The 144179-nt window shown below is 45.9% G+C and overlaps 3 protein-coding genes across 3 annotated transcripts; 1 reads left to right on the forward strand and 2 right to left on the reverse strand.

Annotated features, from left to right (window-relative positions):
* Positions 1–5011: 5011 nt before the first annotated feature.
* On the reverse strand, positions 5012–69870 carry SHANK1 (SH3 and multiple ankyrin repeat domains 1). Its single transcript, XM_054993319.1, has 24 exons — positions 69664–69870; positions 62651–62854; positions 59094–59165; positions 56858–56966; positions 56611–56762; positions 55816–55983; positions 55488–55604; positions 53135–53212; positions 51803–51869; positions 50721–51006; positions 49299–49465; positions 42984–43097; positions 42047–42122; positions 25842–25924; positions 24718–24842; positions 23732–23867; positions 23164–23247; positions 21002–21010; positions 19760–19783; positions 19456–19512; positions 16905–17029; positions 15784–15886; positions 12762–15177; positions 5012–5586 (listed from the first exon to the last, which is right to left on the reverse strand). Exons 1-24 carry the CDS (start codon positions 69868–69870, stop codon positions 5022–5024), a joined length of 5544 nt encoding a protein of 1847 aa, XP_054849294.1. The 3' UTR covers positions 5012–5021.
* Positions 69871–102039: 32169 nt separating this feature from the next.
* Positions 102040–122765, forward strand: CLEC11A (C-type lectin domain containing 11A). The gene is made up of 4 exons (XM_054992281.1): positions 102040–102267; positions 108864–109074; positions 118696–118887; positions 121509–122765. The coding sequence occupies exons 1-4, from the start codon at positions 102151–102153 to the stop codon at positions 121907–121909; spliced, it is 921 nt and encodes a 306-aa protein (XP_054848256.1). The 5' UTR covers positions 102040–102150; the 3' UTR covers positions 121910–122765.
* Positions 122766–122767: 2 nt separating this feature from the next.
* LOC129338224 (E3 SUMO-protein ligase ZBED1-like) lies at positions 122768–134110 on the reverse strand. Its single transcript, XM_054992280.1, has 5 exons — positions 134054–134110; positions 132669–132931; positions 128757–128821; positions 128280–128437; positions 122768–126595 (listed from the first exon to the last, which is right to left on the reverse strand). Exons 1-5 carry the CDS (start codon positions 134100–134102, stop codon positions 124575–124577), a joined length of 2556 nt encoding a protein of 851 aa, XP_054848255.1. The 5' UTR covers positions 134103–134110; the 3' UTR covers positions 122768–124574.
* Positions 134111–144179: the final 10069 nt, after the last annotated feature.

Consider the following 144179-nt stretch of genomic DNA (forward strand, 5'->3'; position numbering starts at 1 on the left):
GTGATGTCCCAGTCTGGGTTGCATCTTCTGAGAAGTGGCATTTCTCCCCACCCCAATCATGAAGGGCTAGATATTCACTTCGTTTGAATAAAAGCAAAGTCAAAACTTCTTAAGGTTCTGTGATTATCCTGGCTGCCCACGTAAACTTTATTTGCCTGGGGCCTACCACCAGTTTTTAATTATTATTATTATTATTTTTTGCATGCCTGGGTTAATCTTGTGGTCATGAAGGGGAGGGTACATTGCTGGCCTTGACAGGTGTCAGCTTTGCAAGGTAACCCAATGGGGAGTGTGGGCACATGGGTGATGGGAACCACGTAGTACAGAAAACGTGGCGTGGCTCAGAAAAGCAGCGTGCTGCGCCACATGATTGTGGGAAAGGGAGGGCTTAGCTGTATGGCACAGAACTACGGTTCGAAGGAGTGGGGTGGGGAGTCAGCTGTGTGCCACAGCTGTGGTGGGGTTGGCGGTGGCTAGCTGTAGGTCTGAGTCACAGCACAAGTGAAGTGGTAAATGGGGCCAGCCACAAGGCCTACTGTCGGAGGACAAGTCCCCATACCTCCCCACAGCTCATAAATCCCTGACGTGGAGATTAGGGGAGGGAAGGGGGGGCCAGGAACTCCCCCCTTTCCACTCCCCTTGGACGGAGCATCGCACTGAGGACCCCAGCAATGAGCAGCAGCGAGAGCCCCCCCCCCTCCCCAGCCTGGGTCCTGGGAAAAGCAGTCTGTGAACTGGGTCCTGACATCCAAATGGCTGCAATGAGGGAGGGCACGTTAACAGAGCATCCCCTTTGATGCTGAACTCTTGGTTTCTTTGGCAGCTGAGCATTGGGGGGAATGAGGGAAGCTCCATCCACAGCACAGATATGGTCAGTTTCCAAGACCCCTTTCCCCTGGGATCAGGGCCAGTGGGAGCACGCGATGATGCCGAGACACAGCAGGAGAGACCCAGAGTGAGGAGGAGCCCCTATCTACAGCTTCCTCTTCCCCATTCCAGCCCCTCTTGGTGCCTGCTAAGCTTGCTGTGGCTGGAAAATCCATTTGCCACAACCCCACCCAGCAGAAGAACCTAGGAGAAGCTCCCCAAATTCACAAAGCAGGCACAGAAAGATGCAGTGCAGGGATGTGTGTATATCTCCGTTTGCATGTGGAGGCTATGGGCTTCTAAAATGAGAATAAATGAAGCTTGTTGTGAAACTTGAGCATGGAGAGGATGTGCCGGAGTGGATCAGCAAGCATGTATGTGTGGACTACACCATAAGCACAAGGAGCATGCCCAGGGCTGTGTGTACTCTGTGGCAGAATTGAGGGCAGTTTGTCTTCACAGGCCACGTACAGCAGCGCTACAAACTTGGGATGCCATTCTGCCTTTTCATCCAGGAGCTGGTGTGACCCAAACAATTTAGCTTTGCGTCGACGTACTTTCGGCTAGTTTCTTGTAGTATGTTATCACAGACAGAAAAATACTTCAATCACAGGCCACTGTAACTTTTGTTGGCACTTCTGGTCAAAAATGGATTTCAATGCAAAACCGGCAGGTTTTTCACCAGAGAGGGCATGAGTTAGTGTGACACCCAGACCAACAGAGAACAATGGCCAACAGCAGCTTTCCATCTTTACTCGATGGCTCAGGCTGCACACCACTCGAGTCATCCCCTGCCCACCCCCACCCCCAAGCATGAATATGCAAGCTTGTAAATAGCTCCTTGCCTGGTTGCCCATAGAAACTATGAATCACTTCTGGCTGCCCAAGCAGAAATGACACTGAACCTTCTTTTAGGTTGTACCAAACAGGAGTCTAGCAGCACCTTAAAGACCACCAAAATTTATTTCCATACATTCCTTCATGAGCCAGAGCTAGCTTCATCAGAGATCCAATAGTGACACTGGACATCTGTTTCATTTTCCCACCACAGACTAACCCAGCTACCCCTCTAGAATTCTTATGGGCTGTAGATTCCTAAGTGACTTCTGTGGAGCGAGTGGTCAACAAGACAGTTTTGTGAGTTGATCCCTTTCCAGAAAGGCTGAGTGTGTGCAAACAGCATCCTTCCAAATCCAGCTTGGCCCAAGTTTTCGAGTGCTGCTAAACAAACTTCATGGTGCCCTGCTGTTTGCAGTCCACTTGATATACTTAACATGAATGCTATTGTCTTTGCAAGGAAAGGCCTTCATGCATGGAAGCATGACTTTCCCACCTCCTTCAGTTCCAAATGCTGCTCCTGGGGCACAGGGGACCCCACACAAGGGGGGCAGCTGGAGGGCTGCCACAGGAGGGGGTAGAATCAGAAAAAAATTCTTGTATAGATCTTTTTGATACAACCCATAATCATTGAAACTTGATTTACTGAACAGGCAAAGCTACTTTGCCACTAAAAGGTTACAGCAGAGAGAATAAATGATTTGATGTTAAATCAGCTCTGGACTCATCTGAGTGCTAATCTGTTCCCACCAATGCAAGCCCACCTCTTCCACCTCCAAAAAGCAACATGATTGGCTCACTGGAGCCACCTGCCAAGTCAAATCCCATGGAAAGGCTATGGCGAAAAGTAATGGATGACCAAGAAAGAGGGGCATCAGGTATTTTCCAGCAATATGCTATATAGCAGCACAAGAGAGAAAAAGGGAGAGAGCAATAACTTTTTCAGCCTCTAGCCTTTTGTTGCTCCATCTCAAGTGCTCAGGAATGCATTAGGCTCAAAATACAGAAATACACTATTTCTTTGCATACCCTGTTTTATATCCTAGATCTAGCAGGCATTTCCCAATTAAGCCCAGGCAGTGTCTACTTTTGCTCTTTTCACAACACAGTATTGGGACTATTCGAAAACTTGAGACAGGAGCAAACAATCAAACACTTATTTCTGGCTTTATATTTGGGCCTAACTTACTCCAGAGTCCTTGAGATGAACGAATAGCAGCAGGCTGCTGAGTAAGACTTCCCTTCTCACTTGCTAAATCGCAGAGCTGTAAAGCTGCTATAAAGCATATTGCTAGGAAATGCAGTGTTTGTTCCAATAGGAGCTGCCACTGAGACTTTGTCTACACACTCACACACACACAATACAGAGTGGAGCAGCAAGTTAGACTGCAGGGGAGGGGGTTGCAATCACATTTGTAATGCTCATTCATGTAAAATCTGTCTCCCCCTGCCCATCATGAAGAATGGTTCTAGCCTAGTCCTTTGTATCCTGTGCTAGCTTCCCATTTGGAGGCCACTACTGATGCAAGGGGGACTCTGAAAACTAGAACCTTCCTATCTACAATCTAAAGCAGTACAATCCATTCAACTGCTTCTTTCTGCTGAATACGTGGCCCAGCACTGCAACCCTGAGCAGAGTTACACCCTGTTGATTTCAATGAAGGTGCGACTTTGCTTAAGAGTACATGGTAAGGCAATCATTAAAATTATTTTCTGATCAAGATATTCTGCTTGGGAAGCCAGTGGTCACTCAACCATATGGGCACCACTCTTCACTTCAGAGCGATGGTGAAAGTAATGTGCACATATAAACCAAATCAAGCATTCCTTTGAGACATTATGTGTTTTGAGCCACCATTCAGGTCCACCTCCACTGATGCTCTTTTTTCTGGCAGGTCTTGGAAACTGCTGGGCTCAATGGGACAAAATGGGTCAGGTGGGATATAGCCAATTCTTTCTCTGAGCTCTAGCTAATTCTGTATATTTTGCCATGGTTTGTACAGCATCAGAGTTGCATGGCTGATGCTTCCGCATGATGGGATTATCATGCAGCTAAAATTATCTAGACAGGTTATGTGGGTACCACTCGTGGCAGTATTTCCCATCTAGGCTGCAGTTGTAAATAGTAGCCTTGTGGTTGTTGCAACAACGCCTGTGTGGTTCTGTCCTTTGTCACAGTACTGCTATGAGATCCAGCCAGGTAGAAGGGGTAACACCATGGCTCCATAGATCCTTCCACTGGAAGAACAATCTGTGAACTGTGTGTGGGATGAGCCAGCCAGAAAAGGCTTATGCCACTGAACCAGCATTCACCATTAACATCCTGTCCTACTAACACGGTCATGTGAATCAGGTGCACATTCATGTAGTGGAAATAGGAAGGTGTTGGTACATACTAGCGTAGAACACAATAACTGCAGGCACTATCCAGTTGAGTTTAAGAGTCAGGTTTAAAAGTCAGGCTCAGGTTTAAGAGTCAGGTTTAAAAGCTGCAAATGCTTTGGTTTTATGTAATTTGGCACTGTATGAATCAGTACTAATTTCTGAGATCTCAGCTTTCATTTCTTTAAAAAAGATAATTTTCTAAGCCCCCATGACTGTGAAAATAAGCTTGGATGCATATCGGGAATGGAATCTCTACAGCCAGGTCAAATTTTAGACAGGTAACCAAATCTATCTTTGCTTGGGTTTTGTTGTAGTTGTTTAAAATGCAGAGTACTTAACAACCCTGGGTAATTGTGAAGACACACAGGGCAAGCTGTTGACACGGCAGGATGAGTTTAACGCGCAAGCACGCCTGAACCTCAAAGTGTGAAATGATGGCCATTAAGCAACAGGGGGGAGGGGTGATGGGGCAGGTGTAAGGTTCTGTACAGTTTGGGGAGGGGGGATGACACCAGGGATACAAGCAACGAGAGTGTTGGAACAAGCTGTGAAGCTGCTGGAGAATGAAAAGATTATATAGAGAGAATGCCCGCAAAATGACGTTACGCACATAGGTTCGTATGCTGTGCTGGTACCAACTATTGGATGAGCAAAACCAGCAAACTGCTACATAGCAATGCAAGAGGAAAGTGCATGGAAGTGAGGGGGCACAGGCAGGCTTTGGTGAGCTTCTCAAAGCATCTTTCTGCCAAGTGGGGGGAGGGTATCCTCACCTGCCCTACCATACCCTCGCCCATAGGGTCTCTCCTTACAGCTTCCCCCATGCCCAGCCCCGCAGCTGCAACCCCTCCACCTCATTTTTTTCTCCCCAGTGGTGGAGGTCCATTGTACATTCAGGCGAGAGGCTCCCCGGGGCAGGGCAGTTTCCCCCATCACCTCTCCAGAAAGAACTTGAGGGCTCGGGCGATGTTCATGCGGTGCCCCACTCGTGTCACGCCCAGGTCAATGAAATCTTCCTTGGTGAGGGATGGCAGGTGGGAACCGTCAATTTCGTTGTCCAGGAACCGATCCCGGTGCTCCCCCAGCTTCAGGTACTCTAGCCAGTCGGCCACATCGTACTTGGTCCAGAAAGGCAGCGGCTTGGAGCCAAACGGCTTGTCCGTGGCGGGCGGCAGGAAGTGGGTAGGAGACAAGGAGCGGCTGCCTGATGAGAAGCCAGGAAAAGGGTGCTCACCACCAGAAGTGGGCGAACCGCGGAGATCAAATACGCCTGTATATATGGGCACCGAAGGCAGGATAGGAAGGGAGGACGGCCGGGGAGCAGGGCTAATCTTGTGCTCGCTGGGCAGGGCAGCAGGACTCGGAGCACGCCGCAGGGCTGGGCGGATGTCAAATTCCACGCTTTTGGGGTGCTTGCCCTGTGGGGACTTAGGCCAGTTGTGGAAAAGGCTGCTTACAGGCTTGGAGATCAGTGACGGGGATGTCTCATCAGGGAGCCTGTGGGGAAAGAGATAAGGAACAAGAGAGCATCAAAACCCACAATATTCTCTGCTGGAAGAGGCTGGGGCTGGAATAATCTGGCATGCTACCTTATACCGACGTATCCTTTCTCCAGTAACACAACTAAGGCTGATGCTGGAACAGGCAAGTGCTTCCTAGAGGTCCTGAGACACAAGTTCTGGGTTCCAAACTTAAGAGTCAAATTACATATGCAGTGCATAGGTGATTTCCCCCCCCCCCATGATTTATTCTTTTCAAAGCAGCAGTACTGATAATCTACTTTTTGTCCCTGGGGAGGAAGGTGGAAAATACAAGCAACTGTCTTCTTTTCAACCGCAGGGCCAAAAACAGCAGAGAGAGGATGATTCTGCTCAGGAAAGTGGCCAGTAGCAAAAGAGACCAACATCCCTCTTCCTACAGATTCCAAACTGCGACTACCTGCAGCTGCTCTGATTACAATAAAACAAGGGAAACAAAACTGGCAGATTTCCTTCTCCCTAACAAACTTCTGATGCAAAGTGCAGCTTTGGTTGATGATTAAGAATACTAAGAAGAAACTCCCACACTTGGGAAAAATGGTCTACATGACCAAGAGAGTCAAGGGTAGCTTGACCCTCAAAAGCTCTCGCAACATGAAACAGCAACCCAACCCGAAGGTCCCAAGTAGGGGTGTGTATTTCAAATGCAATCATTTTAATTCTCTACCAGAAGGTCAGGAAGGACATGATTACTGTTTTCAAAAAATATTGGAAATATTGTATCCAGAATTCTTTTAAATAAATACTAGAAAAACAGTCCCAGGTTAAAACAATCATGCCCTTTCAAAACGATAAAATTCTTAAGGTCTCCCCCCTCCCAAAAGCAGCAGCAGAAGAGAGGAGGGAGAAGAATATTGCTAGTCAAGGGGACCTTTCCACTAGCAGATATTGCCAATCTGGGCCTTTCCACTAGCAGATATTGCCAATCTGATACCAGAAATATTGGGCAATTTATTGGGTTGGCAACATCCAGTTGCACATCTCTTGATCCAAGGAGAGGTTCCACAAGAGAGATCCTTCCACAGGGCAGCTCTCTGCTACAACTGTGTGGTTTCCACAAGGAACAGTTGAATCATATGTTGTCAGCTCCCTTGCCAGGTGTTGCCAACAGCAGGCATGGAAACTCTCAAAATGATTAGGGGGATTCATGGGGTGAGCCATGATAGGTAAGGCACACAGAAACTTACAGTACAATCCTAAGCAGAGTTACTCCAATCTAAGCCCATTGAAATCAATGGCCATAGACTGGAGTAACTCCTGCTTAGGACTGCACTGTTAGTTGGCCTTTAGAGTATCTGCTCCATGGTCCTTCCTGAAATCAGCAGGTCATGGTTCTTTTATGGAACAGGAATGTTTCATAGGCCCATTTTTTGAGCACTGCATGGGACTTGCTTGCAGTGTCTGTCATTATTTTCCTCATTGGTTGGTTGACATTGTAATAGGCTATGGCAGTAGTCAGACATGGCTGTTTAAAGAGGGCAACTGAATGGGAACACAGTGAAAAAACTCAGCAAATGTAACACTGGACTAGGAGTAGTTTAAAAACTCAAGCCAAAGTTCCCTTGACAATTAGGGACATGTGAGAAGTATTTAATCTGAAACTATTTGTGTCAGCTAGAATTCCATTTCATAGGTAGGAGGCTTGGCCTTCTCCCATCATGTAGAGGATCTGAAGTTTTAACAACAACCTTTCTGACTCCTGTATGGGAGACCACAATTTTCACTTTTCACTTTTCAAGTCCATACAAACTGGTTCTCTAGTCCAAATCACGAACAAATTAAGGAGGGGCTACCACTTCGTGGTACAGCACTTGCTTTGCAAGCGGCAGGTCCCAAATTCAATCCCTGGCATCTTCAGTTTTAAAGGATTTCTGGTTCAAGATTTGGGAAAGACCTCTCTCTTCCCGGGAGAGTCATTGCCAGTCAGAGTAGAAAGCGTTAAGCCAGACAGATCAAAAGAATTTGACTCAAGGTAAGACAACCTCCTATATCCACTCTGATTTTAGAGGACACCACTGCGACAATTCTTTTGCAAAACATTGCCTCCCTTCAATTAACAGTATCTTTTGCCTCCAGGTAGTTGGACTGGTGTCTATTGGGAAAGAGTTCAGAGTTAGATTGTACATTGAGCCATGGGACGACTATGTGAAAGGTGCTAGTAGCATGATACTGTCACAATCTCAGGATCAGTTTGCAGAACTGACATGGAAAACTTTTTTCCTGGAATGCATCACCTTCAAGCTACAGATGACAGACTGCATGGCTGCATATTCCCTGCTCAACAGCTAGGATCTTAAAATACTAGCATGTCGAATAGAAAGCTAGGCTGACCCCCTTCTTCCCAACACTAAACCTGTAAGAGCCCCCCACCAAGAACTTAAGCTGAACCTATCAGAATTGTCTTGAACTCAATTTGTATTTGAAATCATAAACAACTAGTTATTGGTTCAAAATAAATAATTCTATAGAAAGACTGGCTGAAGTTTCTATATATACAATAGGTCAATTTATTAAATGTGGAATGCATAATTAATTTTAAAATAGACTAATAGTTAAGCTAAATAATTAAACTAATAAGTTAACATACTAAATATTATGAGGCTGAATAAAACGTTGAAAACAAAATGCTTAAAATTTCACCGTGTGACGAACTCTAAAATATGTTATTATATATTCCACTCATAAGTAATACAGTGGAGACGGAGGGGAAGATTTATTTTGACGCTTATATATTCTGTTACTTATAACTATTGTTGATTTATATAACTAGGTTTTAGAAATTTCTATTTCTTTCTCCTTTTCAATATCATTCTTATTACTATGTTCTTTTTGTATGATTGGATGAATTTTCTATATACACAATAGGTCAATTTATTAAATTTAGAATGTACAATTAATATTAAAATAGACTAGCAGCTAAGCTAAATAGTTAAACTAATAAGTTAATATACTAAATATTGTGAGGCTGAATATAATGTTGAATACAAAATGTTTAGCCTCACCTTGTGCTGAATCCCCACCCAACTCCACCCCTAAAAATATGTTACTAGATATTCTATCTAGAAGTATTACAGGTTTTTTTCCTTTCTTTTTTTTTATATAACAAATTAACTGAGGGAGAGGAGTAACAGTATGGAATGAATTCCATACTGTCCATACTAATCAAGACATTATATATCTTGATTATATCTTCTATGCATCTTAAATCTATTATTATATACTCTATTCTTTTCATTGTAGTTTAATGTATTTTGTATAAGGTTCTATGCACTTTCTATTGTTATTTCTATTTTTTCCCCAATAAAATTTAATTTTTTTTTAAAAAAAAATCTATGCTCAGGAGGATCTTTTGAGGGTTTTTCTCTCCCCTAAATCTAGAAAGGGGAGAAGTAATTTGACTTTATAATAACTTGATTTTCCAGTAAACCAATGAAGAAGAATGACTGAGAGGGAGAGGAAGGGGTGCACTGGGGTGGAGGATTCTAGCTCTTATATCAATCACATTTTAACCCTCACGCTTCCTTTAAGAAGTTCTGGGTATCATAGATCTCTCCTCCTCCATTTCATGAACACAACAACCCGGTGAGGTTGGTTAGGCTGAGAGGCTGAGAGTGGGGAAGAACACCCAGTAGGCTTTATAGATTTCACCCCAGGTCGCCTTTACCTTTCACTACACTTCTATACTGGCTTTTGCCATGTTGATAACAAATGCAACCTGTTTCTCACAGATGAAGACATGGAAAATCAAGTTAATTTCAGTTTGGAATTTCTACAGATCCTGGCCCCTTTCATAGGCACCTGGAGAAATGTAAGAATTCTCCAGAGTGCAGATTCTGTGGGGAAATTCCCATTCAATCAGCTCTATGCCTGAGGCTGTGCCACTGGTGGAACTGCATCTGACTAAAGCGGCTCCCATTTAGTAAAGTATGGTGTATGAAGACGGCCTTATAAACCCAGGCATGACTGGGATTCAGAAATGTCTTCCTAATTCCAGTACTGATCTCAAACTTTGCCTCAGGGAAGACACAAGACCTTGCTGGGTCAAAACAAGGCCTGCTGGATTTTTTAATTAGTTAGCTTCGTATCAGGAAAAGCAAAAGTAAAGACTTCACTTAATGGTTAAGATATGGATTGGTCAAGTTTCATTTCAGAAGCAGTCAGGGAGTCTCACAAAACGGGGCATGAACACTGGGGCCTTCCTTTGATCCTTGCACCTTTTACTAAGATAGCCTGCTCCTGAACATGGATACTTGTCTTGGCTTACAACAAACAATCCTTATCCTTCAAGAATGGTCTAAAAAAGCTGAAGTCATGGACTGTAACTACCTGTTGTAGCAAATTCCATAACGATATGGGACACTATTCCCATGTCGTGTTGCCTGCTGCCTAGTGCTTTAACAGTGCAGTCCCATGCAGTTACTCCAGTCTAAGCCCATTTAAATCAATGGACTTAAGACTCCATAGGATTGCACTGTGTTAGGTAAAAAACATTTGCTTTTTTCACATCTTAGTATTTTGGGATTTACTGACATTCTTTTACCACTGTGGCTATTTTTTCATCTTAACTTCATGTTGAATTGTCTCTTTGTATTTCTTTTAGGCTCTTTTTATCCTGCTGTTTTCTTTATATTCTCTTTTTCTCTACTGATTTTATTGTAAACCACTTTGGGCATGTTTTATGGAACAGCAGGGGACAAATAATCTAAATTAAGAAATATGGATTGTGTGAAATTGTCCTACTTGTTATGGGTCCTGAAACAAGTACCACTAACTTCCTTACGTATCCCTGAATTCTGGTGGTAAGATAGAGAAAAACATCCCTGAATCTCTTTTCTCCAACTATTATTTTTTAAAGATTTTTTTCTCTCCCCGCACTAATTAGCTTCCTTTTAAAACTAAAAAAGTCCAAACCACTTCAACCTTTCTTCACTGCAATTTGACCAACTTTCTGCATTTGTTATTTGCTCTACAACATGCCATTCTGGGGACTGCTATACACAGCATCCTATATGCGGCCACAATTCAGATTTATGCAGCCTTATTCTTGCTTCTTTTTATTGCCAAGAAAAACAAGCTAAATTTGTATTTTTGTTTCTGCTTTTCAAAAATAGCCAAAACAGAACCATGGCTAGTCTGGAGATTCAAACAGCATGTATTTTTAAAACATTTTCTCCCCCCAAATTAAACATTCCCCTTGGAATTAAATATGATAGAAATTACATTGAAATTCTCAAAAGAGAAGTGTGTTCATAGGGCACACATAACTGACATGAAACCAACATGCACATGATCCCACACATACCTCCTTCCTGAATCTCTGTTATTAACTTATTACCAATGATATGGCATGAATCAAACCAAGTCAGAATCCCAAACTAAACCTAGATTGAAGTCTGACTTGGAATCCTGGTTTGTACGTGTGAGAAGGGAAGAAATTTAAACTAGTGCACCTGCATTTGTATATAGTCAAACTGAGCTGGCAGCTACTGGTCCCACTACAAGCTCGTATCATGACAGACCAGGAGAGAGACCAGCAGAGCATAACACAGTGGAATTATCAAAGTTTTCAGAGCCAGTATGACCGAGGGATGGGCGTATTAAAAAAGGCATAAATCGAAAAATGGAATAGTATCCAAGAGATTAGTTATGAGATTAAGATTTTAAATTCTAATGATGTCTTTACAATATCACAATAATGGTTTTGTTTTGACGTTTACTTAATTTTTATAATAAATAAAACTTAGAAGATAAATGAGAAAAAAGTGGATCCTACACTTAAGATATTGTAACTTGCAACTTTTTTCCTTTAGGAGACTTATTTTTAAAGAACTGAGCCGTTTGGAGGAAGAAGAAAGATCTACCAGACGGCCTCTGAAAAAAATAAAGGTTACAGGTAATGGATTCCCTCCTCCTCCCTTTCTGCTCCAACCAACTCATGAATGTTTATTCTCACTTGCTCATATTCAGGACTTCCCCATATTCCAGAGCACCCACTTCTAACTCGCTGTGTCCTCTATTTTTCCATCTCAGAAAGCCCAGGAGTTATAATTCCTCCTGCCGAAATTCACTAACCCGTGGCTATAATTCTACAAACACTTTCCTTGTTGAATAAAATAGGACTTACTTCTGAGTAGAGCTACTTAGGATTGCTCTCTGTATCTCTCACTCACATATACACATAGTTCCCTCTCTTCCAAACAAGCTAGTAGACTATGCCCTTCATTCACTTTTCCCGAAAACAATAAAGGCCCAGCCAACTCTTCCCAAAGACAAACCACCTTGATTACATGGGTTGTTCATGGAAGCCCCAACTTTCTCTATGCCCAATCCAACTGAATTTGGAGGAATGGCAGTTAATTCTCCCAGCAGCACGGATGTGGCTACAGATGAATGACAGCATGGAGCAAATAAAATTCAGCAATGGGGCTGAGTTGAATGGAAGGGACTATGAGTTGAATGGAAGGGACTATGGAGATTGACTGTGTTTAGGGCCAATGAGCAACCTCCAATTTTGTCCCACAAAGAAAAGCCATTCAACTAAGGGCACTTGGCAGGCCCAAGCTGAGTCAAACTTCCCACATCCAAGCAAGGATACAAGAGATAATGTGTACCTGACATGTGCCACCTTTGTATATGCGAATGAACATTTCACTTCATTCCATTTCTTTGATTTTCTGTCTGCTCAGAGTGGAGGCCCAATGCATGTAAATACTGTCATAGTTGCTGCACAGTTTGGGATGCAAATGCAGAGAAAGGTTAAAGTGTTCAGGGGAGCTGATCTGTGTTACGTGTGCTTGCAAATGGAGGTATACACAGAATGGTCAGCATGTGTACACAGGCATAAACCAGAGGTCCAGCTGGTATATGCACAAAGAGGAGTTACCAAAACTGCAATACCACCCTTGTCCCCATCTGCGCATGAAACATGAAGTGCTGTAAGCATGGCACTCCCTTCCCCTGTATCTGCCAGCACACCAAACAATGTAATGGTGGTAAAAAATAAAATCATAAAAAGCAAGCATTGACGGGAGAATGAGAAAAGGAGACAAACCCAACTGAAACACGAGATGCGGCATGCACGGAGCGGGCTTCCTGCTTCCTGTTCCTCCTCCTCCTGCTCCAGACGCCTAATACCTTTGCCTCTGCAGGGAGCTGGGCCTCTCAGAACCAAAGGGAGCCACCGCATCAGGCGGCCGCGACCATGACACACCACCCATCTGTTGCAACTTGGTGCTCAACTCGCTGATGATGCTGGCCTTCATGGTGGACATGGGCGAGGCCTTGGGCTCCTCCCATGGCAGCGTTGGAGATTTCCGTTGCAGCTCTTTGCCCGGCTCGGCGGCTGCCGGCTGCTGGTGGTAGGGTGGGGCTGGCGTGAGGGCAAACATGTTCTCAGTGCATGCTGAAACCGAAATGGTGGAGCTGGTGGGAGTAGCCACTGGCAAGCGACCCGGGAATGGCCGAGAGCGCAGCTTGGTTTGCAGTGGGCTCTTCTCTGCACCACCACCGCCACTGCTTCCTCCGCCGCTTCCTCCGAACGCTTGCCCATCCAAGTAAGTAATGTAGGTGTCCAAGAGTTCTGTGCCTTCCCCAGACATGCTAGACAGCGTGGAGACACTGCTGATGGTCTCCAAGTGGTGGTCGCTGCTGCTACGACTGTCCACTTCCTCAATGCCAGAGTCGGTCACTGCTTCGGGGGCCTCTGCTGCAGGGATGGCGATAGATGACACAACGGAAGAAAAGTTGACATGGGGGGCCTCCTTGGTTTCTGCCGTCCCGGCTTGGGTCAAGGTGGCCACCTCGCTGTCATAGGACGTCAGGCTAGAGGCTGTTGAGTCTAAGGTAGCAGGGGCAGGGGGAGCAGCTGGAGGGGCCGCTGCTGGGGGCAGTTCGTTGGCAGCTTTGGGAGGAGACTCGGGCTTATCAAAGCTATTGGAGAACTCAAGGGGCGGTGGGAGTGGCTCAGTGAAGACAAATTCATCATCGACATCAATGGAAGGGGCAGGAGGGGGCAACACAAGCAACGGGAGCCCATTTTCCTCTGTGACACGCTCTGGTGGCGCTGCTGTGGCCACCTCAGCTTTCCCACCTTCCTGAACCCCTTCCTCCTCCTCTGTTGGACGGCAGTTCTCCACAAACCGCACGTGGAGCTCCAACTTCTCCCCTTCCTCAGGCCGTTTTTCCCAGGGAGCTGCTTTGGCAGGGGTTGGAGGCTGCTGCTCGGGCGAGTGATGTCGAGGGCTCTCTGGCTCTTTCCTTGGTGAAGCAGGCCGCTGGTGCTGGTGCTGCTGCTCTGATGTCCCCCAGAGGCGCAGGATGGAGCTGCCAGGGGACTCGGGCGTTTTTGGAGCCTCACCAAACCGTGGCGAGGATGGGCGCGAATGCCTCTCCTCTCGACTCTCTTGTTGGGACTGGGACTCTTTCAATGCCCGCTCGCGAGCCACTAACGCCAGCCCCAAGGGGGAACCAGGATCTAAAATCTTGCCAGTCAGTGGGTGAATGAGAGGAGTGGAGTGGGGCTGGAGCTGTGGAAGGAAGCTGGAGCACACAGAAGTGAAGGCGCTGGTGGTGCTCGCCCCATATGCTTTAGCAGCGCGAGATGGGAGGTAACTAGAGCTGCTTCCAGCGCCACTGGCACCACTGAAGCTGGGCACCATGTTCAGCTGGATGTATGGCTCGCTGGAGAACATGCCTTCATCGATGGATTTGGAGTGGCGGAGGCGGGGCACGGGAGTCTGCTGGGACTCGTCATCCGGTTGCTCGGTGGAGAGGAAGAGGGCTGATTTGCGGCGAGCCTCGCTGTACCACTCTCGGTCACGCCGGGCAGCTCCGACTAAGGCTGCCCCAAACTGGCTAGTGAAATCCATACTGTTGTGGAGCTGCAGTGACGGCACAGGCACTGCTGGCTCCGGTTGGCTCTCTGCTTCCATGCTGCTTCCTTGGCTGCTGCGCCCACTACTGCTAGTCGAGGGAGCTTTGATGATTATGGTGGGGATGGGGATGGAACTCTTCTCTGGTGGGGCAGATGATGGGGTCTGTGCAGATGATGCTTGCATCTGAGAAGCAGCGGCACTGCCCTGCTGTTGACGCTGTTCATCCTCCACTTTGGTCTGCTTGACCAGCGGTCCCTTCCTGCGTATGGGCTTTGTGGGGACATACATGGCGGTGTTCGTGGCCCGCGGGGGCAGGTTGTAGTAACGAAGGTCAGGGGTGTGGCCTCGCCAACCACGGGCAGTGGATCCCTCGGCCCCCTGCTCAGACTCTTGGCGATAAAGGGAAATCTTGTCGCGAGCACTGGCACGAGATGGGGGCTCATATGACGGCTCCTGGTGCAGGGAAGCCGAATACAGCTTGGCTTCAGCGCTGGGGTTGAAGGTGGAGCGGGCCGAGGGTGTAACGCGTCCAGATGCTGAGGGGGGTGTGCTGTATGGTGGGTCGGGTGGGGATGTGGTAGGAGGTGGGGGAATGTCATCAGATCCCGGGACCGAAAGGCTGCGGCTAAACTTCATGGGAGGGGGAGTGAGGTAGGGCTTCTCATCCTCAGCAGCTCCTGTGGAGGGAAATAAGGCTACCATCATGGAACAATCCTTCATGAGGGGCCACAGCACAATGGCAGGGCATGTATTCTGCATGCAGAGGATCCCAAAATTCTATCCCTGCAACATCCAGGTGTCAGGCAGTGGGTGGTAAGAAATGCCTTTTTCTCTTTGAGACTTACAAGAGTAGACAACTGACAATAGAATGGTGGACTAATGGTCTGGTTTAGTGTAAGACAACTTCATGCTCTATTCCTTCACTGACTAACCAAAGAGAACCCTCTCCTCTCTCCTTGTTCTTCCCACACAAGCTTACTTACAGCATTAGAAGCACCTTTGATGTTAAACCTACCATCTGTGTCACAAAAACTTCATCATAGGGAAACCTTTTTCTCACCACTGGTCTGTTGCCGATACATATAAAGACTGTTTCACAGTGAGCATCTAGAAACAAGCATTTCAAACAACCAGACTACCATGTGATAACTGCAGTTCCATCAATAACTAGGCCACTGCACCCTAGACTGCTCCCTCTAGAGAACTGAAAGCAGATTAGGCTCCCCCTTAGTTCTTCAGTCTCATTGCAGAGTCTATTTCTCTCCCTCCAGGCCCCGTCTCACCAATAGATTTCTGGCGGAGCATCATGCCTGGGGGATGACTGGCTGGTAGGTACGATGGGCGCTCATAGCTGGGTTGGCCAAGGCGGTGTTGTTCAAAACTGGGCTGAAGAAAGGAGGGGGAAAAAAGAACACTAATAAGTAGGACAAAAAAACCCCACCAAATGGGTTATGTGCAGACATAACAAAATACCACCACCAGAAAGTATTTCCATGGTGCTTTTTCGAGTTATCGCCCATATATTGCTCAGTAAGCACAACAATCTTGAAAGGTGGATCACAACTTATATCCTTGTATTGCAGATGGAAGATGAGAAAGTGCTCACTTCAAGGGCCAAAGTGAGATTCGAACCAGGGATTTCACAGCCATGAAACAGCCCCAGACCCGCCTGTCTTTTATCAAAAGGATTCCATAGAAACAGAACCCGCCAGGCTAAGATGCCCACCACAACACAGGAAAACAATCCAGCTGGCCCTTTGCAGGAAGAAGACACCAGGGAGAGAAGCGGATAGTTATGCCACTCTTCAACTCTTATTAAAAAAACCCCCAGATATAGCAAGCAGTTAAAATTCCATGAGGACAGAGTTCACAGGGTGGGGACCCCAAACCTGGTCATGTGTTACTTGCATGCTCTCTCTTTCCTGTGTGTGCTGTCTCCGCTCTAGGTTGGTGTTGAAAGAACATCAATCTTTCCAACCTCCTTGTACTGTTATCTGGGAAGGGGAGTTAGTTGACATCTGCAAAAGATCAAATGGTCTTCCTTAAGGAGCCAAAGACTTCTTTTCCTGGGTTCTTTCTGCATGGGGTGACAGTGTAGATGGTGGGAGAGCCTGGAGCTCATTGTGCCATGCACTACAGTTCCGATCCGGTGCAGGAACACACACACACACGCAAGAAGAGAGAAAACACAAGTAGCATATGATGTCTCCAACATCTCAGATACTGTGAATTCCATCTCATGGAAATGGACTCAGGTTGGACAGGAGTCTTCCAAAGAACTTTTACAAAACAAGAAAATCAGCCTTACAAAATGGCGATATGCTCCTGTGTTGCCCCTGTCTGAATTTTTTAAAATCTCAAAAGAGACAAACGTTCCTGTCATGGACTTGGTTTTCGGTCCTACCTCAGCAGAGAAATAATTCTTGGCAGCGCCCCGGGACTTCCCCAAGGAAGGAAGTCCTCCACTTCCACACCCATCCCCTACGCTGATGGTTTGTTGAGCAGCAGCCAGGATCTCATCCAGTTTGTCTGTAACAAGGGAAGGGAGGGAAAGAAAGAGGACAAGACTGGAATCCCTCCATTATGTTTCGTAGAAACAGCACCCACACCTCTCTTGACTGATACAGCTCAGGATAGTCCCGTTTCTAAACAGAAAAGAGAACCCAGGAATTCTAGCTCCAGACTTCCCTGCACTGATGACTGTACCAGGGCTACTACCTTAAACAGTGCGGGGGAGGGGTTTAAAGAAAAACTGCTTTTGTTAAAAACTGTATCTGTATTCCAACAACATTTTTTTAAACTTATAGAGAAAGAACGTAGGGTCTGGATGTGGGATAACTTTTCTGAGTATGCATTCAGTATTGGATTCTACTCTGTTTGTACAACAGAATGAAAGGATGATCGGTAGAACAGAATGATAAGACACATCCATTACATAGACGGTATGATAGGAATACAACCCACAATCAGACCAAGGTCTTCCTAAACCAGCATCCTCTACAAGAATCCCAGCAACTATCAGGCTGTTGCTGGTTTATTGGAAACTGGCCAACTGCCCTGCGGGGTTGACCAATCACCCACTCAATTTCTACTCCCTCCTCCCAAGAAATCCATACATTCCTTACTCTCAACACTCTTGCTCAAACCCGTTTGTTGAATGGATTAAGTTCTGGCATTCTTTTAGCAGGCCAAGTACTATACATTCTTTCTTTTTCACTCATCTTCTCAACAACCCTTCAAGACAGGGCTAAGGAAACCAAGACAAAATGGCTCACACCAGATCACTGCCCAGTGAGGCTGAGCCAAATTGCAAAATATTCTTCCATGCAACTGTTTCATGCACTTGTCTAGCAGGAGAAAGATGCCAGAAGCACGGTTGCCATTTGACTGGCAAAAGCCAAAAATGGTCCACTGCCCAATCACATATCTCCAACAGTCAATATTTTAAAGTATTAGAATGACTGATGGACAGAATTTTGTTAGGTACTAAATTACCTTATGGAAAACCTGGTGTACCTTGTAAATAGTCTGATTTTTCTGAACTTTCTTAGAGAATGCTCAGAAAACTTCAGGTTGTTTTCGTAATGGTGGCGTACCTTCCTTCCCAAAGATTACCATTGCAGGTATGGGGGACAGGACTTACAGCAGTGATGCTCTGACCTAGACACTTGCATGGAGCATCCGTCACCCTGGGGAGCCTGGGAAATGGAGTTCTCAATGGCTCCTGGCTCAACAGACTGGACAGTGTGTAAAAAACTGCTTCCCCCAAGATTCCCAGCATTCCCAGATCCTGGATTTGAGTCCCCAAGTTCAAAGTGAAACCTCTGCTGTAGGCCATTCCTGTTGCTGGACCCTTCCACTCTGAAAGGATAAGCCTAAAGAAACGGGGAGCAGTGGCTTCTTTCTGACACTTCCTCAAGTCTTTTGTTTCTTTTGCAGGTTAAACACCCCATCTGTCACGGACCTACCCACTGTTCTTCTGGAACAAAGCTATGCCTACTACTCTCCCACCTTTTTTAGGCCTACAACAATCCACTTGCAGATGCTTCACTTTTCAGTGCCTTCAGATTTATTTATTTAAAACGTTTATTAATGTTTCTAATCTATGGAACTCGGTTCAGTTCAGCAACCTTTATTGGCGTTACATCCATGTTAACAAAAACACTCGACACAACCAGAACGCAGTCTCCAAATACACAACTCGCCTCATAGATGCAAGATACAAAGTACTTGCAATGTAAGTAAGACAATAAACATTAAGACAATAAACATAAAGTGATAGTTTAAAATAGCAGCTAGTAAAAACTAACTAACTGAATGCTGTCCTGAACAAAGCCATCTTCAGCTGTCCCCTGGACTGAGAGGGAGGGGGCCAGGTGCACCTCTCTAGGAAGATGGTTCCATAATCATGGGGCCGCAACTGAAAAGGCTCTCTCTCGTGTAGCCAATAAATGAGCTTATTGGATTGATGGGACAGTCAGAGGTCCTTTCCCTGTTATATTTAGACAGCTGCAGGAAGTTACCAAATGATGAGCATTCCTGACAAGGACTGAGATCAATAGCCACTGGGCATGCTGGGTAAATAAATACCAGCCAAGAGAATACAGGGGTCTTTGTGTTCAACCTCCCCTCTTGGAGAATCCAGCAGTCCTGGACTCCAGAAAATCTTGCTGCTGTGAAATATTGGCAGGACTCCAACCACTCCACTGAGCAAAGTCTGGCAACATTAAGGCGCCTTCCTCCAGCTTAAGAGGTTCTTCTACCAGAGGCAGAGCCACTTCTGTTGGAAGAAAGCTCTTGGAGGAAGGCTTCAAAACTTTCTAAGCCAAGCAGCAGGATACAGTCCCTTCGAGCTTTTCACAGGCCAAGCAGTGATGCGTCCCAGCTGCCCAGCCTTTGTTCTGACCTCTCTCAGCAGTTGTTTCAAGTAGCCAAAGCATATTTTTCTTACTCACTCAAAGCCATCTGATAGACCGTCCTCTTCTTGTCAGGGCCCATTGCTGGCTCGTAATCTGCAGAGACGACAGGAGGGGAGGATAACGGGGTGCGGGGGGTGGACCTGTGATGGGGTGTCAGGGTGGAGGACCAGTTTGTGGTGCTCCACGCAGAGAGGGGGCGGGGGTGGTGGCAGCAACGGTGGTGGCAGATGGGAGCATTGGTGGAAGAGTGCAGAGCAGGGTGGGGGGGTATAGGAGGTAATGACAAAGAAGCAGGCAGGCCAGGGCGTGTGTGGAGGGGTGAGGAATGTGCAACACTCACCTGCTTTCTTCTTCCAGGGGGAGACTGAACAGTGGGAGGGAGATAGCAAGAGGGCAATAAATTAGCACTTCGACGTGTGGGGAGCAGATAGATGGGAAGGAAGCCTGGCACCCCATTACCACTGAGGCATGGTAACAGGAATCAGGTGAAGGGGTAGACTCATAGTGGAGGAATGGCAGCGCTGGCACACTAATGGTGCATACAAATTTGTACAACTTTAGTACTGATGTACTGTGCAACTCCCTGTGATGTCAGCCCAAAGAGCTTATATTCCACTGGATTGAGTTTTGCTTTTCAGAAAAAGTTGGGCATGCTCAAGGCTGTTTGGCTGGCTCTTATGTCAGTCATGAAACCACTGCTCCCCCCTACTCTTCTTGGAGCAGGACTGTGCATGTTGTTGATTGGCAGAAGGACCGGCCAACCACGAAGCCAACACCCCTTCTTCTTGGATTGGGACTATGCTCAGCATTGAATGGTGGGATTCTGCCTTTGTCATACAACCTGCTTCCCCCATCCAGCAAGGTCGTGCAGAGTACTGTTTAGCTAAACCCTGTGTCAACTACAAAGCCCTCTTTGCCCCCATTTCAACATTTTTTTCTAAAAAAAGGTTTGAAAAAACAAGCAGCATCAAACACACATTTGATCAGAGTTCATCTGAAAAGGAGTGTAAAAAAAAGGGATCCATAAAGCAACATTTGCTTGAATGCTACGAACAACTTACGTGCGTGCTAGATAGACTCAGCTTCACAGCACACTTTCACTTCTGTTAGCACTTCCATGTGCAAATTCAATAGTTTTAAACGAGCCTGTGTGCAAGCAGAACTGCTAAGAGAAGAGGAAGTATGCTCCACAGCAGAGACAATCTAATGTGCATGGAACCACCTGATCAGATCCAATCCACTGAATTTGGAGCTAGGTGTGTTGCAAAAGCAAAGGTGGCCAGGAGAGGTGCAGGAGACAGCTCACCCGGCAACATCAAAACCTGCCCCAGCTCCTGAATTGTCTCTTGCTGCCTTACAGCTGCGAATATGAAGAAGGGAACCTTTTTACTGGACGTTACTACATAAGTGCACTGTGCCAGGGAATCCAGATAGATAGATTTTACTTAAGTGACAAAATATGAATCCCTTGTGTCTCCGTCTTGAGAAAATGGGAAAGGGGTGTATTGTATCTACAATCAACAGTTCTATTATTGGAGCAACTGGGGGGGAGGGGGGGTGCAGGAAGAGAACAGGAACTCACCTTTCTCCACTATGATCAGCCAAAGTTTTGGCAGTCCCAGGCAGCAGTGGGTAGACAAGAAGAAAGATGGCGGACACAGAAATGCAAAAGACAATCCCCGTAACAATTCATAGAGCTGAGATGTCCATATTTATGCTTTCATACATTCCCCGTTTGGCAAACTACCTACCTTCCCAAAATTGTGCCATTTCTATAAAAACAGTGACTTGGCATATTTGACTTTCTTTTTTTAAAAGGTGGTTTTAATTTTCTGAATGTATTCCAGCCACAAAAACATAACTAGGCAGACCTTGACTTTCTTGGGGAATATTGCTCTTCTATATTCTGCAAACTCTATTGTTTTGTTCCATTCCATAACTAAAGATCTTTCTTTCAAAAAAAAAAATTCAACGTCTAAAATAAGGTAGCTGACTGGATTTTTTTTTTGTTGCACAGCACAGCTGTTAGTATGTGATCCCAGATGCCCGAAAGCCAGTTCAGACATTCAAGATCCTCTCCAGATAATGGGTTGGAGCCAGAAATGTGCAAAAAGGAATATAAACAGGCTTAGCACATTTACAGTTGCGCAAGATCTTGCTCAACTCAACACATTTTCCTCCCTATCTATTATAATGCCTAGAAACTGGTTACACAACCAGTGCAAACAGAAACACAAGTGAGGATACAATAAGTCTGACTTAGTGCAAGTGGCTGCCGTAGTCTTTTTCATGACTCTGCTTGTGCAAGAACTCCAGCAGCACAATCTGAGCTGGATACAACCCGGTATGCTTCAACTACTCCCCAGGCACACACACAAAAATACACGAGTGAATCTTTCTTCATTCAAAGATTAACTTGTGGAACTCAATGTCACAAGATATTGCAATGGCCATTGGTTTAGTTGGCTTTAAAAGGGGTTAGATAAATTCATCCATGGCTATTGACCCATCCACAATGGCTCAATGAAACCTCCACATTCAAAGGCAGCAATCCTCTGGATACAAATGCTAGGGAGCAATAACAGGGGAGACCTTTGGGCTCTGTGCTTTGCTTGCAGATATTCTGATGGCATCTCTCTAGCTACTGTGGGATGCAGGAATTAGATGGACCACTGGTCTGATCCAGCATGGCTGCTTTTATGTTCTAATGTACTGCATAACCTGGGATGTCCACTGATCCAACTGCAGCTCTGTGAATGACATTTCTACAACTGTGATGCCCCATTTTTCATCTGCTGCAACTGATTCTAGGTAAATCTGCTGCAAATATCTGCTTTAAGCAGCATTTGAGGGTAGATTTCGGCATCTCTATGGAGGGAAGAGGATGAACTATCAGGAGAGGATCTCTCAAGATTCCGCTTTCAGTTTTTCCCTAGCAGAACCTTCTAACCGCTAGTTGTACTATCAGCAATGCCATCTTGAATCCTCCCAAAATGGCACTATGTACACACTCAGGCCTCGCTAGGACACATTTGTATGCACTCCTTCCTCCCCAGTCCCTGCTTTCACTACAGAATTTTCCAGTGGCTAGATGGAAGCAGAAACCGCACATCGCTACAGGCATAATCTTAGATGGTTTGTGCTCCATGTTCTCCACTGAGAGGGATTTTTGGGGACAGCTAAGGTATGTTTGGTTGGAGATAGCTGAATGTCTGTATCTGCTGTCAGGCAGCTGAACCCAAATCTCCAAAATTCTGCAACTAGAAAATCCAGGTTCTGCACGTTATGGATGAATTCATCAAAAGTACACTGCAGACAGAAAATCCAGTCCAGCTCATCTTTTTGTACGTCTCCTGCATTAAGGCACTGACATGTACTTGGGGATGAACCTCCACCACTGTGAAATGACCCAAAGGATACTGTTGGTAAATAAATTGCAGCTAAAGACTTGTAGTCAACAGTAATGCCTTTCCCCAAAGGATCACAGAAAGACACAGGTGTCAGCTGCATAGTCATCAGATATCCACTACGAACAGCAGTTCATTGCTGTGTCTGTTGGCCACTGTCAATTTCTGCTGCAGTGCAGCCTCCCCTCCTCCTAGAGGGTGCATATATATCAGTAACCTGCTGTGACAAGGGCAATTCCCTCCATCCCATTGCTATAGGCAATGGTAACTTTGAGGACCTTTGGGGGCGGAAAAGTGCCTAAAGATCAAACCAAAAAACAAATATTATCACTCTTACCCATTTCCTCCAGCTCAGATGTCATGGATTTGGAGCGCAAGGAGATAGCTGGTGGGGGTAGCCGCCTCGTCTGCTGTGGTGCAGCTAGAGGTTAAAAAAAGATGAAAAGACAATGTGGCTCTGGGGTCTTGCCTGTTGACATCCTCCAATTGCCATCACTGTCCCCCAACCCACGGGGCCCTGTCCCTCCCTCCAAAACTTGCTCTGAAGTTTGCCTACTATCCTGCTTCAGCTTTGTTGAATGCAGTGGAGCCCATTTGCCTCTCAAGGACCCAAGAAGACATGAGGTACCTACCAGAGGAATGACAACTCCATTTCCCAGGCGACCAAGACTCAATTCCTCCTGAAGAAAGCTAGTACCCGGCTAGTCAAGACCTTGAAACTGAAAGCTCCTACTCCCTCCATCAGGGGGGAATTACCCCTGCCTCTGATGTCCCATTCACCACCTAGAAAACCTCAAGAAGGGCCTTCCTGTCCTGTACACCCTGGAGAATGCACTCCTGCTAAAGGGCTCCCTTCCATGCTCAGATAGCCAGAAACACTGTACCCCAGAATGTACTGGGGATACCTTTCTTCCTCATGGCCTCCTCCATCTCCGGGTTTCGTGTTACCATGACAACCTTCACCATCAAGTTGTTGCCACCCTGACGAATCATGTTGACAACCTGCCGGTGACCGACCTTTACCACATTCTGTCCATTGACCTGGAAAGGAGAGTTTAAGGTAATTTTACACAGCATGGGAACTGGGAAAGGGCTGCTGTATCCAAACTCTGTGGGCCGAACTCCAAAGGCCCTCTAGCCTCCACAGCGCTCTCTCTCATGCCCCTACAGACATGCCTCAATCCCTGCAAGTGTCCCAGTGGCTGACTTGAGGTGGGGGAAAAGCCTGCTGGGCTCTAATTCAGTGGCAGAGCACCTGATCTGCATGCAGAGCATCTCAATCTTGATCCTTGACATTTCTAGATAAAGGATCTCAGGTAACAGAGGCTGGTAAAGCCCTTTCATGGTCTCAGATCCTGGAGAACAGTGGCTGGTAGTGTAGGCAATTTTGAGCTGGATTGAGCTCATTTGCATGTGTATGTAGGAGGTGGTCAGGCCAAAGAAAAATCATGAATTTGAAGGAAGTGCAACTCAACTCTGTATTTTTTCTAGGAAAAACTGAACACTGAGATTTCCCCAAACTGGAAATTAATAAGAAATCCCCTAATGGCACGGCTAATTCTATAATGCAGGTGCCCAGTGCAGCTGCCCTAGTGGGCTCCAAGGCTCCCAACCTCCTGGTGGGACTTGCAGCTCTCCCAGAGTTACAGCTGGTCTCCAGACTGCAGAGATCAATTCCACTACACGAAATGGCAGTTTTGGAGGGCAGACTTCGTAGCATCACATTCCTGCTGAGCTCCCTCCTGTTCCCAAACTCTGCCCTCCCCAGGAATTTCCACAAGCTGGAGTTGGCAACCCTTGTGGGCCCATGCACACCCTCCCCTTGTAATGTGTGCGATGTTTCACAGGAAGGTCCTGCAAGGAATGTCAGATCAGCCCGCCAAACTGTTACCTCAATGAGGAAATCTCCCATACGCAGACCAGCACGCCAGGCCACGCCTCCTTCATCCACTGACTCGAGATACTGCAGGGCTGGGAAGGCGGGTGTGGGTGTGAACTCTTCAATGGGGGTCTGCGCTGTAGGGAGAGAGATGTGTCAGTGACATCACTGGAGCTGAGCACCAGCCAGGGGGAAGGGCAGCAGGATTCTGGATTAAAGTTTTGCTCGGTGCTTCCTTTCCTTGGCATCCGCTCCCTAGGAATTCAAGGCAAAGGTTGATTTCAGATCCAAGACCTGTTTTCAAATCAAAGGCCCTTTCGAAGTATTAGTAAGTGTTTCTGAGCATGTGCAAAGCACCTTTCTTTCCCTGTGAAATCACAGCCAGCCTGATCCCTTCCACACTCACCTCTGGGATTAAGATACAGGCCCCCAGGTCAAGAGCAACAAATGCTGAGCCCAGCACACCTCTCGTTTTGGAACAGAGTCTATATTCTGACCCTCTATAGTTTACTGCAAGCTGAAGATGTAAAGTGAAGTTGGCTTTAGCCAAACTTGGGCTGCACAGCACCTTCTTCCTCGACATAAACTGTCTTCCATCTGTCCACTCTCAAGCAAAAGAAGATTTATTTAGATGTCGATACCCCGCTTTTCTCTCCAATGGGGAACCAAATTAGGGGAACCAATACTGGACTCCATGTTATCGTCCCAACAACCACCCTGTGAAGTAGGGTAGGCTGAGAGAGAGAGCAGCTGGTCTTCTAAGTCACCCAGTGGAGCTTCCAAGGAAGAGCAGGGATTCGAACCTGGGTCTCCCAGATCTGATTCTGACACTCTGACCACTACATCATTCTGGCACATGTCTGAGTCAGCACTTTCCAGCATTCATTTCTCCGCAGGTCCACCCTTGGACCCCCGCTCCAATATGAGGGTGGTCTAAACAGGTGAAGAACTAGCTGACCTGCATTAACTGAGTTTGAGCGTGGACCAGCATGACTTTCCAAAGCAGAAGACGGGAGGGGGTGGCTGGACTGCACAGACTCAGGCTCCCTCTAACTCTAACACAAATCCTTAGACTCTAACTCAGGCCCTCGATCTCCACACACGCTTCCTCTCACTGTCCGGACCCCCTCTCTCACCCTTGGCCCCTCTCAGCACAAAGCCAAATCCTTCGTTGTCCTTCTTCTGCAGTAGCACCGTCTTCTCTTTAATGATGTAGTCACTGCAAAGGAGAGAGACAACAAGACATGTGAGAGGCCAGTCCCATTCCAAAGAGGATTCCCAAGTCAGACGTTCTCTCGATGTACAGAAAATAACAAGTGCCTAAAACACCGTCCATGCACTATTCTAGCTGCAAACACTGCACCATGCATGCAAAGAGTCCACGGTGCTGGCACCAAACCTTTCCTCCTCCTCATTCTTGCAAAAGAAAAAAAACCTGGCATTCTGAACACAGCACATGTAGTCCATGCCGTAAGAACACAAACCATTGGACAAGGCAACACAAGGTCCTGAATAGGTACCCTGCAAAAGAAAACAGCACTGCACAATCAAAAAGCGCTTCAAGGCCCTGCTGTACTTAGCTTTAGCAATGCAAATCTAAACCTTCCCTGGAACACACGATTCTGGTACTTGGAAGTATCACATGCGCTGCACAAAAAACAGAAGTCAGGGTAAACATACTACCCCTTTCCAACACACTGCACAGTGTTATGGTCTGAGCAGTGAGACAACCAGAGTTCAAACTTCACACTGCAAAGATATTCTATAGTACAGATCTACCATACAGAGCAGCAGCCTAGGAAACACAGAAGATGTTACCCAGGCATCCACTTCAAACGGAGCGCCTACTGCACAGTCTTCATTACAAGCAGCACTACCACGAGGGAAATAAGAGTGTGCTGCACATAGCAACAGCCCTGCAATGTAAAATGTACTGTGCAAGCTCGGTGGCACTGCACTGGGCACTGCACTGGTGATGCAGAAGACTCTGCAAAGACCCCATAGCCTTAGGACTGTATGTGCAAGCATGGAACCCAAGGCAACAACACCGCAAACCTAGAATGCGCGGTTCAGGGCCACGCATCCTCCAGAAACAGTACCACAATGCAACCTCCTTCAGCACAAGCAACCTGGCTGCAAGCACAGCATGTACACGTGCTGCATGGGCCTCCGACATTGCAAATGCAGCCAGTAGCAGCCACCACTCCCTATAACTGCAAATTGCAGTGATTGCTGCAAGGCCCAGTCTCCTAAATGAAGTTCATCTTGAGGATGAAAGTACTTTGTAGGCTTCCCATGTAGCCTGGACCAGCACAGTCTGAAGCAGCGAAACACAACAAACTGATCAGGGAAAGGGCAGCAGACACCAGGCTGTGTGGCTGGCGAGCCTCCAGTTCTCATCACCAACCAGAAGCAGCACCGCGTCTTGCATGAACACATAAAGCTGCCTTATACCGAAGCAGATCAATGGCCTATCAAGGTCATATCGTTTACTCTGACTGGCAGTGGCTCTCCAGGGTCTCAGGCTGAGTTCTTTCACATCCTCCCTATTACCTGAAACTTTAAACTGGAGCTGCTGTGGATTGAAGCTGGGCTTTCTGCGTGCCAAGCAGCAGCTTTACCATTGAGCCACGGCCTCTCCCCACCACCACCCTCAAAGCTGCACAGACATTCATTTGAATCTCCCAATGTTATTTCCCTTGGCACAGATTTCCATCATGAGTTACATGTTATCTATCACAGGACTTGTAACATGGACAGCTAACAATTCTAACAAGAGGCCTGCATGACCCGTGAGCCACCAAGCCAAAAGGCAGGTTGCAAGTTGTCTGTGGAGATCCACTGGGGGGCTTAATAAACCTTATTTTTCAGCCTGCCAAGGAATGCAAAGAAAGGAGGGCTGTCAAGCACTTGGTGGGCAACAACACGTGGCTGAGGAGGCCGCATTGTGTGTGGTGACTTACGGCTGTGCAAACATCTACCATACACAATGCTTGCTTCGATGTACAGAGAGGCATATTTGGTGCATAATGCAGACCTCCAATGGCCACAACATAATGCATGCTTGTGTGTGTGTAAGAAGGAGAGGTGTGCACAACTCCTACACAACACAGTTGGAAATGTGCTCCAAACTCTTTTGAGTACATTTGCCCCAGCAGATGAACTAATGGAAGCAATACGTAATATGCACATACATAATATGCACAGGCGTGCAACGATACCATACACCTTCCTGGATAGTTAAAGCCAGGGCTTTTTTTCTGAGAAAAGAGGTGGTAGAACTCAGTGGGTTGCTAGCACAGGGGGCAACTCTTGGCGGGAGGTGGTGCCCCTGGAACCACATGTGCGCGCACAAAGTGCACACATGCTCCCACGGCCAATGATGTCACTTTGGGTCAGCTGGAACAAGGGGGGAGTTTTAAAAAGTTTAAATCACCCTCTACGAAAATGGTCACATGGCTGGTGGCCCCGCCCCCTGATCTCCAGACAGAGGGGAGTTTAGTAAACTGGCGATCAGGGGGCGGGGCCACCAGCCATGTGACCATTTTGAAGAGGTTCCAGAACTCCATTCCACCGTGTTCCAGCTGAAAAAAAGCCCTGGTTGAAGCTAGCAATAGAAGGGGAACTTGCTGGCACATAGCACATTCATGCTACTGGGATAAGCAATAGATATCATCCCATACAGAGCAAACCATGCTCACAAGTGAAAATTCATGCCCAAGTGCGTTCTTATCTATGCCCTCTAAAGTATGCACACATCATGTACGAATCCAGTTTCCACCTAATACAGAAAGGGACTCAACACTCCAAAGATCTCCAAAATGCAAGCAAGCGCGCACCCAAACCCAGTTTCCTCTTTCATATAAACAAAGAACCCCCACAGGCCAACGGGGACAGAAGAAAGACCATTTTTGTTGCGTTCAAACACCAATGTTTTACACCCCCATGAAAAAAGATACACAAAGCATTTTCCAGATGCACGCAGCAATGACTCAGAACCAACTTGGAAGTTCTGGAGACCTGCACAGAACCAACCAGCAAGGAAGAAATGGTAATAGGGAGGCAGCCTTCCATTTGCTCCACATCTCAGGTCCATTGGAACGGGGCTTATCAGAAATCTTCGTGCAGTATGTAGCGGGGCAACTGTCAGCACTCTCTCGAAAGGAAGTCAATGGCCTTGCTCAAATGTTTAAAAAATCCATCAACTTGCATTTTCAGGCACACAAGCCCCACATTCTAAGTGAATCACTCCTAACTGAAGGGCCTGCCTTCTTTTTTTGAGGAAGACATTTACACAAATTCTCTACAGAAAGGATTTGGAAGCATCTCTTTTTTGGTTCCTAATCTCAAGGGCCCAATCCAGGACAACACTCAACCAGCCTTATATACACTGCAGGGTCGAAAACTGCAGCTCACTGTAAAGGGATTTAGAATCCTCAATCTTCCAATTAAAAAAAATAAAGTGGATGCCTTAATCTATTAGGAACAATCCAACATATGCAGAGACTGGCTTGTTTGTTCAAGGGATAACATGCACGTAACGTAAACATGCCCATGTACAGAAACATACATATCATGCTCAAATGTTTGTATTTATCAGTAAAGTCAGTAACTTGCATGTACGCAACAGTCATGAATAGGAGGGCATGCGTTCAGGTTCTCCAATATATCTTTATGTGTATGCATACATCCCAACATGCAATTACCCATATCATCACACAGGTTCAAAAGTACATGTGAAATTCACATTTAATGTGTGCTGTAAATATATACAGAATATTACACAGTATGTACATATGCATACACAGAGATGCATACCTTACAAACACCTATCGCATCAAAGATAAACACATACATAGCAGCATACAACAACTATACACAAGGCCTAACAGAGATAAACTATGTTTGCATATACACAAATATATAAACAGGAAGGCTTCCCTGCCATGCACTCTGCACAGACATATTATACAAATGTTGTACCATGTGTGTGTGTATCCAACACAAGGAAGCATCTTTTAATGCATGCACAGGATTTAGTATACCATGCTACACAGGCTTGGTGCTGGGATTCTGAGGTTCTCCCACAAAGGATTAAACAATCTATAAGGCTTTCAAGTCCTGATCAACACACAAGTACATATATTAATACGTCCACACAATTCACACATGTGCCACAGAAAGGCAGGTGAGCATACATGTATACTCAGGGCTTTCTTTTTCAGGAACTCCTTTGCCTCTGTGATCTCAGCAGAGCAATACAATTCAGCAGCATTAACCAATGCTGAGGCTGCATGCAGCGGATGGCGCCCAATGCATGCCCAAGCACAGACACACACCCCCAGATGCACACATATACTCAAGCCTTCACAGACGTATTCGAGCGCACTTCGCAGCATACACCCATGTCGCTTTGCACACTGAAGGTGCTCTCGTGCATAACGATGCCAACCCAAAACCGTTGGAGGAAGGAACACACACTGTCTGCGCTGTGCATACATCCGGAGGCGCAAATCCTACGCTGGTCTCTAAGCGGCCCCATACGCAAACATACAGCACACCCTGCCCTGTATGCAGAGATACACATAAACACACACAGACCGCATGGACACGCACACACACAGAGAAGCCCTCACTGACGCACACAGCGACCACACGCGCAAGCCTCTCAAAACAAGCCACACACCTCTCCCCGAGAGGCATGCTAATCCCCCCCCCCCCCCGGCCCTGCGCGCGCACATACCCAAGCCTCCCCATCACTGCCCGGCCAGCGCCTCCAGCCCATCACCCGAACACGCGCGCACGGCCCGGCTCTCGTCCCCCGTGGCTCCTCGCCCCCCCCCCCCCCGCCATCCATCCATCCATCAATCCGGCGGGCGCGCGCAGGGCTGAATGGCCGGATGCATGGAAGGGGGGCGTCGTGCGTGGAGGGCGCGAGCTGGGAGCCGGCAGCCGCGCTGGCTGGCTGGCTGAATGGCTGCATGAATGGCGGACGCGCGGGCGGTGAATGGGCTGCGGAGGGCGGGCGCGAGGCGAAGGGATGAATGGGGCGCCGGGCGAGGGGGGTCCGCTGAGGCATGAATGGGGCTGGGGCTGGGGGCCGGCTCGCTGGGGCTGGGAGGCCGCCGCCGCCCGGGCTGCTCCTCGTCTTCCTCCTCTTCCGACCGTACCTGTAGATGTACCAGACGCTCCGTCGCCGGGGCCCCAAGGCCGGCCAGCTGGACGAGAGGGCCGGCTGCTGTTGCTGCTGGCTCCCGCCGCCGTCGTAGCGGGCCATGGCGCCGCCGATCCCGGGCTCCCAGCCGCCGCTGCCGCCGCCGCGGGGCCCAGCCACATTCTAGGGGCGCGCGGTGGGATGGGGAGGCGGGCGAGGGGCGCAGCAGCAGCGGCACTAGCGGCGGCGGCGGCGGCGGCGGGAAGGCTGCACCATACTCACATCATGGCACCGCGGGAGAGGAGGAGGAGGAGGGCGACGACGGCGAAGGAGAGAGGCGAAGGAGAGCGGGGGACACGGGCAGGGCCGGCCGGCCTGGTTCCTTGGCGCCAGGAGCCCGAGTCCAACGCCGTCGCCGGAGCGAGCGGGAGAGCGCACGCCGACCAGCCGGCACGCTTGCTTAACCCCTTGCGCGCACAGGCGATGCCGCGGCACTGCAGGAAGCGGGCAGGCCGGCTGGCCCCAAGCGCCTCCAAGGGGAGGCGAGCCGAGCCGGCGGAGGGAGGCCTCTGAGCATGTGCAGAGACCCTGGTCCTGTGCACGGGGTGGGCGCGATCCGAACGCCCGCCCGCCCGCACACAGGTCAGGCTGTGACTGCTGAGCTGAGGTCGGGTCCCCTGTGCCCGTTGGCTTAGGCTGAAGGTACGGATTGCACTGTGTGCATGTGCGCGTGTGTATAGACACACATACTCATATATATGTGGGGGGGGCGGTATACGGAAAGTGCAATACACATTTATACTGGCAAAGGTTTTGTTTCAGTTTCATTCCCTGGCCAGCACCTGATGACCCCAGAACATACCTTGTAGAAACAGCAATCACCACATCAGAGATGGATGCATCCCTGGCTCTATATAAAAGTGTAGCATTGTGGAGTTAAACAAAGGAACCAACTTCTAAATGCCCCATTTCTGAGGAAGGGGCCTCCCATTCTGCTACCTGAGACCATTTGTCTAAAGACCTACCTGTAAATTGCAGGGGGTGGGTGGGAACTAGGTGCGAGACTGGGTGAGGGTTTGCTCTATGAACAGTCATCGGGAGAGGGAACTTCTTCTGGAATCTAGAGAATGAAAATGTGGAGACCTACTTTGTCCCTAGTTCCCAAACCAGTTCCAGCTCCTCAGTGCTAGAGGAGCCAGGGACACCTGCAGAAATAATTTTTGAGGGGAGGGGGCAACTTAATATCTGTCAATTGTAACTGCAGATAACCTGATGCAGATCAGTAAATTTAGGGTTCTGGGGGCAAGCACCTCCTGTGGACATCCATGCAAAGAAGGAACCTTGTATTTTTAAATAGCTACAGAGTGAGGGAAGGCCACGCCAAAGACTCCACTGACACTTCGGTTTTCTTCAAGTAAGACTCTGGCAGCTTGTCAGAAGTCTGGGAGCATCAGAGCCCATCACATCCTAGAACGTGTCACACACTTCCATGTGTTTAAATCTACCCTTTGTTCTGAGTAAATCATGTTCTCCCATTGTCATCCATGGGATTTACTCCCAAATTGACCACATCGGATTGCAGCCCTATGTCCATAACCCTAGGCATGTTGACTTGGAAGTCAGTACCACTTGGCTAAATGAGATTTATTTGTAAAGGAAGTGGTATATAGAATTTGCAGCCATGGGCTACAGTTCTATGCTGACTGATTTAGGAATAAGCCCCAGTGAATTTAATGGGACCTGTAAATCAGCCTCCTAGAACTGGTTACATTTCACTTGCCAAACCACAATACGGTCCTCCTCCTGTTACTATTCTAGCTGCAAAGCTGCTCTTCCTATCACATACAATGTGATTCTTTCACAGACGCTGCATATTCATACACAAAAGTAAGCAGATTCCCTACTGCTTGCTTTTCTTCTAGATGACCAGAAACTTCTTCTTTTTTAAAGAATGACACAGCTATGTGTGGGTATTAACTTGCATAGACTTAAGTTAATCTTTACATGTGATCTGACGGAGGCTTTGACTCTCAAAAGCTTATACCCTGAAAATCTTGTTGGTCTTTAAGATGCCACTGGACTCAAATCCTGCTGTTCTATTGCAGACCCACAGGGCTACCCCTCTGAAACTATTTACATGTGTTGACACTGTTTGCTTTCTGAATCTTAGAGGTCAGAAGATAAAACAAGGAAAACAATATCTTTGCATACAAACATGCATTTATAGAAAATCCACAAGAGTCTTTTAACAGGCAGAAAGGGCAAATACATGTACTTAGGGGTTTTTTTCTGGGAAAAGAGGTGGCGGAACTCTCAAGAGGGAAATGAGGAGGAAACGCATGGGTTTCTTTGAAATAATATTATTTTCAAGAGGTGCTGGAACTCTGTTCCACCGCATTCCCCCTGAAAAAAAGCCCTGCATGTTCTTAAAACAAGCTAGGGTTTAATACAAGTGTTACTAGCCAGTAGCACTCTGATCCTAAATGACATTTGGTTGGAAACACATTTTGGGAGAAACTTGCTCAACAGCAGGCTGAAGACATAAATGAGATATTGCTCGATCCATTTTGACTGGGATTTCTAGGGAACTTTAAAGTGTACATTTCTGTAAAGGTAGATGTTGGTCTGGGGAAAATCGTCTCTTGGTCTATTTTATTAAACTGTAACTTGCAGATATATTACATTAGTCCAGTGGCACCTTTAAGACTAATGACATTTATATAAGAGCTTTTGTGAGTCACTGCTCACTTTTGCAGATATGCATGGAAATAAAACAGAATCTTTCTTATAAGTTGCTCAATAAGAAGTAGTTTGGTTTAGATATCTAATATACATAGATATCAGATGTACGTATCTGAAGACCTGAGTACTGATTCATGAAAGTTCATATTGAAATAAATGTTACTAGTCCTTATGGTACCACTAGACCTTCATTTTATTTGCTACAACAGACTAACATGGCTATCTCTTTGCAATCAAGGTATAATACCTGCCTGTTGATAGGCATATCCCGTACATCCACACGATTTATATGGAACAGGCATTCCAGCACAAGGCCAGTAAAGTGTGCACACACAACCCACATTATTAATGGTAACATTTTCCTAATACTATTATGGACAAATGACATATTAATCGACAATACGAGTCATGAATCTCATACGTATGTAAAACAAAAAGCAGATTTGGGAAGCCATTTTGAGCCAAGAGGCTGTGGGGAGGGGAGAGACAGACAGACGGGTGTTTAACCCTTTTGACTCTGTTTTTTCTGCTCTTATCAAAATGTGTTCCTTCTTGTAGGGCTCAAGATGCATGTTTGCCCTTGTCAACTTAGAGCCTGCCTCTAAGCAGCCACTAGAGGTGATTCACTTGCAGTCAGCAAGAATCTCCTCCAAGGCAGACCGCTCTCTCTCGCTGGCATTGCATGGAAGCCAACAACAACAGTTGCGGTACGAAACTAATTTGCCCCCATACTGGATAAATGGGACAAAACACAAAATGTGCACAAGTCCTCATTCTTTCTCCCGTATGTGGTTTGCACAGCCCTCAAGGCCTTTGTACAGAAGCGCACAAGCTCTCTGAAAGACTATAATAACCCATGGTTTTTTTCCTTTTCACACGCACGCAAGAGCTTTCCTCTACAGCTCTCCTCAGTTCTTGCATTCACCATACAACGTCTTTTCTTTGAGCTTCAGGGTCAGAGATTTTTCTCCCCATCACCTGTCCCCACGTTAGCCCATGTTACTGCTCTCACTGTTACCGCTCTTCAAATACATTCCCATTACAGAAGCAGTTGAAGACATAATGGAAGAGAAACGGATCCCTTCAATAACTTCCCATCCGTGAGGCACTCACATCCCCCCCATAATCTCCCCTCCCACACACACACACACACACCTCCCTCTCAGTTTTCCTAGAACCCACCTGACTCACCCAGCCACATCTGGCCCCATGGTGCTGTCCGACTGCCTCATGAGGCAGCTGGTGCCCGGATTCGTCCCATCTTTACCAGCTGCTGGGGGGGGCAAAGGTCAATGCCCCAAGGAGTTCTGGGCCAATCCAGCCCCTTGCTGTCCAGGAATCGTGCCAACCTCGTGGTGCAAAGTAGGAGCAATGTACTTGCTTAAGGGGGTGCACAGATCCCACGGCACCTCCGCCAAGAGCGCTGGGTCAAGCCGTCCCAGTTTCCAGATTCAAAAGGCCCCCCCAAACCAGCCAGCTCCTAGAGGCAATCCTTGCTTGCTAAGCTCAAGGACGTTTGCTGAAAGCATGGAATGCAGCACAGTGCGCTTCGGAGCATCGCAGGCACAGAAGCCTGTAATAAGTGGGTCTGTGGGGAGGGAGAGCCAAATGAAAGGATCCAGGGCAGCGGGGGAGGGGTAGCCCAGGTTGAGCTATGGAGGACAGCAGGCTGGCTTCAGGGTCATTGGCAAGAACCCAAGGGAGACAACAGGGTAGGGAAGGAACCCCAGGAGGAGGAGTAATCCGAGTTATTCGCGACACCTAGGTCATGAAAGAGGGCAGTATTTGGCAGTGGTGGGATCGAGGGCCAGAATTCTACAGGAAAGGGGGACATAGATTAGAATTTAGGGGAATTAGGTACAGGAGAACAGGACGGGCAATTGGCAGTGGGTCTCAACTGATGGGCACAGCACTGAGCAGAAAGCAAGTGGCGGAGTTCAGGACTGGTGGGGGGAGGGTAACTGCAGCAAATCTAAAAGTTTAATGACTCTTGTCTCCTGTCTTTTCTGGAACCCCTTCTTCAGACAAATGGGGATGGGAGTTGAGTCAGAGGGCACGAGAAAGCAAAGAAGTCAGTCTCAAACAGACATGACCCAGTGCCAAAGTCACTGGGGTATTTCATGGAGACTAGATCTCTCAAGGGCTATTACAGACAAACTACCCATTATGCACAAACTATAACCTGATGGTGGACGTATTTGTTTTATAATCCATTTCAAGAAGGTGCAATTCGTACCAGAAAAACAGGAGTGGGTGATTTACCTTTTCTCCACTCACTGTGCCCTCATTTCACATCACAGTGGCATTACCCCATCATGGTGTAAAGGGTGTATTTGCTTTTGTCACTTAAACCAGATTTAATGCACAGTAGCTACTTTCAATAAAAGGAGCCTGAATCAGACTTTAGTCTTCTAGAGTAGTCTGCTGCTACTTGTCCACTCTTAGAACAGCAACTGACTTAAGGAGTACAAACAGGCACAAATACAAGATCTGAGAAGATGAAGTTAGAGAGCTGAAAGACTATGAGAAAAGCATTGCTGCCCAAGGTGTGCATTCCCCCATCCCATTATCATCTTTGCTAAACAGGTTCTGCAGGTTGTTGTAGCATATCAAAAACCTGCAAAACCTAGTGAGAGAAAAGAAAATTGATGTCTATAGCAGGGACAACTATGCCTGTATTATCATACTCTATTCAACTCTTAGTATCTGTTTCCGTGTTAGGCAACCCTTAATCCATGGCTGAAGGAGGCTCTATTAACCATTGGGAATGAGGGGGGGGGATGGTGCTGTGGCTGCTGACCTGCACCACCAGGTAACAGAATGGAGAGCCAAGCTGCCCATCAGACTGGAGTTCCATGATGGTAATTTGACCCTGAAAAGCATGGTGGGGAGTAGCCTGCCCCACTGCTGCTGTCTCAGGCATTAAGCCTGAGAGTGGGGGCAAAGACAGGAATTTATATTGTACTTGTTTTTTTCCACAACCAGTCCCAGTGAAGATGAGAAGGGCATTTTGATTGTGAGTTAACAGGGTCAGAGAAATCCACAGTCTCCAAGGGAATGACAAAGGGCTTGGCTAGAGCACAGTCTAAGGTATCAGAAGGAGGGCTGCTTTTCCATGGGCATTGCAAAGAGAGAAAGAATGTGAAGAAGTACACCTGTGGTTCCTGGGAAGGGGGTGATTCCAATGTATTTGAGCAAATGGGTGGGGAACCATGGCTCTGGGGCCTTTGAGAGGGAGCCGATTAAGGTGAAGGATGTTGGATCGAGGATTGCCTGGGGCAGCCACCTCCAGAGAATTGTGTGAAGATGAAGATTCAAGATTCTCGGGATGCTCTAAGATGAGTAGGGAGCTCAATGGGACAGGAGTTACCGAGAGAAGCACAGGCTCAAGCAATGGCCGGCAGCGGTTAAACATGGACCAGGGAGGGCTGGGCTCTGGTCCTCTCTCACTGAATGCCTTGGGCAAGTGACAGGCTCAGCTCCCCATCTGTCTCTTGCAGGCTTCTTGCAAGGCTAATGAAGGTAACGATAATAAAGCACTTTGTACATTGTAAGTGCTGGGTAAATGATTCATATCACCAGATCTGGAAACAGAGGGTGCTACCATAATTAGTCTAATAAGAGAGCTGAAAAATTGGCCTCTTCCACATGTACGAAACAGAAGCGAAGACATATTTGCCAGTCCCTGAGCAGCAGACATCTGTGCCCTTAGAACAGAAGGGCATTTCCCCGTGCACTAGGAACTTCCTAGCAGGGAAAGAAAGGCTGGCCTTCCGGTACACAGTGACTGCTGTACAGTCCAGAGCTCGATGGAGCTGCAGCTTGCCAGATTTTGAAAAAGTCACATGCAGAGCCCGACAAGTCACTTTATGTTCTTGCCTCAGACTTTGCAAGCACAGGGGAGTTTGAGCCAAACTAGACATGCTCCACAGACAGATCTTCTGGAGGATTTAAAGAGAAATAGCAGTTGAACAGGGCCCCGATGCAGACTGGAACCATGGTGGATGGGAAAGAGGGCGCTTAACCCTTGCCATCTGCAGTTTTGCTGACTGGAACCATTTCCTGTAACCGCTGGGCTATTGTTAAAAGGAAAAAACCCCAGATATTTGCTCTGCCTGTCTTTCCTCCCCATTCAGGGTCCTAATGGCACAGGGAGAGGAACTTAGTAATGATATGCAAAACCCTGTGTTGGGGCTGGGAAATGACTGACCCACCTTTTTGAAGTAGGATATTGCATGGATGCTTTTAAAAAAATGCTTATCTCAGTGTCTCATCTTGCTGGCCCAAAGAGGCGGTATTGAGTACCTCCAGGTGAAGGGTTGGATCCAATCAGCTTTTCCATTGAGGAAAGAGAGAGCAAGGGGTCCTCCTTGATCACCCCCCCACAAAAAGGCTATGCCGGAAATCATGGGACCTGCATGGACAAAAGTCATGGGAAACAGGGGCTGCGATGAGGTAGGTAATAGGGCAAGATTGCGTGAAAAACTTGACTGGATCCAACTTGAAATCTCACCCTGTGTACTTGGTAGGCGACCTGAGGATAAATGAGATGTGTTAAATCCAGATCTGCCAGAATCATTTAGAGTTGTGGAGGGTAGGCACTGATTTAGAAGGATGCTGGTGAAGGGTACAAAATTGTCCCTGTACCAGTAGCTTTCTACCTTTCTTCTCAGGCACTTTGCTCTCAGGCATCAGTCTGACACCAGAAATGAGCCTGGCCGAGAGCAAAGGGCTTAAGAAGAAGGGCTGCAGGAAAGGGAGGGTTTGCGCTTCTCCTGAATTGCGCTTCCTGCTTCTTTCATCAACCCCCCCCCCCATACTGTGTATGTAATCAGCTTTAAACACACAAAGTTTTCTCTGTTACCTTAGCCAAGCCCCTAGACAAGCCAGTAGTTTCCAGCCTCAATTCCCTCCTCCAGCTCATCTGGCACCACAGGGAAAATAAGATTGACTTATTTTATGGGCTTGCTGTAAGAGATTACTGACAATCATCTCAATGAAGGACTTAGAACGCTCTGAAACATGATATAAATGGGGATTGCTATTGCCAGTAATGCTTTCAGTATTTATCCTGCCTTTCTTCCTAGGCCTGCCAGGCAGTCTCCCTGTGATCAGATCCATACCAGCTGAACTTCAGAAAGAGGACTGGATCATGGGTCTTCAGACCACACCTTGGGACCTGGAAGCATTTGGGGTTGTGGTAAAAAAAACTCGACAACCCTTCAGATCATAGCCTAGGACCTTTTGAAATTTGGACTAGAGGTGTAATACTACTAATAATTGAGAGGCAGTAGGATGTAGTGGTTAGAGTGCTAGGCTCTGGGAGACCCAGGTTTGAATCCTCACTTTGCCATGGAAGCTCACTGGGTGACCTTGGACCAGTCACATTCTCTCAGCCTAACCTACCTCACAGGGTTGTTGTGAGGATAAAATGGATGAGAGGAGAATGAGGCAAGCTGCTTTGGGTCCCCATTGGGGAGAAGGGCAGGGTATACATGAACTAAATAAATAAAATTATCCAGCCTTATGCTGGAGGAAATTCCTCCACTCTATGGATTCTTTCTCCACCTTGAGTATCTCTTCCTTTAAAAAAAGAGCCAGCCACTTGTTGAAGTTTCCTTAGGCTGGAGAAAGGTTGCTCAGTGGAGTGGCCGGATACACAGCCACGAGAGCAGCAACATGGCCTCATTTTTTAAAAAAACCTAATTTTTATTTAGAACAGGAAAATGTATGGCTCTTCGGATTATTAAAGACTGGGTTTAGGGTTGCCAGGTCCTCTGGAACCCAAACCACAGAATGGGGGGGGGGTAGGAAGGGGCATCATTCCTGGCACAATAAGGAAGTGCTCGGGAGCATGCAGGAGCGCACTGCAGGGCTCCTGGGCTCATTCCCCATGCCTCCCCTCCCACCCCCGCCGGCCAGGTGAGAGGTGGCAGGGGGTAGAGCGGAGGCTGGGAGCAAGGGAGTCCCCACCCCCACCAGGGGAATGGGATCCCTAACATGACTAGATCCAACTAGCTTTTCTGCTGGTGAGAAAGGGAGGAGGGGTTCCTCTTTGATCACCCCAAAGGCCTATGCTGGAGACAATGTGACACACACGGACAAAAGCCATGTGGGACAGGAGCTGTAGTATAGAGAAGAACTGGATACTGTTGAGTGAAAAATCCAGCTGCACTGAACCCATTTCTACCACATATATATGACCTCTTGGCATTTTCTTAGCAAATATTAATTAAAAAATCTCATATTTATGTCTCACCTTTTCCCCAAGGTGCTCAGAGTGGCATTATCTCATCCATCCCCATTCCCTGTGAACATTAGTAGTTCAGAGTCCAGTAACCAGCGGTGAGAACCCTCCTTACCTCATGATTACCCCTGCTGCCGTGCGTTATCTGCAAGGACGTCCTGAACTCGCATGAGGTTACATCCTCTCCCAAGAGTTTGGCCACCATTCATTGCCATGGCAACAAGAACCCAGAAATGGTGGCCGAACTCTTCTACGAAGAAATCTCTCAAGTGTTTAGAGCTTGCATACATGAGGCCTGAAGCAGCAAGGAGCTAAGAAGGATCAGTTCATTTGACTCTTGGTGGCGGAGTGGGGGGGCGACTTCAGTCGAGTGGCAGGTGGGGATCTGGCTGGCTGGCAAAGGGCATGGTGGAAAGTTGCCACACACACCCAAATCTGCTGCCTGAGGCAAATTCTTCAGGCTACTTTATTACAGAGCCAGCCATGCAAATGAGCTGTACTGTGAAGACTACCAGTCAAGATGTTCCTCACAAGCTCTGCTTTCTGTACTCCACTTTCCGAGGGGAAGTGAGTGGTGAGCAGAGACAGGCCTTTTACAGTGGTGTTATTTTGCATGTGGAATGCTCTCTTCCCCTTGAGGTTCACCTACTGTCTTTTAGGCACAGGACCAAAGAGTTTCTTTTTAATAAAATGGTTAATCTTTTAACATCATTTTAATAGTCTGCTTCCAGCCTGAGAATTGTTTTATGAGCCTTGAACAGATAAATGTTTGGGGCTTTTTTAATGCCCTGGCTGGATATTCAATGCTAGGTTTTAAATTGTTAACAAAACTGATGGTTTCATATTTTCTGGGATGGTGACATATACATTTTCTAAATAAATAAATAACCACTAGTGAAGAATCAGATTAAGATTTATGACTCGGTATTTGTGATATAAACCCTACGTTTGAAAGGACAAGATAAAGCATCACGTCTAATTTGGTTCTGTACAATAGTACCCCACCTCCCCTCACAGAAATCAGAGCACTGAGTGCCGTAAGCAGGCTGCATCACGCTACTGTCGTCTTTTTGGACAATCATTTCAGATATCTCAAGAAAGCAAGCCAAGCCACAAATCACACAAGAACGTGAGAAATGACCTAAAGCTAATTCCTTCTCAGTCCCCCAAATGATTAGATCCTGAGCTTGAATCAAACCCTCATTAATTAAGCCTCTCTTAGAGGAAATTTTCTAGGGGTGCAAGAGAATGCTTCCAGCTTTCTGTATCAAACTGTGGCTGCCCTCTATGCAACAGGAGAAAGACTGAAAAATAATCTTAGATAGGGAAGAGAAGGAAGAAAAATGCAATAAACCACAGCTCTAATAAATCACAACTGAAGCACTGGAACAACAGTAACAAATGCATATGAAAATTTAGTTTGTTTTGAACCTGGCATATTCTTTTTTCACATCACCCATGTCAAAATTTTATGCCTCAAACAAGTAAAATAAACCACTAGCTAATCACTAGTACGGTATTTACTCCAATACCAGACTAAGATTTTTCCCGTTAAGCTATCCCCCCCCCAAAAAGAGAGAATAGTGTTTTTTTTCACATACAAGTCCGTTATGTCCAGTAAAAATGTTTTTAATGTATAACTTTTTTTTAGGTGGGGTCATTCAAGGTTGCCTTACAATGGTTTTGCTCGGTTAGGAAGTAAACACAGTGGGTGGAATCTAGCTAGTTTTTCCACTGGTGAAAAAGGTAGGAGGGATCCCTTCTGACCATGCAAGAAGGCTATGGCAGGCATCAATGGACTGGCATGGACAAAAACCATGTGAGATGGAGGTTATTGTAAGGTGGAGAACTGGGAGAAATTAAGTTGAAAAAGCTGGCTGCATTCCACTCATTGATTTGGTCTGTGCCTGACCCAAGGAGGCTATTCTTGACTTTCCCTACTTCTAATAGTTCAAAAACTCAGTATTAAGTTCTAGCAATAGAACACAACATCTTTAGGAATGAGCCCTGAAGAACAACATCCTGGCACTCCGGAGTGCTAAATACATACCATATATCACCAGGAGAAATGGGGATCTTTTATGCTTGTCATGCAGCAAAACTATTGCACACATACACGCCTTCGCACAGCCATATTTCCACACAACTGTTCTTTACATGCCACCGCACATATTGCCTAACTCCGACTGTTTACTCACCTGGGGGCATCAAAGCTGTCGTAGGAGCCCACTGTGTAGTGTCGGAAGAGCCGTTTGGCTTTGTCACTGCGGCTCTCTGCAAGGTAAAGTACAGGGGAGATGGAGATCAGAATAGGATCACCTTTTAGAAGCATTTCCTTTGGACTTTGGGCCCTCCTGTCTTTTCTGCTGCTTCCTCCAGCAGCCACTGAGTGGCAGCACTGACTTGCTGGAGCTGCTGGCATGCTGATGGGATTTGCCCATGCCAGAAGAGAAAGAATGGCTGGGAAGATGAAGGAGTAAAATCAAAGCAGCAGGAAAGGGACAATAAAAGAGGGGCCTGGTTGTAAAAGGAATTCTGAAGCAATAGAAAGACAGCTTCCTGCAAGCAGAATACACAATTCAGCCACTGAATGAAATATGCCCAGTTTAATCAGTCTTGATCTCCTGCATGAGTTTGGTTATAAATTATTTTCAGAGAAAGGATCGCGATAGCAGTAGCATGCAGCATGAGGAATTCTTTGGTAGGTTAATGGAGAAAAGTGCATGCAGCTGGTAGACGGCCTTGCATTCCCTGTTTTCTAAACAATCTCAGATTTTTGAAAAGAAACTCGTGTGGGAGGGGGCAAAGCTTAACCCCCTTTATTGAGCATATGGTTTGCCAAACTCACAAGGTTGATTTTGGTTCTACCTCCATTTTCTGTCCTCCTCCCTCCATGTGTTTGTAATGTGCAAGTGAGGAAATGGAACCTTCGATGAGGCCTTCATGACTTATTCATCAATGCTTTGCATATATGCAAATGTAATTATTGTCAATTAACTAACAATGTTGAAAAACAACAACAACAACAAAAAAAGAAAATTGCTAGTTCTGCATGGGAGCAGGAATGAAAGGGGCCTGCTAGGAAATTGAAATTGGTAAGGGACGGAGAAGAGAGCAAGTATCTAGAATACCTACCTTGTTTCCCTTCCTGCGACTTATTGGCCACTTCCTCTACGCAGTCGGAGGGGAACCAGCCCACACGGTTCTTGACTTGTCCCTCCCAGAAGCCGCCTTCCCCAACGCTCAGCACTGCAAAGGAGAAGGGAACAATTAGGGGCATGAACATGTTAGGGGGTGAAAATGGCCACCATTTTAAGGGTCATCACTTAATCAGAGATGGTTGGTGTGGGAGCAAATGTTCAAATCCTCAGTAACAATGAAGTTTGCTGATTGACCATGGGCCACTTGCTAGCTGTAGATTTCCTCAGACAGGTTTGCTTCAACCACACAAAACCATGGTGTATATACTATCTATAGTTAATGTAAGTCTCTCCACGCAGACCCCTCTGCTAATTGTGGTTAGTTTGTATATGTCAAAACAAGGATCTGGAACCTGGGGTGGGAAGGAGGTTTGTTAAATGCTATTAGTCTCAACTATGGTTTCATAAGATGTATTAATGCAGGCATTCTAGCTTTACCCTGGTTTGCCTCCCAGCATCACCTTAGCAGGAGTGCTGGGAGTCTAAGTGGGAGGTGGGGAGGGGGGTTAAGAAAATCAAGCTTTTGTTGAGACATACCAAGAGTTGAAGAATCATCTCTGAACTAAAGTAAACCATGGTTTTATGTCATGTCTAAAATTAGCGTCTTTCTACACGAGACACCTCGGTGTGTGTTCGTCAAGTGTAGGGAGATGCAATGTTAGCTGGGAAGCGTAGTTTAAAAAGACAGAGCCAGCAGAGCTCCCTCCTCAGAGGGTTTGTTAATTTCATCTTCACCTCTCCAAAGGCTTTGTCAATTTCACCTCTCCAGTCTCCAGTGTGTGGGATTGCAAACAGAGGGTGGCAAGGAATGAAAATGGGCTGGAGCTGCCTTCCAGAGCTGGCCTTGGACCTGGAGAGGTTATAATGGGCTGAAGTTTCCCTTCTGGCATTTCACAGCCCTGTCACACAGATCCAGTATGTAGCAAAGCCTTTGCCCTGCCGCCAGCTCTGTCATTTTAAACTACCCTTCCCAGTTAACATTGTATCTCCCAACACATGTTCTTCACATGTCAGATGTCTTGTGTAGAGAGACTCTTAATAAGAAGTACTTAGCATTTATATAGTGTATTGTCGAAGGCTTTCACGGCCGGAGAACGATGGTTGTTGGGGGTTTTCCGGGCTGTATTGCCGTGGTCTTGGCAATACCACGGCAATACAGCCCGGAAAACCCCCAACAACCATCATTTATATAGTGCTTTACATACATACGGTTGAATCCAGCCAGCTTTTGCACTCATGTGGAAAAGCTGCCACACATGGCTTTATCCATGCTGGGTCCCATGATGCCCAGCATTCCCTTTTGGGGTGGTAATGGTCAGAAGGGATACCTTATTTCTTTTTTATCAGAATAAAAATGGGTAGGATCTATCCCATTACTTTGTTGTAAAAACAACCCTGTGAGTTCTGTATTACAACCCCCAAAATCATAGCTGTGGAGCTGAGACTGACTGAGTTGCCCCAAAGCTCATGAGCTCATGGCAGAGATGAGATAATATGCAACAAGGTCTTTCTGATTTGTAGCTAAGTCACTTAGCTACTATTAGGGTTGGCAGCTCTGGGTTGGGAAATTTCTGGAGATTTGGGGGTGAAGCCTGGGAAGGGTGGAAATTGGGGAGGCAAGTAGGGTTCCTAGATGCCTGCTAGTTTGCCCCATTGACCGCTGATCACCAGTGCAACCTGGGCAAGTGCATGGTGGGCATGCTCCTGGCAGAGTGTGACACTGTCACTTCCTGAAGTAATGTCATCATGCTTCATGCAGGAGCATTCCCGCACTTCATGGGGGCCAAGTCTAAAAGAATCAGCCACCCACAAAGCATGGCAGCATTCCTGTGCAAAGCACAAGGATGTCACTTCCAGAAGAGCTGGGAGCGCCCCCTGTGCATGTGCGCAAAGATCGTCATCCTGGTGAATACCAGATCCTCCCCTTCTGACGGGGAGTGTATGGGAACCTGGAAACCCTAGAGGGGAAGGACCTCAGCAGTGTGTAATGCCACGCAGCCCAGCCTCCAAGGCAATTATTTTCTCTAGGGAACTGGTCTCTGTACTCTGGAGATGAGTGGTAATTCTGGGAGATCTCCAGGACCCACCTGGAGGTTGACAACCCCAGCTACTATGCTACCCTCCCTGCATTGCCTCGACAGCGTAGCAAACTGCATTTAAGAATGCTAGGCTGGTGTTTAAAGGCGACGCACGTGGAATCACACCTTGAGGGTCTTCAGATCCCTGAGATCTTCATGCAGATCCTGCTATCCTCACTTAAGTGGATGAGTGAAGAGATTTTAGCTGTCTTGGCCCCTTCACTGTAGAACAGGCTTTCCTGCTTTTCCCACACCATCTTTTAAAAGCATGTGAAGATTTTCTGGCCTTATCTACAGGGAAGAGGCTGTGGCTTAGGTTTTTCATGGGGGAAGTCCCAGATCCTCTCCTTGGAATTGCCAGTTTAAAAAAAGAAAACATAGGTAGCAGGTGATGGGAAGGAACCTGCTCTGCCTGAAATAATACTGAGCTAGCTGGGCCGATGGTAGAAGGCAGGTGTCTGTGCTATGTTTTGAGATAATCTAGCAAACCCCTCGGTCTTTCTTTTTCTTCCTTTAAAAGAAAAGTCAACAGAACCCAATGAGCAGTGGGAGGGCAGGGACAGCGATCCAGTAAGCATATAACACCCCCCAACGTCCTCAGAATGGTGAGAAGAGATCTAAATACACATTCTAGAGAAGAGACTGGGGTCCTCCAGTGGCCTGGGTGAGCATTTAGATGGTCTCTGAGATAACAGCCAAAATAACAGAGGATGTTCCTGAAGGCCTTTTCCAGAACAAACAAAAATGCACACCAAATTTAAAGTAATTTCCTTCTGCAATCCAGTGCAATTATTCATATCAGGTGATCGGAAGAATTAGCCCTGGAGCAATGGTGCCACAACTGACACATTTTTGTAAAGTGTATACCTTTTCCATTGATACAAAAGCACCCATGTAGTGCTTTTAAAACTAGCATCTTCAAATTCAAATCAAATCCCTATAATGAGAAAAGTAGGGTGTTTTTGTTTGTTTTTTGGTAAATGCCAGTCATTTGTACTGAGAAAATGTCTCAGCTCTAAGTTTCTGGTTTCTTGAGATCTCGATATAGTTTTGGAGATTACTAAATGATTAATTATTTGCAACTCTTCGGAAAGGTCACACTGGCATAACTGCACAGAACAACAATTAGCAGGGAAAGCTCCTTTAATATTTAATCAATCAGCAGGAACCTTTGAAGAATAGTTACTTCTGTTTATGACTAGCAGGGCAATCCTATGCAGAGTCATTCTAGTCTAAAACACATGGATTGCAATGGATGTAAACTGGAGCAACTCTGAATAGGATTGCACTGTAAATCTCCATCAAAGAGGCTTGCTGACTGGCCTCCCATTAAACAATGCAATTTTGAACACTTGGAACACTGAACGGCATCCTGTGTAATAATTTATCTATTTCATACCATGTGATAGGTGACACCCTCGAGTCTTCCAAGACTGTGCCTTCTTTTTTCAAAAGTGGCATTTAAGCTATGCCTGGGCTTATTTTTACAATGCATCCATTTACACACGATTGTAATATTATTTATAGTAGCCTTTTAACATCTGCTATGAATGGCTGAATATGATTTAAAATAACACAGGCTTATCTGTTAGAAGTGGGCAATAAGGTCCGGAGCTACATTCCAGGAAAGGAGGCCAAGGTTGGGGCAGACCAGACTTAAAATCAACAGGGCAGGCCCACCATTTGGCCAGCCTGTCATTATCTTGTTAAAATATTCCTGGCCTTCACCAAGGCTTTCCAGCCTCCAGGTGGAACCTGGAGATCTCCTGGTATGACAGCTGGTCTTCATACTAAAGAGATCAGTTTCCCTAGAGAAAATGGTAAAATGCTGCTTTGGAGGCTAGGATATATAGCATTATACTCTGCTGTGGACCTACCCCTCCCCAAATTCCTCCCTCCCCAGGCTACACCCCAAAATCTCCAGGAATTTCCCAATCTGGATTGGCAACTATACCTTCACCCCTTCATACCCAGTCTTGTTCACAGTACTAATTTTGGTGCAGAGTGCAAAATTCCGTTAATCTTTATTTTCAAAACAAATGGTCTAAAGTTATCTTGGAGGGAAATCTGAAAACTATATCCCAAATTCTGATTGGCCCAGAAGGGAAGACCCACAACTAGAGGGAAAGCCAATGGGGCGCACATGGAGTGCAGCTCTGCATGAAGTCTCCAGCAACTCCTTTGGACAAGCCTCAGAAAGCTTTTTGACAAAGAAGGGCAACCTAGGGAAGGGGACATTTAAGCACTAGAACTAAGATTAGCCAGCAACTACATCATCTCTTCTTTTTATTAGTATGCTTTAATTTTACCTGCTTGTAGATTGTTCCCTAATATCTGTGCTTTCTGGTATACACATGTATTCAAAAGCTTTAAAAACTTGACTTCTACTTTGGGAAGACACCTCTTAGATTAGGGATCCCAGGTCTCCTGGTGGGGGTGGGGGGTCTCTTGCTCCCAGTCTCCCCCACCCACCCACCCATCTGACCAGTGGGGAGGAAAGGGGAGTACAGCCTCCTGGGCACGCCAGAGTGACGTGATGATGTCACTCTCGGGAGTGATGTCATCGTGCCACCCCAAGAATACTCCTGGTCTTCATAGCGGGCCAATTTGGGTACCAAATTACCCGAATCAGGCCTGTTTCGGGCCCAAATTGGCTCACTGCGAAGCACACACATGCTTCCAGGCCTGCACAATGATGTAACTTCTTGGAGCAGCAAAAAAAGGTGACTCCAGGTTCCCCCCTCCCACCGGGAGGGTAAGAAATCCTGGCAACCTTATCTTGGATTGAAACTCACAATAATGGGACAGAATTCAGTATCAGAATCCAGGGGTCAATATGTCTTTGGAGACTGGGCTATTGTAGTCATTCACCATCCGCATTTTGCTGTCTAGACAGGAAAATCTAGAAAGTCAGTGATTACACCTCTGCAATATCCAGTGACATGTAGACCCCCAAATTCTCTGGCAGAAGGGTATTGTTTTTACCCTTTTCAGCACAACTGCATGGGAGTGCAGAAGGAACTTGCTAATTTGGAAGGGCTCTCCCACATGGAGGCTGTAAGGTATGAGAATACGGTTATCCTTAAAGAACAAACAAGCCAGAACCACAGTCCATAGTGCAACCAAGCCCTACACTACAGCATCATAGCCACACAGCAAGACATAACCATCAGTCATGGCAGGGTACCTTTTCATCACCATATCGCCATCTCTAGCTGAATGGAACAGATTAATCTTAATTGCTCTGACAACATTCTTATCTGTCCACCCCACTCTGGATATAAACTCACATGCATAAACCAACTACGTACAGATTACAATATGCACACAAAACATTCCAGGTAAAGCCAAAGTCTGTACAGCAAACACACAAACGCACACACATGTACAAGCCAAACATAGCAATTGCCCTGATCCTCAATTTCAACTACATCAGCTAAGTCCAGGATTCTCAAAGTATGAGGTAGGTGGTAGCCTCCCTATAGAGAAAGATTCATTCCTGACACCCTTCCCGTACAACTCATGTAGTTCTTGAGTGAGTGAATTTGCTCCAAATTCTTGTATCTCATTCAGTTTAACTTGAAAGGGTAGCCCTTTTCAGACATTATGTCCATGTGTACCTGGAAATGGAAAACAGGCATTGATCCTCCCAGCATGCTTGAACAGGAGTGAAGCACATATTTTGTATGTGCCTACAGATTTGGTATGTGCAAACTGACCACTGGAATTTCCAAGATTCTGGTTCATGCATACCAAAGCTGTAAGTGCTTGCAGAATATGCATACTGCTCAGACAACATGGAGACTGTGTAGATTGCTTTCCTGATAAGGTTTCTAGGTTCCCAGTACTCATGGACAAGGGCTGTGTTTCTCGTTTGTGTTGCCAGAAGAGGTATGTGGAAACATTCCATACATTGGCAGGATCTTAGCTGTCATAATGGAGTTTTTTCTCTCCATCCCTGTCAACTTGCTGTGTTTCTTCCATTTCCTTCAAACCCAGGTTGTCCTCTGCCTGGTACCAAATGGGACACTGTTTTTTGTATAGGGAGAATGCTACAACAAAGTTTGAGAACCCCTAGACTAAGTCCACCGGTCTTCCACAAAGGACCCAGGCATCCTGGGCTCAGGGAGGATCCCTGGCCAATCCAAGGGTGTGCGCAGAGATCAACGTACCCTTGATCTTCTCGCCCTTGCTGATGGAGAGCTCACCCTCGGCCTGGGCCTGGTATGGTTTCACAGCCATGAACGTGCGGCCAGGCACAGCCGAATAAAGTTTCCGCTTCACCCCCCGGCTACTCAGTGTGCTGCCTCCACCTGACTCCTTCTGGTAGCCACTGGAGCTGCCAAAATAAAGAGAGACAAGCAAGTATGATTTATGACAGCCAAGCAGCAACAACATCATCATCATCATCATCAACTTGAGATAGGTTGCCTTTCTTAAAGAGGCTCAAGGTGGATTACAAAATAGCAAAACAATTTGATCAGATGGCAAAGACCGCCAATAAACAATGCAGTAAAATTTGTATTAAAAAACTGGAAAACAGTGCTAACAAAAACCCGTCTAAGGCAACACAAATCATCTTAGGCATGAAATACCATAAGGAAGAAAGGAGGTTACAAAGGTAGAAGACACTGCAGTAAAAGAGACAAGATACATACAATAAACATATGGTCAGCTTTCCTAGTGTGTAATTGAACCTCACAAAGCAGCCATAGGTACAAGGTAAATATAGATGGGGTCTGCAGTGTAGACGGGAGTGTTTTCACCCCCCATTTTCTCAATTTTTCCTCCTATCTCCCCATTCCCTCAACTGAATCCCTTTCTTGGATGATGTATGGAAAAAACACAAGTACAGTGAGGAGTTCCTGCCTTTCCCCCCTCTTGGGCTAAAAGCAAGCTAAGTAGGCCCATTATGATTTAGGAAGCATTAAAGCTATTCCCCTTTGCTAGCAGCTGCATCCTCAATCCAGATCAGCACCCCATGTGGCCAGTTTTTTGACGCTTAATTTCAGATCTGGGGATCTGATCATGGCTTTCCAATATCAGGTGTAATTTGGCCCTGAGCCAACTCTGTCTCTTCTTTCTCTGTTTTAACCCAATAGAGCCCACTTATCTCAGAAGGAACCTAGAAAACTTGGCTTCCTGCAAACAATACCAAGGGAACTCCTGAGTGCGGATCTAAAATATTTAAGGAATAAACAGGAAGGATTCATTACTGCACATGTTGAAACATTTTCTAAGGCGCGGACAACTAGCAAAGGGCTACCTGTGCATTCTGGGAACATTTGTGCCTGCAGAATGTATGTTTTCCTCTGTCAGCCTTACTGTTAAGTATCTGCTTACAAGACTGCTGCTGGAGCATGTTAACATGTTGGTTTTTCTTAACAAGCGAGTCACAGAGCGAGCAATATCTAAGAATATGTACCAGGGTTAGCGGACTAGTACATTTGTTCAGGTTTAAATTATAGAACTTTTGATAGTTTGAATGGAACAAAATTTACATCCCTACTCAGGACCTAGACTTACATCCCCTACTCTGAAATGCAAAGCATCTTCCACCCAAGCGAGGGCAGCCCCAAAGCCCTTAAGGGTACCTGGGCCGACCTCGCTGTTTTTTGGCTTCTTCCGTGTGGCGTCCACGTGACGGAGAGCGGCTTCGAGCTCCACGGGGACTGCTGGAACTACGCAGGGTCCCTGTGGTGATCTTCTGGCCCTGCACAGCCACAGTGGCAGACGGCGTGGAAGGGGGGGCATAAAGCATCCAGTCGGGAAGATTCATGCTGGTGTCACTGTTGGCACGTAGCAAGGTGTGTGGCACCGTCAGGCCCTGGGATCCATCCCGGCGTCGGCTGGCGTATTGTGGGGTCTCCTGAAATGGGACTGAAAGGGGGAGGGGGATGGCATCAGAGAGAAAATAAAATGGAGGAGAATCAATGATGAGATGACATGGACTAGACTTCGGGGCGGTGGAGGAACAGCTGACTTGAGAGTATGGCATGCATGTGCATGTGAGTGTGTGTATTTCTATGATGCCGCTGAAAGTCTTGGAAGGGTGTAAAGAGAGCTGGCTCAGGGTTGTTGCTAGGGGGGAGCATGGGAAAAGAGCAGTTTGTGAGACTGGATACAGATACGGGGGTTTCCCACAAAGAGGGTTTTTTTAACTGTCGCTTGGGTGCTGGCCCGCAGCAGCTTTTGTCTGTGCTTCCTCACATCCACATTTCACATTTGTCATCTTTTGTAGTTTTCCTTGTCACCGTTTCCCATGCTTTCTCAGACTGTGTTTGATTTCAGAAAGCAAAGATGGATGACGAATGAACCACAGAAGGACAACAAATGGAAATTGAGAATGTGAGGGGGCTTGCAGATATATACACTGCGGGTGGGCATCCAAACCACGCAAAAACCTCTGTGTGAAAAGACCCTTTAATGTTGTGAAAAATCTTGGGCTTTAAACCAGTTTAGCTTTCTTGGAGTCTCCCCAGGATCTCTGGAAACTGTAGTTTTGTCTTGGTTTTGAAAAGTTAGTTAGAATTTCGTAGACTTCTTACAAAACTACAGTTCCCAGGACTCTTTTTGCGGGGAGGAGGAGCAGAGGACCCTTGACATATTAAATTAATTTGCAGTTAACATTTATAGAACAGACATTCTTTCCCCTTCCTTCTCCCATCACACTCACCTACATCTGAGTCCCGGTGGCTCTTGATCAGCTCTCCTAGCTCAAAGTTTCCTGCAATGACCGCCACCTAACGTGGAAGGAATAGGCGCAAAGACAAACACACATGCACACACACACATACACACACAAATACACATGTATATCAGAGAGGCATCCTTTTCTATATGCCGACACACCAACAAGAAACTGGAGATTTCTCTGCGGCAATTGGACTTGCCAGAGGAACGTTTAAATGATGACAGCAATTTATAAACAATTAAATGGTTAATATTTTACATTCTTAGCAGCAAGGGGAGAGGGGGTGGGAGAGGGCAAGGGTTAGCGCCAGTCTTGGGCATGCTTCATTTTCTACACAAAAAAAAAGAAATCAAACTTCACCCTCACACAGGTGTGAAAGTGCAGGCACATGAGTAAATATAAGATGCCCCTTTTCACATTTATACAGGGCCAGCCTACCTCTGGTGCACACATCCTTGTACTATCATGGAGGCTGATTGAAGACTTCTGCCAGAAAGAGGTTTGCAACATAGCAGCTAAAACCAACAATCTGGTACAAGTGGGGCAGAACTGGTCATTGGGAATATCAGTCCCCTGGGCCTGATGTCATCTGAAGGGGGGACATGGGTTTCACCATTGCCCCTTGAGATCAGGGGCAAGAAGATGGAAGAGACACCCAAATCCTCCTCACTGCTTTCCTTTCCCTTCATCGTATCTCCTGTGATGGTGCATTAAAGGTAGGGCCAGGCTGCAGTGCTGGGAGAAGGGGATAAAGTATCTGTGTGTGGGATCTTAGTACCAGATCCCAGGCTTCAGAAGATCATGGCATGGCATAAGACACGGAAAAAGAACATAGGAAGAGCCCTGCTGGATCAGACCACCGGTCCATTTAGTCCACTATCCTGTTTCACATGGTGCCCAACCAGTTGCCCCGGAGGGCCAACAAACGACACAGAGGCCAAGGCTTTCCCGGATGTTGCCTCCTAGCACCCAGCTTCAGAGGTTGACTGCCTCTGGAGGTTCCCTTTACTCACCACGGCCTGCAGCCATTGATGGACCTCTCCTCCAGGATTCTCTCTAACTCTTTTTTAAGCCATGTCAACTGAACTGCAATGTTTAGAAGGCCACTCCTGTTTCCTCATGAGATATATTAGGGAACAGATCCTGGTCCCTGCAAAAGGACAAGAAGGGGGCTATCCTGGCCTTTAGTGGGGCAGACTGACCTAAAGACACCGAGCCATGTATTCACATGCTCAACAGCACTGAAGACAGAACCTGAGGCTGCAACCGGGGTCAGCATGCCCCCCTCTCTCCGGAACCCTGTTCATCACGCACCTGGAACGCCGTCTGACCGTGGTTGTTCTTGATGTCTTTGTTAGCTCCCCGGTACAGCAGGATACGGGCACAGCTCTCCTGGGGGTTGAGAGAGAGATGAGGAATAAATGGGGAAAAACTGCTACCCAAGATACCTTGAATGAACAAGCATGCACTGTCTTGGGACCAGTGTAGATGGGAGCTGTGCTGAGAATGCATTTACACTGACAAGACCCTAGTTTAATTAGGGTGCATCATTTCACTTCTCTTCTTACACAGTCCCTTTGAGGTAGACAAAGCACATTATTCTTCCCATTACATAGATGGAGAAACTGAGGCAGTGAGACAAATGGTATGCACAAGAGTTCTCAGTGAAACCATATATAAATTAGGATTTGAATACAGGGCAACCAATCCAAAACTAAGCCCTGGCCTATATGAATGCGGCTGCCATGTTTTTATTAAAACTGGGTTTCCAGATCTTATGGTTGCCCAGAAAGGATTCTGGATAGGGGTTTTAATGATCCCCAGTGGAGGACTCTTAGCGTAAGTCCTGTATTAATGGCTTACTGTATCTTCCCTCACCCCCATGCCCTCCAGAAAGACCTATTCATATGTGTATCATATTTACTGCCCACAAGGCTCTCTTCACCTTTCACTTTTCTATATCCATTTAAAACAAACAATGATTCTCCTTTTTATAAAATTGCAATTAATGGGATTTTTAAAAAAATACTAGAAATGGAAATAATTTTCAAGATTGTCCTGACAACGCTAAGAAATTAGACAGGCAGTGTGGCATAATGGCTAGAGTGTTGGGTTAAGATCTGGGAGATCCGAGTTTGAATCCTCACTCTGCCACGAAAGCTCATTAGTGACCTTGGGCCAGTCACATACTATCAGCCCACTGGGTTGTTGTTGGTAAGATAAAACAGAGTTGGGGAGAATGCTGCATGCTGCCTGTCCTTGGAGGAAGGACAGGATGAAAAATGTGCTTAATAAATAATTTGGAATCTATGACCCATACAACATACAAGCTGGTACAGGAGTATACGTTTTCTCCTACCATCTAGCCACATAGTATGCAATTTGACTACCACAGCGCAACATTCATAGACCAAAATCACCAAAGGGTAAGTACTAAGGGAACACACTCCACGGGACTCTGATCACTGTGTGGACCATTCATATCTGAATTTTGTTTAGGTAGTGTAAGAGGCAGGGCCAGCTCAAGGTATTTTGCCACCCCGAGTATGGTTGCAATGACCCTCCCACATACCTGCCCCATAGCCAGCTGGGAGAAGTGTCAACCAGCACATCTTGTACCCATCTAGCCCTCCGGCAGCAGCTTCAGAGGAAGCAATGCTAGTTGCCTACTCCTATACCACTGACATTGTCAAAACATGGAGCTCCAAGTGGACCTGGTGGAATGGGGCAGAACAAATCTTTGCCTAGGGGACTGTGGTGACTCTTAGTAACCCTCAGAAAATCACATTTTAAAAACCTTTTAGCTATGTTGGCTGTAGTGTATAGTTTGAAAATGTGAAAACCTGCAGTTGCAAATAAACAAGAAATGTTCAGGCTGAGAATTCTAGTGTTCAGAGGAAGAAGCGATCCCTGTTCATCTGCCTTTATGCTCTAATTGCACCCCCAAGAGCTCTAAACTCTTTCCTCCAATGTCTTTACAAAGTTAATAAATAAACAAATTCCAAAATCCTGCAGAAATTTCCTGCAAACACCAAAGTGTTCAACTAGAACAATGCCTATAAAATGTATGATGCAGATCTTGGTGTTTCTGCATAAGGCATTTCAATGACAGGATACTTTGGATGGTCTGGCAGAATATGGCTTCTTTCTGCTCATTGTTCATATCATAAAGGCTTGGGGTGCAGGCAGATGCGGCACCAAAACAGAGCTCACCGTGGATTCACAAACCGCCATGCCAGCTTGGCTTCTACCCAGATTTGCAAGTGAAATGACAGGTACACGCACCAACTAATCAAACACTTGCTCAGCCCTTAGGCTTGTCCCTCCCACTACATTTTAGGAAGGCTCTCTGCATTTTTAAAAATTGTAATGCAGGATATGAATATTCACACATTGATCTGTTCATTCATCTTAAAATGGAGTTTTTCTATATAAAGTCCAAAACTGCTCCAGGGATGGGTGAATGAGATGCTCCTTAGTGATGAGGAAGGGCAACTAACCAGCATTATGTACTGCCAACTTCTATTTCAGTCTTACAGAAAAAGTGGGGTCCCCCCATTCTTGATCATGGAAGAGGTCAGGTATGTTCATACTTAAAGGTTTGAAGGTGCTTCTAGATCAGCCTTGCTGCTCTAAAAATGTTATGTGCATCTCCATGCTTACCTACCTTATTGTAGAGTGCGCAGATGTGCAGTGCTGTATTCCCAGATGCGTTCTGTGCCCCTGGCTCAGCACCGTAGAAGAGCAGGTGCTCCAAATGCTGGGAATTTCCATGCTGGCAAGCCTGATATGTGGAAAAAACAAAAGTCAGGAATGGGGAGGGGGTGTGTTACAAATGATCCAATGCAGGTCATAGCCACCCACCCTCAGGCATGAGACTTGGAACTAATCCTAGCAGGAGACACACGGGGGAGGTAAGGCAGGTAGCTACTAGTCTTTTTAGAATCCATAACCTCAGAGGAGCTGAGGGGCCTGTTTGGTGTGTGGAGTCTCACCTGATGTATCTCCTGCCACCCATTCTCGTCAGTGGTGCCGATGTAGGCTCGGTTGTACAACAGAAGCTCACAGCAGCGTGGGTCACCTCCAACCATGGCTGTGTGGTAGAGTGGAGTCAGCCCACGGCGGTCCTTGTAATTGGGGGAGCCCCCCAAATCCAAGAGTGCCTGAGGGATGCAGGCAGGAAAACATGAATGGCAAAGAAAAGGGGGATTTTTTGGCTGGCTTAGGCAAATTAAAATTTTGTTCTCATTCCCACCAGAGGGTTGAATCCAGACTAGATGTTACTTCAGGTGCAAATATTTCCACCCCCACAAAGAGTGATTTTCCTTCCTGCCTCCTCCTACAACAGCCCAGAATACCTCTTGAAATCCTGTTCTGGCATGTCCTCTCTCCCTTAAGAACAGGATTTCGAGGCGAGGGTAGAAAGCCATGCAAAGAGGGAGGTGGGAAAAATCACACTCAATGGGTGGAAATCTTTGCTTCCACGGAAAGGTCTAGACTGGATACAATCTTGTGTCTTATATACATGAAGTTGCACAACATTAGCACTATTAAATGATCAGGAGTTCACTGGGGCACCACATAATTCCAAACCTGACCCCATAGTTTGAATCAAAAAGATTTGCACAATGGTGCTAGGTACAGAAAGGGGACCCAGAAGATTTGCACTTGGTACAAATCCTGGTATAAGGAGTAGGAAGATAGGTATCTATATAAATGTTCCCTCCACATCTCCTGCAACATAACTCTCAAGTTTATTGTGGCATCAGGTGACTAGCAAGCATTATTACCATCAGGGCGGCATAATGGTGTGAACACACGGCCTTGTGCAGTGCAGTGGCTCCATCCCTTGCCCGAAAGTCTATGTGGGCACCACCAAGGCACAGCAACCGAATTACATCGATGGTTCCATCCAACTGTGCGGCTAACGTCAAAGGTGTTTCTGCAGAGAAAGCACAGGGGTCATTATCATAGAAGGTTGTGTGATTGGCATCGAAAGTTTCCCTTCCCTCCCGCTTTGTGCCCCCTGATGCTTACCCCCAGTGTCAGAGTCATGATAGTTGGGGTCAAGCCCTTTATCCAGAAGTCGTGCCACTTTCTCAGCTGCTCCATGTTGGACGTACTCTAGGAACTTCTTCAACCCCGTCTGGGGAAAGATTTGCCAGTGACAGCCATTGGGGGGCAGGGAAGGGAGGGGACAGAATACTGCGGGTTGAAAAGAGGAACACAGCAGAGCTGGGTCTGGTGCTTAACAGTGCCATCCTAGGCAGAGTTACACCCTTCTTAGCCCAATGATTTCATTGGATTTAGAAGGGTGTAACTCTGCATAGGATCGCACTGTAAGCCAACTAGAACTTTGTGATGGGTGTCGGAACTTTGATGGCTGCATAGAGCTCCCCTGCCCACAACAACTCCCTAATTCATTCAGCAGAGAAGGAGAATCCACATATCAACCAGTGGGCTAGAATGCCAGACAGCCATTTGGGAGACCCAAATGGCTCAAATCTCCACTCTGCTACGGAAGCTCACTGGATGACCTTGGGCCAGTTACTCTCTCTCTCTCTCAGTCTAATCTACTCCACATGGAATAAAATAGAGGAGCTGAGAATGCCCTTGTAAGTTGATTTGAGTACTCATTGGGGAGAAAAGCAGGATATAAATCTCTAAATAAATAAGGCAAATGAAAGTAAATTACCTCAGGATTATGGCCATAACCTAGAAATAAAACTCACAGTTTGCCTACAGCTTTCCTATCTTTAACCTCAAAGTCATAAATACCATTGCACTTCCCTTAACTTTTGTTTAAAGCCTCATAATTTTAGCATTCAGAGGTGTGGGGCCCTGGGAGTCAATTCTTCTCCAGCAGTTTTTACTGTCAATAAGCAATTTAACTAGATTTTCAGCATATACAAATTCTGGAGTGGGAGGCGACAAACACAAACCATCAGAATAAATACAACCACTAGGACAAGCTCTAGGTGCTGAAAGAAGTGTTCAGAATCCCGGCTTCCATTTTCTTGTCTTAAAAAAAAAGTTCCTTGCCCTCATGCACAGAGACAATAGCTGGAAAAAGTTGCCTGTTTGAGGGGAGGATTACACTGCAGATTTATGAAGAGTATGAATTCCATCGTTAAATATTAAACTCTGTATTTAGATAGGAGTTTGTGATAAGCTTAAGCCTGGTTAATTCCGTGATCGTGTCAGATCATGTTCATCTGAAATTGACGACTTTCTGGTTTAAGGAAGTCTTTTGATCAAACCATAACTTGTTGCAACATTCAAATGTATCCTCTTCAAGAAACTGGAGTTTGTTCCTTGCTCACAAATTAGGATTCTAAGTCAATTTGCTGAAGGGTCTAGATTTTGACGTCATAACAAACTGTAGTTAGCTTGAAGATTTCCCAACCCAATCTTGGCTCTCTGCATGAGGGGGAGGGGGATAGGAGTGTGCATCATGTTTTTATTGTATTTACACAAGGTCAGCTTTCTGGAGAAGCTGATTCTATAGGGTTGAACTCAGAAGTCCCTGACCCAAATTCTAATTAACCTCACTCCTGACTGGAAGGGTTTTGTGCCAGACAGCAAGAAAGTCCCTTATTGGTCAACAAAAGCTAGGGCCAAACCACACAACACGTTTTTTGGAAAGTTGAATCTGATGTGTGGGGAGGAGGGGTTTGAAGGTGGATAGCTCCTGCACCAGTTCCTAGAAAGTTGAGAGGGCTCCATTAGCCAGATGTGCGTGAAAAGAGCTTGTCTTCTGTTCTTTCAAAGAACTTCAGGGACTGTATTGATATGTTAATATGTTAATACAACAGGTTCCCCCCCCACCCCCCCCCAGTATACCTACAGACCCTTCAGGGGTCTTTGAACCCCGGTTAGTGCAATGCTGTTTTTAAGCACTGAAATGAAGCCAATTTATACACAGTCATCCAGTTTACACAATTTATTTTCATAAGAGAAAATTCAGGGTCATAGGAGTTGAATAGGTCAGGCCGGCCTGATCTCATCAGATCTCAGAAGCTAAGCAGGGTCAGCCTTGGTTAGTAATTGGATGGGAGACCACCAACAAAGACCAGGATTGCAGAGGCAGGCAATGGTGAACCACCTCTGTTAGTCTCTTGCCATGATAAACCCCACCAGGAGTCACCAAGTTAGCTATGATTTGAGGGCACTCTCCACAAGAAGTGGATGCTGTGAGAGACTTTCCCTAGCATAGAGCTTTCTTGTTGTGTTTCGGTTTTGCTGGAAGTGCTGAAAAGGTCTCTTTTCTTACCTTAGTGTGGAGTTTTGCAAGCTGTTTCTCATCCAGGTTAGTCTGTTTGTAAACTCTGGTCTTGTAGCGGAACTGGAAGAGGCAAGACAACAGGACATTGGGGAAACATGAATAAGTTTGCACATGAACCCTATCCTCCTCCAAAGCCTTTTCCTGCATCTTAACCCTAATTTCACTTGGGCAAGGAGCCTTTGGGTGGCTCCAAGTGTTTTACCATCACTCGCTCTTTCATTGTCTTACCCCTGTTGCCACTGTTCCTGCCCATGAGCTGGCAAAATTTACCCTCTAATTCGCTGGCTTTTATCTTTAAAAATAGTATGGGAAATCCAACATAGGCTTCCTGAACTCTCACAAGATTACTTCCTCTCACAAGAGTTTGGTCACCATTTTAGTTGCCCTAGCAATGGGAAATGGTGGCTAAACTCTCATGAGAAGAAGAAATCTCGTAAGAGTTTGGGAACTGGCATGTGTGGCTTGTACGCTGTTTTTGAGAAGGGCTGTTGGGGAGAGTAAGGAGGAAAATCCCCTCAGGCTCCCAGGCAGGGGGTGGCAGTTGGGAGAGCGGCAGGTGGGCAGCTGACAGTCTAGTGAGACAGATAGTTGTCACCCCCCATCTGCCACCTGCCTCAGATCTACTAATTATAAAGTTGGCCTTGTTTGTTTTGTATAGAGAATGAACACAAACACGTTTATGGCAGGGAGTCACAATGAGTGAAGTTATTATATAATCAGACATGACAAGTGAGATGCAGAAATCATACCCTCCAACATTTCACTGATGAAAATAAGAATACTACATTTATTTCGAAGGTGAAGAGCCAAAGAATGTGTTGTACCCAGGATCGATAATCAGAGCTCTCAAGTTTTCATTGAGAGTAAAGAGCAGCATCAGGGCATCAGAGAAGGCCTGGAATTGAAATTGTCTCTATAGCCTCACAACCCTGTGAGGAAGGTTAGGATGAGAGAGACTGATGGGCCCAAGGTCACCCAGCAAGCTTCTGTGGCAGAGTGGGGATTTGAACTTGGGAATCTGAGAACCTAGTCTGATACTAACCAATGCTATTTCCCACCAACCCCTGAAGCTGCTATATTGTACCTATCATTCTTCCCTCACTGGTTAAAGAAACTTCAGGGATTGGATGCTATTGGTTTTTTAATCAGGGATATGGTATAGGGTGAAGGTTTCATTGCCTCCCATCGGCAGTGCAGTCCCTATCGCAATTATGCATGCCCCTGCAGTGGCTTTTTGGTCTTAAAGTAAACATCATGAGATCTAATTACAGCTCTCCTGCACCACGTAGTTACATCTGTCCAAGCTTCTACTCTGTCAGCTGCATGCATTTATTCTGCAACAGCATGCCCTGCATGGATATCAAATCAAGAAGAGTATAATGTGAGAAAACAGGATTGTTGGACAATTCTCTGTTAATTCAAAATGAACCTCAGCGTTTGTGGCACATGTACCAAATGGTATCTTAAGGCCCAAGTCCATGCAATGCCAGAGTTCACTGTAACTCCAGATGTGAAATCTGGCTTTAAAAAGCAGCCACACTAACCAGGGTCAGGGAACTGGGAAAGGAAGGGGGTAGCCCTCCCTCCACCTACCCTGTACATTTTTATTCCATTGTTCCTCCAAGAACTTCATGGCAGCACACATTCCTCTCCCTTACTCTGTTTTATGTTCACAACAACCCTATGAGGTAGGTTATGCTAAGACAGACTGATTGGCCCAAAGTTACCTGGGCATGTTTTAAGGCAGAATGAGGATTTGAAGCCACATCTCCCAGATCCTAATGTGACACACCATGCCATTTCCCTGATTGGAAATCCCCCTTCTGGGCTGCTTGTAGCTCTGATAGGGAAGAGGGAAAAGAGGTAACTGGAGAAGGTTTTTCTGATGAGGGCAAGAGTGTGTGGGACAGAAGAGGATTACGCTTTCCCCTTCCCCAGGGCCAGGGCTTCCAACTAAATCATAATAAAATAACAACATTCAATTTATATATCGCCCTTCAGGACAACTTAATGCCACACTCAGAGCGATTTACAAAGTGTGTCATTATTATCCTCACAACAATCACCCTGTGAGGTGGGTGGGATTGAGAGAGCTTTGAAAGAGCTGTGACTGACCCAAGATCACCCAGCAGGTTTCAAACGGAGGAGTGGGGAATCAAACCTGGTTCTCCAGATTGGAGTCCTGCTGCTCTTAATCACTACACAAAACTGGCTCTCATGTCCTCCCATGGCTACTCTTGAGGATCTGATTACACATCTGGAGATCCAGTCATGTTGTTTGCCCCACAATGTCCAAGTGACTCCAATATATGCATATTTATTAGATGCAAGACATATGCAGCTCCTCTACCCATTACACTGAACTTGCACACTACTTGGAGAAGAGGGCTGAAACCTAGTAATTCACATGTATTTCTTATTTTTCAAGATATCTCCAAAATCTCCACTGAAGGCAACACAGAAACGAGTGCTAGGAAGGCTGATAAAACAGGAAGCATATACACATATGGTTGCCTGTATCTCCACCTAACAGCTCTTCCAAACCAGGGCCATTCGGAGCTCCCAGAATATTTTCTTGCTGCTTGTTTCGCTCAACTTCATCACTCCTCCAAAAAAAAAAAAATCAGTATGACGACTGGTAGATATCGGTGGTTTGCCAGTAATGCAGTTATCTGAAAAATAATGGATCCAGCCAGATTTTCATGAAATCTTGCCCGATTCCTGTCTCTGTTACAGCCTCCATCATACATGGATTTTGTTCATGCAGGTCTCCTGATCCCTATCATAGCTTTTTTGTGGCCAAAGGGGACTCCTTCCCCCCTTTTTTCTGCAGCGGAAAAGCTGTCTGGATCCACCCCATTGTTTGTAGTGTCATCATGAAAGAGATGAGCAATTTGTTCTTCTATTGATAGAAAACCCTAGTGTGGCAATGCCCTGAAAAGACAACGATTTTTTTTCTTCAGAGTATTGAAGGTGGCACTGTAGAGCTATTGTTGCCTATGATGTGCATTCTCATCTTGCTTATGTTTCCAGTCAAAAAGGTTTCTGTAATGCTGCTATAACCTGCAACACCTGTTTGACCAGAGGTTATCAAGAGACAAAGGAACAAAAAGCCTGTTGGTACCATAGGGCACAATAGTTCTATTGTACTCTCTTTAAAAACTATTATCTCTAGGCTTGCCAGTGGTTAGACCAAGTGATGGAATATCCTCCATCAACAGCCATTTGAACAACTTCACTGTTGCCTGCTCCTCTACAATAGCAGAAACAGAAACCAGAGGATGAGTTATATCCAGCCAGCTTTTTCTCTACCTTGCCCAATCTCCCTCTTTATTACAGTACTTGTCACAGATGGCTTTGGTTCATGCACATTCCAGGATCCTCAGCATAGTAATTTAGGTGGCTAAAGGGAACTCCCTCCTCCCTTTTTTGCCAGTGGAAAAGCTGGCTGGATCCAACCTGACATCTTCCTGCCTTACAACTATGACAGGCCTCCTTTGCGTCAGTGGTCTCCTCTGAGTATGCTGGGGAACCAGTGGAATTACCTCCAGGTAGGGCACTCCCTTCTCGAAACTCTGTGGGTATTCGCGCAAGAGGCGTTCTTCATCCAGGAACTTGGCATCTCGCCCGTTGGTGGCTGGCTGGAAAAGCCCATAGTTCAGCACATCCTTGAGGCTTTCGTTGAGGGTGCAGAGAATCTGTTGCTTTGCCACCCAGATGGCTGCATCAGGGTTGAAACGAAGGCATTTCTGAAAACGGGACAGGGGGTTGAGACCTAAAAGGACGCATCACAGCAGCACAAAGAACCCTCGGCCATAAAGCAGAGGGGCCATATAGATGGTAGTGCTACCAAATCATTAGAAATGGATGTATGTGGTTGGAAGACATGGACAACCAGATACCCCAGGATGAGAAAAGAGGGTCATTTGGTCATCTGTATGGGGTTACTGCTTTCAAAACCTTCCTGGACACTGAGATTAATACTGCCCTGTCCTTTGCAATACTGATTCATTCCAAGTGATTTATTTTTAGTAAGCCTGCCAGTGGATCAAAGAGTTTTTAGTTGGTGAATTATCTGCCTTTTGATCAAGTCATCAATTATCTTTTAATAAATTTGCATGTTATTAAGATTCCTTCCTTTTAAAGGAACTGAAGGGAGTGTAAAATAGCTTATGGTGTACTAAATGATAGCTATCGTTAAAAGAAAAGGGCATTTTCAAATATTTTTGTTTCCGTTCCTTGTCATGGTAACACACAAGAAAAAAATAGCTCGAAAAAATTGACAAGGATGCCCTTAACTCTCAGTCGCCTGTCATTAATCAACTACATACTGAGCTTAATAGTTTATGGATTGAACCTGGTAGCCCCCATTTTTAGTGATTCTGCATCAAAGAATTCCAGGCAAAGAAGGTGGTAACAGGTACAGAAATTGGACTATTGAAACTGTTCGTGTTCAGAAGCACTACAAAATGGTTGTGGGGATATATTTGTAGGCAATTTAGGGATGGGACAGATCTTCTGTGTGGCCGCATGCCCTCTGCGCATGCCCTCCAGACATACATTCTTTTTTAAATGGTCAGTGCTGCTGCATCACACAGATACGCTGATCCAGATGGAAATGACTAGATTTAGCACAAAGCATGCACATTTGATTACTTTGATATACATTTGCAGAAGGAGTATTTGAATGGCATGACGTAGGTCACTTCCACATGAAAGGGTTTTTGGGTCTCAGACATGCTCAGTTAGTGCTCACTCCAGACCTGCCATCTGCTATGTGAAGCCCTATGGCCTGCTGCCTTGCCCCACACAGCCAGTTGTGGGAAATTGCCCTTTTGTGTACAGGCTATGTGAAATACCCTATGACAATGGTGCAAGTTAAAATCCAGAAGCTTTGTGCTCCTCTGGTTGAAAAATCAAGTTTGTGCAGGGAGTGGAAGAAATCTTCCCATGTGGACATAATCCGTATTATGCGTAAAATTTGAATGTCCATAGCACAGAACATGCACCTTGCAACACTGAGTTTGAGCAGCCCCGTTTTGCTGATAACATATATTTGGAATGGGAACCAAGTTCCCTGCCCTTGGCTGTCGCTGTAGATGTCATACTGGAATCTGTAGTACATCCTTGCTCCGTTCTAGAGTTTGGCCTCCTCTTCTTCTGACTTTTCTAGCAGCCCTTACCCCCTTCCTTCACCCCCTTCTAACTTCCAGGGTCAGATAAGGTGTGATGGAGGGACAACCAAACAATCACATGCTGGCAGTTCCATCCCTGTTTCCATGGACACGACAATTTGTGATCTCTAGCAACCGTTTCCATGGTTGCCCCTGCAAATAGAAAAGGGGACCCAGATGAAGGGGGGGGGGGAGCATCATTTTAAAAGAGCAGCAGAATGTTTGGGGGGGGTGACAAGTGGATCTGTCATCTTCAAAGGTATGCAGACCAACAGACCCTCAGTTTGGGGCAACTTCATGTCATTGATGTGTGTGTCTTTTAAAACCTTGCCCCTAAAAAAAAAAACCAGCCCAACGCTCCTGAGTAGGAATTCATATGCAGATCTGACCCTATCAGACTGGATCTCAACAGGAATGAGGAGTAGCTCTTTTTTTTATATATATATATATATATATACATTTTTTTTTTAAGGAGTAGCTCTATTTATAAATTGTATCGTGCTTTGCTTCCAAGTTCTCTACTCCCCGTTTTTCCCACAACAACCTTCTGAGGTAGGTTAGGTTGACTGCCCACAGTCACCCAATGAATTTAATGACTGGGTGCAGATCCAGGGCACTAATAACAATGTGTTACTATAGCTCACTCCAGAAATGAATGGTTCATGTATATTATCCTCCTGGCTTGGCTATGTTATCTCCTGTTGGGAGTAGTTCACTGAACTCCATTTAGATCTTGGGGTGTTGGATCTTCTGGTCTCATATGGTAATACTCTTTGTACCCCTATATGCATTTCTGACAACACTTCATGCATCTCAATAAAAGAGGTCATCATTACTAGACTATTATAACATGCTCTGCATGGGGCTGCCCTTGAAGACAGTTCAAGAGCTTCATTTGGTACTTGTGGCTACTAAAGTCCTTTAATGCCACTTGCCAGCATAAGCATATAAAACAGCAATATCTCAGCTGCACTGGCTTCTTTTGTTTCCAGGTTCAATTTAAGAGGCTGGTTTTGACCTTCAAAGCCTAAATGGTTTCCAAACTACCTAAAGGATCACCTGCACCTCTATCAACCTGTGGGAGCCTTTGAGCTGGAGCCCTCCCTCATGAAACGACATCTTCGTGCAGACATTCCTATTCTGGAAGGCCTGTGAATAGTTGTGTGGAGTGGGGAAGGATGGTTGTTTCTTTATTCCTCGATCTTTTTATGAATTGTGAACACTGTTTTATTGGTATTTTAAATTTCATTGGTTTCATATTTTTAACTTTGAATGGTTAGCTGCCTCGAGGTCCTGGAAAGGCAGCATATATTTATAATATGCAAGTATCTCTTGCTTTGTTAGACCTGTTGGCCTCACTTTGCAATAAATAAATGAATAAAAATAAGGGTGGATATCTGTGTGTGCTGTATTTAGGATATATAATTCGGAGGCTCTCTACACAAGACATCTCACACAGCAATACTCAAGTGACTTACTTTCTGTGTAGTCTTATATTCAAGTGTACTCTGTCTCCCTAGCAGTGCATATGAAGGAGAGGGAAATCTCCTGGCTATGTATTGGGGAGGATGTGTGTTTTGAATATGAAGATAATGGAATAGAATTAAGGAAACAAGCAGGCTAATAGAAAGGAAACAGGGACTGTGTGGCCAGTTAACAGCAATATAAAAGTCATGAATGCTCTGTTTTTCAAGAGACATGATGTGCTCTGGGCTCCTCTCTGGATTGGATGGGTTTTACTCTTTTGGAAACCTGCAAAGTGGGGCCTACTAAAACTAAAATTTTGTATGGTCTCTAAGATTGTTAAGGTGCTTCATGAACTGATGTGACCCCTAAGCAGGGCTTTTTGTCTGGGAAAAGAGTTGGTGGAACTCACTGGGTATCATATGCGTGCGCGCAAAGCATCCGGGCTCTCAGGACCGCGTGATGAGTCACTTCCAGGAAGTGATGTCATCACACAGGCTGTGGCCACCTGGGAGCACTCCCACGCTCCACAGGGGGCCCGAGTCAGACCCAAACTGGCCTGGAATGCACCATTGCCACGTGGGAGACCACTCCCCTGCCTGGCAGCACATGATTCTGGCCGTTTCGGGCCCAAATTGGGCCAAATCAGGCCCATAATGGCCTGGATCGGGCCTGAATTGGCCTGGAACGGACCGCTGTCACATGGGGGTACCCTCCCGCACTCAGCAGTGGCCAGATCTTGGCCATTTTGGGCCTGAATTGTGCCAAAATGGGCGCAAAATGGCAATGGGTTCAAAACAGCCCAGATCAGGCCCAAATTGGCCTGAAACAGGCTTCTGCCACACGGGGGAACCCTCCCCATCTGGCAGCAGCCTGATCCTGGCCGAAACGGGCCTAAAACAGTTCAGATTGGGCCTGAATTGGCCTGGAACGGGCCACTGCCATAGGGGGAACCCTCCCTGCCTGGGAGCGGCCTGACCCTGGCCGTTTCAGGCCTGCTGCAGCCATTTTGGGCTGAAATGGGCCTGAAATGGCCGAATACCCACCAGTCATGTGGGTATTTTTAAGAGGTGCCAGAATGCAGTTCCCCTCTGTTCTGACTGACAAAAAAGCCCTGGCCCTAAGGGGGTTTTTTTATTCTCAAACATGAGGACTTTGAAAGTCTCACAGGCACCCCTCCTCCCTGTTCTTGAATATATGCAGGGGTCAACTGTGCGTACTGGATGGTGAGGGAAAGGGATTCTGAACATAGAGCAGAACCACAAGTGACAAAAGGCACAGATTGGACACTTGTCAGCTTCCCTCAAGTTTTGATGGGAAATGTAGGCAGCTTGGCGGAATGTTGGACAAGTGACAGTTGAAAAGTCCATTGGACAGCAGTCAGAGAGAGAAGCTGCGAGACCAGGATGCCTACATTTCCCATCAAAACTTGAGGGAAGCTGACAAGTGTCCAATCTGTGCCTTTTGTCACTTGTATAGAGATCCTCTCGCCTTTCTCATTATCTTGGTTGTCAGTTCACATGTTCTGGGACAGAGATTTGGCTCACTAAGAGCCTGGTGAGCTAGTTATTTTAATTTATTTTGTATTTATATTCTACTTTTCTCCTCAGTAGGGACCTAAAGTGTCTTGTTGCATTGTTTTCCCCTTTTTGCACTCTGTCCTCACAACAACAACCTTATGAGGTCGGTCTAAGAAAGCATGATGCTGTCTGATTGCATTGCTTGTTAGATTTTGTAATTTGCCTTGAGTGTCAGTGTGAACAGATGGATAGAAATGAAGTAAATAAATAAGTGACTAAAGAGTGATAGGCCCAAGGTCACCTCGCAAGCTTCCACAGCACAGCAGGGATTCCCCAGGATTCCCAAGTCCTAGTCCAACTCTCTAACCACAATGCCGTGCCAGCTCTCATTTTCAAGGTGACAAAGAAGTCATAGGGTAGTGTGGACTTTCTGGAGAGTTGCAGTTGCACAACTCCTGAACCCACTTTGGGAATAGGGTGGACTGAAAAAATAAACCAAATTAACTTAATTAACTCCTTAGAGGCGCTGGGAGGAGGTTTGTGTACGCAGAGTGCCCAGAGACTTGCATCAGTCCGTGAAATGAGGAGCCGGCAACTATGTGCTGAGACTTCTGGGCTGCTCAGGAAGTGCTTGCGCAGCTATGCAAGGAACTTGCGGGAAGGGTGGGACGAGAGAGCACAGTTTGCATGGGTCTGCAGCCGGCTCTTTTTATCAAAGGGCTGCTGGATGAAAGGACCTGTGCTGGTGGCGATGTTTGTGCGTGCATCGCTGAGTGTCCTGGTTTTATTGCTAATGAAGAGAGGAAAGGAGCTAGATCTCTTTAGTGCTGACTGAGCTAAGGATGAATCCAGTCCTGCATTAATTACTCCTCTAGAGACTGAGGTGGGGATGGGGTGGAGGCACAGCCAAGAAGGGAAGCCCTGGTTTCTTTCGGCCCACCAGAAACTGCCTTTCTCCTAATGTCTCACTCTATTCCTGACATCCTGTATTGCAAAATTAAGGATCTGAAGGGCCTCTGGTGAAACGCATGCCACTTTATGCAGAATCCTTCTGCCTGTTAACTTTTTCCCTCCTCAACTAATTCATGGGATCAAAGGTCACCATGTTGTCCACATGCCACAGCATCCCTAGGGAGAACAAGAAGCCTCAGACCAGATGAAACACACCCAAATCCAAGAACCAAACAAAATCATCAGGGCTGTGACATGGAGTGGATGAATCACTCTAATCAATTAAAATCTTTTGATCATCGAAAAGGAACCCTGAGGAATCAAGTGGCCAACTTTTTTTAAAAAATTGAGAATTATTATAACCTGCTTTCCTCCTCCGTGGGGACCCAAAGCAGGTTACAACATTGTTCTATCCGCCTTCCTTTCATCTTCACAACAACTCTCTAAGGTAGGCTAAGCTGACACACAAACAGTGGCTGGCCCCAGGTCACCCAATAATCTACCATGGCAGAGTGGGGATTTGAACCCGGGTTTTCCAGATCCTAGTCTGACACTCTAACCGCTGAACCTTGCTGAACCTTTTTCTGCACTGAACGTTTTTACTGCAGGCGCTTACAGATCTATATAGAAGAGGCAGCTCTTTTTCTCTGCCACATAGGATGGAATGTCTCATTGTCCTTTAACTGGACTAGATGCAACAGATCCATGATTCAGTCTCCCAAAGTCTTCAATTTTCTCAAAAAGCAGTGCCTGTGTCAGGATTGTGGTAGTGAGGCACAGGGGGCTTAACCCCTTTCCCCTAACCCACCATTTCCCTAGAAGAAATTAGACCCCCTCCTGAGCTGCAGGGTACAGAAAGAGAGAGACCCAAGCATAGCTCTCCCATGCCTAGATGATTCTTCAGAGATGGGGGGTTGGATCCAAGCAGTTTTCTGTCAAAAAAAAAAAAGAGGAGAAAGGTTCTCCTTTGGCTACTCACAAAAGCTGTGCTGGGGATTCATGGAACCTGCATGGATAAAAGTCTTGTGTGATGGGGGCTGTAGCAAGGAGGGGAACTGGGCAAGACAGAGCCAGAACGCTACACACATACGCCTTGTTTATAAACAAAGAATGAATGCATTTTCTTTAGAATGATTGTTCTACTCATGTGCAATTTTAATCAATTAAAACTGAAACAATTAATTGATGAAGATTTTGTTAATTGAGTGGAAACAATCCAGATGGCTCAATCAAGGGGACTAACACACACACTCGCTCACACACGAGAAAAGGAGGCAGAATTAAAAGCAAGAAATCTGGCATCATTTGTTCAGTTATGGAGGAACTTGCTACCCCCAGCCAGACCAGGAAGGCGTGCCTTCCACCTCAGCTAAACCTCATGGCCCTGGTGACCCCCCAGGTTCTCCCATGGTCCGTTCCCACCCCCACCTCCTTATCCCAGCTCCTCACCGTCTGGTGCAAGTCAGGAATGCCAATTCGGAAGACCATCATACTGAAGTGGGCGTCTTCAGGTACTGACATGGAGTGACTATGGCCAGGATTAGCAGGGCTGGCCGGGGGGCTGGCCCCCTCGCGGGAGCTCTCCGAGCCCGACTCCCCCTCGGGGCACTGGGAGAGGTGCTCCTCCTCCGCGCTTGACTCGGGGCTCTGGGGCATCGTCGGGGGTGCTAGGCACCATCACTGGCTACACTGTAAGGGGGAAGACAGAGAAAGAGATGGTTGGGAGAGTGGTAAGAAAGATGCAGCAGGCATGCCTAAGCAGGTGTGCCACTCAAAATCACAGAAGGTATCTTCTCATGCACATACATGCCCATACCAAATGGGACAGACCAAAACGTCCACCTATGCACATAAATTGTCATGCAAAGTGGGAAAAAGCAAATCTTTCCCTCCCCTGCTATCAACTTCCCAACACAAACCAGAAAGGCAGTGGTCTTCAGTCTTTCCAGACCAGGGATCAAAGCCTGGATAGTAGCACAGGACCCACTGAATTGCATACTTGTGATAGTAAATCAGAAGTCAGGAAGAAGGGGGCAGAGACCTAACTAAGGTCAGGACCTTGGGCAGGAGACCAAAAGGAAATCCAGTCCAAGTGCCAGAAGGTGTACTGTAGTGAGCCACAAGACAAAGGTCAAAGCCATGGAAGAATACTCTCTACTGCTGTGCGGCCTCATCTTGTGGTTTTATCCTTCTTCTCAGCATGTTGCAGAGACAGAACTTGGGGAGAACTTCCCTCTACATGTGCACACTAGTAGGGCAATCTTTCCAAAAAGTATACAGCAACTCATGGCTCTGCAGATGGGCTCTATAGCCCACCTGAGGATCCTGACCTATAGGACGGAGACCACCACAATAAGGGACTGCAGAGCCCAGTCATGTTGTTTTGCTGCATACATTTGCCATTTGAGGTCATCACAACTAATGCACACAACCAGTTTGCCATAGGTGCATTTAGTTCACAAGGGGTTACAGAAGGTTACATGTTGAAAGAAGCTCCCCAAATGGTTGTGGTAAGTGACCTTGTGAGGCACACATTCCTAGATAAACAATCACACACACACACACACACTCTTACATATGCCAATAACTGTGCAAACAGATGCATAGACTTTCTCTTGGTCTGCCCAGTACCTCCAGATGGGGATTCCCTCAGTTCTCCAGTCCTCCTGGTCCTCTTACTTTCTGCACTTCATTCTGATCTTCCGCCTCCCTTGCCCTGTCCCCCCACTCAGTCTCCCTTAGAAGTGCTTTCTCTTTCCCCATGGGTGTAAATGCCTCCTCTCTGGTCCTTGTCCCCCCCAATCTCTACCAAATGATCCCTTCTGCCCTACCTCCCACCCCAGTCTCCTTCGCTGACTTTTCGCGCTCTGCGTCCCAGTTTCCAGCCAGCCCCAGGGCCCAGGCAATCTGGATACAAGCAGCACACAACGTCCCAGAAAGCAGAATGGTCTTGGGACGCCTGCCCCACTTTTGGCACCTGCGGAAAAGGGCCTATAATTAGCTGAAAAGGACAGTTGTCCCTACATCTGACACTTCCACATCCACTTTGGCCTGATATCTCAGATATGCCTGCCCTGTGCAAACTGTGCTGTCTGGTGTCAGCGTGGGGACCCATTATACAAAGATCCCGTGTGAAATGGTAAATAGGTTTGCCAGGTGCCGGCCAGTGGTGGGCAAACTCCTGGTGGTTTGCATCTTTCCCGTTGATCACTGGCAATTGCCTGCCACCAAAGGGCAACCTGGACAAATGGCCACGCACCCTCTATAGTGCTCCGCATGATGGCATCGTGCGAGGGCCAATTCTTTAAGAATTGGCCAAAACCTCCCACACCCCATGAGATGATGTCACTTCCAGAAGACTGTCATATTAAGTGGCCACACCCCCACCCTCCCATGCCCTCATGACAGTTGCCAGGGAGACCTGACAACCCGAATGGTAAAATGCCTAGCTTTCATCACACTCTCCTTCCTGCAACCAAAATCATGGAGATTTTCCCTGCTTCTTCCTCTGAGGTATCGATCAACATTTTCCTTGACTGAAGACCACTACAGTGGTGGCTAGAATGATGATCTGGGATCTGAGACCCAGGTTCAAATCTCTATTCTGCCATGAAACTCTTTATGTGCCTTTGGACGAGTCCCTTCCCCCACCCCGAATTAACTTTCCTGACAGGGTGGTTGTGAGAGCAAACTAGAGGATGAGAGAAACACGTCTGCTACCCTCAGCTCCTTGGGGGAAGGTGAGATAAAAATGTCCTAATTAGATAAATGAAAACAGGATTATGTGAGCTGTAGGGTTGCCAAGCACATGACTGGAACCCCTGAGAGACTTGGGGGTTGGAGCATAGGGGGGGAAAAGACACTGTCAACATCACTTCCAGCTAAAACCCAGAAATGCTGCTGCTGATGCTCTAGCATTTCGCCAGTCTCTATGGTAGAACCATAGAGATTAGCAAAATCCTAGAGCATCAGTGACATCATTTCCTAGTTTTAGCTGGACGTGACGTTGACACATTGATAATGTCACTTCTCATCTTCCCACTGCCATTCATTCAAGAAGTAGCAGGGGCTGGGAGGCAGTGACGAGAGATCACCCACTATAATAGATAAGTTGGCAACCCTATGTGTTAGAGAGCCAGAAAAACAATTTCCTTGAGGAAATCAAGTTGGTGAGGCTAGTGATTCACACAAAGTTTTCATCTACCTATGGAGTCCACATGGTCTTTCCCCCCGTACAATGGGCACATATTCAGAATCTGTCTTTGGAATAGTTCAGCACATACAGGTGGATCCAGCCTGCTTTTTCACTCTCCCGCTCAGTTGCCCTCCTTATTACAGCCCTCATTCCACATGTCTTTTGTCCATCGAGGTCCCATAATCCCCTTTTTGTTGATCAAAGGTGACCCCTCCTCGTTTTTTCTCCAGTGGAAAAAGCTGGCTGGATCCAACTCAGTATCCATTTCTGGTACCATGTCTCATGTACAGTTGATCAAAAGAGGGTTGAAATCAGATACACTGACACATTTTAAAGTAGGAATACATGGTTTCTGATTCATGTACAAGACTAGTTCAACTGTGCAGACCCAGTGTTTCCCATGTACCACAACAGTTTGAACTTCCATGGATATTTACTGCTTGATACTACTGTAAATACTCCAGATGGAAATGAGTAACAGTCGTGTTTATACCATTTAACACGAGAGTTAATAACACATAGCAACACTTAAGTTGTCATGATGATTCTAAAACTTCATTGCATGGGGAGTCCAGACATTAAGAGAAACAAAGACTTAGTACAGACATAATGGGCTCCCTTCCCTTCTTGTTGCACACAATCAGCGAATTAGCGATTTCTGCTTTCCCAGAAAATAATTCTTTGCGATTTGAACCAGAAAACAAAGATTCTGCACTCTAGCTGCAAAGGGGGAAGCCGGCTGCCTCTCCAGCCAACCCGTTCAAGTGACTGCTTGAAGGGGCATCAATGCTCACCGGGGGCTCAGGTGGTTCCCAACCTTCAAGGGAAGTGAAGAGACTGGCATAATCTCCTGGGTTTATACTGCATTTGTCATAAGGATTTGACTTGGACCTGGTGGCATGGGCTCAGGAGGTGATGGATGTACCATGCTTGGGAGGGTGACCAAACACCTTGAACCAGCCCTGACTTGGAATAAAGAGTGACTTGAGCCATGTGCAGATGACCCATGTGTGCACTGACTAACTGTGCAGGGAGAGCAGTCATGAGCATGATAGCTCCACCACCCACTTCTGTGAGATCACTGAGTGCGCATGATGCGAACTGTGGAGGAAGTGTCCGCATGTATGCTCCTTCCCTGTGATCAGCAATGTTTGGAAAGCAGTATTGTTGATTGTTGAGAGGGAATGTACACATGCACACTTCCTCCACACAATCACACAATGCAGACAACTTGCAGAGGTGGGGGCAGTGCAGGGGCAGTCAAAGCATGGGTTATCCATTTCAGAGCTTTGAACTCCTGGTTTGCGAAGCAAGTGCAAACTTTGGTTAGTTGTTTCGGATGTAATCTTTGCGGATTGCAATGAATCTGGAAATAGTTAATTATTGGATTGTGCATGAAGGAGAAGGGAGGTGGTATGCAAACCTGGCAGTCTCCTGGGCTTGTTCGTTAAGTGGCAAAGCATGGTTCAGCTTTCACAGCAAATCACAGTTCAGAAAAGTTAACCATGGTTTGGGAAATGAAGGTTTATAATCAGCTTGCCAAGCAGAATCAGGCAGAGGGATTTGAAGGGGGAGGGCTGCAAAGCAGGATTTGGGTTCAGGGTTTGTGTGTTATTTTGGCACGAAGTCTGAACTGACAGACAATAGTGATGGCTGGTGCTCAAATTGTGGAGGCTTCCATCCCATGGAAACAGGAGGGATCCTACCAAGACCTGAGATGATGGAAAAGGAAAGGAGACAAGAAGCTCTAAACCAGAGCTTACCTGGTGTACAGTTGGAAACTCAAACCACAATTTAGGTTCCAAACCAGTGATGCTCACTCAGTGGCTCAGGAGCCACATGTGGCTCTTTGATATGACACTTGTGTTTTTTCTGAGCACTGTACCCCAATGTGGCGGCTGATCTGCCCCTGGTATCAGGGAAGTGGGCAAAACTCTTGCCTGGTGGGATTTGTGGTTGGTTTCCACCTTGAAACTGCCACCACTGGAGAAATGAGTAAGTTGCAAGCCTCTCTGAGGTACAGGCCTCACGCCAGAGATTTTGGTTGAAGGTAGTTGCAACCTGGCTCTCTATAGACCGCAGAGTGAGCACTACTGTTCTAAACCACGGCTGATTCAAACCATGGTTTGTTGTAATGTCTGACCTGAGCCACGCAGACGTAGCAATTGTCCTTTGGAATGGACTCAGGAGCAAGCTAGCTCAGGATATGGGCTGTATGTATGTTGGGAGCACTGAAATCTCAGAATGGCACATTGGTTAGAGTGTTGGACTGGGAATTGAAAGTCCTGGGTTCAGGAAGGGTTTTGGAGGGGATAGACAGACCAGGCCTCAAGAATTAAGCTTCCAGAAATAAAGCTCTCGTTTGTTTAAAAAGGAAGTTGTACCTATTAAGGCTGCATTTAAGTGCCCAGAATTTTTTTTTAAGTCCTGAATATACTTAGCCTAAAGTGATGCTGACAGATACCTGAGCAAGGTTTTAGCACGCAATCTGAGACACTCGCACAGCTGCACGAAAAGCAGCCAAAGAGCACTGCAAGGTGTTATCTCAACAAATACACAAGCCTCCTTTGCCCAGATGAGAGGGAATGTTGGGATGCAAAAGCCTGCTCAGGCATGAAGCTCACTGAGTAACCTTGGATCAATCTTGGCCTACCTCACAGGGGTGCTGTGAGGGTAAAATGGAGGGAAGGGAGAGCAATGTATATTATTTGGAGAAAGGGCGACTTAAAAAAGTGATAGCTTTTTTTCCTCCTGCAGAGATCACTGTATTTTGATGCTCAGCCAGGGAAGACAACCCTTTTGAAATGACACAGAAGGTGTTTGCTGGGGAGAATTGGTGGGTAAGGAAAAGTTAAACAAGCCCCAAGACTTGCTGACTCCTCCTGCTAAGACCATCCAGCTTCTGCATTAGCATTACAAGGGAAAGACTCAGTTAGGAACCTCTGATTTCTCTTGTAAAATCGAGTTTTTTCTCTCATACACGTTCAGTGACGTAACTGTTATTGTTATTTATAAAGAACGTTCAATGACGTAACTGTTATTGTTATTTATAAAGAACGTAAAATTTCTGGGTGCTGTAAGGGAAATATATAAAATCAAGATTACAGAAACATGAAATGTGGAAGAGGAAGGGGGCAGGGCGGGAGAAGAACATTAAGGAATGGCAATGAAGTGGTTCTCCAGGGACAGAAGCGAACAAAGAGGTTTTCTGTACAGCAGGGACCTGCGTGGTGCAGTGCCTGGAGAGCTGACTCAGGACAGGAGAGAACTGGGTTGAAATCCCCATTCAGCCATGAAGCTCACTGGATTATTTCAAGCAGTAGCTGTCTTTCAGCCTATCCTACCTCGTAGGGTTGTTGGGAGGATTAATGATGAAGGAAGACCCGTGTGTGCCACCCCATGTCCCCTTCAGGATGTGCAGGATAAAAATGTGATGATAGATAGATAGATAGATAGATAGATAGATAGATAGATAGATAGATAGATAGATAGATAGATAGATAGATAGATAGATAGATAGATAGATAGATAGATAGATAGATAGATAGATAGATAGATAGATAGATAGATAGATAGATAGATAGATAGATAGATAGATAGATAGATGTGGCAAGTCCCAATAGCGAGTCATGCAGTCAACAGAGGCAATAGAAGATTTTGGACAGACTATGCATATCTTAATAGGAAAAAGAAATACACATGCACAATTAGGGACTAGCAATTTCTAATATCAAACATACTGGCTTCCTAATTGGTGGCATAGCCAGAGCAGATTCTGGTGGGTCATTCAAATGTAGCTGTTTTTTTACTTATGGTTTGTGGGGTTTTGTAATCTGCTTGGTGCCAACAGTTAAAATGGCCCAGGGACAAGTCACACTGACTGCGGGAACCGCAAAGTACTGCAGGAACTGCCCAGCCCAGCCCTAGCCAGTAGCACTAAGGAGGCAACTGTTGAGCCGATACCCATTGCTGGCTGGCCAGGTCTGGGCTGTATTCCTGCAGCACTGGCAGAACTACTGGGGCCTGACCTGTTCCTGGCTGTCAGCTAGGTTTGAAAACCTCCAGGTAGTGCCTGAAGTTTCTCCAGAATTACAACTGCTCTTCAGGCAACAGAGATCAGCCCCCTGAGGAAATGGCAGCTTTGGAGGGTAGAATCTACAGCATCACATCCTCACTGAGCTCCCACCTTCCCCCAACTCTGCCCTCCCTAAATATCACTCCCAAATCTCCAGGAATTTCCCCATCTGAAGTTGGCAACCCTACCAGGGCAGTGCCCCACTGAGAACTTTATCTGTCAATTAAACAGACAGTCTCCCTGCTAAGTGCCAAAATGTAGCAGATAAATGTTTGGATAAATAAATAATTCTGTACTGCCTAGACTCCAAGTTACCTGACAAAATTTTATTGGACCCAGAAAAAATGCCAGTTAGTTGGCAACTTAATCAACAACCCACCTCCATATTTCTCAGTATTTAGAAACATGGTACCATTACCTACATAAAGACCCAGACAGACGCACACTCAAGAATGACACAGAAAGAATATCTCCAGTATCAGTACACAAATAGAGAAATATGACCACCTACACACATAACCACTCATTAATGCTTTCCAAAGACGGCAAGAGATGCAGTGCAACACACTGCATCTCTCATTCACTGCATGAACACATGCAGGGCTGCCACTACCCAACAGACATCATAAGGAGTGGTGCAAGACATAAAAATTCCAGGGGTTCCAGGATAATGAAGAAATAGGGTTGCCAGATTGAGATGAGCAATTGGAGGGAGACTCACTGTATGGGTAGGGGGCTTGCCAGTGACACCAGAAATGAGATGTCAGTTCCAGGGTGACCCAGAAGTGACATCATCATATTGCTAGTGATACTCTAGCATTCACCCAAAGCTCTATGGTTTAACCATAGAGTTTCAAATGAATGCTAGAGAGTCGCCTGGCATAATGATGTCACTTCAGGATCACAGTGAAAGTTATGAAACAGCACTGGGTTGATGCCGAACTCCTTATTCCTTTCCATTCTGCCCCTGCTGCCCAGCTGATCAGTTGTGGGAAGGGCTGGCAGAAAGCAAGGGGTCTCCTGCCGCAGTGAGAGACCTGACAACCCTGTGAAGAAAAGGGCAATATAAATTCCCCCCATCTTTGGCATTAGACAGTCTGAGGTGTTCATGGTGGCTTTTGTACGGCAATAATACCTAGTTTTCTCATTATTGCTGTGCCTGGTTATTCCAATGGGGCTTCCAGATGGCAGCTTTTCCTGCATTTTCTTTACCCCAGACCACTGCAGTGGCCATTTCCCACCTTGCACCACTGGAGGGGGGGAAGGTTTTAAAAAATAGCAATTGATGTAGCATTGTGGTGTTATAACATGTCTGTTAGAAATAGGGTTACTAATCCCCCAGTGGTAACAGGGGATACCCTGCTTTCACCCTCCACCACCACTCACCTCACCAGCGGGGAGAAAGATGCAGGAACGGGCCTCTCAAGTGCTCTCCTGGGTGGTGCAATGACGGGAGTGATGTCGTCGTATTGCCCCAAGAGTGCTCCTGTGCTTTGCAGCAGGCTGGTTTGGGTCCCAAACATGCCCATTTGAGGCCCAAATTGGCCCGTTGCAAAGCGTGTGTGCTCCTGTACCTTGTCCACGCAAGGGACAAAGAGAAGTGAGTGCATCCTGCTGGGAGTGTAAGAGGATCTTGTAACCCTAGTTAGAACTTAATTCTTAGTTTTCATTTTTAAAAAATAAGTCTCTAGTCCCTTTCATAATAGAAAAATAAGAATGGCAAATCCTCACAATGAAATGGTCTGCAGATTTTTTAAAAAATGAAACTGGGAATTCAGAGAATTTGGTATACTAATTGTAATGTTATAATGCTATAATGATGTATCAAGTATCAATTTAGAAAAAAAAACACACAAAACTTGCTCCCAACTAGCAGCAAAGCCAGATCAAATACCCGGAAAGAAAATAATCTTTATCTTTTCTGTTTGCCTCCCTTTTGCTTCTACTCCAACTTATTGGGGCAAAAGTCTATTTATTTAGTACGTGTTTTATCCTGCCCTTTCTGCAGGTGGCGTATATTACTCTCCTTTTCCTCTATTTTATCCTCACAACAACCCTGTGAGGGAGGATAGGATGGGCGAGAATGTGTGTGACAGGCCCAAGCTTACTCAGTGAGCTCCATGGCACTGTGGAAATTTGAACTTGGGGCCTCCATAGCCCAGTTCAGCATCTTAACCACTATACCACACTGATTCCATCCGCTTGTAGGAATCCAGGGAGCACAATCTCAGGAAATACTTGAGGAGGAAAAGCAATCTCTCCCTTCTTCCTCCAAGAGCAGGCAACAAAATAACTCAAGCCAGCCCTGCCAATACTGCAAGCAGATGGCATTGATGCATCCGGCTTTACCACTCACTTAACATTGAGACGCCAGCAGGGGGAAGCTGAAGGCCATGGTGAACTTCTGCAAGAGCCACTGGCAATGGCTAGGTCTCCCTCCCAGGTAGGTTGAGCTGCTTACGTCTGAACTGATTTGGTCTCTCGCCACCAGGGTCAGATTTCAGGTGACCTAGTCCTTTTCCTATTTAAAGCAAAGTCTGTGGGCCAGGCAAAGAGCTGTTTAAAGTCTCCACACATTATGAACACATAAGCAAGGCATCAGTTTTCTTCTCACCTCAGGAAGGAAGAACAAGACTTTAGTTCCTTGTTCCTCAACAGGCGTTTTCTCTGCACGCCATACTAGGGCCCCACTGGGCCTCTCCATTTGGAGCATCTGACTCTTTTCTTCCCTTCACATATTTTTCATTGGCCTCTAGTGCTGCTGATGTTGGCTGCAAGCATACCAGCCCTGGCCTCCATGAGTCCTCATGATGCTGCACATGCATATATTATGTACAGTGCTTGTAACAGGACATACTGGTCCAAAGTGAGCTTCAGGCCAGACGGTCTATCTGCTTTCTGGATGCAACTCACTGAGCATGGGATCCATCAGGTTTCTTTTCAGGTGTTACCTTTCTGATGCTCTTATCTCACCTTCCAACAGTGAGTGCAACTTGCGATCTGTTTTTTCAGAAAGAGGTGATGATACATGTATTTTGCTGCTGTTATATGTATCACCACCCTGACCTGGATAGCCGAGGTGAGCCTGATCTTGTCAAATCACAGAAGCTAAACAGGGTCGGCCTTGGATAGTAATTGGATGGGAGACCCCCAGCGAAGACCAGGGTTGCGGAGGCAGGCACTGGCAAACCACCTCTGTTAAAGTCTGTTGCCATGAAAACCCCACCAGGGGCTGCCATAAGTCAACTCTGACTTGAGGGCTCTCTCTACCACTGTATGTGTCACCAGACACCAAGATTTTCAAGGGATTGTGTTTGTGTGACTTGTAGCTATGTTCAGCCAAAATGGTGATAGCGCGTACTGCAGGGTAGCCAACCCACAGGTGGGACCTGGTGATCTCCCAGAATTACCATGGATCTTCACACTGCAGAGATCAGTTCCCCTGAAGAAAACGGCTGCTTTGGAAGGGTGGACTCCATGGCATTAAACCCTGCTGAGCTCCCTCCCCTCCCCAAACCCCGCCCTCCCCAGGCTCCACCCCCCAAATCTCCAGGAGTCTCCCAACCCAGAGCTGGCGGCCCTAGCATACTGAGTGGGTTGCTACATTCTCTTGGTATATGAAAAAGGAGCAACAGAAATGTACATACGAAATGATCTTCAGCATTATATAATGTCTAGTTAACATGACTAGCAGAAGATGTGGGTAGAGCTACTAGCTTAGGACTAAATTACACTGTACGCTTACCATGTGATTGCCACAGGGCCTCACAACAGGACACTCGCTGTGAGTTTCCTGTGAGAACTCAATATAGAAGCACAGCAGAGGCCTGATTCTGATCAGAACTATTTTTAAAAATGTATTTACTACATTTATACTCCACTTTTCTCCCCAAGGAGGAGCCAAAGTGACTTACATTGTTCTCCTGTCCTCCATTTTATCTCCACAACAACCATGTGAGGTAGGTTAGGTTGAGAATCTGTAACTTGCTCAAAGTCACCCAGTGAGTTTGCATGGCAGAGTGGGGATTCGAACCTGGATCTCCTAGTTTGTCACTCTAACCACTACATCACACTATAGGGTAGAGGGAGTATGGTTGCCACCTGCTGTTGGCAAACTCCCATGAAAAATTGGGGAATGGGGACATGCGCGCCAGTGGCACACCAGTTGCAACGTCATTTCAGATCACATCAGGGGTATGCTCTAGGATTCGCTCAAAATTTCCATATACATTTGGGCAAATCCTCGAGTGTCATCCCAGTGGGGGGACCCACCCATTACCAGTTATTTTTCTCCTGCTGGCTTGTGAAGTATCAGTAGGAAGCTGGGAAAATCCTTGGGAAGTCTCCCTCTATCTCTGGAAATTGGGAACTTTTGGACGAGGAAGAACTCCTGCCTCCCCAAGTCTTATTTTCCGGACCTGAAAAAGCCCTGGGGGTGTGATATTTGCCCCATCAGGGGGGCTGCACTGAAGCACTTCTAAATTCAGTTTCCACAGGAAACCCAAAGCTGGCATCCTGCTGCAAATCCCCCATGATGATCAAACAGGTGTAACGTGTAATTTGGCCCTTAGATGGCTTTTTAAAAAAGAATTAGACAAATAGAAGAAGGATAGATCCCTATTTAACCAAAAGGCTACCTTTGTCCCACGTATGCCTTTAAGAAAAAGAAGGGGATATTTTAAATGTGAATAGAAGTTATAGGTGTGTACAGTAATTAAAAATCTTTTGTGTATAACCCTTTTTTCTAGGGGTTGCCTTACATTTAGGGACATCTTCCTTTCAGGTAAATATGGTAACCTCAGCAGCTTAATGGAGCCTCCATGTGCAGCTACAGTATGCTTTGTTCTGAGTACGGCAATTAAGGCACCATGTCATCATGCCCTGTTTAGGCATTCCCAGGGGTATCTGGCGGGCTGCCATTAGAAATAGAACAGTGGACTAGATTATTGTTCATTTGCATATATTAACACAGACTAAATTTGCTCATTGACCAGATGGCAATTAAAAATTTAGTCCTGACACTAGGTCATATGCCTCCCTCCTGCCATGTCAGTGTGTTTGTAGCTGATGTCTGATACTCCACAGCTCTCATGGCTTTCGATCCTCTCCTTTCTACTTGAGTATCTCTGATGCCTTCATCATCACTACATCCAAGAGTTAAGTGACTCTCAGTAAAACCAGGCCACACACCGATAAGGTGTTCAATCACTACAACTGGTACTTCTGCTGCCGATCAGGCTTTCCCCAGGGGTTGCTCCCACTTTAGCAAATGAACTCTCCGTGGAGGTGAGGGTGTGTGTGTGCCATCCTTGGAAGTTTTAGCAGGCAGCGCAAAGTTGTTTCATTCTCCACAGCTTTTAATGGAATTCAAATGGTTTCAGGCATTTTGTAAAGTTGGGAAGGGGGAAATGGGGGCTTTATTGGTTTTTTTTTATTTAATGCAGAGGAGTTAGCCGTGTTAGTCTGTAGTAGCAAAATCAAAAAGAGTCCAGTAGCACCTGATTTAATGTAAGGCATCTTGAGCCATAGAAATGTTTTAACAAATAAAATCACCTCAACCCCCAAAATCCTGCATAAAAAAGAGAGAGATCTGAACTGAACAGCTGAAAGCCAGTTTGGAGTAGTAGTTAAAGTATACCAGGATCTGGGAGACCCAGGTTCCTAGCCCCACCCCGACATGGAAAGTCGCTGAGTGACCTCGCAGCTCTTGAATGTTTAGAAAATTCTGGGGGGAAAGGAGAGGTTTTGAGAGGTGTGGTGGGGGTGAAATTTCAAATTGTTCCTCCCCTCCCATGATTCGTTGTGGGCTTCTGACTTGTTAAGAATGATATAAATACATATATGTACATAGATTTTTATTATCTCATGCTAAATTCATTGGAAGATTGAATCCATGTTGATTTCACCACAGGAAGACATTTTCTCATGTGCTTTCTCACAAGCAATTTGATATTGAGTTTTCTTTTGTCATCTCACAGCGCATGCTCCCCACCCCAACTTCTCTCACATTTATGAATCTACCACATACAGCGTACAACTTCTGACAGGTGCTTTATTCATACTTACACAGAGCAGTACATTCTGGCATGCTGGCAATCCATTCTTCCTCCAAGTAGCATTTTATCCTCCCCCAAACCTCGTGAGGTATTTTAGCAGTAGCAAGACTTTGGTAAGGCAAAGGAGGAAGTCTTTCCCCAACCTGTGATGTATTCATCAAAAGCACCTATATCTTTTGGGTGTTATGAGGTAGTCACAACAAATAGTCATTAAGTAGACTTCTGGGGTAATTTATTCTTGAAAATATCTATCATCTGTCGCTCCAATGTATCTTAATTACATCCTTCCTCCAAAAAGATAAGAACAGTGTACATGGTTTTCCCTCCTCCATTTATCTTCACAACAACCCTGCAAGGTAGGTTAGGCTGAGAGAGAATTGACTAGCCTAAGATTATGTACTCCTGAGCAAACTTACTAGGGAGTAAGACCCATAGAACTCTGTGGGGGCTTACTTTTGAGTAAAGATGCTTAGGATGACACTGTTAAAGAGGCTAATGGCTACATGGGGATCTCCAGTCTTACTCAGACATCCTAATAGCTACACCATACTGGACTTTGAATCTTCATGTGAATTCCCTCACCTTTAGGTATCAACTGCTACACTAATGAAATGAAGCACAGCTCATCACATTTTGCCACCCCAAGTGCCCCCCATTGGTGCCTTTTTTGCTGGCTCAAAGGCAGGGTGCAGAGGAAATCTGAGGCCCACCTTGGTTTTAGGAGACAACAGCATATGGTTCTGAGAGATACTGACAGGTACACATCATGCCAGTTATGTCCTCCTACCAATTTAGTGCCCACACTTCAGCAATGAACCATCCCTGACAAATTTGAAATGCTCCCTCTGGAGATTCTGCTGAGACACTGTGACCTGAACACTACCGCCCCCCCCCCCCGCCCTGCACACACACACTGAGCGCTGGCTAAGCAGAGATTGATTCTACGTTTTCACAACCAAGCCTATCCCTCTAGGCATTACACCGTGCTGGCTCTTCTGCCTGAAGCATCACAAAAACATTCCCTATGGACACTCCAGACTACTTTTCTAACATCGTCTCCCTCTTGGGTTGCAGTACATAAAAGCCCTCTGTTTTAATGTTATTAACTTGCTGTTGTTCTTCCCTTTCCTCACATTAGAGCAGGAGGAAAGTGTGTGGCAAAGGAGGCTGGTGTTAGGGATCCAAAGGTTTTGCATGGGTCCCTATACCTGCCCTATGGCATCTTGGCAGCAGGGAAATGCATCCATGAGTACATTTTTAAAGGATTCCAGTCTCTAGATCAAGGCCAGTCAGTCAACCATATAAGCAGGTTCAGTCCTGGCCATCTCCAGTTAAAAAAAAGATCAAGTAGTAAGTCAGTGATGGGAAAGACCCATGTCTGAGGAGGAGACAATCCCGACCTTGATAGAACAACTATCTGATTTAGTTTATGGCAGCTTCATGTGATTTCATATTGTTTCATGAGTGGAATGACTTGGATCACTGCTTAAGGTAAGATCAGAGAGTCCCCTCTGATCTTACCCAAAGTGACCCAAGAAGTTCTGCTCTTGATGGCAAGGTGTGCAGTGGTGGCAAGGGGAAGGGGAAGTTCCGCAGCCTTCATTCTGTGCCAATGCCCCAGCCATTCTTGCTCCCTCTCATCTCTGCCTGTAGCATGTAGATGGTGGGTGGTGGCTGCTGAGCTTCCAAGAGCGGGCAACCCTGTGTGGTCCCTAAATATTTTCCTCATGGGACAAACAGAAATTCCAGAGCAGGCGGCTTAAATTGGGAGGAAAGCATGTGGGAATAAGGTTAAACCTTCCCTCTGTATCATGGCCCTAAAGCGGATTGTCATTGCCCCCCCCCCCGCACCAAGCTACTGCTTTTAAGATTTTGAAAACCACAGGAGATCTGTTTGTGGATATTGTGTAGTCATATCTAGTTGCCTCTAAGGGAAGGTTTAGAACTGCAGGCATGATATTTTAATCTAAATGCTGGGCGGACCCAACGTGGCTTGGAAAGAATGTGTGTATGTTACCCCCCACCCCATGCTGCTTCTTCAGTAAGAAATGCCCCCTTCCAGGGGCTGCTATAAACCTCAGAGAGGAAAAGGGACATGTGCCTTTATTGTGATTGTTTCAGGTGGGTAGGCCTGTTGGTCTGTAGTAGAAGAGCAAGATTCAAATCCAGAGGCACCCTTGGAGACCAAGAGATCTGACTCTCCAAAGCTCACACCCTAGAAATCTAGTTGCTCTCTAAGGTGCTACTGGACCTGAATCTTGCTCTTTATTGTGATTGTGTGTGTTTTTCTCTACCAGGGCTTAAAACAGCTGGGAGAGGTAGGGTAGGCAGCCTTCAAGTGGGGGCTGGAGATCACGCGGAATTACAACTGATCTCCAGGCTGCAGAGATGACACTTCCCCTGGACAAAATGGCTGTTTTGGAGGATGGGCTCTGAGGCATTATACCCTGATGAGGTCCTTCCCCACAAACCCGGCCTTCTCCAGGCTCCACCCCCCAAAATCTCCAGGAATTTCCCAACCTGTAACTGGCAACCCTAACAAGCAGGGATTTTTGATCCAGGAAGTGGCATGCTGTAGGATAATTCCTTCATTTCCTCAGCACTGTCTGTGACTTCGATCCACTTGCTTTTGGAGCCTGATTACACACTAGGTGGGTCAGACATGGAATTCCAGTTTCCAGATGATCCTAAAAACACACCAGAATACTCTACAGCTTTGTGGGTGGTTCAAACAAGGATAACTCTTCCCAGTCATTACGATCTTGGTGTTCCTACTTCACATCCTAAGTGTGATCCTCACAAGTATTTCCAGCTTTGGTGAATGTAAGTGGAAACCTTTATTTTTGAGGGCATGCATTTGTGCATACCAAAGCTGGAAAGTAGCCATACAAAATGGCAAATGCACATATTAAGAGGATCATATGTACTCTCCCAGTACACAACATAGGAGCATCATGATTATAATAACTGGAATGGGTTGTTATCCATGCTCTGTCTCCTTTATGGTATAGCAAGAAACATTTGCATCTTCCCTGGCTCATTTCTGCCCTTCCCTACCTGTTCATATTTTGCACTAACACAACACTGTTCACCCAGAAAATTAAAATCCTGCATTCAAAGCAGGATACGCCAAAACAATAAAATTGATATATATTTGCTTCACTGGAATAAATTGGCTCTATTTGCATCTTGTGCTCTGAATGTCATATTTGAAGGCGTTTCTCATTGTATTTGTAATAGAGCAGCGTGATAGTGGATCGTAAGAGTGTTGGGAAAGTGAGGGTCTGTACAGATGTGTGGGGAATGGAGCATGACTAGAAGCCACAGAGGAGATATAGGCAGTCATGCAGGAGGCAGAAACAATGAACATTTCCTCTGAACACTGGTGTCTTTGCCAGACAATGGTAATACTTAGCATTTATGCTTCAGAGTGTTCAAAACATACATGATCTCTGTAATCCACAATTTAATCATTTATTTGCACTCGGCATTGTATATACTGTTGCAATGCTCCCTATTTACCATGAGCAATCCTTGTTTCCTGGGATCTCTCTCTCTCTCTCACTTTTGTGGGATGCCTTATTGAACACACACACATGCTGAAAACACCTTCTACTGAGTCAGACTATTGGTTTATCAAGGACAGTACCGTCTACTCTGAGTGGCAACAGCGCTCCATGGTGTCAGGTGGAGGTTGTTTACATCACCCACTACCTGATCCTTCTAACTGGAGATAAGAGGGACTGAATGTGAGAACTTCTGCATGCAAAGGAGATGCTCTACCAGTGAGCCACAGCCCTTCCCCTACAATTGCTAGAGTTCTTCCTACCCAGACTCTCTAAACCTCAGGGGTGGGAGAGTGGGTGTATCTTGTCTGTAGCACATAACCATGTATGAGCTTTATCCCAGCCTTCTCTCCATAGAACTCAGGGTGGCATATGTGGTTCCCCTCCCCATAAGTTGCCTTTCCAACAGCCCTGTGAAGTAGATTATGACAGAGGGACTAGCCCAAAGTCACCCAGTGAGCTTCACAATATGGGGATTTTAACACAGGTTAACTGGGTCCTAGTTCGACACACTGAGCGACTACTACCCCACACTGATAAATGTAGGTGCATAAACAGGAAGGAGAGTGTGCAGCCCACAGCCTACTGTATCACACCCAGCAACTGAGGTTGGTAATATGCTGTAGGTTTTTCTAGTATATCTAAAACCGACAAAGTCATCCTCATCTTGGCTCTGAAACCAATAGAGAAGATGGTTATTGCAGAATAAATGAAAAACAGAGCACAGCCAGGCAGTGAGATGCTTTTAACGATTTGTAATGGGGAGGAAGGTTGCTGTTTGGGCACTGAACCTTCATCTAAGAATAGGGATGCTTCAAGTGTGTTCATGTTCTTTTCATCTGAAAAAAGTTTAAATGTATGCCAGAGGATATTGGAAAAGTAATCTGGACAACAATATAATCTGGATATTGCAGGCAGGGGTGAGAGCTGAGGGTATGAAATACTGGTTTTGCCCCATGACATCTAGTGAGTTTTGAACCAGACTCAGTCAAATTATTTGTCTGCTACATTTTTATTCCCCACCGTTCTTCCACCAAGGAACGTAGACCAGCCTACACTGTTCTCTCCATTCATCCTCACAACAACTCCATGAGGATAGCTCCATGAGAGGCAGCAACTCACCCAAGGTTACCCAAGTGAACTTTGTGGCAGAAAGGGGTTAAATCTGTGCCGTTATCCTAAACCAGAGATCAGTTCAGACATAATGCCTGGTTTATTTTAACTCCTGTTAGTTTATGAAAGCAGCAGTCAGTTTGCAGATGGCTTATTTAGACAAATGGTGGTTTCCTCGCCTTCGCTCTTTCAGTCCCTTCGCCTGCCGCTACTCAGGTGGTATCCCAGCCTGCACTGTACTGAGGATGGCAGTGAGGAATATGTAGGGTTGCTACCCATCTGTTGGCAACTCCCAGGAGTTTTTGAGAGTGGGGCAGGGTGGTAACCACAGAGATTTGGGGAATTCTTGCCATGTCGCTGTGATGGCATGATGTCACTTTCAAGGATGTAACCAGAAGTGACATCGCTGTGATGTTCCTTTCCCCTTTGTTTTCCTCATGCTGCTCCACCAAGCAGCAGAAGGGGGCTGAAATGTGGAGGCTGGGGGTCTCCAGCTATAATAGGAGGCCTGGCTGCCCAAGGAACAAGGCAGCCCTAAGCCAGCACACCCACTTCCATGTATCACACAGAACAGGGGTTAATAGAACAACTTAAAACAATGGTTTCAGATCCTGGTTTAGCATCCCCTAACTAGTCATGGGCCGTTTCCACATGGATTACCTTCTCCGGAAAACAGCGTCTTCGCGATGGTGCGCGATTTTGCGTGTGAAGACGCTGTTTTCCGGAAGAAGGTAAGCCGTGTGGAAACGGCCATGGTCAGCAGAGCGGCCTGCATTCAGACAGCCACACGCCTAGTTTCATCATGTCTAAACTGAGCCCAGATCTCTGAGGCAGTGATACATGATGGTATTTTGGTGAATGAGTCAGAAAATCCAAACGGTGCTTTGCCATGGTGGTAAAACTATTTTAATAATAATAAACTAAAAAAAAAAAATAACAGCTTGCTTCCGCATCCTAGTACACGCAAATCTGTTGCCTGAGCCGGGCTGCCTCACCCTGTCTAACGGTAGGTCCAACCCTGCTGTCAGACGATGTGTGCGCCGTTTCAAACTGTGAAGTACTCATCCGTTGACTGCTTGGCTGAGAGCCAGATTCAGACCCAAAGGAGCTAAAATGACCAAGGGCACGGGCTGGCACACGGACAAGCAAGATAGGGCTTTTACTTTTACTATCTCAGGATTCTGACAGAGTGACCGAGCATAGCCTTGCCTGCCTTCCCTTCAACAGCCATACGTTTAGTTTGCACTTAAGAGACATGTATGGCACAAGCTGTATTCCTGCAGGGCACAATCCAGGGGGAAGATCCCCTGAGAAAAAGGGACTTAGATGATTCCAATTTCAATGGGGCTTAAGCAGCAGAAGCTCCCTTTGGATGGTGGCCAAGCTCTTTTGCACACATAAGACTCTGGTTAACCTGAACATACCAAATATTTTCTTGCACATGCACACCCCTTCGCACATGGATGAAAATCTAACATTTATGTTGCATTAATCCATTTTTATCCTGCTCCCCTCCAAGTATGGCATATATGAATCTCCCTTCCCTTGTGTCTTCATCACTACCTTGTGTGGTAGGATAGACTGAGAGGGGGTGTGATTGATCCAAGGTCACCCAAGAAGTTTTATGGACAAGCAGGGGTTTGAACTTGGCTCTCCCAGGTCCTAATCTTGTAACCACTTTACCATTGACTCACTCTCTGAGCTAACGTAGATTTAACACAGGAAAAGCTCCATGCTTGATCTCTCTGTCTGTCTGTCTGTCTGTCTGTCTCTCACACACACTTTCACACAACCATTCATCTTTTTCTTACGCCCAACTGAACAGAGAGGATACTGAGTTGCAACACCTGAACCACGAATATGGACATGTTAGTCACAGCAGATGCATAAGTATCTTCAGACAGGCACACACAGCAAGTCAAACATTATGCATATATCCAAAAATATATACACACATGCACATAATCTCATAGATGTCCACCACCTCTGAAAGTGAATTTCAGGGGCACGCACATATAAATACAATGTCTGGGAGGCATATACAAGAATTTTTGACATGAACAAAAAGAATGCACAGGGATACACATCACTCACATATTGTCTCATAACCCAAGACACATGCACATTTTCAGTCACTCACCTCTTTGCAGATGCCTACCTATATACAAGCATGAACTCTCCAATGTACCCATGCTCCTATGCATCTGTATGGGCAATACACACACACACACACACACACACACACACACTTAATAATGGGCATGCTCACACATATAAAACACATGTTCAGGAACAGATGCTTATATCCACGTTCTCTCCTAAGCATGAGCTCGTGTATGCTCACGCACATTCTAACAAGCTCAGGGAATATGTGTCTGCACATTTGCACAGATAGACCTTCTTGCACGCACAGAGCTGGGCATGTGCCTATCCCCTCCTCCCTCTCACGCCGCAGTCGCTGTTCTCTCTCTGCACTCCCAGCAGAAATACTCTCAGAAGCATGAATCAAAGACTCGCGAGCTAAGAATAGCCAGGCCCAGCTGGGCGGGGGAGAGGCAGCGCAGGCACCATTGGGAAGGATGCCAGCCAGAGAATGGTGGGGCAGGGAGAGAGAAAGAGCCTCCCCAACAGAAACCCCATATATGGAGGTAGAGGGGACATACAGAGAGGGAAGATACCTGCTGTCTCCCTCCCGCCCACTCTTTAGAAATGGCTTTCATCAATTATTAGATATCGAGAAACATAATATCTGACAACAGAAATAGATAGATAGATAGATAGATAGATAGATAGATAGATAGATAGATAGATAGATAGATAGATAGATAGATAGATAGATAGATAGATAGATAGATAGATAGATAGATAGATAGATAGATAGATAGATAGATAGATAGATAGATAGATAGATAGAGGACATGAAACTAGGGGAGGGAACAAAAGGTGGCTTTTGTTCTCCCCCTACACATTGCTGACCTGGCCACTGTCCTCTTCAAAAGTCCAACCTAGCAATTAAATTTCTCCACATGAGAGAAAGAAGTGGGACATTGTGTGCAAAGGGGTTGCATGCCGCTAGGCATGTAACAGGAAGGAAGCTCTGTGTATGCACACAGAGCACATCGTTGGACCCAGTTTGTGAGAAAAGGTCATCTGCACACTCTGCAGAGTGCCGATCCTGGGACAAGGTCGAGACACAAGAAAAATGCATTGCTCAGTGTGTTTTTGTGTGTGTCCATATTCTTTGCAACCAAGCCTTCCTGCAGCCCTCTATTGCCACGTGCAGTGGGTGTAAAATGAGGCCAAATGAGGTCAGCTCTCCCTGGTGTCACCCATGCACACTTTCATTCTCTCTTTCTCTCTCTCTCTCTCTCTCTCACACACACAGACACACACACACGCTTCCTCTCACCTGAGGATATTGAAATACCCTGATCCTCTGAAACATAAGCTAGGGCTTAGATGCTCATACACATTCATGCCAACATGAACATCTTTACATGGAATCACACCCAAATTTTGGAACAGCTGTGTAGTCAAAGGTGTAAACTGTTGGACAGACCTGAGTTCAGTTCTGATTGATTCACTTCGGTGGGAGACGGGGCATTAAACTGCACCCTCTTGGTCTCCATAAAATGGGAATGAGATGGAAGAACAGTGGCTTGCATGCAGCAATGGAAGCGAATACATAAATGGACTTAACACAGTTCCACTTGTGCAACTCGCATTCATACCTATATATTATAATACTCAGAAACTGGTTCCACAAGATCTCATGCAAGAGGAAATGTGAATGCAGATATTATAATTCGGACAGTGCAAGCGACTACTGAGGTTTTTTCTTCCGTTTCCACTTGTAGAAGAGCTCTAGCATAAGTGGAAATTTTGCACTAGACCCAAACCAATGTGTTATTAAGCAAACATGATAGCCATTTCACGTTTGTCTTAGGCCTTTTCATACATTATATTTGGTAGCAAAATCAAAAAGAGTCCAGTAGCACCTTTAAGACTAACCAATTTTATTGTAGCATAAGCTTTCGAGCTTATGCTACAATAAAATTGGTTAGTCTTAAAGGTGCTACTGGACTCTTTTTGATTATATTTGGTGTATTCAAAGTCCCATAGTGGGAATGGATGCTGCCTGTGAGCCCATGTGATTGCCATTTTGTCTGATGTAGGCTCCATACATATTTTCTTCTTCAGTAAAAACTACGTTGAAATCTTTGGTTTGGAGCAGCGTGTCCTAAAACAGAAAACAGGCACAGTGCCCATTTTAGATGAACTGATGATCAAGCGTTATCTGAAGGATCACAGATAGTATATGTCCAGTTGGTAAGATCCTGATGCGCACAAGAATATTCCTGCAATAGGATTGCCAACACCAGGTTAGGAAATTCCTGGAGATTTGGGGGTGGAGCCTAGAGAGGGCTGGGTTTGGGGAGGAGAGGGACCTGAGCAGGGTATAATGCCACAGAACCCACCCTCCAAATCAGCCATTTTCTCCAAGACAACTGATCTCTGTCATCTGGGGATCAGTTGTAATTCTGGGAGATCTTCTGGCCCTACCTGGAGGTTGGCAATCCTAGGCTGAAAAGTGCAAGTGTCCAGTAGCACCTATAAGACTAACAAAATTTGTGGTAGGGTATGAGCTTTTGTAAGTTACATATCTGAAGAAGTGAGCTATGACTCACGAAAGCTCATACCCTGCCACAAATTTTGTTAGTCTTATAGGTGCTACTGGACACTTGCACTTTTCTACTGCTACAGAAAGACTAACACGGCTACCCATCTTAATATAGGCTGAAAAAGACACTCTGATATGGAATATGATTTGCAGGGGGAAATCAGCATGCATGATGGGGTGCTCAGCTCTTTCCCTCCCACCAATTCTCTCCTGCCAGTGTCCTCCTTCAGACTGTTTTTAACCTGTTGTTTTCCACAGATTCCAAGACTGGAAATATGTCCCAAGGGACAAAAAAAACTCCCTCTTTAAGGCATCTTTTATACATTGTGGCAGCAAAAGCGAGAGCCAGTGTTCTATTGGTTCATCCCATGGTACTACAGCAGGGTTTAAAAGCACATTGCATGTCTCTTTTTTATAGAACCAGCACCCTCCCTCTGAGCTGCACAACAGGCCACATCCATTTATATGCAGGCCTTTAAATATTATCTCAAAATTATGGGATGAAACCTAGGAGCGGTGGTATTGTGTAAGGAGCAGTCCCACAGAAAATGCAGCCCTGTGGAATTCATTGCCACAAGGTATGTTTGCAGCTAGCTTCCATGGCTTTCAAAAGGAACTAAAATTCATGGAAAATAGGTTTAAGAACAGCTCTTGAAGACATGATGGTTACATTGAAACTTCCACACTCAGAGGCAAGTGTGCCTTTGGGTACTACCCCTGGGGTACAGGAGTGGGTGGGGGAGAAAGCCTTTCTGTTCATGCCTTGCTGGGTGGGCATCCCAGTAGCACTCGGTTGGATCCAACCAGTTTTTCCATTGGTCAAAAAGAGATGAGAAACCACCCAAAAAGGTTGTGCTGAGGATTCTGGGACCTGCATGGACAAAAGCCTCAGGTGTAGATTTCCAAGCACACATATAGTGCTGTAGGATGTGACTGTATCTTCCTCAGGGATGCTTGTTGGATGCAAGATGAACACAAGAAGTGCCCTGTTGTGTCCATTCCTTGAACAGGAGTACTACAGGGCAAGGGCTATAGTAAGGAAAATTTATTTATTTATTTACTTGCTTCATTTATACCCCAGCTTTCTCCCTGTGAGGACCCAAAGTACCTTTCATCATTCTCCTGTCCTCCATTTTATCCTCCCAACAGCCCTGTAAGGTAGGTGAGGCTGAGAGTGTGTGACTGGCCCAAAGTCACCCATTGAGTTCCATGGCTGAGTGGGGATTCAAATCTGGGTGTACCAGATTCTAGTATAACCACTGTACAACACCACCTCTCATAAGCAAGACTGAGCAAAATTGGGTAAGACTAGAATCTTGGCTGGATTTAGGCTGGATCCAATCTATTTTGTTTGCACACTGTGGGGCTAAATGAACCCTTGGCTTGATTCAGCAGAGCTCTTTGTATGTTCACCATGCATCCAGCAAGCATCTCTAAGAAGGATCATATCCGTCAATACCATATGCATGCTTGGAAATGTACACTCCAGCTCACAGACATCTTAAGATAATCCATGAAAGGAATGCTACACCACCTTCCTTAGTAAGCACTATTGTTTGGGGTCACAATTTCCCACGGATTAGAAAAAGACATACTTTGCTGTGCATTTTTGCTGCACAGACTTTGTCCTTCCTTGGTAACCATTACACCTGACTACCATTCAGACATAACGCTAGAGTAGTGATATGGTGGCACATTGGACTGAGGCTGTCTATTAGGAAACGGAATAGTCACTAGCTATGGATTCACTGGGAGGTTCAGCAGCTCAGAACCTCATTTTCTCAGCTGTAAAATGGGGGAAATAGTGCTCTGCCTTACTGGTCATGCGGACTATGAGAGGTGGTTCTAAACACACTTAGATTACTAAGAGTATATGCTCCTATGCATGTTGGCTTGGAAATAAATCCCATCTCTCAAAGCCTGACTTCTGAATAAATATGCAAAGGATTACGCTATAAGGCTGCAATTTGATGCACGTTTACCTAGAAGAATGTCCCATTAAAGTCATGAGATTTTCTTCAGAATAAAAATAGAATCGGCTGGGCTGTAGTATTGCCATAAGATCCTCTTGCAAATAATGTATGAAGAAATATATAGGGGCCTATCCACTGTATCATAGAAAGAGCATCATGTATCACACACGTATCTAAAAGGGTATAGGGAAATGTGCATATCTTTCTCTTGCACAGTAATTAGTACGGCATATGTAGCTATTCTGACACAGAAAACCATACACATCATAACTCCAACTATGAAACATTAAACAGAAGAACACCTAGAATTTTGCAGAGCACAAGTATAAAAATACATTGAAACTGGGAGACAGAAAACATGTCCATACTATAGAACTGAGGAAATCTAGTCAAGTTTTCTACTATCTATAACCCAAGAATTGCACAGTGCTGAGACAGATGTATAGTACGAACAGCTCATGGCTTGACAAGGATTCAAAATGGGACATCATCACACAAGGAGAGCACCGAAGCCCCACTTCCCTCACAGGCTCATAGAGTACAGTGGGAAACATCATGCACGCATGCGTGTGAGCGCGCACACACACACAGCATGCATTCCAGCACCTAAGAAGCCACATGGAGATAAATTTACAGGCCAGCATGAGTTTGGCCAAGAATAAGTGCCAAAGGGGCAAATCACACCAAGCACCATACCGTATGCCTTGCATGGGTGGACTGAAGCTGCCAATGCTTATATATTGTGAGATGGGGATATGCTCTTGCAAATTTCATGCCTACACCCACACCGTATGTGAACGTTGAGATCAATGTACATCCAGTGAGGGTGAAAAATTCAGGGTTGTGTGAATTAAAGACACACTCATATCCATATGATATACGTCTGGAACACAGTGAATTTGTAAAGATCTGTGTCCATTGCCAAATGGATTCTATAATTATGATAAAGAATTCGGGGGGAAATTTTTTGTGTGTGCAAAGATGGAAAAGAAAAGGGGGCGGAGTGCAAGAAGGACATACAGCTGGGATGGGGGGGCAATGAGAGGAGTATGCAGGGCATTGAAGCCCCACCCATTTTTAGAATGCCCTGTTCAACCCCATTTCTCCAGATACTCTTCATGCATTCCCTGCACTATGCTTCACAAGCAGCCGTATTAGAAACTTGCCTTCATATTCCATGGGAAAATTGGGATTATAGGGATGCTCAATCCCATGTAAAAAAAAAAATGCTGGTTCTGCACTTGTGATGGGAAATCACAGGTGCATGCACACTGATCCAAAGAAATGCTTATACACATGCCTAGTAGCATGCACTAAGAGGAAGGTAAATTTATTTGGCATATTTTAGATGGATCCAGATACTATTAAAGCCCCAACACCCATCCATTCAGATAAGCATGCCCACACAAATGCTTACCTACTGATTCACAACTGCAAACAAATATGCACACACTCAGAAACACACACAGAGGAGAAAATATTCATACAAAGATATAGTTCTTGCAAGGAAAATGTGCATAGCATGCATGCAGAAGCTCAAATGCATGGACACACGTGTGGTGTGCACATGCCCATATGCAGAAAAAGACATTTGCATGCATACATACACACAGATAAGAATGTGCATGTATGAATAGACTGACAGCTGCACATTAAGCTCATGGAAAGGGGAGTTTGCGTAATGGGGCACACAAAGGCATGTACAATTACACAGAGACACAAATGTATACCCTTAAAACATATGGCACTCCTCTTCTTTCCATGTTCCCCCTCCCTCTCGCTCTCCCTCAAACACATGCCTGCCAACACTTCCGAATGCGCCTACAAAAAATGCGCACAGCACACATCGGCACCGGCTCACAACCCCCAACCCATGTGCACCCAGATAGCCTACACATGTGTGCACGCACGGAGGCATGTAGCCACCTGCTTCTGCACGCCGAGCTCCAGGAAATACACGTCCACATACAGCCCACATCTCAGGTTCTTCCACGCCCCAGATCGTGACCCCTTGGACCCGCAAGATGTAGGGGCGAGTGAGGAAGGGGAGGCGTTTAATAAGATAGGCGCCCCCCACACTTTCTCACTCGCCTGAGCTCCATCGACATCGCCTCCCCCCCAGCCCGCCCTAGATCATCCAGGGAGCCCCCACATGGCAAGGAAAGGGCCTCCAGAGGGGGGTGTGGCAGGGTCCACCCAGGGTGGCCGCACACGATGGCTGCCGAGTGTCACCTCCAGCGGCCATGCGCCCCCCGCCGCCGCCGCCGCCGCCATCGGAGGAAGAAGCGTCTCCCCTTCGCGGGCACCCCAGCCCTTTGCCCACCCGAGGCTGGGGAGACGCGTCCCCACCCACGCCGAAAGACCACGCCGCCTCCCCGCGGTCCACCCACGCGCGCCGCCTTCCCCTCTGTGCCCCCCGGTACCTGCCAAGGATGGAAGCCGCTCAGCACATGCTCTCCTTGGGGGGGACCTTCCCGATGGTCCCCCCCCGGCGCCCCACCGCCACCCCTCTGGGGGTGCCCTTGCGGTTCTTCTGGGGCTGGGGGCGGATTTGGGTCCAGCTGGTTTCTCGGAGGAAGGGGAGGAAGCAAGGACGCCGCGCGGATCAGGGAAGGGGGGGGGGGTCTTCAGGGCTCCATGGTGCCCCCTCCCCCGGCTTGCTGCCTGAGAGCGGCTCAGTCTCCCAGGGCAGCGATGCTGCCAGTCGCTCCCGCCCTGCCTCCCTGCCTCCCCTCCCACCCTCTCAATCCCGGGGAGGATGCTCTGCCTCTCTCTCTCTCTCTCTGCCCCACCCCCACCTCTCCCTCTCTCTGCTGTTCAGGAATGCATGGTTTTGCCCAGCCTCCCCCCATCTCATTCATAGTGTCACGTGGGAGCGGGGAGGGGGAAGGCATCTGACAACCACACCCCCATCTTTGGTCACCAGCTTCAACCCTACATCTCCCCCCACCCCATCTCGCTCCCCTCCCACTCCCAGCTTCCCACCCAGCCTTGGGGGTACCACCATCCTCCAGCCTTCCTAAGGCATGAGGGTTTTATCCTGTATTCTTGGGTACCAGAATAGTTCCTGAGGAACCAGCCTCATTTAGATCCCTGCAACACAGTCCCTTCCCGGAGTCTTACGCTCATTCCGGGAACCAGCCTGTCTCGGGAGGCAAGCCTCCTGCCCCCTCCCCCAGCCCAACTAGGCATTTAGGGTGTTCTCATAAGTGAGGCTGAAATTAGTTTAGGATGGAATCTGTCTACAGAGTGAAGGCACAACCTACCTTGACTACAACGGACATCAAGTTTCTCTTCTTCATTTTTCGCCCTTCCTTCTGTCTCGCCAACACTTAGAGAGATCTGTAAGTTTCACACATCCCTCCATAGCAGCCCCATCCATACAGTCCCTCCCTGCATCCCAGTCTTATTTGCATCCCAAATGTCTAGCATCTCCAGATAGCAGCCTGGTACTTAGTCTTACTAACATATGTGGGTACCAGCTGTGTAGCTGCCTCATCCCTGAGTACTGGTCCTATTTGCATCCTGGGTAGATCATCGTCCACAGAAACAAAATCTCCTGCCTATCAATTTTGTTTACCACCACCCCCTCTCACACCCCTGGAACCCACTAGACTCCAGGCCTGGAGGTACTAGCCCCTGGATATTGGTGAGATGGCTTATGGCTTGTGGGACCAGTGGCATATGCTTGGCTATGACATTCAAGAACAAATGGGACTCATTTTAAAAATGCATGAGACATGCACTTGCACTAGGCTGTATATGAATCTTGGCACATGCACAATGCTGAACTGTTTTATGGTTTTTCATGTATCCAGCATTTGGGCACATGCTCTTTAATTTATATACTTCATATTTATAGTCTGCCTTTTTCACTGAGATTCAAGGTGGATTGCAAAATTAGAAAACAACTCAATTAAAAGTATATGACATACCATAACCAATGCAAAAACCCGACTGCAAGAATTAGAAACCAATGCAGTGAGAACAAGATAATGTATACAACAAACAAAGCCATAAACTAAAGCCACATTCTCTTTAGAAAAGTGTCTTTCTGAACAACTCCGTTTTACATCTTCTGTGAAATGATTACAGTGCTAGAGCCTTCCTGACCTCCTCAGGTATTTAGTTATGTATTTTATTTGCTTCATTTATACTCTGCCTTTCTTCCCAACAGGGACCCAAAATAGATTACATTGTTCTTCTCCATTTTATCCTCACAACCATCCTGTGAGGTAGCTTAGGCTGAGAGTGTGTGACTGGCCCAAGGTGACCCAGTGAGCTTCCATAGCAAAGGGGAGATTTGAACCTGGGTCTCCCAGATCCTAGTCCAACACTCTTAACACTGACCTCGTTTTGGTGGAATGGTAAGCCATTCTACCAGGGTATGCTTGGGCATGGGTAAACTGTTCAGAACTATTCGACATATTTGGGACATGAAAACACACGTATAATCACAAGGTATACAAATGCGGTATGTGTGGGGCATCCAAATAAATATATATCCATGGGGATTGTGATTTGATATCCATGTGACACGTAGAAATATATGTCATGATGGAATGTGTAATTTACCAGTTATTCAGGGGTGATGGATGAAGGTTCTCTTCTGTTGGAGATCTTCTAACAAAGGCTGGATTTCCTGTACTGGGTAGAGCATTAGACTAAGTAGTCTAGAAGGTCCCTTCCAACTCTAGGAGCCTAGGACTTGAGATGGTTGGGACAGGTAAACACTCAACTAAAAAAGTAAGACAGATGAAGTTGACACGCATGGGATATGCAAGCACAACTGGAACATGGGCCATGCAATTTCACATGTCTGCATCAGGCAGGGTGTGCATATGCTAAGTTTCATTGTGTTATAAATTTCTCTGTGGTCTGGTTTACTATGCAGTCCTAAAAAGTGTTACACTTTCTAAGTCCGTGGATATCAAATGGATGTAACTTGGCGCTGTATCATAGTATATATAAGGAGATGGGTGGGTATGGTGCTGATTCATCTTTGGTTGTGACTTTGCACTTCCATCTTTGGTTTGAATGATCCTGACCAGGCCGAAGGAGGTAAATATTTTATTATTTCATAATTCTTCTCAATTGGGTACATTTTCTAAACAGGTTTTGAATTTGGATTTATATGGCACTATCTTTTTATGTGCATTTCAGATCCATGGGCAAATGAAAAAGCTTTCATCTTAATGAGTTGCCCATACTGCGCTTTTAAGTTTTTTTCATGGAAGATATGACTTCAGATACTCCATGATTGTTTTATATATCATCTTTGTGTGAGTAATGTGATTTATCATATTTTTATGAATTTTATACTTTTAAGTAGTTTTGTTCCCCATGAAATAAAAAAATTATAAATGTGTTTATTGTATGGAAACCTATGAAACCCCACTTACAGTAATCACAACCCCAGATCTCATCTTTTCAAGAAATTCATTTCATGGCCTAGTCTCTCTCAGCCTCATTTCCCCTTCCATCTTGCATGGGACTGATAATAATACCACTGTTGGCAGGTATTCTCTCATTCCCCTTGGCAAAGTTTGAAGCCTTCCTCCAGCCTTAGGAGCCTTCCTCCAACTTAAGGGGCTCTTTGCAGGTGAAAGAGCCACTCAAATTAGAGGAAGAGCCACTTTGGACGGAGGAAGCTGCCAACACCGCTGAGCTGGGTGGCGGGATGAAAGCCGCCAACATACAAGGCTGTTGTAAAATACACATTTTAGAGATGTAAATTCCAGGTTGAGAAATTCCTAGAGATTAGAGGGCGGAGCCTGAGGAGGGTGGAGTTTAGTGAAGGGAGGGAACTCAGCAGGGATGTGATGCCATAGAGTCCACCATCCAAGGCAGCCGATTTCTCCAGGGGGACAGATGTCTGTAGCCTGGAGATCACTTGGAATTCCAAGAGAACTCCAGCCCCCACCTAGGAGGTGCTAGAAACCCTGATACATTCTGAGATGGTGTATATTAAGTGGCCTGAATACTCAAACAAGCATGTAAGCAGTTACATCTTCTTAAGGTCAAGGATGTCACAGACTTAGAAGGGTGTAACTCTGCTTAGGACTGGACCATTGTTTCCTTATTACATTTATCATCACAGAGGATTTCTCCTGCCTTTTAAGCACTGAGATTTTAATCTTTGGTATGCATATCTATTACTTCAGACCATAATATTGTGCATAACAAACAATAGGGACTTAAACAACAGCTACATGGGAATGGGTGTGTCACTGGATCTCCTGATGTGTAACTTAGCCACCATTTGCAGTCATAGTATGTGTGTGTGTAGGGGGGGGGTATAAAGGTTGGGCTTACAGTGCTGGGAAGGTAGAGGGGGTTCTCCTGCCATTTCCTCCTTCTGTGATAAAAGCAGCCGAGGAGCTATTTTTTTATTAGGGAAATCTTGAATTGGCATTCAATCCCACTTTGGCACCTTCATAGCAACACTCCATATGCAGCCCCCATTCTGGTTGCATTTGGCAGCTAAAGTATATATAAGGGGGCATGTAGAATGCCCCTTTCTCTCTGTGTGTGTGTGTGTGTGTGTGTGTGTTGTCAGTCATAACTCATAACTGACTTATGGCAACCCCAGCAAGGGGCTTTCATGGCAAATGAGGTGGTTTGGCATTGTCTTCCCCTGCAGCTTCCTTGCCAGTCTCTCATCCAAGTATGGCCCTGCTTAGCTTCCAAGATCTGACAAGATCAGGCTATATCATGCTGCTTTCCCTCCCTCCTCAGAGTCTAGAAAGGGAGAAAACATTGGGTGACTCCCTCCCTTACCCCTCTGACAATGAGACATATGATACATATGGGATTTATTTGTTTCTCCTCAGAGGGGGCCCAAAATGGCTTCCATCATTCTCCTCACAACAACCCTTTGGTGAGGCTAAGAGAGAGTAACAGGCCCAAGGTCACCCAGGAAACCTTCCATAGAAGAATGGGGATTTGAATCACGGTCTCTCAGATTGTAGTCCAACACTCTAACCAATGCACCATGGTTATCCAGATATAGGGCACAACCTGAAATATACACAAATATGCAGGGCTTTTTTTCTGGGAAAAGAGATGGTGGAACTCAGTGGGTTGCCCTCGGAGAAAATGGTCACATGGCTGGTGGCCCCGCCCTCTGATCTCCAGACAGGGGAGTTTAGATTGCCCTCCGAGCTGCTCAGCAGTGCGGAGGGCAATCTAAACTCCCCTCTGTCTGGAGATCAGGGGGCGGGGCCACCAGCCATGTGACCATTTTCAAGAGGTTCCAGAACTCCGTTCCCCGCGTTCCTACTGAAAAAAGCCCTGCAAATATGTACAATAGATGGGTTCCACTAAGGACCTCCAAATGAACACAAGGGTAGGGCAAACACACAGAGCTGGGGGAGTACAGGCATAGAAATGCACATACTAACATTTGTGAGATGTATCTAGATCCATAGGCACCTGAAAGGAGGCCTGCTGGATCAGTCCTAGAGACCATCTAGTCTAGCATTCTGCTTCCAGCAGTTATCCCACCATAAAGATAATGCTTATCACACAGTGTATGCAAATACATGCCCAAGGCTACACGTTCAAAGACAAACACAGAGCAGGTTGATTTGTTACTGGGAAGAGCAAACACGTGCATTGTTCTATGACAAGAGACACACACCAATGCACACTAGCAGCATTGTACTCAGTGGCAGGAACACATGATGACGCCCACACAGTTGGGATGGATGGCAGGAATGGACCTCCTCCCACCCCCAGCATGCACAGAGTAAATGTACAACCTTTCCCAGGGCAGGGCAATTGTCAGAGCCAGTGATAGCACCCTCCTTTCAACCTAGGCTAATTTGTCTGCAAATGTAAAGGCTGCTTTTGTTTCTGCCTAGTTTAATTAAATAAAACAATCTAGGTTATTTTGACTATTTTATTTAATAAATGATTTTTTTAAATAAAAAAACTCTTGTTGGGCAAAAAAGGAGCAAAAAACCCAATCCAGTTCAAAACTGGCAAGATGACAACCCAGCAGGCAGCCACAATCCAGTCTGGGTGAGGCCTCAGCCTGCTCATGTTCCCACATCTGGATTGAATTAAACTTTCCGGCTTCTGGCTGGCTGAAGTCCTGTCCCCCCGCCCCCCCTCCTGCATTTCTGCCCCAGCATCATCTGAGTGGGCAGACAGCAGTTAAGTTTGAAGGGAGAGACACAGTGTGTTCTGGAGTGGACTGAGGAAATTCTGGGAAATTAACATACACACTCGTTTCATTTGTACACTAGATCTGAAAGGAAAAGGAGGAGGACCATGGAGCTTTGGGTAACAACATTGCAGCTTCTGCTCTTGGGAGTATTGCTGAGGACAGCTTGGAGCCAGAGGGACGAGCTAAACTCCGAGGAAGAAAGAAAAGCTTTGATGCTCAAGGTGAGAGAATCTTATTTCCCCTGGCACCTCCCATTCTACAACTTGGGTACAGCACAATTGTCAGGGCATTGTAGTCAGCTGATTGGGTCAGCACAATTCTGAGGGTGTCTAGAAGGGCCTCATGCAAAACGTGCAAGTATGCTCCAGTATTCTTTGAAACAAACCTTCAGCATCTCCTGCTTAAAGGACTCTCTCCTCTTTGCCTTGATGATATCTAGGAAATGCATGCAGTCACTTTATATAACAGACTAGCCTCACTGTCTGGGGCTCACTCACCACTAAGCTGGGCAAACAACAACAGAACCGGAAGTCTGGGTTCCTATTTAGACTCTCTTCCCTGCCAGGAGAGCCTCGGAGTTCCAGATTTGGTGCTTGGACTCCCCAGATCCCACTCTTGCCTTCCTCCAGAGAGCCAGGGACTTCCTTAGCTTGCTGTTTACCCAGAGAACCCAACTGTTCTGATGCCGATCTTTCTTTTCTAATATAATCAGACACATGCTTTTTCACCACCTGAACAAATCGAGGCATACTGGCTTTCACTCGGCCTTTGCTCTGTCCTACTAAATATCCTTCCCTTTCCAAATAGTTCGGGAGTTCTGGCTTCCCATCAGCAGAACTTGGCAGTCCTTCCTCACAACACCACTAAACTCCATTTTTCAGCAGGCAGTCCAGGAATTCTGGCTCTATCCACAATCCAGCAGACCACAGGGGATGACTAAAGCTGGCCTAGTTTATTTATTGCTTTAAAATGTTTGTGAAACCGCCTTTCTCCCAAACCAGTTTGGGCCCAGCTGTTTATAATGTTCATTTTATGGATCTAGGACTCCCATCTACTGAGGTTTTCCCAAGAGAAAGTGGGCAATCACCATAAATCGTGAAAGGATTTGAGGTTGGCTAGAGAATATGAGTCTACACGAGACATCTGACACATGAAGAACATGTGTCGGGAAATGCAATGTTAGCTAGGAAGGGTGGTTTAAAAAGACAGAGCTGGCGGCAGGACAAAGACTTTGCTATACACTGGAGCTGTGTGAAGGAGCTGTGAAATGCCAGAAGGGACACTTCAGCCCATTATTATCTCGCCAGGTCCAAGACCAGCTCTTTAAGGCAGCTCCAGCCCATTTCCATTCCTTGCTGCCCTCTGGTTGCGATCCCACAGAGTGAGAGAGGTGAAATTGACAGAGCCTTCAGGGGGGCAAAGATGAAATTAACAACTCCTCTGAGGAGTGATATCCACCAGCTTTGTCTTTTAAAACTATGCTTCCCGACATTGTGTCTCCCTACACTTGACAAACATGTGACGAGGCGTCTTGTGTAGACTCTAAATGTTGGGGTTGAAATGTCTGGAAATTTTCCATTGATAGTTCTGTGGGGATCATATTTTGCGGGGATATTTACTGTGTTTATTAGCTTATGTGTAGTCCCTGAAAAGTCCAGGGTAACTTGAATTATCTTTCTCTCGCATGTCTGCCTTGTCCTTCCTCCAAGAGCTCAGAACACTATCTATAGATCTCATCTTCTCCTTTATTTTATCCACACAATGGCCTTGCAGGGTAGATTAGCCTGAAAGATAAGTGACTGGCCCAAGGTTATCCACTGAGCTGTGCAGCAAAACAGGGATTTGCACCAAGGTTATTCCATTTGATACTGTAACCATCATCTCATATAGCATGTTATTTTTATTTTATTTTCCCTTGTTACCTTTCTTCCTTTTCTAACCTTTTCTTGTTACCTTTTCCTTTTCACCTTTCTTCTTCTCCCAAAAAGTTCTGTTCTGGATTGGCCCCTTGTTCTGGAAAGCTAGGTCTATAAAATGATCAGTACTTCTCTGTCCTCAAAGCAGCCAGCTATTCCTCCTTCTAGGTTTGTAATACCTTCCGCTGCGAAACTTGTGCTTTCTACATTGGGGAATTCCTGGAGATATAGGGGTGGACATAGGAGGGTGAGGCTTGGGGAGGGGAGGGACCTCAGCAAGGTATTATGCTATGTCCAACCTCCAAAACAACCATTTTCTTTAGGGGAACTGATCTTTGTTGGCTGGAGATCAGGTGTAGTTCTGGGAGCTCTGCGGGCCCCACCTGGACATTGGCAACCCCAGTGCTTTCTTAGTGGTAGCATCAACTTTATGGAATGGGATAGCCAGGGGTCATTTTGTAGAAAAAGAGCAGGAGGAACTCATTAGCATAACTAATTAGCATATGCCATGCTCCTTGCTATCACCAGAAGTGTGTCATTAGCATAACTGATTTGCATGTGTCACACCCCCTGACATCACCTATCCTCGCTGTTTTGGACCCAATCCTGGCCATTCAGGGCCGAAATTGGGCCCAAAATGGCAAAAAGGGGCTGAAAATGGCCAAAAAGGGGCACAAAATGGTCAGGATTGGGCAGCTGCTGAGTGGGAGAGTGATCCACCACCTGTCAGAGGCCCGATCCAGGCCGTTTTGGCTCCAATCCAGGCTGAAACGGGCCCAAACTGGCCAAGAGTCAGGTGGGCAGGGCCACCTGACCTGTGACCTTTTGGGGGAGCTGCCGCAACTGCGTTCCTGCGTGTTCCCCCTCCAAATGAGCCCTGGGGATAGCTATTGGAGGTAGGTAGGTGTTGTTGGGGTGGGTGGGTAAGAGGTGCAAACTTGTTTTGTTCTTAGGAGCTTTTCAAGAATATTTAAATGCAATATCAGATGCTGTATAACTTTTATGATATAAGCAAAAAAAATTGGCTGTTGTGTGGATTGTTTTTTGTGTTGTGGTTTATATATTATTGATTTTTGCAGATGCTGTTTAGGACCTCTGTTGTTAGCTGCCTTGAGCCTTCTGTGGGGAAAGAGAGGTGTAGATATTTTAAATAAACAAACAACTCTATTTCTTTGGAAATCCACAAGAGAAGATCTCCTGCCCCCTGTGTTATTCAATCTTGCTGTCAGATGGATGGGCATCCAGTGCAACAATTTCTATACACAAGAAGAGAAATGGGGAGAATTTTTAAAACTACAGGTCTATTGGTCTTTGGATGTTCCTTCTAATAAATTAGTAGATTTTTCACTCTGTGCCTCTCACATCTGGGGTTGAGCAGGTTAACACTCAAGGAACATGAATGAAGGGGAATAACAGTGCAATCCTAAACAGATTTATACCTTTCTAAGGACCTTGATTTCAACAGATTTAGAAAGGTGTAACTGTGCTGCGGATTGCAGTGTAAATCTCATTTAATGATGGGCAAGCTTCCTGTGATGTGGCTTGAATCATAGCTGGACGACTGGTTACAAGCAGCACCTGCAGACACTCACAAAATATTGATAGATATAAATATAAAATAAAAAGTTCTAAATTGGCTTGCATGGGAAAAAGCAGCATGCTGCCTAGGCAACCGTGAGATGCTCCCTTTTCTTTCCTGAGCATCACCAGGATGCCTTCTTCATTTTCCAGCTTCTGGAATATGGATCCCCTTGTGGAAAAGAAGGAGAAACAGGCAGCAGTCAGTTTCCACAAGCAGGATGGCTTCTCTGAAACCAAGTCAAGGTTAAATCAATCATCTTCCAAGCCTGTGTGCAACTGCAGCTACTGACTTTGGCTGCACACTGTGATGGATGCTGACCATGCAAGCACAACAACATACAGAGGTTTTATTTTTAACAGAATAACAATTTCATAGCCAGGGGAATGAACTCAAACTAAAAATAAATATTACTAGGAAAGGAAGTCAATTATTGTCACAAGAATCTATGTCCTTGAGTACCACTTAGGCTATTAAAATAATTTTTACAAAATCTAGAGTTCTGCCAGGGTATCAAAGTCTTTAACCTCCTTGTTTCTTGTCCTGAGACCCCACAACTTCTCTCAGACCACTCCTATTATATGGCCACCTGGTGGTGCAAATGTCCCCATGTGAATGACACAGTCCATGGCAAACTGTAGGTTTGCCAGAAAATTGATAATTCTTCTGTTTTTGTGGTCCTGGGCAGGCAGTAAAATATGCTGTAACTCACGAAAGCATGTATCAAAATAAATGTTACTAGTTCTTAGTGCCAATGGACTTCTGCTTTATTTTTGGCAGCAAAACAGAAAGTTTACTAAGTGGGTGGTGAGATGTTAGACATGGCTAGTAGGCTGCATCCAGTCTGGAAGGTCACAAGTTTTGTAGCTGTGTAGCAATGTAAAACAATGGCAGGTCCAAGTTATTATGAGACATCTGATAGCAGCTTAGGAAGGACCCAGACAAAATATCTGGTACTTAATCAAATTTCTATTTGTCAAGAAACCAAATAATAAGAACAGAACAAGACACAGGTCTCAAGAATATGCAAAATGCTTGCAATTGGCCATCGAGACCCAGTGACATGTAGTAGTTGTCTAGGATCTGGGAGAACCAAATTTGACTTCTCACTCTGCCATGGAAGCTTGCTGAGGGACTGTGAGCCAGTCTCTCTCTCTCAGCCTAAACTACCCCACAGGCTTGTTGTTGTGAGGATAAAATGGAAGAGGAAGGAACAGTGTTGTAAGGCAGTTTGGGCTCCCGTTGGGGAGAAAAGTGAGGTATAATTAAATGAAAATCAAAACACACAAATGCTAAGCTTTGATTTGGCCAAGAATGGAAGGCCAAAAGCCAAGCGACAAAAAATGATTACTACTCTAAAAGTAGAAAAGAGCAAGAGTCCAGTAGCACCTATAAGACTAACAAAATTTGTGGTAGGGTATGAGTTTGATCTGAAGAAGTGAGCTGTGACTCATAAAAGCTCATACCCTACCACAAATTTCGTTAGTCTTATAGGTGCTACTGGACTCTTGCTCTTTTCTACTGCTACAAAAAGACTAACATGGCTATGCATCTTGATCTCTCTGCTCTAAAAATGTTCCCTAGGGTTTTTTTAGTCAAATAGGATTAAGAAATCCAGGTTTTGTTTCACACCATATTTGTGAGAATGCAGTATTGATGGCATCTGGTCAACTGGCAACTGAGCAGAAGACAAAAGCTTGTTCACATCAAAACATGCCTTTAAAAATGAAAGAATGCAAACACCATGTGTCTTTGACTTTGTAGTCTTGGTGAATTCAGCCAGTCTTTGTAACTCTTCCTTGGGTATCCCAGGGTCTATTAAAAATAAACTGCAGATACACAAGGAAGCAGATCTAAATTTCTTACCAAAAGCAGAAAGAGATAGTAGCAGTCAAAGCACAATTGCTAGAGATTGATTCAAGTCACTCTTCAGCTCATAGCGTGAGGCCGCCTAATTTTTTTTACAGAGTTATGTTAGGAGGAGGTGCTGTTATTAAAACAAGAATGGCAAGAACAAATTTTTCCAGCACATTTATTTATTTCCTGCAAAAAATTGTGCCAAGAGGTGCTGAGCACAGTGCCGTTCAGCAGCCAGGGTTTAGTTGAATGCTGCCCAGCACCAAAGGAGCGCCCTCCCCATGCCCCCCTGGCCATACAGTCAATAAGTAGCTGGCTTAGGCAAAGCCTCTTCATTCGTAGATGGCTCACGGTGCTACCCTAGTTTTCCTGCCCATCTCATATATATGACCCTTATCTGTTTGGGAAGTGGGGGGGATCAGAATAGGACCAATTCACAGTTATCAGAAATGTGTGTGTAGGCTGTTGGGTTCAGTGGCTCTTTCATTAGGCAGACAGGAAATTCATTTAGCTAAGAAGGAACCTTTGAAGCAACTGGCACACACAACAATATCATCAGCAGAAGAAAGGCAATTGGATCTGAATGCAGGCATGCTCAGGCTGGGGGCAGCTTGCGGTTGCCACCTTTTCAATGGAACTTGCTAGTAAAAAAAACTGATAGTGGGTCTATGTCAACTGGATTTTTGTATCCATTTTTTATTTTTACTTTTATGTTTTTTCTTACTGGGGCAAAGCCAGCTTTGGGGACGGGGGTTAGGCTTACATCTGCAAAACAGCCCAGCCGGAAAGGTAACACATCTCCCCCCCCCCCCCCGTGTCCAGTGATGGATTGGTCATTTAATTTATAGGGAAATGTCCTGGTTGGCCACTGTACTGGCCAGTTCTGAGCAGAGTTGCCCTTGTAGCACTTCTTGTAGCCAGGGTCACTCTACCTGGCTTGTTCCTAGGCCATATTAATTTCCCAGTCCATCCCTGTCAGTGTCCAGTCCCCTACCCTGACAAAACACCTGCTCTAAATAGAGAATTTAGAAGATGAGTGAGCCAATTACGCAGTGTTGGCTCCAGATTCTTGGGGTCCCAAGGCCATAGGAGCTCTAGGGCCCCCCTAAAGGAGCCTCCTCACTGTACGAGCGTGTGTGTGCATCCCCTCCACAAACACACACCAGAGAAGGGGGAGGAAAACTGCTCTTCCTTGCTTCCTTCAGCTGCATTGTGTGCTTGTAAAGCTACAAGGAGCCTGAACGTGTCACACTCCTTCTAGGTGTCTTTTCTGGCATGAAGTAGAAAACTGTCCTAGATGCCCTTGCAATATTGGAGGGAGCTCCGGAGCAATCTGCCATTCCCAGCGGGAGTAGACATAGCCCCAAGCATCTCTGGTCCCCTTTAGTTTGGCCCTCACCCGTGGTGACATGCTCCATTTTGCATGCAGATATGCAGTCTCTAACCCTTCTCGTGCTTCCCCCAGCATCTGCAAGAGGTCCTGGAGCTATCAGAACTTGAAGTGACTGAAGAGGAGTCCCCACAGGAGGTGACCCTGACGGAAGTGGGGGGCTCAGATAGCAAGGAGATCCTGGAAGAAGAGCTAGAAGAGCTGGAGGAACAGCTTCCCCACCCCACTGTTTTGACCCTAACAACAGTGCCCCCGGCACAGGAGGAAGATGGCTTCACCTATGTGTGTGAGTAATGTGGAAGGGCCAGGTTGGCTCTTTGTGAAGCCTGCACTGCAAAAGCCAAGTATCACATCCCCCAAACACACAACAGAATGCCATCTAAAACTTTGTGGCTCCACAGATATCCCAAAACAAAGTTCCCTAATTTTTTGAGGCTTGCTGTGTGCACATCCTAAAGACTGAGTTTTTCTGGTGTGCTCTGTGTCCTCACCCCATATCAGCCATGCACTGATTTGAAAATTGCCCTCATACCTTCCCTTCTGAGAAACTAAATGTTCAGTTTTCGTAAGCCTCACCTTGCATGTTATCCCATGCTCCAAAACGATAATGCTTTTGCTCTTCTCTGAATCCTTTCTTCTTCCTTTTTTGTCCTCAGGCACAGAAGCCAATTACATCTAACTCAAATCAATTCCTAGCATAAATCCTGATTTCTCTGGTCTTGGCTGAGTAGCTGCAATAACCCACCCATCAGTGACTTCAGCTTTAAAACAATCTCTGCTTTGGGCTGCCAGCATACTAGCACTTTGCTGCACTGCCAGAAATGCCCTTACCTCTCTAGAGTTCGAATTTCCACAGCGTTAATCCAAGTTTCAGGGACCAGAGTAAGAGCGAATTGTCATTTCAAGCATCTCAGAGAACCTGCAATTTAAAAAAATACAAGTATTGCATTGCTGAATCAGGCCAGAGGCTTATTGTCCTGTTTTCAGCCAGCCAGATGAAGTTTGTGTTCCTAATATCTGGTGTTCAGAGATATACTGCTTGTGTACAAGGAGGTTCAGCTTTCCTAGCTATTGACAGATACAAGCCTACAAAGTCTATAGGAACATTGCTCATGACGTTTCTTATTTCAGTGGCTATTCCTTACCACAGGACAGCCCCATAAACATAACTAGAGTGTATTTCTTTGAGCTATCAAGAATGCCTGCAAGCAGCAGATTGTGAAATAGACTTCAATGAACGCTTGCTTTGAAATAGCCAAGAGATCCAGTGACTGGGAAGCAGCAGGCAAACCGTGCAATCCTAAACAGAGTTACAACCTTCTAAGACCCTTGAAGTCAACGGGCTAAGAAGAATATAACTTTCTTTAGGATCATACCAGAAGACTAACATGGAATATAAGATCCCCCTCAGAATAAGGTCATGGGATATAAGATCCCAAGTTCATGCCTGGTGTCTGCGGTACTAAGAGATCTCTCTGCCTGAAACCATAACAGAGTAGGCACTATTTGGTTCAATGAACCAAATGGTCTGACTCAGTATAAGGCAATTTCATACATTTAAAGGTGTGATGTGATCAGTTAAGTAAACAGTCAAAGTAACTCTGTGATGGCAGTGATATGGGGAGTGCACACTGCTCTCAATAAGCCTGCTGACTCCACTGATTCACAGATTAATCTTGCGATAAATGAAGGATAATGGATGCCATCTGCTAAAAAAAACCCTGGAATGTATTTATTTACTTCATTTATACCCTGACTTTCTCTCCAAGTGGGGACCCAAAGTGACTTGCAACATTGTCTCCTCTTTATCCTCACAACAGTCTTGTAAGGTGGGTTAAGTTGAGAGAGTGTGACTCACCCAAGGTGACCCAGCGAGCTTCCATGGCAGAGTGGGGATTTGAACCTGGGTCTCCTAGGTCTGACATGCTAACCACTAAACCCCCATCAGGTGGTAGCCACAACCCTTCCAAATGACGACCCCCCCCCCCCCCCGCATAAGCCAAGTAAGCCCAAAACATATTGGCAGTAGTCCTACCTCTGGATTCTGCTTTTGAGGTCATGAGGGAGACTAGCCCTTTCCAGATAATACAGCTGTGTCTCTCAGGAGCATGTGCTAGCTGAGATCATTGCAATCATCACTGTTGCTATGTTGAGTGAACTGGAGCAATGCACATATGTACCATGCATGTACAGCCTTGGTACATGTGAACACAAACCCTGAAAAATTCCAGTGGTCGGTTTGTGTGTACTGTAGCTGTACGTGCATGATAAATATATGCATTGCCTTTGTTCATGCAACATGGTGATTGTGGGCATTCGGAAGATCTGCATGCAGTTGGTAGCCTCCAGGGACATTTTATTTATTGATTGGCTTAATTTATGCCCCACCTTTCTCCTCAGTGGGGACCCAAAGCAGCTTACATCATTCTCCTCTCCTCCATTTTAGCCTCACAACCACCCTGTGAGATAGGTTAGGCTGGGAGTCTGTGACTGGCCCATGGTCACCCGGTGAGTTTCCATGGCAGAGTGGGGATTCAGCCCTGGGTCTCCCAGATCCTAGGCCGATTCCAGATGACTAACCTTAAGGCGTTTCATGCCGCCCTCTTCCGGATCGCGACGGGGAAAATGCGAAATATCGCATTTTAGTCTGACACCCTGACCATTATCCCACATTGGCTCCTTATATGATGACATGTGATGTGAAGACAGAAGTTCCATGTGATTGTAATGTCTGAAAAGGACTATTGAGCATCTCTGTACCATGGTCCATGTTTGCCAAGACATCCCCACAGACTGCAATGGATGCCTCCTATTTGAGATACTATTGACTGAAAGTGTCTACAGCACTGGTGTTGGCATAACTGTGTTACACACAGTTTGGCCCTTACTCAATAACAGGGGTTATGAAATAACCCATAACGACTATGTAATACCTAGAAATCTAATGCAGCCTTCTAGAAATCTCTCATCCCTGATATTGCTATACAGATTTTTTTCCCCCCTCAGCATAAAGCAGACATCAGGGAGAAATGAGGGGAGAGGCTCCGTTAAGTTGCTGTTGAATTGTGTCTATGAATGTTACCTAGATTTAGTTGATGGAAGGAAAGTTATCACAGGAAAAGAAGGAACAGCAAAACCAGAGTGTGTGTCTGTGTGTGCACACACATATGGAAAATCCTATTTCATACACTAGACTTGCTTTCAGAGTCAGTAAAAAAAATGCAAAACCTTAAACATTTATATTTGTATGAGGAAATGAATTTGAACATACTGAGTGGGATCAAAGCCAAAATTAATTTATATTAACCAATGTTAGCAAGTGATCGTGAAAGGTCTGTGGCTTAGTGGTAGAGTATTTGCTTTGCATGCCGAAAGTCCCAGATTCAGTCACCAGCATCTCCAGTTAAAAGGAGGAGGTAGCAGGTGTTTGAAAGACTGGTGCTTGAGATCCTAGAAAGCCAGTGCCAGTCACAATAGACAATACTGACCTTGGTAGATCAAGCATTTGATTCAGTATAAGGCCGCTTCTTGTGTTTGTGAAAGATTCTTTTAAAACAATGACCGCTGAATATGAATAAGGCATCCATGTAGCATTTTACTGTCATTAATTCAAGAATCCTAATAGCCCTGCAATGTAGCATGTTCCCCACATTGTAGACCGGAGACCAAGGTGGGCTGCTGAAGGACACCTAATGAAGTCACAGCAGATGCAAGATTTGAAGGGGGAGGGGGGATTCATGACAGCTTGATTCCTTAGCTGTTAACACGACATTAGTAGTCACCTTTAACCTTGAGGAGTCTTGCACATGTGTGTTCTTCTAGGATACAACATTTCAGTCAGAAAAATCTCCTCAGTCTAGCCCCTTCACCCTTGAAACAGCACTGGATTTCCTGGGTGTATGGAGAGATGGGCAGTGGGTCGATTGTAAAGCGCATGCTTGGTGGAGAGGTGGTCTCAGGTTCTGCCTCTGCTATCTCCACTTAAAGTTTCTCAGATACAAAAAGGGGTTGGGAAAGATCTCTTTGCCTGAGAAATCCTTGAGGGCCACTGCCAGTCTGAGTAGACAATACTGAGCTAGAGAAACCCAATGGTCCGACTCAGTAGAAGGCAGGTTCATATGTTCATGAGGGAGGTGATAAGGAGTTTGCCTGGTTCTCACATGAAAAAAATGAGGTGGCAAAATCCTGAGTTGATAAAGCATGACAGCTTGTGTGTATGGGGAGAGGGGGGATGTCACACATTTTGGAAGGTTATCTGTTAGTAAAAATTCTCTATAGAAAACCAGCACGGAATGCAAAGAGAAGAGGCAGATGCTGTCTCCCAGTTAGGCTTTCTTAAAAATACAAATGAATGTTGTAAGCTGGATTCCGACAGGCAGCTTGAAGCGCTGTGTTGCCTATTCTATCAACTTAGGGTTTATTCTGCTACCTCAATTCCACTTCATTCTCCTGAATGCGTGAACTAGATGTTAGCGGGAATATTAAGAAGGGAAGGAAGCTCAACACAAACCAGAACAAAAAAAGAGAAAGAATGTGAAGGAGAAAAAACCCTCAATAAATAGAGGTGAGAGGAAAAATGGCTAGAAAATGGCCTCCGTAGTGACTCTGGGAATTTCCCCAGGCCTGTATGGTCTTTACCATAAAGAATAGGGAAACTTCCTAGAGCATCACTCAGAAGTGACATTGCACCACCCCCAAACTCCACTGTCCCCAGGAACTACTCTCAAAATCTTATAGCATTTGCCAAGACAGTGTCGGCAACCCTAGTGGATACTGTTAATCTGGTTTAACTAGTCTTATGCTGAAAACAAAAGAACAAACTGTGCATGACATAGCTAGAATGGTCAGAATACAACAGTACAGGGGACTTCCTCGTGTGTTTTAGTATGACCTCTTCATTCACACTTGCAGCATATGGCAGCCAGTTCTCTAAGGCGAACCTGTTGGTAGCGGGTGACAATCTGGGCACAGCCAATTACACAGGCCTTTCCCACGTGACTGGCGTCCTTCCTCTCAGCAAAGTGCCCAATCATGTGGAGAATAGCCATATCATTGGTCTGCCCTGGAGTGACTTAATTTATTTAAAATACTTGTCTCCTGCCTTTCAATACAATATCAGACAGTAATGCAATAGAAGTCACTGCAATTTATTTATTTAGAATATCTTTATGCCACCTCTTCAGAGTCCTCTGCTCAAGGTGGTTTAAAATTAAAAACTACAATATTAAAACACAAGTCATTAAACCACAAGCATATTATGTAAAATAATATTTTAAAAAGATAGAAGTTTTCAAATCACTGGAGAAAATCAGGATGAGAGTCTAGTGGCACCTTAGAGACCAACAAGATTTCCAGGGGGTATGGTTTCGAGAGTCAGAGCTCCCTTCTTCAGATATCCAGAGGAGTTAGCCGTGTTAGTCTGTAGTAGCAAAATCAAAAAGAGTCCAGTAGCACCTTTAAGACTAACCAATTTTATTGTAGCATAAGCTTTCGAGAATCAAGTTCTCTTCATCAGATGCATGATCCGAACTGGTCAAATACAGAAGAGGAGGAATGAGAGGGGAGAAAGAAGGGGACATATATCACAAGGAGACAGAATGCAATTAGCGTGGAGGCAGTCAAAACATTCCTTTGCTTGGAAATGTAAACATCTCCTTTTGGTGTGCAGTCAGTTTGCCGTATTAGTTTGTAGCAGTGAAAGTATCCAATTCCTATGTAGTATAAGCCTTCGATGACCACAGCTCTCCCTGCCAGCTGCATCTGACAAAGAGAACTGTGATCCCCGAAAGCCCACACCAGGCGTCACTGGGCTCCCCCAGACCACGCCTCTGTAAAGGGAATCTGTTACCTGTGATAATGTGATAACCATTCATAGTCTCTATTCAGTCCCAGCTTGACAGAGTCAAATTTGCATATGATATGATAATTCATATGCAAATTTGACTCTGTCAAGCTGGGACTGAATAGAGACTATGAATGGTTATCACATTATCACAGGTAACAGATTCCCTTTACAGAGGCGTGGTCTGGGGGATCCCAGTGACGCCTGGTGTGGGCTTTCGGGGATCACAGTTCTCTTTGTCAGATGCAGCTGGCAGGGAGAGCTGTGGTCATCGAAGGCTTATACTACATAGGAATTGGATACTTTCACTGCTACAAATGAATACGGCAAACTGACTGCACACCAAAAGGAGATGTTTACATTTCCAAGCAAAGGAATGTTTTGACTGCCTCCACGCTAATTGCATTCTGTCTCCTTGTGATATATGTCCCCTTCTTTCTCCCCTCTCATTCCTCCTCTTCTGTATTTGACCAGTTCGGATCATGCATCTGATGAAGAGAACTTGATTCTCGAAAGCTTATGCTACAATAAAATTGGTTAGTCTTAAAGGTGCTACTGGACTCTTTTTGATTTTTCTTCTTCAGATAGTGTCTGAAGAACACTGGACTCAAATCCTGCTCCTTTATTGTAGACCATCACAGCTCCCCTATTAAAACTGGAGAAAAAGTTAAGAAAGTTGTCATTGAAAAAGCTAGGCAAAATAAAGGTATGTTTTAATTCCCTTTCAAAAAGGATGCCAAATGAGCTTACAAGTGGAAGGCATTCTGTATCCTTGATGCTGCCACCAAGAAGACCCTGTCATGCATTGTCTCTCCTTTGAAAGACTGGCACAGAAAGCAGGGTGTCTTTAGCTTCTTGCATAGTCAGAGTAGGTTCAAATTGAAGGAGCATGTCTTCAAGTATCTCAATCACAAACCTTTACGGGCTTTAAAAGTTAAAAACAGCACCTTGAATTGCACCCAGAAATACACTGGCAACCAGTGACATTGGATCAAGTCAAGTATGATATGGCCTGGTCAATGAACCATAGATAATACCATAGATAATTCCATGGAGAGCCAGTTTGGTGTAGTGGTTAAGAGCATGGGACTCTAATCTGGAGAACTGGGTTTGATTTGCTACTCCTCCACTTGAAACCAGCTGGGTGACCTTAGATCAGTCACAGCTTCTAGGAGTTCTCTCAGCCCACTCACCTCATAGGGTTTGTTTGTTGTGGGGATAACAATAACATACTTTGTAAACTGCTCTGAGTGGGCGTTAAGTTGTCCTGAAGGGTGATATATAAATGATATTATTATTATTCCAAATGTTACCCCTCCCTCAGTAGTATATGACAGTACCCCAAGGTAGTAGTTGTATACAGAGGGGACCCATATAACCACAGCAGGTCAACACGTTAACTCCAGATTTGTTTATTTTTATATTTAAATCATGCCCTGGTTGCTCAAGGAGCGTTTTGAAAAGAGTTGACATTAACCTGAAATAAAATAGTACAATCTTGTGATTATTACTCTTCCCATTTTTGGCTCTCCATGTCTGGTGGGAGGGAAAATGTATTACTGTGGGGAAACAGCTGCAGCTCCTCACCCACACTGCCCACAAATATCTTTCTCACACAAACACCCCTTACCTGCCCACAATGCTGGCTGTAGTTGACTATCCTTTTCATTCCATCTTCATAGATAGTTTGTGCTTGTTCTAGGCCAGAGCGTGATGGGCAACCACGGCCACCCTGATTTTACCACAAGTATCAGACACATGGGAACTGATGTCTTATAATGACCCATGTGCTCCTTTCAGGCAGGAGCAACCCTCTCTTCAGCTCTCACAGAGAAACAGACACACAAACAGGCAGGCAAATTCCCTGTGCCACCACTAACTCAAACCCTGAAATCCAGCAACAACAGCTGCCTACTGATTCTGATCTTTACCCTAGCTAGGGAACCAAGTATTTGCGATGGCCACAGAAGGATAGTTTTGTAATGGGATAATTCTTGCTGTATGTAGGGAACAGACACTACATAGTGTAACCCCTATGAGGTTAATTGGTTTAGCCCATTGAGGTGGAGTTTGAAGCTAGAGGCAGGCTGCTGAGGAGGAGGCTGGTTGCTGGGAAGCTTAATAATTGATATGCTCTTATCATCTTGATTAAGGTAATCAAATGTTGTATGTAAACCATATGATTTAAAGTGATGTTTGTGTATTGTGTTTGGTTGGTGTTACTGGGACTGTATTTATTATTTTTGCAGGGCTGTAATTCCCCAACAAGAAGACAGAAGTTGCTTCAAATTAATGAAAAAGGACTCACCACTTTGTGGAATGTTGAACTGTTTTACTTTTCCAAAAACATTGTTGATTTAAAGTTTTCTGTACAGTTGCATTTATGAGTTAGTTTAAGTTGTATTTTATTAATTGTTAAAAAGTTTAAAAGGGAAAAAAAGAAAAAATCTTTCTTAAAATTGTGTGAAAGTTGCTTCCTAAGCCCCATAGAACCCATGAAAAGAGAAGTTACAATAGCAGCAGAGAACTTTAAAGGAGTAGGCCTGTTGGAAGTAAGACTATCCGAGTCTCAGTAGAGAAGTGATCTCAGCTAATCTACACAAAGTGAGGGCAGATTTTATGTTTCTGGGTACTACTTAATTTATTTTAAAGAACCTTGGGAACTACCTGTCTCAAAATGGCAGCTTGGTGGGTGGAGCCAGTCACAAAATGGCAGTTTGTACAATATTTAGTGTTTCACAGCAAGTTTGCAAATGGTGCTCAGGTGGGGAAACCTTTCTTCTTCTGCTTTCCCAAAGCAAACCACCACCTCCCCAAATTGTAACTTGCCCTGCTGGGGGATAAATGTAGTTACCTCTATGTTTTCCCTGCATGAATCAACTAGCAGTTTTGATGCAGCGGGGGAAAGTCAATTACATGCTCCTTTCTGATCCGAAGCAAGGGAAAGGGTACTGGTGCTTTTGTTTTCCGATCCATGCATTACCTCTAGGCCAAAGAGAAAGAGGACAGAAACTGAAGGAAAGGCAACCCCCTGGAGCTTTTGGAAGGGGGATGGTGTCATTGAAGTGGTAATGTTGCTTCTAGGTGATCAGCCAGAAGTGATGTCCCTGTGTCAGTGAGGCTCTAGGAATTTTGCCAATCTATACGATAAAGACCATCAAGATTGACGGGAAATTCTAGAGCATTGTGGCCGCAGCAACTGGAAATGGCCCCTCCCCCAATTGTCAAAGAGTAGGCAGGAGCAACTGGTATCCCTACCTTCCGCCCACCCCGACCAACACAATAACAGGCTTCCATGTATCCTTGTTCCACTAAAGGTACCAGAGCCTCTTCAACCTGTTCTCTGTATCTCACCCCATCCAGTGCCTCTTCATCTCCTGGCCATTTCCTTCCTTTTCGATTTCTCTGCTGCTTGCGGTGGTTCCCATCCCAACACCAGCTTACATACTGGTTTCTTAACTGTATGGCTTGGTCATTGTTGGAGATAATGGACACTAATGGGCAATTTGGCTGATCATTGCAGAAAGCAAAAAAATACCCTCCCCCCACACATTTGCATGGTGGTAGGTTGAAATGACGATGTGCAAACAGAAACATGAATGGACTGAGCACAGTTCCACCAGCGCAAGATCTTCTGTAACACCCAGCTGTAGTGTTAGGTGCCCTGAAATTGGTAGCATAAGATCTTGCCCAAGCAGGAACACAAGCGTAGATCCAATAAGGACTGATGTAGCACAAGCAGCTACTATGGTCTTCTCCTTGTGTTTTGCTTGAGCAAGAGTTCCAGCGCAAGCAGAAATTTTGCACTGGATCTTACCCACAGCCTAGAGTGTGCAAAGAGATATAATTTTGGACTTTCATTTTTAATTGATTTGAATTTTGAGAAATGGGATCCAATTTGCTGTGTGTCCCCCTACTGCTGCATGAACAGCTCCCTAAGATGTTTGCAGAGCTATACATATCACAACAGTTTTTGTCCCTTTGCTAACTAGGAGAGCTCACATCTTTCTTCCTCCTGTGCCTCATTAAGAATTCTCATTGTTTTTTCTCTTTCCCGGGAAACAGTCTCCCGTCTGAACAGCCTGGATGCGGCAGTGCATCGCCTCAATGTGCAGTTCTACCACATGGACGTGAAAGTGTCCCAGTTCTCCCAAGGCCTGGCTGAACTGAAGGCAGGCCTGACTGAAGCTCGTGAATCATTTGCTTCCCTGAATGAAGTTGCTAACCGCAACCAGAAAGAACTTGGAAAAATTGATGGTGAGGATAAGGAGGATAGCCTCATCTTTCTGGCAAGGCAGCTATGCATTGGTGGTATGCACGGCCCAAGCAGGTCAAAAGGCTCCCTCCCAGTGTCAACATTGCCTGAGGGGCTAGTATTCAAGAAGGAATTTTCATTTTATAAGTCATAATTGTAAAGAGCTGTTTGGCTACACTCCTGTGGTGACTAGGAATCGTCTCCAGGTGACTCCCCCTTTTGGTTTTTTAATGCATTTCAAATGCCCCCCGTGGGATTGCGTAGGCTGCTGAGGCTGATTTCTTTGCCAGGGTAATATAAACAAGGACACAAATTTTAAATTGTTCATTACCTAACATTTAGTTTTTGCAAGGGAAAATGACAATGATGATTACTGTGGTTAGGAAGCAAACCTGACCAGCATTTAACAAAGGCCAACTTTTGAACTGGAAAAAAGGCAAAAGGAGAGCCATACCCACTGACTCCAGCTTGACCTCCACACTCAGGAGAACAAGGCAGTGTGTGTAGTGGTTAGAGGACAGGCCTAGGCTCTGGAAGGCTCGGGTTAAAATCCTTGCTTGCCATGGAAGCTTGCTGGATGACCTTGGGCCAGTCCCATACTCTCAGCCTAAACTACCTCACAAAATAGTTGTTGATTTGGATATTGAAGCCCTGCATTTCTCCCCAATGTAGACCCAAAGCAGCTTCCAACATTGTTCTCTCCCCCTCCATCTTATCCTCTGAACAGCCACCTTTTAACATAGGCAAACATTCAAGAAGCAGGTCACCCACCTGCAGCCTGAAGCGTTCCCCATTCTGTTACCTCAGAAGTCTGCCTAGTCTGCATCTACAGCAGAATGAGGTGACAGAGAATAGGTTATAGCAGACTGCAGGGAAAGGGTAACACGCTTAATGCTTCTCCACTTTTATTTTACTTCCTTTATATCCCACCTTTCTACCCAACAGGAACCCCAAGCAGCTTATATAATTTTCTTCTCCATTTTATCCTCACAACCCTCTGAAGTAGGTTAGGCTGAGAGTGTGTGACTGGCCGAAGGTCACCCAGCAAGCTTTCCATGGCAAAGTGGGGAGTCAGACCTGGTCCTCCCAGATCCTAGTCCAACCACTATACCAGACTGGCTCCATGCCAAAAATCCCTGCAAAAGTTAGCACATCAGGGAGAAAAGTTTGCGCTGAGCCTTCGCATGCTGTGCTGCTTTTCCACTTACAATGAATTACTGATGTGGGGGAACTTTTGAAAAACGGAATCCTCTCACCTGTACCATTCTACTGCCTTAGTGCTGGGCCCCTCAGTGCTGGGCCCCTCGTTGCTTCCCCATTCTGCTGCACGTATGTACCAGCTAACCGGCTGGCCACAGGAATGCCTGATAGGAAGAACTCTGCTACTACAGCCTCTGTTGCTGGGGAGCAGCTACAGCACAGCTCCTTGGAAATAGGAGTTTCAGGTGGGTAGCCGTGTTGGTCTGTAGTAGAAGAGCAAGATTTGGGTCCAGTAGCACCTTAGAGACCAACTAGATTCCTGGGTGTGAGCTTTCGAGAATCTAAGCTCCTTTCATCGAGTGTCTGACAAAAGGATCTTTAACTCTCAAAAAGCGCACTTTCTGGAATTCTAGTTGATCTCTAAGGTGCTACTGGACCCAAATCTTGCTCTTGGAAATGCGAGGTTATACAGAGGGTTGGACCCAGCTGCACAGGCCACTAGCTGCCTAGTCCTGCTGTAGGGAGAGCTTGTTTTTCAGAAAGGCATTTTTATAAAGGGAAGAGGTTGGCAATAAAAAGGGAGATCTTTGCTAAAATGGAATTGTTCAAGAGGGATTTTTGTAAAAGAAACAGGATTGCAATTTTAATGTCTGAAAAAATTAGTTTGTCCCTCATACTGTTTATTGGATGCATTATATTGTTTTTATTTCACTGTTCTCTAGTTTTATTGCAGTTTGTTGCATGCTTTATACTGGTCCTTACTGCATTGTTTTTTAAGTCCGTAATCCATCTTTGGTCTCACAGAGAAAGGTGAACTATGAGGTAAATTTTGTGAGAGATTGGGCCATCTTGAAAGAGTCAGAATTTCATACACTGCTTGGGGCTGAAAGGACAAAAACAAGTTTCCTTCCTCCCAAATAACTTTTGTTTGCATGTCCCATGGAAGGTGATTAACTCTGCCCCAAGCAAATTGCAGGTCTTTGGGGTGGTGGCTTCTTCCCAAGGTAGCAAGGAGGGTGTGGATCTAACCATCTTCATATGCTGCAAGACAGCATTATCCAAGAAGGCACTGGAGGGAGGTTAATTTTTTTTCTTTCTAAACTGCAGCGTTGATGAGCATTTTTATGGATTCTGGATCATAAAAAACAGTACGGATGCTGGACTAGAGGGACTGCTGATTTGATCCAGCAGGGCTCTTTTAATTCTTAATATGTTCTAGAGCTATAACAGTTTTTAAATATTATCAGTGAGCTGTGCTCAGATTTCTTATTTGTTTTGTGAGCTGCTTTGAGCCTCCTCCCCTTTGGGGAGAAAGACAGGTTATATAAACAACAGAAGAGCGATTATATGGGGTGGTGGAAGATGAAGGCATTGCCTGAAGCATGCAATGAATTTAAAGGTCATTCTCTTTGCATCACCCCAGGTTGCTTGAGGGGCCGACGCACCTACAGCAAATGCTTCTTGATCTTCAAGCACTTTGAGGCCTACGATGGGGCTCAAAAACTCTGCGTAGCCCGGGGAGGAAACTTGGCCATGCCAGCTGACGCCACTGAGTTGGCCATTCTGCGCCAATACCTACATGATGCTTTCCAACCATACAACTGGCCAGCCTGGGTAGGCATCCACGACCGGCGTTCAGAAGGTCTGTGGCTCTTCGAGAACGGGCAGAGGGTGTCAGTCTTCGACTGGTATCGTGACCACCTTGTGACTCAACCCAATGGTGGCACTCGTGAGAACTGTGTTACTCTCAGCTCTGATGATGGAAAGTGGTGGGACAATGATTGCGAACGACGCATGTATTACATTTGCGAGTATCGCCTCTAGTAGTTAACAGCTTTCAATGCTTCGTCTGACTGGCCTCCTTCCAATTTGAGTAGGTTGAATTTAGTGTGAAGACCTACAAACCTTAGAAATCAGAATCTTTTTTTTGCAAGTGTGTATACACATCTCCCCCTTCACACCATAACCCTGCCTCTCTCTCACTCGCACACAAACTAATGGTAGCATTTCCATAGGAAAAGCATCCTCCTTATTTAGTAGACCCTACCTACCTGTAAGAACAAGTATCTGGCACCTCTCAAAAAGAAGGAAACATCCACAGCTTGGAAACAAATACCAATTTAGTTCTAGATGACCCACTTGGAACTGGTTTGTTCAAAGAGGCCCATAGCGGAACGGATTCCAGAACTGCAAAAACTTGCTTGCTCAAAGCGTGGCAGCTGGGGATACTAGCTGATGCTGGATCTCTCCAGCCAACCTAGTTCCATACAAAGAAATCAATGAGCAAATGGAGAACATGGTTATCAGACCACAGAAAGTAATGGTCAGATTATGTCTCATGCAAGAGGGTTATGATTCCTTCTCCTTTCCCTTCAAACGCTGCTAAATAAGTTTAGCAAAAACATTGAAGTATCTGTTGCTTTTAATCTAACGCAGCCACTTCCTTCACCATGGGTTGAATCATAAGTAAAGTGATCAACCAGGCCACAGTTGACAAAAGTAGTGGTGTAGAATTCACGTGCAGCCTCCCATACTGCTGGTAACTCTACTGCACCACACTCCCTGCAGGAGTATGTGACCTATTGTTTCTTTAGGGAAAATCTCTTCAACTGGCCTCTTCTATTCACCCCACTTAATAAAAATCAGAACAGCCTTTTAAAATAAAGTATCTTTTATTCCATCTTGAAGCATTCATTTTTGACCTTTTTTTTCCAGACTTGAGGTGGGAAGGGGGACAAGGGTCATGGCCTCTATCTTAGCCTACCCTCTTGAAGGATTCTGTGTGTGTGTGTGTGTAGAAAGGAGTAACTTGGAAACTTTCCATTATATTTGTTCTTTTCTCGTTTTTATCCCACTCTTTCTCCAAGGAGCTCAGGGCAAGCATACATGGCTCTCCCTCCTCCATTTTATCTTCATATCCACCTTGCAAGGTACATTAGGCTGAAAGAGACTGTGTGCCACTGACATAAGGTCACCCAGAGACAAAGTGAGGCAGAGTGAGGATTTGAACATGGCCTCCCTGCTCCTGATGAGACACACTAAACCCTACATCACACTGGTTATCTTTTCCAATAGTCTGAACACCTCAACTGCATGCAAACATGGGGATGAGAGAAAATGGAGTGTATACACAGGTATGAAGAGACTACGGGGAAAGGGGAGGAGAGAGGAGTATAGGAACAGTTGATACTCTTTGGGATTTAAGAAAAATCAATTTACTGCCCCAGAAGAGCAGAAGGAAGGCGAGAGGGAACCAGATTCGAAAGAGGGTTGGTATTTCCTCAAGTCACTCCTCCTTTTCCTGAAGTTCCACAGACTCGATAGAGGAAGAAAAGAGATACATTCATGGAATTCACAGTGGCTGGGAGATATCACAGAAGCTGCAAGCTCCCCATCTCTGCTGCTCCCTTACTCCAGCTGTTCTACAAGGAACAAAAAGGATGTACAGAGAAAGTATGGCCTGTGTGTTTGCTGCTTATATCAGTGCCCAGTTATCCCTTGCAATTCCAACTATCAATGCCTGGCCTCACTCTAACTGGCCCTTTAAATCCATGTAAGGGAAGAGTAAGCAGAAGATGGAAGAAAAAACCTCCCCTCACAAGCTAAAATTCATATTTGGAATATCCCAAGCTATTTCCCCCTTCCCTCATTGCAATTCAGAGGGGCTACCCCTATTTCTTGGAGCTTCCTCCCCTGCCCCAGCTATAAGCTTTCTTCAGTCTCCCCATTTAACCAAAGGTCCCCTTTTCCTCAATACACAGGAAATATTCCAGTCCTATATTCCCACCCACCCTTCTTTTTCAACACAGGCCATTCCTCTTCTCAATTCCTCCCACCCATTTTCTTGCCCTTTAATGGGCAATTCCTCCCCCCGTCTCTTTTTTTCCGAGAAGAATTTTTCTTTATTTAAGCTATGAACAGTAACATAAAAACTATAAACAATTTAAAAAAAACACATTTAAAAAAAACCCACACCCCTCTCTTTGACCGACAGAATAAGAACAGCAACGGACTCTGTACACTGAAGTCCTCTATATACCATTTATATTCATTTGTCGGCATAGCTGCTCCCCTCCATGCTTATAGAATATTCCTGTGTCTCATTCTACTCCCACCCCTTCAATATATTCCTCAAGAATTATGTCTGTTCCCAGCTGTCTCCCCCTCCCTTCTGCCTGGGCTATTCCTTCTCTCTCTGTTATAGCTACAGTGATATCTTTCAATCCAGACCATTCTTAAACATACCCCCCGCCCCTCAAGAGCATTACCAAGGGTTTGTTCTTCTCCTTTTTCCTCCCCTTCTTCCAAACACACAGACCATACCTCTTCATTTGAGGAGTAGGGGATCAGTTATTTGTTCCAACCCAGTCAGGAAAGCAAGGAAAAGGGGACCTGGAAGAACTAAATGCATCTTTTTTTCGGTCTCTTAAAGGGAAAGGGTCTAGGACTCTGGGGATGGACAGAGATGAAGGCCCCGCCTTACCGTGCCCTAATAGAGCATGGCTCGGTTGCCATGGAGAAACACCAACATGTCAACATGCTCAGGTGTCAGGGCTTGACGTTTGGTTTGGATGGCGTCACCAGCACTGCTGAAGACCCATGCAGCAGGTACTGAAGTGGCAGGCACACCAAGCAGCTTGCGAGCCACCCGAGCCAGCAGCGGGTACTGGTTATGGTGGGTTTTCCACCACTGTAGAGGCTCCTGGCCAAGGGCAGACGCCTTGCTGGTTTGGAAGCTGGCAGTTTCTTGCTCCGCCTGCTGATGTGCAGAGCCTGTGCCTGCCACTCCGCGCACACTGCACAGGTCTCCCAGCAGGAACTCAATTCCCGCATCTTGCTTTGGTTGCTTGGCAGGGGGTGGTGGTGATGATACATCGGGCAGGCTGGAGGTCAACAGGGCAGGGGTCTCGGCCAGGCGTGATGCTTCTGTCTTGAGCAAGTGCAAGGTCTCCACACGGTCAGAGTGGCTCAGGAAATCAAGGCCACGGAAGCGGGGGTCCAGAGCACAGGCAAGGTTGAGGGCTTGGTTGACGTCTGAGTTGGAGAAATGTTGGCTCAGCTCCTTCTGGGCTGCTGCTTTGGCATCGCGGGCCAGGGCAGAGTCCCATTCGCTGGGCACTAAGTGCTTGTACAGGAGGCTGGTTAGCACAGGCTTGACCAGGGAAATACTGGAAAAGGGCTCTTTGGTAAATGTTGAGGTAGCAATTGCCATTGGCTTGAGGACTCTGACTGCATCCTGCAGGGCGGCCCAGTCCTGGGGACGCAGCGTCGCCTCCCCATCTGGGCCGAGCCCTGCAAGGGGTTCGCTGTGGTCCAGCAGGCCCTGCAGGACTGAGTAGACACCGTGCCATTTCCCCCCCTCCCTAAGGAAGCGGCTGAGGTGAGCTTGCAGGAGGGGCTCCTGGGTCCACATTTTCTCGCTGCGGCCTGGCCCCGCCAATGCCCAGGATGCCAAACGACGGAGCCTTTCAAATGCACTCTGGGCAGCGGGCTGGCTGAGCACAGCTTCCATAGCTGCTCGCAAGGCCTGCCCAACGCAAGGCAAGGCCGTCCAGCCAAGTGCTGAGGTGGCTTGTTGGGTGGCAGAGCAGAGGCGGCCAACAGTATATGAGGTGCCCTCCCGCACCCCCCATTCCTTGGACGCCTCAGCTAAAGCCTCCACGAGGCTCTCAGCACCTGGCTCCTCAGGGACAGGGCGGCTTGAGAGGACTCGAGCCCGGGCTTCAAAACAGTCGTCCACATAGTGCACAGTAAGAGTGAGGTAGGTGAGGGTGCTGCTGTGGCGCCACATGTCCAAACTGAGGGAGCACTGGGGCAGAGCCCGCACGAGCTCCCAGATTTTCCCCTTCACTTGGGTGTACATGTCCTTGAGCACCGTGTGTGCCAGGGAGGCGGCATCTGGTGGCTTGTAGCTGGGGTCCAACACCCCCAACATCTGCCCAAATCCTTCTCCTTCCACCACCTCCACAGGCATCAAGTCCAGTACAATAAAGTCAGCCACGGCCCGGGTGGTCCTGCCCGGAGCAGGAGGTCGGGGAGCTCCGAACTCGCCTCCCCCTGCCACCCCTTTGTCAAGGGTGGCTGTTTGCGTCCCTACCAACTGGTTGTACTCGCAGCGGTGCTTGTAGATGAGGTGCTGCCGCAGATTGGTGGTGTTGCCGCTGTAGCTCAGCCGGACCCCACACAGCTTGCAGATGATCTTGCTCTTGTCTAGGATGCGCCCATAGGCGTCCCCCTGAAACCCAAAAAAGGTCCAGTAGCGACTTTGAGCCCGGCCCAGCCCCACAAGGTTTTGTGTCCCTTCTAGCAGAGGAAAAGTGCTTCCTCCCGGGGGAAGGCCTGGCTTGTGAAGAGGCAGGAGGGAAGAGGCAGTGGCATCCCCGCACAGGTACTGCGTGCGTGAGGAGGGGGCATGGGGAGCTGGAGGCGACGACGGGGTCTTGAGGTGCAGCTCTTGGAAGAGTTTCATTAGCAGCTCTTTCTCACCAAACTCGTATTTAAAGTGCTCACCTGGGGAGAGGAAAAAGGAGTGAGAGTCACCCAATTACATTTCAAGGGCCACAACTGCAGGAACAGTCTATTCCTCCACTCATTCTTGAAGACCAGAGATCCAGAGTGCAGGTGGTCTTGAAAACTCACACACACCCCGCCCCACCCTGGTCCCTCTAGAGCAGTGCCCAAAATGGGCAGATTTGGCCTTGCCTCTGCCCTGCAGGCAAAATGGTCGTGGAGTATAGTCTGAGACAGGCTCAAAAATTTGACTTGTAAATATGTTACACAAAAAAAGAAACTTTTCCAGCATTCACTGATATGATTTCCTGCATTTTATGATGGGTGGATGGGATGCAGCGTGAAGTTACTTTGCAACCAGGTGTCAGGTTTAGAAGCAGGTGCTGTTTCACAAAGTTTGAGAACCACTGCTCTAGAGAATTAGGAACGAGGAGCCTTCAAGATGATGAAAAGGAGGAGCAGAAAGAGGAAGATTATCCTCAGTGCAGGAAATGTAAATTGTTATGGTGCTGGTGACTGGATCCGTAGCACACTCGACTCTTTCACTCCTGGAACCCCATAATGTCATATTTGCCCCAGTGATTCAGTATCCTTTTATTGTTTCCTTACTCAGGACTCTGAAAGCGCCTTTTTATTTTCAGGGGACAATCAACAAGGACTCACAAACTGTGACTGGCCTGAAAACTACAATCCCTCCACCCCTTATTCCAAGTTCAGGAGGACGGAGGCTGGAACACGTTCCAGTGTGCCTCAGAGGTGCCCCAAGTACCTCCAAAGCAAGGTATAAGGATCAGGGGCAATCCCAGCCTTCTTCCTCATCTGGGGAGCGTTCCGGGTGTTCACTTGTGAGAGCTGTGATGTGCAAATATATGCACCCTTCTTATCCAGCCCCCAAAATATGCAGATCACCCCTCAAAGTGGGCACAAAAATAAGGCGAATGCCTGTTTGGCAGTATTTGGCAACACCCTTCACCACTGTTCATGGGGACTAGAGTCTTGGTTTCCAAGAAAGGCAGGTGAGCATTAGGGAACTTACATTCTTCCACAGAGGTATGTGTGTCCTTTAATGGGAAACTTGTGCTTTGCAGTTAAAAGACAGCGCTAAGAGGTCACAGGATTCCCAAACATACCGCAAGGAAAGTTATAGGACCAAGCACTCAGCAAAGTAATATTTCATGGCTGCTTTTAAAAGAGATAATGATACAAGCAAGGAAGTTATCCGAAGCAGAGTATCTCACCCATGGCACTGCTTTAAGGCCAAGGGGTATATTTATATACCATTTGGTACCCCCTAGCAGAGAAGATGCCAACCTATATAAAAGGGGATTAGACAGATTCGTGGAAAAAAGGTCTATCAGTGGCTACTAGCCATGGTGACTAAAGGGATCTTCCACATTCAGAGGCCATAAACCCCTGAATCCCAGTGCCAGGAGGCAGCATCAGGGGAAGGCCCTGGCCTCTATGCCCTGTTGTTGGCCCTCCAGAGTCACCTGGTTGACCACTGTATGAGACAGGATGCTGGACTAGATGGGCCACTGGTCAGATCCAAGAGGGCTTTCTTATGTTCTATTTAGCCTTCAGACATCCTTTGCCCCCTGAACATGATGTGTTAGAAGAACGAAAGAGGACTTGCTGGGGTACTGAAAACATACACTTCCCCTCTCCTGTTCCCTCTTTTGCCTACCCAAGCGCAGTCCCAAAGTGCGGGCATACTCCTCTCCAATCCACACCAGCAACTCAGTATCAGCAGATATGGTCTGGCAGACCCGATAGTAGATGTACCCCCGGTATTGGAAAACTGTCAAGTTCTGCTCATCCTCGGTGGAGGCACATGCCACATATCTGCAAGGAAACAGAGGGATGAGTCACTTTGTGGTGCTGGGCATGCGTAATGTTCTACTGTTTGGATGACGTACCAAGCAGTAACCAGTGCGTTTACCACTGGGGAACTGCAAGCCTACAGTCTGGAAGCCAGCCTGAAATATTCCCCAATGGCCAAGCCAGAATCCACCAGGGGGAAATCCCAGACAGCGGGGGTTTTCAAAGACCAGATTTCGCGTATTCCAGCTAACAGCTACAATAACACAGCATGCACGCTAAGGTGACAGTTGCATAAATCCTCTCATTCTTTTTATTGGCCTGTCTCTCCCAAGATACTCACCTCATCCAGTTGGATTTTGACTCATCGGAAGCGTCAACAAAGAAATAGGAGCCATTGTCTCGCACCTGAATAGAGAAGGGAAGAATTAGAAGGGAAACGCAAACGTTCCACAACAAACTATTACTCCAGTGTACTTTTCCCAACCAACAGTCCTATGGAATACACATGAAGCTGCCTAATCCTGAGCCAGAGAATTTACTTATTGAGGTCAGTATTGTCTACTCTGAGTGGCAGCAGCTCTCCAAGGTTTCAAGTCGGGGGCTTTCTTGTCACCTTCTACCTGATCCATTGAACTGGGGTGCCCAGGGATTGAACCTACCACTGAGCCACAGCCCCTCCTCAAGCATTTTCCAAGCATGCAAAAGCAACATTTTGTACCTGGCAAAACATACAGGTTCCCAGCTTCACTGTGATGTGGACGGTGGCTTGAAAATGCTCCAAGCGCTTGCTGGAGATGTTTCAGGACACAACAGCAAGCAGTACAACGACACAACTCCAGGACAGACAGGATACATGGCTTACATTGGGAAGGTTTCTTGTTCAATCTGTGGCATTTCCAAATAGAGGCTTTGGTTAAATGAACAAGTTCCGTGAGTGCTGGACAGCCTCACGCACAAAGCATCCTTTCCCTTCAGCTAGCACTTATTTGCACAAGAGCTCATGGGAAACCACTGATCTTGCGCAAACAGAAGTGCCAGTGGAAGAGGATGCATGTTCTGTGGCAGAAACGGTCTAGTGCCCAAGGAATTCATTCATAGGATCCAAGCCACAGGTTAGGTGCTGAGAATGACCATCTTCTGGCCATGACCCTGAGTGATGCTTCCAGGCCCAGTAAAGAACACCAAGCTCATTGGGCTGATGGTCCATTATAAGGACAGGTTGACCTGACCAGGCAATTTTAAAGGGATCAACAACAGCAAGGTTGCCATTTTGTAAGCCTTTCTGTTCAGGTACATTTCCTTGCAAAGCAAGGAAGGAGTTTTCTCACATTATCCAACCCAAGTCCTTATAAAGCCACCATTTATGTGTGTGTCTGTTGCTTTTTGGAAAGACCTGCTGGGGAGGGTGCCATGACTTAATGGCAGATCATCTGCTTTGCATGCAGAAGGTCTCTGGTTCAATGGCCGGTACTTCTACTTTTAAGGATCATGTAGCAAGTGGATTGAAAGATCTTTACTTGAGATCCTAGAGAGCAGCTGCCAATCAGAGTAGACAAGTATGACTTTGATAGACCAGCAAGTTTCTAAACCTTATGATTGATATTTTTAAATGTACAAGTCATATCAGATATCTGCTTAAAACCAGGAAGGGGGGGATGCATATGGATGGGCACAGCGCCATTTGTTGTACATTCATGACGTCCACATTCTCCTTGTGCCTGCCGGCAATGTTTCATGCCCCCTCCTTGTTACTGCCCAGACTTCTATACAAATCCCAGGATCCCAGAGAGCCCAAATTCTGTCACTCAGAGATACAGAGAAAAGAAATAGATTCAAAGTATTTTAGCCGACATTTATTCTTCTCTTTGTATAATGAATATTCAACACTTCATTTGCTTGGAGATGGAAACCTTCAAACACATGGCACATATTTTTGCGCAGCAACCATATGATTCTTCTGTCAGCATTCTCTTCTCCAGACTTGTGACAAAGGTGGGTCTGATTTTCATGCTGCAATTTATTGTACAGAATAGTGCTCACATTAAATATGAAAGAGCCTACCACATGTTTTGAAAGACATGGGCCAGGAGGCTGGTAAATTGAGTGCCCAAGGTTTTTTTTTTTTAAATGTCACTTGACTCCTGTTAACACATGAAGGGCCAGTGGGGTGTAGTGATTAGGCTGTATGTAGCCATGTGAACTACTTTGGGTTCCCACTGGGCAGAAATGAAGCAAACAAATCAATCATATATGGTATCAGCGGAGGAAATTCACAATGCCCAGGCCTGTACAAAACTTGCAGTCAAAGCAAATGCAGCTGGTACTTGAAGACTGCACTGGGCATAAAACACCCACTGGGTTAGACCCAGCTAGCTTTGCCACTGGTGTAAAAGGGAAGAAGAGTCCTCTTCACCACTGAAGAGTCTATGCTGGGGATTACAGGACTTACAGAGACAAAAGCCATGTGGGACTGGGGCTGCAGTAAGCAGCATAATAAGATCAGCCTCAGCAACCAAGTGGACTGGATCCCACCCATTATTTTAACATTTGCACTAGCTTTTTTTAGCATGATCTATACTATGACTAATTTGTCCTGCCTGCTCGAGATTTGCAAAACCAAACCTGCCCATCTCCAATGACCAATACAAGTTTGCACAATGGTACTAGGCATTAGCTTAATAAAGTGCTAAGATTTAGTTGGAGTACTACCAGAGCATGGAGGGTTTCCTACCACTTAAAAGTAGAGATATTGAAAAAATTGTATTTGAGAACTTGGAATGCGACTCTCCCTCCCAACTTCAAGAGACTCTGTTTCCAGGATGGGTCCAAGCCCGACTAAAAATTGTATCTATTCCTCACCAGACGCTGCCACTCTGCCTTATAACCCCAGTGGATAGATTCCATGAAATGCCATTGTCCATCCTCCCTGGCCATGAATTCTGCTGAGACTGATAAGAACTGCAGTTTTTGGATCTCCATATTAAGTTCAGAAAACTGAGGAAACTACAATTCCCAACAACCTCGGTAGAACATGGTGGATGGAGAAGATAGAACTTACAAGCTACTCATGCACTTCTGGTAACCCTCACCCCGTCCTTTCGCTCTAAGGAAATGAGATGGGGGTATCAAGGGAAAGGGGTAGGCAAATTGCTGTGAATGTGTTTGAGTCCCTTCTGAGCACCTGCTAAACGTCCTTCATGTCATTTGCGTCCTTGATGGCAATACTTGCAAAAAGTGGTTGTGTTTTAGGCAAGCCCAGGGCTGGATAAGTGACGAGAGAAGAGTGATTCTTCTAGGGCTACTCTGAGCTCATAAGGAGCCTTTACTGGATGTTCCTAATGGTTGAGGAATAATACTGTACTACACTAGTAAGCTGCAAACAGTTATAAGCTTACCTGAGAGTAAGTCTCAAACCCACTGGGACTTGCTTCCAAGTACATATCTGTATGATCAATTTATTAACATTAAAAATTAAACTAACATCTACACATATCGATATGACCAATCTATTAACATGCTGCAGACTGTGTAAAACACAAATGTTCACAAGGCCATTTTTATAAAGAGAACAGGCATGTAGTCCAATTGAAAGGTTCAGTAGGGTGCAAGAGAATACCAATGTAATCTATTCCACTTTTTATCATGGGTATTATCTTGTTCCTACTGCATTTCTCTTCCAGTTTTGTGATACCATTCTCTACACTGTTTATGATCTGTCACATCTTATACCACTTTTGTTTGCATTTGTCACCTTCGACCTGATCCATTGAACTGGGGTGCCCAGGGATTGAACATGCCACTGAGCCACAGCCGCTCCTCAAGCATTTTCCAAGCATGCAAAAACAATTTGTTCATTTTTTCTAATTTTGCAATCCCAGTCCTATTACATTTTTTATGTAATCGTATGCAGTCTGATGGCGTTGCTCTATATTGTCTAATCTGCCTAGACTCTCAAGAGAAAAAGATGGACTACAAAATTTAAAAAAGCCTGAATATTTATTTATCATGTTTATCCACAAAACAGGCCTCTAAGATTGATTACGATGACTCTCTTTTAGCAGACAAGGAACTGAAGGGGAAATGGATGCTTTGCCCAAACCCCCACAATAAATCTTAGACTAAGCAGAGATTTGAAATTAAGACTTGACTTACAATTGCATCCCCTGGATCATGGCTGAAGAATAGATTACAAGTTATACAGGATTAGAATAAGGAGGGATTAGTGGGGAGGGGGGGTTAGGATGCGTCTTACCGCCCAGGAATAACGAGTGCAGTCGCCGTGCTCCCGGACCACTTCCCCCTCATACGGCCCAAAGATGCAGCCTCGAGGCAGGGCAGGAAGAGCATTCCAAACTCCACAGCCTCCTTGGGATCGCTCTTTGACCAACAGGCCTTCGGGCAGAGATAACAGTGCCCGCGAGGGAGCTCTTTCTGGAACCGGAGAGTCAGCCACGAAGGTGGGAGGTCCATGCTGAGGGCAGGTATCTCGGAAATAAAGGCGGCAGTCTTCACAGACTGTGGAGAAAGAAAGAGTCTTGCTAAACAGCTCCCACCTAAACCCTTCAGACTGGCAAAAGGTGGCAAGACACCTCACAAACCTGCCTACACCTCCTAGGGCTTTCTTCCCCAACCTGCTGTTCAATACAACAGCCTCTTACAAGCAATGTTAAATGTGGTGTAGTGGTCAGAGTGTCAGACCTGGATCTGGGAGACCCAGGTATGAATCCCCAGTCTGCTGCAGAAGCTTGCTGGGTGATCTTGGGTCAGTCACACTCCCTTAGGGTACCCACTGGGAAGAAAATTATTATTACTATTAATTATATTTATATCCCGCCCTCCCTGCAAGCAGGCTCAGGGTGGGTTACAACAGAAGATAAAATATACAAGATAAAATCACAATAAATTAACACAGCTTTCTAATAAAACACCTGCTCACTGTATAAAAACCATATAACATCTGACAGAGGTGGAGGTGCAGCTTAACCATGAGTGGTCACTCATATATAGGGGGTAGATGGTCAATACCCCCTACAGACATAGAGTGGGATATGAATAAAAATAAACAATAAAACTGAGAGTGCACAAAGTCCTCCCTCTTCTGTTTTATCATCACAGCAATGCTGTGAGGTGGGTCAGGTCAAGAGGAGAGATTGGTCCAACGGCCAGCTAGTGAGCTTCCAGCCTGAGGGGAACTTTGAACCCAAATCTCCACAGTTCAAAGCCAACACCCTTAACCACTATCCCTCACCAGGAGTGCCTGCATTATTAGTGGCCTTTATGCTACAAGAGGGTCAACACCACATGTTTCCACTACAGGAAGGTATACAGGCTGCCAATAGGTTGTGGAATCAGGATAATTTGGCTTACAAGTTTACCCATCTTGTAAACTGCAATGATGCAAAGAAAGGCTTGAGGCAGCTACCCACCTGGAGCAACGAAGGTTCACCTCCAGGCAACCATTCAAGGAAGCCTTTACAAATGACTAATAGTTGTGAACAAGTGACATCTGAAAAGCTGTTCAAAGGTTTCCCTCCCTTTTACCTCTCCCCCCCCCCCAGATCATCAAAAAGGGATCACAGGAACCAGGGACACTGGTGGATAGGGTGGAGGCAGGAATGACATTTCCTTCTGACTTACAGAGCAGCTCATCCTCCAGACGGGTACAAGCATCCTCAGCTACTTGCATGGTGTGGTGGGGTTAGAAAGCCTGTGAAGTAAGGGGGGGAAAGGGGGAGGGGGTTAAGATTCTTACTAGAGTTAACTGCAGAGCCCCATAATAGATTTCAGGGTCACAGACAGCCAATAACCATAATAAGGAGCTCCAACATGACAAATGATAAGACCCCCTGCCAGCTGCTCCTTCACACTCCCTAAGAACTTGGCCCCATTTACCTAGAAGAACACCGTGACCTGGATAGCCTAGTAGGACCTGATCTCTTCAGATCTCAGAAGCTAAGTAGGTTGGCCTTGCTTAGTAATTGGATGGGAGACCTCCAACAAAGACCAGGGATGCAGAGACAAGCAATGGCAAACCACCTCTGTTAGTGTCTTGCCATGAACACCCTGCCAGAGGTTGTCATAAGTCAACTATGACTTTAAGGCACTCTCCACCACCACGAAGAACACTGACCCATCTGCTTGCCCGGCACATCACCCCACCAAACCAGATTCTGACTGCCTCTAACGGATAAGGACAGCCACCCTTCACAGTCCCTTCTGAGACCAGCCCCTCTCTCTCTTCTGGCGGGGACCACGGTTTCAGGTTCTGACCTCTATATTTCTTGCTACCCCCCAAAGCAAACACATTGACCTTCCCAACCACCAGTTACAGTCTCTCCCAACCTGCCCTTCCGAGATATCCGACCCCGATTCCCTATTTACGGGATAGAAAGGAGAGGACACGAAAATAGAGGTGAACTGAACTGACCCCCACTCCTGAGATCAGCTCTCTGCCTCCAACAGCAGCCGCCACCCTTTCTGCACCAGAGGCAGCCCTAGATCCCACCCTTGCGAGGCCTAGTTTCTACCCCACCCCCCACTAAAGCACCCCACCCGCCATCCCCTCGCTGCGGCTTCTCTCTTGCACCTGCAACTCCCCCCCCCAGCAAAAAAACAGCACCTGCAAATCGGTGCTAATCCCCCCGAGCCACTAGAGCAACCACTCTCCACTCTCAAGCCCATAACATCAAAGACCATCAATCCTCCTCCCCCCACCACCACTCCATTGCTAGCCTCCCCCTACCCCAGCCGATAAATCGCCGACGTATCGCCCCGCCCCCTTGCCCTGCTAGGGCGGAGCCGGATCGATGCCGCTGCGGCAGCTCCTTGGGGCGGGCGGACGGGCTGCCGCCCTGGTAGGAGGGCTCTGGGAGGCGCATGCACGCTCCAAAGAAGAGCGGCTCACCAGCCACGCTTCATCCTCCCTACAGCGCATCTGTCCACCGCCTCCAAGCCGGTCTCAGCCGCGTCGAGGGTGCAAAATCGACTCGAGATGGGGAGGGGAGAGGAACCATCCCTCTCCTTTCCCTCCCCGCTTCGCCCAATCGTTGCCCAGAGGCTGTCCAGAGTTAGCCAATGAAGAGGCCCGACATGCCGAGCGAGGCGACTTCGTAACGGCCAATGGAGAAAAGGGGATTTCGTTTGCGGGCTGGGGAGGGGGGGAATGAAACGTTCAGTCTCGCAAGGTTCTAGATTGTGACCAATAGGAGAGAAGGGCGGGGTTTGCGCGCAAATAGGGACAACGCGTGGGTGGAGATATGCAGATAAAGGAAATGGTCTTGGAGCTCTCGTAGCCAATGGGCTTTGCAAGAGACGATACAGCCTGGGAGGGAGAATATTTAAGGGGATTGACGCTTGCCACATCTCTCTCAAAGGCTTGTCTGAGAGTGTGGTAGGCTAGAACTGGTCTAATGCATCTTGCATGGAGAAGCGCCGTGTAAAATACCACGTTTAAATCTTGAGATTCTGGCTACGCTGAGACTGGAATGGCGTTTTCCTGGTTCATAGCTCACTTCTTTTCACCAGCCCGCACCATCACGTCCTGCTATTCAATTCTCCTAGATAATGTCACTTACTTCCCAAAGCGGGATTTGCCATAGGCCTGATTCAATACATCTTTATTCAGAAATAAGTCCCACTGTATAGCCTGCGTTCTCAGGGGCATGGAATGGCCCCGACACAGTGTCATTTTAGGTAGGGTTGCCAACTTCCTGGTGGTAACAAAAAGCAACCAGAGGTCACAACGGATATAAACAAGCAAACTACTAGAAACAATAGTCCCCTGAGGAGTACCGATCAACGAAGTATAACTAGTATTAGTATAGTAGCACCTTTAAGACTAACCAATTTTATTTTATTGTAGCATAAGCTTTCGAGAATCAAGTTCTCTTCATCAGATGCCTGATCCGAACTGGTCAAATACAGAAGAGGAGGGGATGGGAAAGAAGGGGACATATATCACAACAGGACATGGTGCAATTAGTGTGAAGGCAATCAAAACATTCCGTTGCTTGTAAATGTAAACATCTCCTTTTGGTGTGGAGTCAGTTTGCCGTGTTAGTTAACCGCAGTGAAGGTATCCAATTCCTATGCAGTATAAGCCCTCGATAACCACAGCTCTCCCTGCCAGCTGCATCTGACAAAGAGAACTGTAGTCCCCGAAAGCCCACACGTACTCAGGCTGAGATAATTGACAAACAAAGCCCACACCAGGCGTCTCTGGGCTCCCCCAGACCACGCCTCTGTAAAGGAAATCTGTTACCTGTGATAATGTGATAACCATTCATAGTCTCTATTCAGTCCCAGCTTGACAGAGTCAAATTTGCATATGAATTCCAATTCAGCAGCCTCCCGTTGGATTTTGTTTTTGAAGGGTTTCTGTTGATATATGTCCCCTTCTTTCCCATCCCCTCCTCTTCTGTATTTGACCAGTTCGGATCAGGCATCTGATGAAGAGAACTTGATTCTCGAAAGCTTATGCTACAATAAAATGAAATTGGTTAGTCTTAAAGGTGCTACTGGACTCTTTTTGATTTTGCTACTACAGACTGACACGGCTAACTCCTCTAGTATTAGTATAGTATCCAATTTATAATGTGCAAAGTGCTCGAAAGTACATACTATATATATACTCATAACCATCAACAACTGGATTACATCTAGCATCAATCAATATGATAACAATAAATATCAATAAACATTAATATTAAATATGACAAAGAATGGCACTCAATACCCAATGAATGAACAACAATGTTGTCAATCTACCCCCTTTGAATAATCTTGCAGGACAAGATTGGGTGTACTTAAAGTCTTTATTGGCTAACCCAATGATGAATAAATACATGGACAGCTAAATGCAACATCATCCTGTCAGTGTGCTGATGTCAGTGTGCTGGTGCTGCTGTAAATCTTGCTTCTCTAATACACACTGGAGCAAATCCAAATGGGTCTGCAATGGCAGGTAAGTAGGTAGCTGGTAGGTATACAATATGTCTCATGTACTCTGTTGACCTCTGAAATTTGTGTTAACAGGTGCAACAGAACACAGAGGACTCAGGTTGGGCTGTGAATTGTTGCCAAGCTGTCCACCCCACCCCACCCTGGATATAAAGAGTCAAACAAAGTCCATCCGACAGGCTGCTAGCTCAAATCCTGCTTTGTTCCCTTTGTCAAGTTATACATTCATATCAGTTCAGTTCCTAAAGTAGAAAAACACAATAGTAATATATTCCTTGAAAATAAACAATCATGTCCCATCAATAAATAAAATATAACTTACATCATAGTTGTCTGTCAATATTCATAGCAATTTGCTATACGGTGCAAGTAAGACGGAGATGTTCTGCCAGGCATATGGTTGAGGCTGGACTTGGCCTCCTCCGGTTGATAAGAGGGGGGGAAAGGGAAGATCTGAACTCTCCCTATTAGGATTGTCCACCATCCTGCTTCTAATTATTGTTTATCAACTGCTGCCATCTAGTTATTATGTATTTTTGTATGTTATATTATGCAAATGTTTAAATATGTTTTATGCAAATGTTTTATATTATATATAAATTATATGATGGATTTTAACTTCTTGTAATCCGCCCTGAGCGGATTACAGTAAAAGTAGTCACTCAGTACAATAAAAGTAGTCACTCAGATTCTTGCCCGGAATCTGATCTTTAAAGGAACTCTTATTAAGCCACTACTGGAGAGCCCCTCTTAAAGATACATACCACCATGCAAATCTTCCCTAGCTTACAGCAACCTGAAAGCCCATCCTGGCTTGGTAAAGGTCTCCCCTATAGATAACAGGAAAAATCAATGGTTTGATCCAAATCATGGGGGCCCACTGTGCTGAGTTCAAAAATCCAAAAAATAGAGAGATCTCTTAAGGATTCCCTCCTTAATAGATCTCTCTGTGTATCTCCTGACCTGTTTGATTTCAGAACTTGTAGCACAGACTGTTGGAACTCTTGCTCCTCTCTATGATGATCTGCAAAATGCTGTGCCAGTGGAGCCGCCATTGATCTATCCCTGATTCTGGAGATGTGCTCCTGTATTCTGACCTTCACTGCCCTTTCTGTGCTGCCTATGTAAATTAAAGGGAAAGTGCATTCAATAATGTATACAACACCCATGGTGCTGCAAGTAGAGAAATCACGTACTTAATGGTGCATCCTGTGGAGCTGATTTTAAATTCCTTGCCTGTTGTTGCCAAATCGCAAACATTGCACCTTCCACAATGAAAGTGTCCCTTAGGATCTCTCAAGTTGGTCTCTGGTTGTTTAAAATCCGAATAGACTTCTCTCAGGCCGTGTGTACAACGAAAACCAATTGAAGGAGCTCTGTTACATCCAGGAATCTGATCTACTATATGCCAGTATCTCCTCATGATCTTACTTACATAGGCAGCCAGGTGGGTATACTCCACTGCCCATCTTATACATTCATCCTGTTTGCTGTCTCTGCTTTTAAATAGATCTGTTCAGGGCTTTTTTTCTGGGAAAAGAGGTGGTGGAATTCAGTGGGTTGCCCTCGGAGAAAATGGTCACATGGCTGGTGGCCCCACCCCCTGATCTCCAGACTGGAGATCAGGGGGCGGGGCCACCAGCCATGTGACCATTTTCAAGCGGTTCCGGAATTCCGTTCCACCGTGTTCCCACTGAAAAAAAGCCCTGGATCTGTTCCCTGTACTCCTGGTGATGGCTGGCGATCTCTCAGAATCACAACTGATCTCTAGGTGACAGAGATCAGTTCCCCTGCAGAAAATCGATGAGTGGACTCTATGATATTATACCCTGCTGAAGTCCGTCCCCAGGCTCCCCCCAATGTCTCCAGGAATTTCCGAACCTGGAGATGGCAACCCTACCCTAAGCAGAGTTCCACCCTTTTAAGTCTATTGGAATCTGATCTTAGAGAGGTGTAACTGCTTTGGATGGCTCTGTTAGTAGGAATGATGTCATAGTGTGGTCTCTGGCCCACAGAAGCTGAGTCCAGTTATACCTGTGTGTGTTTCAATATTAATAATATTTTAAAAAAATTTTTGCGTTTTAGTGTATTGATATTCTCTTTTTGGGGGAGGCAATCCTTAACAGTGAAGAACAGATGTCTCACACACACACCCGCCTCCGCTTCTATGTATGAATGTAGATTAACAATATATTTAGAGATGCTTGCGAGGTGGTATGACTGCCACCATCCTATGCCTAAAGGGTTGCTACGCAGTGGATAAGTTCACAGTTGAGCTGGACAACAGCAGTCCGACTAATTGGTATAATCCGCCCTGAGCCTGCTTGCGGGGAGGGCGGAATATAAATATGATTAAATAAATAAATAAATAAATAAATAGGCGGTTTTGATTACATTTGAGGAAGAATTTCCTGACAGTGCAGTGTGTTTGAAACTGGAACACTCTCCCTTGTAAGGTGGTAGGTTCTTTGTTGCTGGAGGTTTTAAAGTATCTATTGGAGTCCTATTTGTTCAGGATATTAGAGCTCTAGTTCTTGCATTGGCAGGGGGTTGGACTAGATGACCCTTGGGGTACTTACCAATTCTGAGAGGAAATAAATAAATGAATACTACTAATTTAGTAACTGAATGCTGTGCAAGTGCCATCTTAAAAGAGACTCGTACTTTTAGTAACATGGATTAATATTTACTAAATGGAAAACCTTCGTACCCTACCATGGGAACTAATATAGACATCTTTAATATATATGTTTTTAGAAATCTGAAATAAGCAGGCACCTGTGAAGGTGACATAGCATTTTTAATTATTCACCATTTTTAGCAGTGTTGTGTAGTGGTTAGAGTGTCAGACTAGGATCTGGGTGACTCAGGTTCAAATCTCCACTCTGCTATGAAAGCTTGCCTGCCCAGCCTACCCTACCTCATAGGGGTTTTGTGATGCTAAAATGGAGGAGAAGAAAGCTTTGGGTCCCCATTGAGGAGAAAGGGGAGGCATGAATGAAGCAAATAAATACATGTTTTTGAGCAGTTACAGAGCATGGTTCTTCTACTGGATTTGTTGCTGCCTTCCCTTTCACTTTTTGATAGGAAACGGTGATGTGATCAGCCCTGTTTTTATCCCACACAGAGTGCCTTGTGTATTGCCTTCATCACAACAACGCGGTGAAGTAGCCTAGCTTGTAAAAGGCTGACTAGCAGCGTGCAGTGCCATCCTACACAGATTTACATCCTTCTAAGCCCATAGCCTGAGTGTCCCCAGATTTTGCCAGCTCTCTAACCACTACACCAGGGGTCCCCTACGCTTTTGAGCCTGTGTGTACCTTTGGATTCTGACACAGCATGGTGGATGCAGCCACAAAATGGCTGCTGCAGGAGGCAGAGCCAGTCACAAAATGGCTGCCACAGCTTACCTTCAGTCGAACAGTGAAAATTCTTGTACTGTGGTGTTAACTGCTGCCAAAACCACTAGTTTAAAAATCTGCACACTCAATCAAATCTCTAATGGCCAATCAGAAGTTGGGCCAAACCCCACCTGGCCCTGTCCTCTTTCTAAAAACATTCAGCAGGCATCAGGAAAAGTGTCAGTGGGCACCATGTTCAGAACCCTTGCGCTGCACTGTGCTGGCTGTCCCTCATTTAAAAGATTCTTAAATCGAGTCACAAATCATCGGAAAGAAGGCCTTTCCTATTCCCCTTATAGTTCAGTCTTAAGCAGAATTACACCCCTAAGTGAACTGAAGTCAATGGGCTTAGACAGCTGTAGCTTAGTGATTGCACTGTTAGTGTACTTGGGATATTTCCTGGAGCAGAAAATGTACTGTCAGCCTTTCTCGTGCCAAACTTTCCACATCATCCTTCCATATTTGTCTATTTGTCATGGTGTAAGAGTGCTGGATGGCAAAAATGATCACTGAGTGCATAATTGTGTGAACAGATTACAGGTTTTTATGTAGTGTGGAACCTTTTAGGATGCAGACTTGCACTGAAAAAGAAGGTGAGCTTTTACTACATTGATGGTGGTGGTAACGATGCCTACAGAAGACTGGGAAGAAGGGTTTGTTCCATTTGGATTCCTCCCCCCTCAGAATCAGTGTAATTGGCTTTCCTTGTTTTACCACTCCCTTTATAATAAATGGTCACCCCTTTTCTTCAATGGCCTCTTTTGCCAGTCCCCCAGACTCTGTAATCATACATTAAACTGATTATAGTACAAATGTGATGAAGGATGCTAGGTGACAGCAAGGAAGGGGGATAACCATTTATTATGCTGATCATAGTAGAGGGGACAGAACCATTCATTTACATTTATTACAGCAGAAGAGGCGGGACTGTCTCAATGCAAGGCAGGCTAGAAATCAGCGCAGCTGGGGGAATGGGCTCAGTCCCTAACACAGGGTAAGATCAATTCTCCGCTTCCAGGTATCTGTAGTTACGATTTGCAAAAGACTCTGAAGCTGGACATTATCTGGGCAGGATGCCGTTGCTTACAATGCACAGGGCAGGAAGCAGTGAATGGCCTTTATGTATAAGCAACCTAAAAACACAGCAAAAAGATCTGATGGATTACACCAGCGGTTCATCTAGTCCAGCATTGTCTTTCACACAACATTCAACCAGTTGCCCTGGAAGGGCCAAAAAATAGGGCAGGGAGACCAGGACATTCCTCTGAGGTTGCCTCCTACACCTGTTGTTACCGATCTTTCTCCAAGCAACAAGTTTCTAGGATAGTGCTTCCTGGCTCTGTTTCCTTCGGTTGAAAGAGCAGGGAAGACTTCAGGTGTCTTTGTAGTTTAGGCGGAGAGGCACTCCTACAAGGAGAACCAGTGCGGTGTAGCAGTTAGCATGTCATTCTAGGATCTGGGGTGGAAATGCCCACTCTGCCATAAGAGAAATTTTTATTTTATTAGTAAGAGTAAAAGCACCGCTCCAGTGGTGCGGAGGGCAAGCTAAACTCCCCTCTGTCTGGAGATCAGGGGGCGGGGCCACCGGCCATGTGACCATTTTTAAGAGGTGCCGGAACTCCGTTCCACTGCGTTCCTGCTGAAAAAAAGCCCTGCCAGTACCTATTCTGAAAGAAGAGGGAAGGGCTGAACTGAGAGCCAAGCTACAAGTGATGCCTTACACAGGTTGGACACTTGTCAGCTTCCCTCAAGTTTTGATGGGAAATGTAGGCGTCCCGGTTTTACAGCTTGGCTCTCTATTATGGCTGCAAGACCAGGATGCCTACATTTCCCATCAAAACTTGAGGGAAGCTGACAAGTGTCCAACCTGTGTAAGGCGTCACTTGTAGCTTGGCTCTCTGAGAAGAGAAACAATGGAGGATGGGGCATTTTTCTATATCCACCATTCTCCCACTCCAAATCAACCCCTCAAGCTTCATTCCATCACCCTTAGAATTTCAAAAATGTGTTTCCAAGCGCCACAATACATTTTTGAACCCAACTGGATGAAAAGCTGAGGAGGAGATTTGGGGTAAATCTATGTAAGGGTAAAGGGTAAAGCCTACCCTCTCTCCTGCAGTTCTTCTTCTCTAAATTCTCACCTCCTGAACCAGCTTTTCTCTTAAGCCAGTGGCTTTGAGCTGCCTGGGATGAGGTCTCTGCACTTTAATTTTGAATGTTGTAGGAAAATGTAATCCACAGATAACTGGAAACTGCAGCTTTTCTACAGTCCAATGCCTTTTTGAAAGGGAGAGGGGCTGTGGCTCCAGGATGGAGCAACAGCTTGGCGTGAAGAAGGTTGCTGGTTCAACTCCCAGCATCTCCAGTGAAAGAATCTGGAAATGGAAGGTGTAAAAAACCTCTGCCTGAGAGCTGCTGGTAGTCTGAGTAGATAATATTGATGGGGATGGACCAATGGTCAGATTAAGTATAAGGCAGCTTAATGTGGGTGAAATTTGATCAAGCACTAGTCCTACAAGGAGAGGGGCTGTGGCTCAGCGGTAGAGCATCTACTTTGCATGCAGAAGGTCCCAGGTTCAATCCCCAGCACCTTTAGTTATGGAATTTGTTTAGCAGGCAATGGGAAAGACCTCTGCCTGAGACCCTGGAGAGCTGCTGCCAGTCAGAACAGACTAGACTGACCTTGATGGCCCAAACGTTTGACTCAGTACCAAGCAACTTCATGCATACAAAGAGGTCAGCTTGGAGGGAACTATTTTGAACTTTTCCCAGTTCTGGTCCCAAAGGCAGGTTTGTTTCAATAAACCTCTGTGGAATATCAAGGTAGGCACAAGGTTGCTATTAGCCTGTAACAGCTTCGTCCATAACTTGAGGGTGGAACAGAAAACAGTGTGAAACAAAAATGAGGAGGGAGGGGCTATTGACCCTTATCTGTGACACCATCGAATAGAGTTGACTGGCTGTTGAATGATCAGAAAAGAACTGGCTGGATTGTTACCCAAATGTGCACCAACAGTATGCGTGGCTGATTAATCATCTATGTAAAAGATGTAGACCTTTGAAAGGAACAATATTGCCTTTGAAGTCACCTTGGTCCATTTTCCCTCATGAAAAACAGGCTGACCATTGTGGAACAAACTGGAACATGCTGTGCTGTGCTCGCTGTTCTCTCTGATTGGTTCTGCACAAAAGAAGGAAAATGGTCTGCAGCTGTGGAGACCAAGAAGACCCCAACCTACACACGAAGGCCCTTTTCTGGATTCTACCCCAGTTTCCCCTTAGCAGTTGAACTGATCACGGACAGTTCTTTCTCTTGACAGCTTTCCTCTTTACTGACTTCATTTATATCCCTCCTTTCTCCCTGCTGAGGATTCAAAGCAATGTAAATTTTTCTCCTCTCTTCC

Source organism: Eublepharis macularius, chromosome 12, assembly GCF_028583425.1.
Source record: "Eublepharis macularius isolate TG4126 chromosome 12, MPM_Emac_v1.0, whole genome shotgun sequence".
Lineage (NCBI taxonomy): Eukaryota > Metazoa > Chordata > Lepidosauria > Squamata > Eublepharidae > Eublepharis > Eublepharis macularius.

What these genes read in the sequence shown, in the direction of transcription:
- SHANK1 (XM_054993319.1), bottom strand. Translation starts at nt 69,870, where the DNA reads ATGCCCCAGAGCCCCGAGTCAAGCGCGGAGGAGGAGCACCTCTCCCAG. An exon ending in TCATGACTCTGACACTGGGG is followed by an intron (nt 56,763 to 56,857) that starts GTAAGCATCAGG and finishes CTTTCTCTGCAG; the next exon opens with AAACACCTTTGACGTTAGCC. An exon ending in TCTGCGCACTCTACAATAAG is followed by an intron (nt 53,213 to 55,487) that starts GTAGGTAAGCAT and finishes CTCAACCCCCAG; the next exon opens with GAGAGCTGTGCCCGTATCCT.
- CLEC11A (XM_054992281.1), top strand. Translation starts at nt 102,151, where the DNA reads ATGGAGCTTTGGGTAACAACATTGCAGCTTCTGCTCTTGGGAGTATTG. An exon ending in GAAAAGCTTTGATGCTCAAG is followed by an intron (nt 102,268 to 108,863) that starts GTGAGAGAATCT and finishes TGCTTCCCCCAG; the next exon opens with CATCTGCAAGAGGTCCTGGA. An exon ending in AGATGGCTTCACCTATGTGT is followed by an intron (nt 109,075 to 118,695) that starts GTGAGTAATGTG and finishes CCCGGGAAACAG; the next exon opens with TCTCCCGTCTGAACAGCCTG.
- LOC129338224 (XM_054992280.1), bottom strand. Translation starts at nt 134,102, where the DNA reads ATGCAAGTAGCTGAGGATGCTTGTACCCGTCTGGAGGATGAGCTGCTC. An exon ending in TCAAAATCCAACTGGATGAG is followed by an intron (nt 128,438 to 128,756) that starts GTGAGTATCTTG and finishes GTTTCCTTGCAG; the next exon opens with ATATGTGGCATGTGCCTCCA. An exon ending in CACTTTGGGACTGCGCTTGG is followed by an intron (nt 126,596 to 128,279) that starts GTAGGCAAAAGA and finishes TCCTCTCCCCAG; the next exon opens with GTGAGCACTTTAAATACGAG.